The sequence below is a fragment of the Phyllobates terribilis genome, unplaced genomic scaffold, assembly GCF_046119375.1.
Source record: "Phyllobates terribilis strain yellow unplaced genomic scaffold, ASM4611937v1 Scaffold_2__4_contigs__length_985480577, whole genome shotgun sequence".
NCBI classification, from domain to species: domain Eukaryota; kingdom Metazoa; phylum Chordata; class Amphibia; order Anura; family Dendrobatidae; genus Phyllobates; species Phyllobates terribilis.
In genome coordinates, this window is record NW_027362762.1 from 1,391,072 (window position 1) to 1,535,250 (window position 144,179).

Sequence of the window (144,179 nt, forward strand, 5' to 3'; positions counted from 1 at the left end):
GCTAAGCATCTCTGGGAACTCCTTCAAGATTGTTGGAAGACCATTTCCGGTGACTACCTCTTGAAGCTCATCAAGAGAATGCCAAGAGTGTGCAAAGCAGTCATCAAAGCAAAAGGGGGCTACTGTGAAGAACCTAGAATATAAGACATATTTTCCGTTGTTTCACACTTTCTTGTTAAGTATATAATTCCACATGTGGTAATTCATAGTTTTGATGCCTTCAGTGTGAATGTACAATTTTCATAGTCATAAAAATACAGAAAAATCTTTAAATGAGAAGATGTGTCCAAACTTTTGGTCGGTACTGTACGTCCGCTGTGTTCCGTCTTTCATGATGGCAATACTTACATCCGGTCCAGGAGCAGGATAAGTGATGGCCCAGGGCTCCAGGGGGGATTTTTATAGCCCCTTACTGTTGTCATGCCATAATTCAATGACATAGCGAGTGGGTTTGGCCCCTTTGTTTAGTCAGAGGGTGTGGTCGGGTGTGGTCTAAGCGATTTGCATATTCCGCTCCGGATTTCGGAAAAGGAACATTGTGATATCAACATGGCGTCTAGAAGGAGATACAGACGCGCCCAGACGTCACCGCAGACTTATGCCATAAACAGAATGGTCTTGTTGCCCATAGCAACCAGCCACAATGCAGCATTCCGAGCCACTTTAGAAGTAAAAGCTGAGCTGTGATTGGTTGCTACGGGCAACAAGTTTATCTTAGTGAACCCACTTTGTCCTGTGTGGAGTCGCCTTTAAGAGACGGCTGAACAGAATGTGTAACATTTCAGGATATTTCTAGATTTTGAGTGGAAATGATCCAGAGGCAGAACCTGATCTCATGTTTATCTGTTCACAGACGCAGGCAGCGCCATTATTAAAGCCGACCGGTGAGAAGGGGACGTCTCCCGCTAGCGATGGCTCCGTACTAACGTCCAGACGTGCACGAGCGTCACCATAAAAAAATAAAACCGTTACAGATAACTAGAGCAGAATCCGGTGTCCTGTGATTACTTGATGACGTGGCGTTTGCTACCTTATATTCAGGCTGAATCCCCCTTATATAATCCTCAGTGACGGACGTGCACCCACCATACACAAGCAGCAATGGATGCCGGGATTAGGGCTCGTACCACGCTGGACATCGCGCCAGAGCTCATGATACCATCAGATCTAGCGCCTAATGCAAGAGTTAAATGTCGCTGTCAGAAATATTTTATGCCACTTGGGATTTCTTTTAGTTTTTCACTTCATTACGTGGTAAAATTAATGGCGTCACAGAAAAAAAATTACAATAAAAATTAAATGCTCGGTCCTTAAGGCGATGGTCACACGTTCAGTATTTTACATCACTTATTTGGAAGCCAAAACCAGGAGTGGGTGAAAAATACAGATGTAAAATACGGACCGTGTGCACATGGCCTGAGGCTTCATTCACACAATGAATTTTCGATGCTGCGTTTTTTCCCCCAAAAAATTCAGGTAACCTGTTTTACTTATTGGGTGCAGAAAATCTGCAACATCAAAAAGCCACCAAAAAACTCATCATGGGAACTTAACCTAAGACGGTTAGGGTCTGTGCACACATTGCAGATTGGTCACAAAACCTGCAGGGTTTCCTGATGCCAGCAAAGTGAATGAGGATTCTGAAGTCTCATGCACACATTGCATATTTCTGACCTCCAGATTTAAATCTGCAGCATGTCAATCGTTTCAGCACTTTTGATGCAAAAAATCTGCACCAAAAACACATAAAAAAAGTATTGTACGCTGCGTTTTTCCTGCCAAGAGATGCAGAAATGGTGCAGAAATTTCTGCACCAAACACTTAACGTGTGCACATACCCTTAAAGAAGATGACAATACACTATACAGTTGTGAATGCAGTATAAATAATGTACAAATGATCACATGCTCCAAGGGGAACAATTAAGCAGTTTAAAACTTTTTTTAATTAAAAAAAATATATAATTAATCCTCCCCCTGTATTGGACCAGACCTCCTCCTGTACTGTGCACCCCCCCTGTACTGGACCAGACCTCCTCCTGTACTGTGCACCCCCCCTGTACTGGACCAGACCTCCTCCTGTACTGTGCACTCCCCTGTACTGGACCAGACCTCCTCCTGTCCTGTACTGTGCACCCCCCTGTACTGGACCAGACCTCCCCCTGTACTGTGCATCCCCCTGTACTGGACCAGACCTCCCCCTGTACTGTGCACCCCCCTGTACTGGACCAGACCTCCTCCTGTACTATGCACCCCCCTGTACTGGACCAGACCTCCCCCTGTACTGTCCACCCCCCTGTACTGGACCAGACCTCCCCCTGTACTGTGCACCCCCCTGTACTGGACCAGACCTCCCCCTGTACTGTGCACCCCCCTGTACTGGACCAGACCTCCTCCTGTACTGTGCATCCCCCTGTACTGGACCAGACCTCCCCCTGTACTGTGCACCCCCCTGTACTGGACCAGACCTCCCCCTGTACTGTCCACCCCCCTGTACTGGACCAGACCTCCCCCTGTACTGTGCACCCCCCTGTACTGGACCAGACCTCCTCCTGTACTGTGCACCCCCCTGTACTGGACCAGACCTCCCCCTGTACTGTCCACCCCCCTGTACTGGACCAGACCTCCCCCTGTACTGTGCACCCCCCTGTACTGGACCAGACCTCCCCCTGTACTGTGCACCCCCCTGTACTGGACCAGACCTCCCCCTGTACTGTGCACCCCCCTGTACTGGACCAGACCTCCTCCTGAACTGTGCACCCCCCCCCCCCCTGTACAGGACCAGACCTCCTCCTGTACTGTGCACCTCCCTGTACTGGACCAGACCTCCTCCTGTACTGGACCAGACCTCCCCCTGTACTGTGCACCCCCCTGTACTGGACCAGACCTCCCCCTGTACTGTGCACCCCCCTGTACTGGACCAGACCTCCCCCTGTACTGTCCACCCCCCTAATCACTGGAATTCTAACACAAAGTAGAAGTCATTGTACTTTACATTGTCTCAGCTTTATTAGCTCCCTGGTTCATCCTTTTAACAGTCACTGCAGAGATTTAAAGGGGCAGCACATTGTAGATAAAGGAAAAGTTTCATCATTCACAAAAATCTGTAGACTGTGCGGTGTCACATGCACTGAGGTAATGGAAACATAGGGCACTGAAGGGAGCAGAGGAGTCTGGAGGAGGACAGAGGAGTCTGGATACGACCACGGCTGTATTCTGTGTGTAGAGGTCGTACTCGCTCATTACTGCTACACTAACAGACAATATTTAGGATGGTCTGAACTATTTTGGATAATGAGCTGCAGAAAGTAATCACAAAACAATTACTACTCGGGAAAAAGAGATTTACAGAAGAGAAATGTCATAAAAAATGTATCACAAATCTAAACAAAAGATAAGAAGAAACAGATGAAAAACACATAAAAAGCAGAATGGAGGCAGCTGCACGGCCCGGAGGGTGAGGAGGTGCAGGGCAGAGACGACTCCGGAGGGTGAGGAGGTGCAGGGCAGAGACGGCTCTGGAGGGTGAGGAGGTGCAGGGCAGAGACGGCTCTGGAGGGTGAGGAGGTGCAGGGCAGAGACGGCTCTGGAGGGTGAAGAGGTGCAGGGCAGAGACGACTCCGGAGGGTGAGGAGGTGCAGGGCAGAGACGACTCCGGAGGGTGAGGAGGTGCAGGGCAGAGACGGCTTCGGAGGTGCAGGGCAGAGACGGCTCCGGAGGGTGAGGAGGTGCAGGGCAGAGACGGCTCCGGAGGGTGAGGAGGTGCAGGGCAGAGACGGCTCTGGAGGGTGAAGAGGTGCAGGGCAGAGACGACTCCGGAGGGTGAGGAGGTGCAGGGCAGAGACGGCTCTGGAGGGTGAAGAGGTGCAGGGCAGAGACGGCTCTGGAGGGTGAAGAGGTGCAGGGCAGAGACGACTCCGGAGGGTGAGGAGGTGCAGGGCAGAGACGACTCCGGAGGGTGAGGAGGTGCAGGGCACAGACGGCTTCGGAGGTGCAGGGCAGAGACGGCTCCGGAGGGTGAGGAGGTGCAGGGCAGAGACGGCTTCGGAGGTGCAGGGCAGAGACGGCTCCGGAGGGTGAGGAGGTGCAGGGCAGAGACAGCTCTGAAGGGTGTGAAGGTTCAGGGCAGAGACAGCTCCGGAGGGTGAGGAGGTGCAGGGCAGAGACGGCTCCGGAGGGTGAGGAGGTGCAGGGCAGAGACAGCTCCAGAGGGTGAGGAGGTGCAGGGCAGAGACGGCTCCGGAGGGTGAGGAGGTGCAGGGCAGAGACGGCTCCGGAGGGTGAGGAGGTGCAGGGCAGAGACGGCTCCGGAGGGTGAGGAGGTGCAGGGCAGAGACGGCTCCGGAGGGTGAGGAGGTGCAGGGCAGAGACGGCTCCGGAGGGTGAGGAGCTGCAGGACAGAGACGGCTTCAGAGGGTGAGGAGGTGCAGGGCAGAGACGGCTCCAGAGGGTGAGGAGGTGCAGGGCAGAGACGGCTCCGGAGGGTGAGGAGGTGCAGGGCAGAGACGGCTCCGGAGGGTGAGGAGGTGAAGGGCAGAGACGGCTCCGGAGGGTGAGGAGGTGAAGGGCAGAGACGGCTCCGGAGGGTGAGGAGGTGCAGGGCAGAGACGGCTCCGGAGGGTGAGGAGGTGCAGGACAGAGACGGCTTCGGAGGGTGAGGAGGTGCAGGGCAGAGACGGCTCCGGAGGGTGAGGAGGTGCAGGGCAGAGACGGCTCCGGAGGGTGAGGAGGTGCAGGGCAGAGACGGCTCCGGAGGGTGAGGAGGTGCAGGGCAGAGACGGCTCCGTATGGTGAGGAGGTGCAGGGCAGAGACGGCTCCAGAGGGTCAGGAGGTGCAGGGCAGAGATGACTTCGGAGGGTGAGGAGGTGCAGGGCAGAGACGGCTTTGGAGGGTGAGGAGGTGCAGGGCAGAGACGGCTTCGGAGGGTGAGGAGGTGCAGGGCAGAGACGACTCCGGAGGGTGAGGAGGTGCAGGGCAGAGACGGCTTCGGAGGTGCAGGGCAGAGACGGCTCCGGAAGGTGAGGAGGTGCAGGGCAGAGACGGCTTCGGAGGGTGAGGAGGTGCAGGGCAGAGACGACTCCGGAGGGTGAGGAGGTGCAGGGCAGAGACGACTCCGGAGGGTGAGGAGGTGCAGGGCAGAGACGACTCCGGAGGGTGAGGAGGTGCAGGGCAGAGACGACTCCGGAGGGTGAGGAGGTGCAGGGCAGAGACGACTCCGGAGGGTGAGGAGGTGCAGGGCAGAGACGACTCCGGAGGGTGAGGAGGTGCTGGGCAGAGATGGCTCCAGAGGGTGAGGTGGTGCTGGGCAGAGACAACTCCGGAGGGTGAGGAGGTGCTGGGCAGAGATGACTCCGGAGGGTGAGGAGGTGCAGGACAGAGACGACTTCAGAGGGTGAGGAGGTGCTTTGCAGAGACGGTTCCGGGGGGTGAGGAGGTGCTGGGCAGAGATTGCTCCAGAGGGTGAGGTGGTGCTGGGCAGAGACAACTCCGGAGGGTGAGGAGGTGCAGGGCAGAGTCGACTCCGGAGGGTGAGGAGGTGCTGGGCAGAGATGGCTCCAGAGGGTGAGGTGGTGCTGGGCAGAGACAACTCCGGAGGGTGAGGAGGTGCAGGATAGAGACGGCTCCGGAGTGTGAGGAGGTCCTGGACAGAGACAGCTCCGGAGGGTGAGGAGGTTAAGGGCAGAGACTACTCCGGAGGGTGAGGAGCTGCAGGGCAGAGACGGCTCCGGAGGGTGAGGAGGTGCAGTGCAGAGACGACTCTGAAGGGTGAGGTGGTGCTGGGCAGAGACGGCTCCGGAAGGTGAATAGGAGCAGGGCAGAGACGGCATTGGAGGGTGAGGAGGTGCAGGGCAGAGACGGCTCCAGACGGTGAATAGGAGCAGGGCAGAGTCGGAATTGGAAGGTGACGAAGTGCAGGGCAGAGACGGCTTCGGAGGGTGAGGGGGTGCAGGGCAGAGGCGGCTTCGGAGGGTGAGGAGGTGCAGGGCAGAGACGACTCCGGAGGGTGAGGAGGTGCAGGGCAGAGACGACTCCGGAGGGTGAGGAGGTGCAGAGAAGAGACGGCTCCGGAGGGTGAGGAGGTGAAGGGCAGAGACGGCTCCGGAGGGTGAGGAGTTGCTGGGCAGACGGCTCCGGAGGGTGAGGAGGTGCAGGGCAGAGACAACTCCGGAGGGTGAGGAGGTGCAGGGCAGAGACGGCTCCGGAGGGTGAGGAAGTGCTGGGCAGAGACGGCTCCGGAGGGTGAGGAGGTGCAGGGCAGAGACGACTCCGGAGGGTGAGGAGGTGCAGGGCAGAGACGACTCCGGAGGGTGAGGAGGTGCAGGGCAGAGACGGCTCCGGAGGGTGAGGAAGTGCTGGGCAGAGACGGCTCCGGAGGGTGAGGAGTTGCTGGGCAGACGGCTCCGGAGGGTGAGGAGGTGCTGGGCAGAGACGGCATCAGACACATGGATGGGGATGATATAGTTCATGGGAAGATCCTTTTAAGGCGTCCATGACAGAGAGGAGTGGACAGAAGCTGCTAATTACAGGGGGGGATCAGACACCATCTAATGAGCAGTATGAGAGTGTGTATCGGGGGTCAGGAGAGGGGTGGATGGCGCCATCTTGTGGCCCCTCAGTGCATTCCTATACTGGGTTACTTTTGGCACCCGGAGACTTGGCGGAGGCCCCGACACTCGTGATTAGGGCTTAGAGGAATTGTTCAGCAGCTCGTCCATCGTGAACCTCCGGAAGACGATCTTTTCGCACGCCGCGTCCTTTCCGCATTAAAACAAGCAGGCGAAGGAGTGAGTGTCCTGGCACACCGCCAGGTCCGAGTAACCGCTGGGACCCTCGTTGATGACCCACGGTGGGGTCCTGGTGGACGGCACAAGGGGTGATTTATTCAAGTAGACTCCTAAGTCCACCCGGCCCCGGCTGCTGGTTGGATGGGAGTAGAGGAGCCAGGACGTGACGCTATGCTGAAGGGGCGACTCTTCCCCGCCGTCCGCCTCGTCCTGAGTTGCCTCCGGAGGCCTGTAGCTCACCACACTGCCCTGGCAGCCATGAGGCGGCTCACACAGGCTTTTATTGTAGTGGGCATCTGTGAACTCCATGGACTGGGGGCTGCTGGTCGCCTCCACCCGGTAGCGCTGACCGGTGCTGGCGCTGCAGCACAGGAGGTCGTTGCCGCTGCTGCAGGTCACCTCGGCCACCTCGCACTCCCGTCTTCTGCCGCCACAGCCCGCTGCCCTTGTGCCAGCTCTCTCCGCGGTCGTCGCTGTAGAAGATGAATGAGTGGGGCTTGGTCTTCCAGGGGACGGGCAGGCCGCAGACGCGGGAGTGGATGTAGTACAGGTACGCGGGCATGATCAGCCTGCCCGACGGAGAGCAGACGCCGTGACCGGGGCCAACCGCCAAGGTGGCGCAGCTCTTCAGGTCCTCACCCAGGACCTCCTCCGTCACGTCTTTCGGTAGGCTCCACGATTGGCCGTGGTCGCGGCTGGTGACGTAGCAGAGCCGGGCGGCATTTCGGCCGGTTATGATTTGCCAGAACTCGGAGATGTCGCTTTGTACACAGACGAAGAAGAGGGAGATGGTGTCGGTGGAGGGATGGTACAGCGGGCAGGGGTTCATGGTCCGGTGCCCCGGTAACTTGGTGTGGCTCACCGGCATCGCGTCTTCCCACTAAGGAGGCAAAACAGATGGAGACGTTGGAAAGTCACAAGATCAGACGCGGAGAGAGGTGACATGAGGAGCCGGTACCTGCACCTCCCCGCGCTGCACCCGACCGCGCCGCACCACCAGGTACAGGGCGTCCTGATCATCGGGGGACGAGCGCTTCTCCGCCAAGGCCAAGAAGATGGAGGGAAGAAGAGCAGAGCCGGGATACGATACGTCACACCGCCAGAATCCTGCTGGAACAGGGTCACCGAGTCCAGAGAGAGCGCCCCCGACATGTCTGTACCCGAACCTGCAGGACAGCGGATACACGAGACTCACAGCCGAGAGCAACCTGTATCTAATCCTGTGTGATACTGAAATGTGTATCTAATCCTATCCTGTGATACTGAGCCGTGTATCTAATCCTATCCTCTGTGATACTGAGCCGTGTATCTAATCCTATCCTGTGTGAAACTGTCTGCTGAGCCGTGTATCTAATCCTCTCCTGTGTGATCCTGTCTGCTGAGCTATGTATCTAATCCTATACTGTGTGATACTGTCTGCTGAGCCGTGTATCTAATCCTATCCTGTGTGATACTGTCTGCTGAGCCATGTATCTAATCATATCCTGTGTGATACTGTCTGCTGAGCCGTGTATCTAATCCTATCCTGCGTGATACTGTCTGCTGAGCCGTGTATCTAATCCTCTCCTGTGTGATACTGTCTTCTGAGCCATGTATCTAATCATATCCTGCGTGATACTGTCTGCTGAGCCGTGTATCTAATCCTATCCTGCGTGATACTGTCTGCTGAGCCGTGTATCTAATCCTATCCTGCGTGATACTGTCTGCTGAGCCGTGTATCTAATCCTATCCTGCGTGATACTGTCTGCTGAGCTGTGTATCTAATCCTATCCTGTGTGATACTGTCTGCTGAGCTGTGTATCTAATCCTATCCTGTGTGATACTGACTGCTGAGCTGTGTATCTAATCCTATCCTGTGTGCTACTGTCTGCTGAGTCGTGTATCTAATCCTCTCCTGTGTGATACTGTCTGCTGAGCCGTGTATCTAATCCTATCCTGTGTGATACTGTCTGCTGAGCCGTGTATCTAATCCTATGTTGTGTGATACTGTCTGCTGAGCTGTGTATCTAATCCTATTGAGTGATACTGTCTGCTGAGCCGTGTATCTAATCCTCTCCTGTGTGATACTGTCTGCTGAGCCGTGTATCTAATCCTATGTTGTGTGATACTGTCTGCTGAGCTGTGTATCTAATCCTATTGAGTGATACTGTCTGCTGAGCCGTGTATCTAATTCTTTCCTGTGTGATACTGTCTGCTGAGCCGTGTATCTAATCCTATCCTGTGTGATACTGTCTGCTGAGCCGTGTATCTAATCCTATCCGGTGTGATACTGTCTGCTGAGCTATGTATCTAATCCTCTCCTGTGTGATACTGTCTGCTGAGCCGTGTATCTAATCCTATCCTGTGTGATGCTGTCTGCTGAGGTATGTATCTAATCCTATGCTGTGTGATACTGTCTGCTGAGCCGTGTATCTAATCCTATCCTGTGTGATACTGTCTGCTGAGCCGTGTATCTAATCCTATCCTGTGTGATACTGTCTGCTGAGCCGTGTATCTAATCCTATCCTGTGTGATACTGTCTGCTGAGCCGTGTATCTAATCCTCTCCTGTGTGATACTTGCTGCTGAGCCGTGTATCTAATCCTCTCCTGTGTGATACTTGCTGCTGAGCCGTGTATCTAATCCTCTCCTATGTGATACTTGCTGCTGAGCTGTGTATCTAATCCTCTCCTGTGTGATACTGTCTGCTGAGCCGTGTATCTAATCATCTCCTGTGTGAGACTGTCTGCTGAGCCGTGTATCTAATCATCTCCTGTGTGAGACTGTCTGCTGAGCCGTGTATCTAATCCTATCCTGTGTGATACTATCTGCTGAGCCATGTATCTAATCCTATCCTGTGTGATACTGTCTGCTGAGCTGTGTATCTAATCCTCTCCTGTGTGATACTGTCAGCTGAGCCGTGTATCTAATCCTATCCTGTGTGATACTGTCTGCTGAGCCGTGTATCTAATCCTCTCCTGTGATACGTCTGCTGAGCCGTGTATCTAATCCTCTCCTGTGTGATACCGTCTGCTGAGCCGTGTATCTAATCCTATCCTGTGTGATACTGTCTGCTGAGCCGTGTATCTAATCCTATCCTGTGTGATACTGTCTGCTGAGCCATGTATCTAATCCTATCCTGTGTGATACTGTCTGCTGAGCCGTGTATCTAATCCTGTATGATGTATCTAAGCCCCTGCTGTGATACTCTGCAGCCCCCTCTATGTGGTATATACACAGCTGCTGGCTCCTCACCTGCAGACTTCCGCTCTGAACAAAGTCCACGATTCAGCAGTGTCTCATCCTCAGCAGCTGGCGGCCATGTTTCCGGAGACCATGAGACATTGGATGTTATGTACAGACTCAGCAAACATGGCGCCCGCAGTGAGCAGCAAACAGCGAGGAGCAGCGGCGCCTCTGGTGGTGAGAACAATACGATGTCACGTGCATTACAAATATCGCAGTCTAGTGTAGTGGGCGGAGTTTGGGGTTTCCAGACGATTGCACCGGATTCCCCCTGTGTGAACGCGCTCCGACTCGCCCTCCCGGTTGATTTCATATACACGAAAAAAAAAAATAGATTAATTTTCCAAAACCTGTTATTTCCTATGAAGATATTCTTAATTTTGCTCAAAAAAATTCACAAACCTCAGGGAGACAGTGAGAAAAATTTGGTTCTAAAAAACATCAAATGTAAAAAAAATATATATATATATATAAATAAATAATGACTGTGGAGTGTAAGGTGTGAGAGTCCTCCCTGCAGCAGGGTCTTCGTTCTTCGCCGTCAGCCGCTTGCTTGGATTTCTCACCCGTCAGTCATGTGACAGCCGCCGCTATCTGCAGCTCTGCCCTCACACCACCAGGGGGCATCAGCGCAGGATCTGCCACAAGAGGCCTATATTTTTCTCCTGGGAACATGATGGACCCTCTGATGTGGATGTGTTCATTCGGAGCCCCCCAAACTACTAGTTCTCCAACATAGATCTGTAACCCTCCATCCTCCAGCTGACATCACTTCATTACGACCAATCAGAACGGTTATTTTCCATGCTGGAATGTAATAACCGCTATAATACCCAACGGCCATGTTCAGTCCTGGCGGATTTTAGCAGCACTGGAATGAATTTTCCATCCACAGTGCAGACAAGTCCCAGGAGCCTGGAGAAGAGGCCGGCCGTCACAGGCGCCGCCCCCCAGAGAAGAGGCCGGCCGTCACAGGCGCCGCCCCCCAGAGAAGAGGCCGGCCGTCACAGGCGCCGCCCCCCAGAGAAGAGGCCGGCCGTCACAGGCGCCGCCCCCCAGAGAAGAGGCCGGCCGTCACAGGCGCCGCCCCCCAGAGAAGAGGCCGGCCGTCACAGGCGCCGCCCCCCAGAGAAGAGGCCGGCCGTCACAGGCGCCGCCCCCCAGAGAAGAGGCCGGCCGTCACAGGCGCCGCCCCCCAGAGAAGAGGCCGGCCGTCACAGGCGCCGCCCCCCAGAGAAGAGGCCGGCCGTCACAGGCGCCGCCCCCCAGAGAAGAGGCCGGCCGTCACAGGAGCCGCCCCCCAGAGAAGAGGCCGGCCGTCACAGGCGCCGCCCCCCCCAGAGAAGAGGCCGGCCGTCACAGGCGCCGCCCCCCCCAGAGAAGAGGCCGGCCGTCACAGGCGCCGCCCCCCAGAGAAGAGGCCGGCCGTCACAGGCGCCGCCCCCCAGAGAAGAGGCCGGCCGTCACAGGCGCCGCCCCCCAGAGAAGAGGCCGGCCGTCACAGGCGCCGCCCCCCAGAGAAGAGGCCGGCCGTCACAGGCACCGCCCCCCAGAGAAGAGGCCGGCCGTCACAGGCACCGCCCCCCAGAGAAGAGGCCGGCCGTCACAGGCACCGCCCCCCAGAGAAGAGGCCGGCCGTCACAGGCACCGCCCCCCCCAGAGAAGAGGCCGGCCGTCACAGGCACCGCCCCCCCCAGAGAAGAGGCCGGCCGTCACAGGCGCCGCCCCCCCCAGAGAAGAGGCCGGCCGTCACAGGCGCCGCCCCCCCCAGAGAAGAGGCCGGCCGTCACAGGCGCCGCCCCCCCCAGAGAAGAGGCCGGCCGTCACAGGCGCCGCCCCCCAGAGAAGAGGCCGGCCGTCACAGGCTCCGCCCCCCAGAGAAGAGGCCGGCCGTCACAGGCTCCGCCCCCCAGAGAAGAGGCCGGCCGTCACAGGCTCCGCCCCCCCAGAGAAGAGGCCGGCCGTCACAGGCTCCGCCCCCCAGAGAAGAGGCCGGCCGTCACAGGCACCGCCCCCCAGAGAAGAGGCCGGCCGTCACAGGCACCGCCCCCCCCAGAGAAGAGGCCGGCCGTCACAGGCGCCGCCCCCCCCAGAGAAGAGGCCGGCCGTCACAGGCGCCGCCCCCCCCAGAGAAGAGGCCGGCCGTCACAGGCGCCGCCCCCCCCAGAGAAGAGGCCGGCCGTCACAGGCGCCGCCCCCCCCAGAGAAGAGGCCGGCCGTCACAGGCGCCGCCCCCCCCAGAGAAGAGGCCGGCCGTCACAGGCGCCGCCCCCCAGAGAAGAGGCCGGCCGTCACAGGCTCCGCCCCCCAGAGAAGAGGCCGGCCGTCACAGGCTCCGCCCCCCAGAGAAGAGGCCGGCCGTCACAGGCTCCGCCCCCCCAGAGAAGAGGCCGGCCGTCACAGGCTCCGCCCCCCAGAGAAGAGGCCGGCCGTCACAGGCACCGCCCCCCAGAGAAGAGGCCGACCGTCGCGGGCGCCGCCCCCCCCCCCAGAGAAGAGGCCGACCGACACAGGCACCGCCCCCCAGAGAAGAGGCCGACCGTCACAGGCGCCGCCCCCCCCCCCCAGAGAATAGGCTGACCGTCACAGGCTCCGCCCCCCAGAGAAGAGGCCGGCCGTCACAGGCACCGCCCCCCAGAGAAGAGGCCGACCGTCGCGGGCGCCGCCCCCCCCCCCCCCAGAGAAGAGGCCGACCGTCACAGGCACCGCCCCCCAGAGAAGAGGCCGACCGTCACAGGCGCCGCCCCCCCCCCAGAGAATAGGCTGACCGTCACAGGCTCCGCCCCCCCAGAGAAGAGGCCGGCCGTCACAGGCACCGCCCCCCCAGAGAAGAGGCCGACCGTCGCGGGCGCCGCCCCCCCCCAGAGAAGAGGCCAACCGTCACAGGCACCGCCCCCCAGAGAAGAGGCCGGCCGTCACAGGCACCGCCCCCCAGAGAAGAGGCCGGCCGTCACAGGCTCCGCACCGCCCCCCAGAGAAGAGGCCGGCCGTCACAGGCTCCGCCCCCCCCCCCCAGAGAAGAGGCCGGCCGTCACAGGCACCGCCCCCCAGAGAAGAGGCCGACCGTCACAGGCACCGCCCCCCAGAGAAGAGGCCGACCGTCACAGGCTCCGCCCGCCCCCCCCCAGAGAAGAGGCCGGCCGTCACAGGCACCGCCCCCCAGAGAAGAGGCCGACCGTCACAGGCACCGCCCCCCAGAGAAGAGGCCGACCGTCACAGGCACCGCCCCCCAGAGAAGAGGCCGACCGTCACAGGCACCGCCCCCCAGAGAAGAGGCCGACCGTCACAGGCACCGCCCCCCAGAGAAGAGGCCGACCGTCACAGGCACCGCCCCCCAGAGAAGAGGCCGACCGTCACAGGCTCCGCCCGCCCCCCCCCCAGAGAAGAGGCCGGCCGTCACAGGCACCGCCCCCCAGAGAAGAGGCCGACCGTCACAGGCACCGCCCCCCAGAGAAGAGGCCGACCGTCACAGGCTCCGCCCCCCAGGGAAGAGGCCGGCCGTCACAGGCTCCGCCCCCCAGGGAAGAGGCCGGCCGTCACAGGCACCGCCCCCCAGAGAAGAGGCCGGCCGTCACAGGCGCCGCCCCCCCCAGAGAAAAGGCCGGCCGTCACAGGCGCCGCCCCCCCCCAGAGAAGAGGCCGGCCGTCACAGGCGCCGCCCCCCAGATCAGAGGCCGACCGTCACAGGCGCCGCCCCCCAGATCAGAGACCGACCGTCACAGGCGCCGCCCCCCAGATCAGAGGCCGACCGTCACAGGCGCCGCCCCCCAGATCAGAGGCCGACCGTCACAGGCGCCGCCCCCCAGATCAGAGGCCGACCGTCACAGGCGCCGCCCCCCAGATCAGAGGCCGGCCGTCACAGGCTCCGCCCCCCCCCCCAGAGAAGAGGCCGGCCGTCACAGGCGCCGCCCCCCAGAGAAGAGGCCGGCCGTCACAGGCGCCGCCCCCCAGAGAAGAGGCCGGCCGTCACAGGCTCCGCCCCCTCCCCAGAGAAGAGGCCGGCCGTCACAGGCGCCGCCCCCCAGAGAAGAGGCCGGCCGTCACAGACTCCACCCCCCAGAGAAGAGGCCGGCCGTCACAGACTCCGCCCCCCAGATCAGAGGCCGACCGTCACAGGCGCCGCCCCCCAGAGAAGAGGCCGGCCGTCACAGGCACCGCCCCCCAGAGAAGAGGCCGGCCGTCACAGGCACCGCCCCCCAGAGAAGAGGCCGGCCGTCACAGGCTCCGCCTTCCCCCCAGAGAAGAGGCCGGCCGTCACAGGCTCCGCCTTCCCCCCAGAGAAGAGGCCGGCCGTCACAGGCTCCGCCTTCCCCCCAGAGAAGAGGCCGGCCGTCACAGGCACCGCCTTCCCCCCAGAGAAGAGGCCGGCCGTCACAGGCACCGCCCCCCAGAGAAGAGGCCGGCCGTCACAGGCACCGCCCCCCAGAGAAGAGGCCGGCCGTCACAGGCGCCGCCCCCCAGAGAAGAGGCCGACCGTCACAGGCACCGCCCCCCAGAGAAGAGGCCGACCGTCACAGGCACCGCCCCCCAGAGAAGAGGCCGACCGTCACAGGCACCGCCCCCCAGAGAAGAGGCCGACCGATGAAGGAAGCAGTCACCAGCAAGAATGGCCAACTGCGCAACAGTGCCACAACGCCTCACGGACAATGCAACTCCCTATGCCCCATAGTAATTGTGCCAGGAAACAGAGGGAGCGTCTGGCGCCTGCTAGCACAACACTGTGGTCAGGAAACAAGGACATTCCTGTAATCCAGACCCCCCTGATATATATAACAACCAGAGGCTTCTCTACTAGGAACGCAGACTACCAATGTCCCTGCAAGAGCAGACCTGGACAAGGCAACAGCACCCACATCAAGATGCTGATGTACTGTTACATCAAGGTGAGGGAAGGGGTTAAAATATTAATATATCAGCAGCAACAACTAAGGGGAGCTCCCTGTATACAAAGATACATGATAATATCCTGTCTGCAGCCTCCACTAGGGGGAGCTCCCTGTATACAAAGATACATAATAATATCCTGTCTGCAGCCTCCACTAGGGGGAGCTCCCTGTATACAAAGATACATAATAATATCCTGTCTGCAGCCTCCATTAGGGGGAGCTCCCTGTATACAGAGATACATGATAAGATCCTGTCTGCAGTCACCACTAGGGGGAGCTCCCTGTATATTGGTATACATGATAAGATCCTGTCTGCAGTCACCACTAGGGGGAGCTCCCTGTATATTGGTATACATGATAAGATCCTGTCTGCAGTCACCACTAGGGGGAGCTCCCTGTATACAGAGGTACATGATAAGATTCTGTCTGCAGCCACCACTAGGGGGCGCTCCCTGTATACAGAGATACATAAGATCCTGTCTGTAGCCACCACTAGGGGGCAGCTCCCTGTATACAGAGATACATGATAAGATCCTGTCTGCAGCCACCACTAGGGGGAGCTCCCTGTATACAGAGATACATGATAAGATCCTGTCTGTAGCCACCACTAGGGGGCGCTCCCTGTATACAGAGATACATGATAAGATCCTGTCTGTAGCCACCACTAGGGGGCGCTCCCTGTATACAGAGATACATGATAAGATCCTGTCTGTAGCCACCACTAGGGGCAGCTCCCTGTATACAGAGATACATGATAAGATCCTGTCTGCAGCCACCACTAGGGGGCGCTCCCTGTATACAGAGATACATGATAAGATCCTGTCTGTAGCCACCACTAGGGGCAGCTCCCTGTATACAGAGATACATGATAAGATCCTGTCTGCAGCCACCACTAGGGGGAGCTCCCTGTATACAGAGATACATGATAAGATTCTGTCTGCAGTCACCACTAGGGGGAGCTCCCTGTATACAGAGATACATGATAAGATTCTGTCTGCAGCCACCACTAGGGGGCGCTCCCTGTATACAGAGATACATGATAAGATCCTGTCTGTAGCCACCACTAGGGGGAGCTCCCTGTATACAGAGATACATGATAAGATCCTGTCTGCAGCCACCACTAGGGGCAGCTCCCTGTATACAGAGATACATGATAAGATTCTGTCTGCAGCCACCACTAGGGGGAGCTCCCTGTATACAGAGATACATGATAAGATTCTGTCTGCAGTCACCACTAGGGGGAGCTCCCTGTATACAGAGATACATGATACGATTCTGTCTGCAGCCACCACTAGGGGGAGCTCCCTGTATACAGAGATACATGATAAGATTCTGTCTGCAGTCACCACTAGGGGGAGCTCCCTGTATACAGAGATACATGATACGATTCTGTCTGCAGCCACCACTAGGGGGAGCTCCCTGTATACAGAGATACATGATACGATTCTGTCTGTAGTCACCACTAGGAGGAGCTCCCTGTATACAGAGATACATGATAAGATCCTGTCTGCAGTCACCACTAGGGGGAGCTCCCTGTATATTATGTATAGACCCAGTGTTTCAGTGATTGTGGGATATTTTTCTTAGGACCACCCTGCAGTTTCAGGACGGGGGAGACCAGACGACGGTAGCGGGAGATGAGCGGAGATGGACGACAGATCGCAAAATGCTTCTTCCTTTTATTGTTTATAATGATATAGTGGTCGGCCGGCAGACAGAGCGAAGCGTCGCACACACGCGGAGCCGCTGATCTCCTCGTTATTATTTCACCCTTTTCACTTTGTACAAAAAGAAAAAAAAATTCAATCAAATAAATAAAAAGATAAAAGGAGAGAAAAAAAAAAGCTGTGGGGTTTTCTATGCACCGCGCTGCTCTGGCCGAATCCAGTACTGACGTCCTATCCACTAGCATCTCTAGGTGGCGCTGTGCCGAACGATCCACTGACGAGGCTGTATATTCTGCACTTTATCTAGCGGAGGGTTTAAAATAAAAAAAAAAAGTCTGCTATCCTCCAGACACAGCGCCGCCCCGCAGGTTGTGTTTAGTATTGCAGCGCAGTACCATTTACTTTAGTTATGCAAAGCTGCAATGCCAGACACAACCTGCGTCCTGGGGGTGGCGCTGTTTCTGGACAGCAGCCATGTTTTTGAATCCGGCACAACCCCTTTAAGGCTGGGGCAGTGAAATTACCGGAGCTCAATGCTTATCTGCAGGGGGCAGACTGCAGATTTTTTGACCCCTTTAGAAGGATAGGGGGAGGGGGGGGTCGCGCAGAAGTTGTAATTTTACCGCCATCTGTACAAGGACAAAAAAAAAAGTGGGATCCTTTCTGTTGGAATGGATAGAAGTTTGGAGGAGGATGATGGGAGTTGTCTGTGAATAGTGGGCTCAGTTGTGCAGAGGGCCGGTGGGTGACACTGACGAGCGTAGCAGTCATCTGATTGGGGACTAATTCAGGAGTCAGGGGGCGCTCTATAGATATTGGGGTTGTCCTGAGCTCACAATTTCATCTATATACTCCAGTTACACCCAAAGCTGTAGCCACAAGCAGCCGCATTCTGCTGCAAGAAATCAATCCGGATCGGATAGGCACAATTGTGAATGCAGCTCTGGAGGTGACTGGAGTAGACGACCTGTAAAGCAGCTGATGATAAAACAGAGGGGTTACCCCTATAAGGAATCGATCAGAGAAGCAGCAATATCTCACAGATCCGCGTCCCCCAGGCTCTGAGGCGAGTAGGATGCAGAGCCCTTCTATAGCGCCCCCCGGGGGTGGGGAGACGTTCCTGCAGGGTGGCGTCGGTTCTGCGTTCCTCTCTCAGCGTAGACATGTGGGGGTGCCGTCCTATTTCATCTTCTTCTCGGAGGACAGACTGTCGTGGAGTTTGGAGACTTCGGGCTCGAACAAGTCCATGACTAAGGTGCCGCTGTCATCGAAGAACTTGGCTATGGATCTGGTGAACTCGGCATCTCGCTGCTGCTTGCTCCGGCCGCTGATGAAGGTGACCTTCAGGGTGTACTTATCATCGAACCTGGCGGGAAGGGCGAGACGTGAGGGGGATGGGGTAAGGACAGAGAAAGCCAGAGAGTCCGGCCCCCCGACAAAGTCTGCCAACACCAGCCCCCCTACCCCCAGACAAAGCCTGCCAACACCAGCCCCCCTACCCCCAGACAAAGCCAGAGAGTCCGGCCCCCAGACAAAGCCTGCCAACACCAGCCCCCCTACCACCAGACAAAGCCTGCCAACACCAGCCCCCCTACCCCCAGACAAAGCCTGCCAACACCAGCCCCCCTACCCCCAGACAAAGCCTGCCAACACCAGCCCCCCTACCCCCAGACAAAGCCTGCCAACACCAGCCCCCCTACCACCAGACAAAGCCAGAGAGTCCAGCCCCCCAGACAAAGCCTGCCAACACCAGCCCCTCTACCACCAGACAAAGCCAGAGAGTCCAGCCCCCCAGACAAAGCCTGCCAACACCAGCCCCCCTACCACCAGACAAAGCCAGAGAGTCCGGCCCCCAGACAAAGCCTGCCAACACCAGCCCCCCTACCACCAGACAAAGCCAGAGAGTCCGGCCCCCCAGACAAAGCCTGCCAACACCAGCCCCCCTACCCCCAGACAAAGCCAGAGTCCGGCGCCCAGACAAAGCCTGCCAACACCAGCCCCCATACCACCAGACAAAGCCAGAGAGTCCGGCCCCCAGACAAAGCCTGCCAACACCAGCCCCCCTACCCCCAGACAAAGCCTGCCAACACCAGCCCCCCTACCCCCAGACAAAGCCTGCCAACACCAGCCCCCCTACCACCAGACAAAGCCAGAGAGTCCAGCCCCCCAGACAAAGCCTGCCAACACCAGCCCCCATACCACCAGACAAAGCCAGAGAGTCCGGCCCCCAGACAAAGCCTGCCAACACCAGCCCCCCTACCCCCAGACAAAGCCTGCCAACACCAGCCCCCCTACCCCCAGACAAAGCCTGCCAACACCAGCCCCCCTACCCCCAGACAAAGCCTGCCAACACCAGCCCCCCTACCCCCAGACAAAGCCAGAGAGTCCGGCCCCCAGACAAAGCCTGCCAACACCAGCCCCCCTACCACCAGACAAAGCCAGAGAGTCCGGCCCCCAGACAAAGCCTGCCAACACCAGCCCCCCTACCACCAGACAAAGCCAGAGAGTCCGGCCCCCAGACAAAGCCTGCCAACACCAGCCCCCCTACCACCAGACAAAGCCAGAGAGTCCGATCCCCAGACAAAGCCTGCCAACACCAGCCCCCCTACCACCAGACAAAGCCAGAGAGTCCGGCCCCAGACAAAGCCTGCCAACACCAGCCCCCCTACCACCAGACAAAGCCAGAGAGTCCAGCCCCCCAGACAAAGCCTGCCAACACCAGCCCCCATACCACCAGACAAAGCCAGAGAGTCCGGCCCCCAGACAAAGCCTGCCAAGACCAGCCCCCCTACCCCCAGACAAAGCCTGCCAACACCAGCCCCCCTACCACCAGACAAAGCCAGAGAGTCCGGCCCCCCAGACAAAGCCTGCCAACACCAGCCCCCCTACCCCCAGACAAAGCCTGCCAACACCAGCCCCCATACCACCAGACAAAGTCAGAGAGTCCGACCACCAGACAAAGCCTGCCAACACCAGCCCCCCTACCCCCAGACAAAGTCAGAGAGTCCAGCCCCCCAGACAAAGCCTGCCAACACCAGCCCCCATACCACCAGACAAAGCCAGAGAGTCCGGCCCCCAGACAAAGCCTGCCAACACCAGCCCCCCTACCCCCAGACAAAGCCTGCCAACACCAGCCCCCCTACCCCCAGACAAAGCCTGCCAACACCAGCCCCCCTACCACCAGACAAAGCCAGAGAGTCCGGCCCCCCAGACAAAGCCTGCCAACACCAGCCCCCATACCACCAGACAAAGCCAGAGAGTCCGGCCCCCAGACAAAGCCTGCCAACACCAGCCCCCCTACCCCCAGACAAAGCCTGCCAACACCAGCCCCCCTACCCCCAGACAAAGCCTGCCAACACCAGCCCCCCTACCACCAGACAAAGCCAGAGAGTCCGGCCCCCCAGACAAAGCCTGCCAACACCAGCCCCCCTACCCCCAGACAAAGCCTGCCAACACCAGCCCCCATACCACCAGACAAAGTCAGAGAGTCCGACCACCAGACAAAGCCTGCCAACACCAGCCCCCCTACCCCCAGACAAAGCCTGCCAACACCAGCCCCCATACCACCAGACAAAGCCAGAGTCCGGCCCCCCCAAGACAAAGCCTGCCAACACCAGCCCCCCTACCCCAAGACAAAACCAGAGAGTCTGGCCCCCAGAAAAAGCCCATGATTCACCCCCATAGCACCAGAAAAAGCCTGAGAGTCCGGCCCCCAGACAAAGCCTGCCAACACCAGCCCCCATACCACCAGACAAAGCCCACGAGTTGATCCCCTACCACCAGTAAAAGCCTGGGAGTCCTACTCTCAGCCCCCCTGAAAAAACCCACCGGTCCTCCCAGCCAACCCCCAGACAAAGCCTGCTAATACGGCCCCAAACCCCCAGACAAAGCCTGCTAATACGGCCCCCCAACAAGCAGTAAGTCCTGTCCCACCACAAGTCCTGTATCTCCCCACAGAATGCAAACAAGATCCCGCACCCCCCTGGCCAGTGACAGAGGAGGCCACGAGTCTTCTGACAGTGGACACTTTCATCCTTCTGCCCTGCCATGCTGTCTGCCTCAGTCTTTACTGCAGTTCAGATATACTAAAAATTCACCAGGAGGCTCAGGATGAACAGGTATCACACCTGATAACTATAATACTCAGGGTCGGTGGGAAACGCAGGTGTCAGACGTCACCTCTCACCTCTTCAGACTGGAGGACAGGTGCCAGATATCATCTGGGTCCATTCCTGCCGAGTCTTTTCTGTGGGCGACCAGAAAAATGCTCTTCTCCTTGTACGAGGTGTAAACGGTCAGGACGCCCATCATCAGGAAATAAGTGACCGGGGGTTAAGGGAAACACGGACTACAAGTCCCAGCATACCAAGATAGGGTTGTAACTTCTGGATGGAACGGATATGGTCCCGTTCACTGCCACCAAGCGGAGACCGCGAGGGACAGGACTCATGACAACAAGGACTGTAACAAGTAAAGAGGGAAGACCCCTCGTCTACAAGACCCCGGATTACAGTCAGTGAGCGGAAACAGTCATCTTACACAAGAGACGGGACGACTGCAAAAAGGATATGAGATAACGCAGAAGGCAAGAACGGGCTTAGATTCAGGGAAGGGATGGAGATAATCCCACACCAAGGCTACGATGGCGAACAGACAGGAGATGGTGCAGATGATGAGGCGGCCGTCAATCAGGCAGAAGTTCTCCACATACTTGTACTTCTCCAGGAGAACCTGGGGGAGGAAGCAAAGGAGATCCAGAAGAAGCAAATCACACCTACCGGGAACTGCGGCCCCCACCAAGAGGTATAGCCCCTCCAGACGGCCCACCCATGCACTACCGGCATGCAGATGTTTCAGACCAGCCCCACCAGAAGGAGCCAATTATGGAGAGGCAGCTGAGCGGTGGTCTTCACAGAGATCACGCTCTAACCACCATGTTCCTCCTTCTGATGGAGCAGTTACTCGGATACTGGTATGAAGATACAACAGGGGAAACATCCGAGTGTGATTCAACTACAAAATGAGGGCAAACACGAGACCCTGGCATAAGTTACACTCGGAAGCCCAAACCCGAGGACCAGAGCAGCCAAACAGCAGCGGCCATGACAGGAGGCAGCATGAAGTCTGACCATGGGACACGGCCCAAGTTTAGCCCAGAGGTCCAGGGTCCAGCTTCAGCATAAAGGCTTGTGGCAAGTGTCAGCCCAGAGGCTCAGCCCTGCAAGACAACATTCATACACTGCACCCGCCTGTGCTGCCTCCCACCATTAGACCAACAGGGGGAGCTGGTAATGACGAGAGCCCACCATGGAGGACAGCAGCGACACAGCCGGGAATAACGCAGATGGAGCACTGGCTGATGGCGGAGACCTCTACCCAGAGAGGCGTCAATCCCAACCAATGATAGGAAGGCCGAGATCACCCCAATCCCACCTGAGTCTGTACTCTGATACAGCGACTGATGGTTGAGGGACCCCTGATCAGAGAGTTGCCAGCCCTGGACGGCTAGATAGGAAAGACCCGAACCCCTGTACATAGGGGGCAGTATTATAGTAATTATATTCTTGTACATAGAGGCAGTATTATAGTAGTTATATTCTTGTACATAGGGGGCAGTATTATAGTAATTATATTCTTGTACATAGGGGGCAGTATTATAGTAGTTATATTCTTGTATATAGGGAGCAGTATTATAGTAGTTATATTCTTGTATATAGGGAGCAGTATTATAGTAGTTATATTCTTGTACATAGGGAGCAGTATTATAGTAGTTATATTCTTGTACATAGGAGCAGTATTATAGTAGTTATATTCTTGTACATAGGGGCAGTATTATAGTAGTTATATTCTTGTACATAGGGTCAGTATTATAGTAGTTATTGTGTGAGAGTTTCAGTTCCTCGTTACCTTCTTGGCCGCATCGTCCAGCGAGTTCTTCACAGCGGATCCGTCCCATTTGTCAACTTTTACTGGCTTGTCGTCAATTTTCCACTGCAACAATAAAACGAATTATCACATGATGAATAGAAGCGGTGATTGTTACATAGGACTGCAGACTCCCTTACTGAGCATTTAATTCAGGATTTGGCTAAACTAGTCTCCATCATATACCAGGGACAGCCCTAGGAAGACCCGCTTTGTTGCTCAGGTCCTTAAGCTTGTCCACAGCTGGTCACATATCACCTGCCGACAGGTGGCTTTAAGTTGATAAAGGAGTTGTGTGACGGGGCACAGGACAATTACTGGCCCCGAGGACGTCTGACATGGCAGCAATGAGCGACACATTGCCATATAAACGATACATGTACCTTCTAAAGTAAAGCTTACAGGGATCTTCCTCCATCTAACACCACAGTGTAGCAGCTAAGTTGGGAGTTGGGGGTCCTGGCCGTCAGACCACATTGATCATTATCTCCTTCCCTGGGGGCAGGAGGGGAAAACCCTCACTGAAAAATGTGAAAACTTACAGATATGCTTTGTGTAACGAACATGTTTCCAGCTGCATGTGAGAGCAGCATTATACAGCCGGCACCTGCCACTGACATTAGGGATCAGAGTCAGCTCCCATCACTGCCATTTAATCATTTAAAGGGAACCTGTCACGCCCTAGCTACTATCTACACTGCCCCCATTGCGATGTCAGTGATGCAATGAGCATCACGAACAAGCTTTTTTCACTAAAGTTGGTGGCAGTATAATGATGTTATAACCTTTTATATACTTTTATCCTACCTGCTCATTTTCAGTCATAGGGGTGTAATTCTGCTATTCAGTCAGGGGCACATCGCATCACTAACAACGCTATGGGGGCAGGGTAGATAGTAGATAGGACGTGACAGGTTCCCTTTAAACGCCGCGGTCAGTCTTATATGCTGGGCTTGTCGGTACGCGCTCATGGCCCAGCAGGAACCGGTGGGTTACTACAGCCCCCCGAAGGCTTCTGTGACCACCATGTCGGCCCCCTAGGAGAATGTCAATTACTCTTAAGTATTGCAGTATACAGATGGAACGATTGATTGAGAACAAAAATTGGACAAATAAAAAAAAACAACAACTGTATTTTCCGAACTATCAGAACATAAAATGTCTAAATGAACACCGGGAAGAGAGGAAAAAAAAAAGCTCAAACCTGCAGAATGATTGTCTCCCCCCAAAACTTAGAAACCACTTTTCCTCTAAGGACTTGTTCACTCAAAACATTTTTTTGTTGTTGTGTTTTTCAAGAGTTAAAAAACAAAACTGAATGTTACTGTGATTTCTGACATCTGCACACGTGGCTATTGTTCTTCCATATAGATTTGAAAAAAAAAAAAAGTGTTCTTTTTCTAAACTTCATTGTAAAAAAAAACAAAAAAAAAAACACGCAAATCATAATAAAGATGTAGATTTTCTGCTTTGTTCAACCTGACAAAAAAATCTTCTGCACTTACAGTGGGCACAGGGCCTTAACCCCTTACCGACATGATGTACTGGTACATCATATGCCGTGCTTCCTGACTTTGAAGTACATTCCCGGCACATGGTGACTTATTTAATCAGCCATCATCTGCATCTAGCAGCCATGAGTGGAGCAGTGCCCCGCCAGCACCTGTAAGGGGGCAGAGAGACGGCCGCATTTATCACGCGAGGATCGCACCCCAATCCTCGGATCTCCTGACCCGAGTGTGACAGCAGCATAGAAATACATCCCGCCATCAAGCTTAGGTCAGGAGTCTGTTCACTGTGATCCTTCTACGTCTGTCTGCGCCCTTAACCTGAGAAATCCTGCTGTCAGCCTCTGACAGGAGGCTTCAACAAGCGCCAACAGGGGACGAGCGTCGTTCTACGCTGCCATCGCATGATCACGGGGCACCAATGACTTGTCATGACAGCCCGGAGTCTGCCGATGACCTATGTGCCTACAATCCTCCTGCGAACGCTGGCCCGTAGCCGGCGATCATAGGAGACGGTGATTTTCTCTATAAGCAGCAGAGCTGAAACACCCCCGTTATATAGAGCACAGGTGATCGGACGATCGCAGCTTCAAGTGCTCTGAGGGGACTATTAATAACTGTAAGAAGCAAAAAAAAAAAAAGTTTAAAATATGAAAAAAACAAAACAAATCCAAACAGCTCAAATCCCCTTCTTTTGCTCCATTAAAAATAAAACAACCTCCCAAAAATACACATATTTGGTTTTGCTGTGTTCAGAAATATCTGATCTATCAAAATATAAAGTAAATCCGAGTCGTAACCGGCGTAACAGAAAAGAAAAATCTAAGCGCCGCTGCAACAAAATGCAATAACGGGCGATCAAGACATTGTATCTACTGCAATATGGTATCAATAAAAACAGCAGCTCAGGGCACAAGTAATAAACCCTCTCCTGGCCCCCGAAAAATGGTGACAAAAAAAATAAATTAATAAAATCTTTTCTTGTAACAAATTTCTGTTTTTTTTTGTCACTTCAATAAAAGTATATACATGTTTGGTATCTGCGTCCGCATCCTGACCTGGGCAGTCACACTGTCAGGTCAGTTTTACCATATGGTGAACATGTGAAATTAAAAAAAACCAACACAATAAAACTATTGTGGAATTTCACCCAATTTTACCGCACTAGGAATTTTTTTTCACATTTTGCAGTACACAATATGGTAAAAGGAATGGAGGCATTCAAAAGTGTAAGTCATGCCGCCAAAAAACAAGCCCTGATACAGCCATATCGACTGAAACATAAAAAAAGTTATGGCTCTGGGAAGAAGGGGGTTTTTCTCCAGTCAGCTGAGCGGACCCCCAACATCTGCAGACGTGTAGAGTCACACAGCCGGCTGGTGCGCGCCCTCCCGATCAGTGTCATATCGACAGCTCACATCACGGCCGCAGCCAGCCTCCCGGGGTCAGCCAGCCATCGGCCGCAGCCAGCCAGCCATCGGCCGCAGCCAGCCAGCCTCCCGGGGTCAGCCAGCCATCGGCCGCAGCCAGCCAGCCTCCCGGGGTCAGCCAGCCATCGGCCGCAGCCAGCCAGCCTCCCGGGGTCAGCCAGCCATCGGCCGCAGCCAGCCAGCCTCCCGGGGTCAGCCAGCCAGCCTCCCGGGGTCAGCCAGCCAGCCTCCCGGGGTCAGCCAGCCAGCCTCCCGGGGTCAGCCAGCCAGCCTCCCGGGGTCAGCAATCAATGGCCGCAGCCAGCCTCCCAGGTCAGTGATCAGCTGCAGCCAGCCATCATTGGCCGCAGCCAGACACTCGGGTCAGCGATCAGCTGCAGCCAGCCTCCCGGGGTCAGCCAGCCATCATTGGCCGCAGCCAGACACTCGGGTCAGCGATCAGCTGCAGCCAGCCTCCCGGGGTCAGCCAGCCATCATTGGCCGCAGCCAGACACTCGGGTCAGCGATCAGCTGCAGCCAGCCTCCCGGGGTCAGCCAGCCATCATTGGCCGCAGCCAGACACTCGGGTCAGCGATCAGCTGCAGCCAGCCTCCCGGGGTCAGCCAGCCATCATTGGCCGCAGCCAAACACTCGGGTCAGCGATCAGCTGCAGCCAGCCTCCCGGGGTCAGCCAGCCATCATTGGCCGCAGCCAGACACTCGGGTCAGCGATCAGCTGCAGCCAGCCTCCCGGGGTCAGCCAGCCATCATTGGCCGCAGCCAGACACTCGGGTCAGCCATCGGCCACAACCAGAAACTCAGGTCAGTGATCAGCTGCAGCGGTGATGGGACCTTTCTCCTTCACACCAGTCTCAGAGAAGGATTCTCACAGCTGAGGGTCCGTCACAGTTGTATCCGGGGTGGAGGCGACAGCAGCTGCATGCTGAAGGTTTCCATCATCGGTGGAGGATGACAAGAGAACTTTACCTCAGCACACACAGGACCCCCTAATGATGGAGACACTGGGGGAGCCGCCATATTACAGGGGACCCCTCACTGCATCTCATAGTCAGTGTGTAAGGGGGTTAACCCCACGTCATGTGACTGACAACCCCCCTCTGAGGAATACTGAGCCTAGTTTCGGTGGTCTCTCACTCTCAACCTCCTAAACACCTCCCGACCCTGAGCCCCCATTACTTTCTCCAGGAGCCCGTTCTTGCCGCCTCTCGCCGCCATCTTGTCTCATCCCTCTGTGTCTTGACCTGGCAGCCGCTGATTGGACGCTTTCGAGGCTTCCGGTCACGCCCACTTTTTTCTCTTCTCGGAAGGTATAGCTAGAGGAACGTGCTACGTGCGTGATGACGTCAGAGCACGTACGGCCGGAGGGTGTCGGGAGTTGCAGTTCCGGGAAGTTTTTGGTAACTTGAGAGCGTTTCTTGTTGCTAGGAGACAAGGAAATGGGGATAAAGCGGCCCCGGGAGCGTCGAGAGGTGGGAGACTGCACGAGTCCTGCTGCCCAGGTAGGAGAGGGCGCTGCCTGTACCATACACTGACGCTGCTGCTGCGCACACCTGTGTGTGTGTATATATATATATATATATATATATATATATATATATATATATATATATACATATATATACATATATATACACATTTCCGTCACATAATGACAAATATTAAAAAAAAATACATTTCTTTGTCCCCTCTCCAGGATCAGGGGCTGCACAGGATGGACGCCGCTTCTCTCTACGTCTCCAGTCACTTCCCAGCCAGGAGCCTTCGCAGGATGAGTAATGGAGGTAATAAAGTCATGAAGCCGCTTCTGTCGTCCGTACGGAGAGTTTACAAAACTTTTTTACAACTTTTTTTTTTTGTGTCCTGTTCTAGGACTTCAGCGTCCGGTTGTTTTTCATTTCCCTGTTACGATGTATAAGTTTGTGACCCCCCCCACGGATGTCACCCAGGGCGGCGGGGCTCCTGGGGACACGACCTGTCGCTGTCTGACATTGTGCTGCTCTTCCAGGGGCCGGTCAGTGGCGGGCGGCTCGGAGCCATTTTCGGACGGTGGTGACCTCAGCGACCTCCCAGCAGAGGACGGAGCCAAGAACAGAAGAAGAACCACATCGGACCCGGAGCTGCCGATCCGCCAAGATGGAGAAGAGAGCGGAGGGTGAGCTGGACGCGGCCCTGCTGGTGAGGAGATCGAGCACCACCACCATGTGTAAGGTCATCAGTGCTACCCTGCTCATCTGCTGCTGCTTATATACTGTCTGCAGATGAAGAGCCATCGTGTCCACACACCGTCCGATCTGTGCGCTGCTGACGTGAGCGACCGAGGACTCAGAGCAGTAAGAAACTTGCATAGGTTCTGTTACCCCAGAGCTGCACTCACTATTCTGCTGGTGCAGTCACTGTGTACATATATTACATTACTGATCCTGTACTGATCCTGAGCTGCATCCTGTATTATACTCCAGAGCTGCACTCACTATTCTGCTGGTGCAGTCACTGTATACATACATTACATTACATTACTGATCCTGTACTGATCATGAGTTACATCCTGTATTATACTCCACAGCTGCACTCACTATTCTGCTGGTGCAGTCACTGTGTACATGCATTACAGTACTGATCCTGAGCCGCATCCTGTATTATACTCCAGAGCTGCACTCACTGTTTTGCTGGTGTAGTCACTATGTACATACATTACATTACTGATCCTGAGTTACATCCTCTATTATACTCCAGAGCTGCACTCACTATTCTGCTGGTGCAGTCACTGTATACATACATTACATTACTGATCCTGTTATATGCTGTATTATATTTTAGCAGAATGGTGAGTTCTGCTCTGGAGCATTTTGCAGTCTGTAGTTTGGTTCTCGTTCATTGGGTACAGTGATCTTTCATGCAGTATGACAGATGATGGTTCTCGGGGCTGCGTTGTTCTGTATAATCAGGACTCTGCTGCTGAGAGCCATGGTGGCCTGTGATCTAGTACAGGTTGCTCGGTGCACACCGCTTGCCTCCCCTGTGTAATCATACATTCAGGTGATTGCTGAGCAGGGCCTGATCGGCGGTAGCGGGGCCTGATCGGCGGTGGTGTCGTCTGCGTGGAGCCTCACTCTCTGTCTTCCCTGCAGGCGCAGTGGGAGGAGTGGGGGCAGTTTTCGTGCCTCACTTACGTGAATGCATCGGAGAATATTCTGCCTCTCGGTAAGTGAATCCAGCCGCCCTCACAGCTTCCCTCCGTGTCTCCCCTAGGGGCGCCGCAGTGCTGCATGGTGGTTTGTAGTTGGTGTCGGGCGGGAGGTGAACATCAGGGCCTTGGATATAAGTTTTAGCTGAAAATTGGGCAACACTTAATTGCAAGTGAGAGAGGACGAGAGCTGGCGGTGGACGAGAGCTGACGGTGGACAGGAGCTATCAGAGCTGCCACTGGACAGGAGCTATCAGAGCTGCCACTGGACAGGAGCTATCAGAGCTGGCGGTGGACGAGAGCTGACGGTGGGCAGGAGCTATCAGCTGCCACTGGACAGGAGCTATCAGAGCTGGCGGTGGACGAGAGCTGACGGTGGGCAGGAGCTATCAGCTGCCACTGGACAGGAGCTATCAGAGCCGGCGGTGGACGAGAGCTGACGGTGGACAGGAGCTATCAGAGCTGCCACTGGACAGGAGCTATCAGAGCTGCCACTGGACAGGAGCTATCAGAGCTGGCGGTGGACGAGAGCTGACGGTGGACAGGAGCTATCAGAGCTGCCACTGGACAGGAGCTATCAGAGCTGCCACTGGACAGGAGCTATCAGAGCTGGCGGTGGACGAGAGCTGACGGTGGGCAGGAGCTATCAGCTGCCACTGGACAGGAGCTATCAGAGCTGGCGGTGGACGAGAGCTGACGGTGGGCAGGAGCTATCAGCTGCCACTGGACAGGAGCTATCAGAGCTGGCGGTGGACGAGAGCTGACGGTGGACAGGAGCTATCAGAGCTGCCACTGGACAGGAGCTATCAGAGCTGCCACTGGACAGGAGCTATCAGAGCTGGCGGTGGACGAGAGCTGACGGTGGGCAGGAGCTATCAGAGCTGTCATTGTCTCCCGTGTCTGTTTTGTCAATATTTGCACCACATTGATCACAGAAGATTTTCCACTTTTGCCTTTAGCTGTTTCTCCAGTTCTGACTCCAATCACCAATTGCAACTTTTTGATAAGTTAGAATATTTTGGTGCGATTGTTCTGCAGTCCTCCCTGCAGTGATGTACTAATGGACACTTACAAGTTTAGCTCAAAATCTGCAAAACATTTTAGCAGAGCATGAAACTTTTTGAGCTACAAAATCGCTAAAAAAGGTTAAAACCAAAAATAAATAATAAAAAACTAATAAACAAATTTTGATTCACTGCAGAATTTATGAAGAATTTGGTGCCAGTGGACGAGAGGTGCAAAAAAAAACAATAACGTAAATGAAAAAAGAAAAATTGATTAAAAAAAATCGCAAATGAAAAAAAAACGTGAGCGTAAGTCGCATAGTCCTCTAAAATCTGGGGGACAATTGCACAAAAGTTTGGAAACTTTTTAAGAAGTCACAAATATCTGGAATCCATTCCGGTCCCACAATGGCGGAGAGAGAAGAAACACGGGCGGACATAGAAAATAGACACAACTTTAAAGAAGAATGTGTCACATATGAAACGCTGGGAAAAAAACACTAAAACCTAGAAAAACATAATAAATGGCGCCGTAGACTCCCCGCTACTAGTAGTATCCTCCAGAATTTGTGCTTATTTTTGGAAACAGTCAGCAAGGATGTGGACGCACGGTGCTGTAACAGTTTGTTTTTTTCATATAGTTTCTGCAGTTGATCTTTTTTTATTTTATTTTTGTTGATATTACGTAATTATTAATAGAGGGTAGATGGAAACCATCAGCAAGCTGATGCCGAAACTTTTTATTTTAATATTCTTGATACTTCTCTGCTGTGATCGGGGCGTTTGTCTTGCGGAGATCGGGTAGTTCCTGGATCGTTACTTTAACTTTTCCCTTTTCCCAGAGGCGTTCCGGACATTTCCTGCTCTCAGAGAACTGGATCTTTCCATGAATGGAATCCACCGGATCACCGTCATCCCTGGAGAGTTCCCGCAGCTTGAAGTGAGTCCCATTCTTTTACCAATCTTTGTTTGTATGGTAAAATACTCCAGCACTGCTTTGTCTGTCCCCCATGCTTTACACTGAAGCCCTGCCATATTAGCACATAGGTGTGATCAGTGACTCCGGCTCAGCTACTTTGTCTGTTGAGCACAGAAGAGACAGCTTCAGGCTGCTATTCTATCCCTTTTCCATGCTTTACACTGCAGCTCTGCTTATTTACAGTGTATAAAATCATCCACTCTCCAGGAAATTTAAATATCGTAGGAAACATTATTTTAATCATCCAGAGGCACCTGATCATCCGGAAAATTCAGGAAGATTTAGATTAGTTGATGGGCTGCCGTATTCAAGATCATCCAGAATCACCTGATAATCCGGAATATTTACAGATCATCCAGAATCACCTAATAATCCGGAATATTTACAGGTCATCCAGAATCACCTGATAATCCGGAATATTTACAGATCATCCAGAATCCCGTGATAATCCGGAATATTTACAGATAATCCGGAATATTTACAGGTCATCCGGAATCACCTGATAATCCGGAATATTTACAGCTCATCCAGAATCACCTGATAATCCGGAATATTTACAGCTCATCCAGAATCACCTGATAATCCGGAATATTTACAGGTCATCCAGAATCACCTGATAATCCGGAATATTTACAGGTCATCCAGAATCACCTGATAATCCGGAATATTTACAGATCATCCAGAATCACCTGATAATCCGGAATATTTACAGATCATCCAGAATCACCTGATAATCCGGAATATTTACAGGTCATCCAGAATCACCTGATAATCCGGAATATTTACAGGTCATCCAGAATCACCTGATAATCCGGAATATTTACAGGTCATCCAGAATCACTTGATAATCCGGAATATTTACAGGTCATCCAGAATCCCCTGATAATCCGGAATATTTACAGATCATCCAGAATCCCCTGATAATCCGGAATATTTACAGATCATCCAGAATCACCTGATAATCCGGAATATTTACAGGTCATCCAGAATCACCTGATAATCCGGAATATTTACAGGTCATCCAGAATCACCTGATAATCCGGAATATTTACAGGTCATCCAGAATCACCTGATAATCCGCAATATTTACAGGTCATCCAGAATCACCTGATAATCCGCAATATTTACAGGTCATCCAGAATCACCTGATAATCCGCAATATTTACAGGTCATCCAGAATCACCTGATAATCCGCAATATTTACAGGTCATCCAGAATCACCTGATAATCCGCAATATTTACTGATCATCCAGAATCACCTGATAATCCGCAATATTTACTGATCATCCAGAATCACCTGATAATCCGCAATATTTACTGATCATCCAGAATCACCTGATAATCCGCAATATTTACAGGTCATCCAGAATCACCTGATAATCCGCAATATTTACTGATCATCCAGAATCACCTGATAATCCGCAATATTTACAGGTCATCCAGAATCACCTGATAATCCGCAATATTTACTGATCATCCAGAATCACCTGATAATCCGGAATATTTACTGATCATCCAGAATCACCTGATAATCCGGAATATTTACTGATCATCCAGAATCACCTGATAATCCGGAATATTTACAGGTCATCCAGAATCACCTGATAATCCGGAATATTTACAGGTCATCCAGAATCACCTGATAATCCGGAATATTTACAGGTCATCCAGAATCACCTGATAATCCGGAATATTTACAGGTCATCCAGAATCACCTGATAATCCGGAATATTTACAGGTCATCCAGAATCACCTGATAATCCGGAATATTTACAGGTCATCCAGAATCACCTGATAATCCGGAATATTTACAGGTCATCCAGAATCACCTGATAATCCGGAATATTTACAGGTCATCCAGAATCACCTGATAATCCGGAATATTTACAGGTCATCCAGAATCACCTGATAATCCGGAATATTTACAGGTCATCCAGAATCACCTGATAATCCGGAATGTTTACTGATCATCCAGAATCACCTGATAATCCGGAATGTTTACAGGTCATCCAGAATCACCTGATAATCCGGAATGTTTACAGGTCATCCAGAATCACCTGATAATCCGGAATATTTACAGGTCATCCAGAATCACCTGATAATCTGGAATATTTACAGATCATCCAGAATCACCTGATAATCCGGAATATTTACAGATCATCCAGAATCACCTGATAATCCGGAATATTTACAGATCATCCAGAATCACCTGATAATCCGGAATATTTACAGATCATCCAGAATCACCTGATAATCCGGAATATTTACAGGTCATCCAGAATCACCTGATAATCCGGAATATTTACAGGTCATCCAGAATCACCTGATAATCCGGAATATTTACAGGTCATCCAGAATCACCTGATAATCTGACGTGTAGATCTGGCCACCATTATCTGTCTGTTCCTGTGTCCCAGGTCCTGGATCTCTCCTATAACCGTCTCTCCCCCGGGGACATCCTGCAGCTGGGGGTCCTCCCGCGCCTCAGAGTGCTGTGCCTGACCGCAAACAGACTGACGCACCTGCCGCCGGACCTGAGCGCTCCCAACACGTAAGTCTGCGCTCCCCCCATGTAAGTCAGCCCCCCCCATGTAAGTCAGCGCTCCCCCCACGTAAGTCAGCGCCCCCCTCACGTAAGTCATCGCTCCTCCACGCAAGTCAGCGCCCCCCTCACGTAAGTCAGCGCTCCCCCCACGTAAGTCAGCCCCCCCATGTAAGTCAGCGCTCCCCCCACGTAAGTCAGCGCTCCCCCCACGTAAGTCAGCGCCCCCCTCACGTAAGTCAGCGCCCCCCTCACGTAAGTCAGCGCCCCCCTCACGTAAGTCAGCGCCCCCCTCACGTAAGTCAACGCCCCCCTCACGTAAGTCAATGCCCCCCCTCCCCTGTAAGTCAACGCCCCCCCCCATGTAAGTCAGCGCCCCCCTCACGTAAGTCAGCGCTCCCCCCATGTAAGTCATCGCTCCTCCACGCAAGTCAGCGCCCCCCCCACGTAAGTCAGCCCCCCCCATGTAAGTCATCGCTCCTCCACGCAAGTCAGCGCCCCCCTCACGTAAGTCAGCGCTCCCCCCACGTAAGTCAGCGCTCCCCCCACGTAAGTCAGCGCTCCCCCCACGTAAGTCAGCGCTCCCCCCATACGTAAGTCAGCGCTCCCCCCATACGTAAGTCAGCGCTCCCCCCATACGTAAGTCAGCGCCCCCCTCACGTAAGTCAACGCCCCCCTCACGTAAGTCAATGCCCCCCCTCCCCTGTAAGTCAATGCCCCCCCTCCCCTGTAAGTCAACGCCCCCCCCCCATGTAAGTCAGCGCTCCTCCACGCAAGTCAGCGCCCCCCCATGTAAGTCAGCGCCCCCCATGTAAGTCAGCGCCCCCCTCACGTAAGTCAGCGCTCCTGCCGGGATGTGTCCTGTCTTCATATAGACAGTTACTCCAAAATCACTGAACAGACCCCCAAACACTGATCAGACCCCCCCCCCCGATAACTGATCAGACCTTTGATCACTGATCAGATCCCCCCAATCACTGATCACACCCCCTTCTAGCGGTGCACCCTCAGTATGGCTGTCACGAGCAGCCCACGAGGCTGCAGAAATACCCTTCCAGCTGGCGGTGCCCAGGGGTGGTCTGCAAAGTGCTACGTGTGTGACCCCAGCTCTGCTGCTCTGTCCCCCTACCATGCTTTACACTGCAAGAATGACTACAAAATTCCCCGACTGTCACATCAAATGCTCATACTACTGCTCTGACCCTTCCCAGTGCTTTATACTGCAGCACTGCTCTTTTATAGCTGCACTGTCTGTTGGAGTCTGAGATAGTCTAAAATCCAGCTCTTCTTGTACCAGAGGCTCAGGCTGGTTGTATTGTCTCTCCTCCATGCTTTATACTGCAGCACTGCTTGCAGGATTATTGACCAAGACTAACACTAAAAGGAGCCGCCAGTGAGACAAACGGTTGTATCAGGACACTGCGCCGCAGACACAGAGGGGAGGAGCATCACTAAGGGGGAGGAGCCTGGATGGCATCATATAGTGATGTGCTGTATGAACGAGCCCCGACATCAACGCCGCTGATCCTCCTCGATCCCTGGATCTGACATTATTTATTTACAGGAAAGATCCCGAAATCCGGATGTTCCCGAGTCTGGAGGTCTTCATGTTAGATGACAACTTACTGTCCCATCCCTCAGTGTTCCTGAGCCTGGCCGGACTGCAAAGGTGAGTGTGACCCTGTGAGTGCAGCTCTGGAGGATAATACAGGGTGTAACTCAGGATCAGTACAGGATCAGTAATGTAATGGATGTACACAGTGACTGCACAAGCAGAATAGTGAGTGCAGCTCTGGAGTATAATACAGGAGATAACTCAGGATCAGTAATGTAATGTATGTACACAGTGACTGCACCAGCAGAATAGTGAGTGCTGCTCTGGAGTATAATACAGGATGTAACTCAGGATCAGTAATGTAATGTATGTACACAGTGACTGCACCAGCAGAATAGTGAGTGCAGCTCTGGAGTATAATACAGGATGTAACTCAGGATCAGTAATGTAATGTATGTACACAGTGACTGCACCAGCAGAATAGTGAGTGCAGCTCTGGAGTATAATACAGGAAGTAACTCAGGATCAGTAATGTAATGTATGTACACAGTGACTGCACCAGCAGAATAGTGAGTGCAGCTCTGGAGTATAATACAGGATGTAACTCAGGATCAGTAATGTAATGTATGTACACAGTGACTACACCAGCAGAATAGTGAGTGCAGCTCTGGAGTATAATACAGGATGTAACTCAGGATCAGTAATGTAATGTATGTACACAGTGACTGCACCAGCAGAATAGTGAGTGCAGCTCTGGAGTATAATACAGGATGTAACTCAGGATCAGTAATGTAATGTATGTACACAGTGACTGCACCAGCAGAATAGTGAGTGCAGCTCTGGAGTATAATACAGGATGTAACTCAGGATCAGTAATGTAATGGATGTACACAGTGACTGCACCAGCAGAATAGTGAGTGCAGCTCTGGAGTATAATACAGGATGTAACTCAGGATCAGTAATGTAATGGATGTACACAGTGACTGCACCAGCAGAATAGTGAGTGCAGCTCTGGAGTATAATACAGGATGTAACTCAGGATCAGTAGTGTAATGTATGTACACAGTGACTGCACCAGCAGAATAGTGAGTGCAGCTCTGGAGTATAATACAGGATGTAACTCAGGATCAGTAATGTAATGGATGTACACAGTGACTGCACCAGCAGAATAGTGAGTGCAGCTCTGGAGTATAATACAGGATGTAACTCAGGATCAGTAATGTAATGTATGTACACAGTGACTGCACCAGCAGAATAGTGAGTGCAGCTCTGGAGTATAATACAGGATGTAACTCAGGATCAGTAATGTAATGGATGTACACAGTGACTGCACCAGCAGAATAGTGAGTGCAGCTCTGGAGTATAATACAGGATGTAACTCAGGATCAGTAATGTAATGTATGTACACAGTGACTGCACCAGCAGAATAGTGAGTGCAGCTCTGGAGTATAATACAGGATGTAACTCAGGATCAGTAATGTAATGTATGTACACAGTGACTGCACCAGCAGAATAGTGAGTGCAGCTCTGGAGTATAATACAGGAAGTAACTCAGGATCAGTAATGTAATGTATGTACACAGTGACTGCACCAGCAGAATAGTGAGTGCAGCTCTGGAGTATAATACAGGATGTAACTCAGGATCAGTAATGTAATGTATGTACACAGTGACTACACCAGCAGAATAGTGAGTGCAGCTCTGGAGTATAATACAGGATGTAACTCAGGATCAGTAATGTAATGTATGTACACAGTGACTGCACCAGCAGAATAGTGAGTGCAGCTCTGGAGTATAATACAGGATGTAACTCAGGATCAGTAATGTAATGTATGTACACAGTGACTGCACCAGCAGAATAGTGAGTGCAGCTCTGGAGTATAATACAGGATGTAACTCAGGATCAGTAATGTAATGGATGTACACAGTGACTGCACCAGCAGAATAGTGAGTGCAGCTCTGGAGTATAATACAGGATGTAACTCAGGATCAGTAATGTAATGGATGTACACAGTGACTGCACCAGCAGAATAGTGAGTGCAGCTCTGGAGTATAATACAGGATGTAACTCAGGATCAGTAATGTAATGGATGTACACAGTGACTGCACCAGCAGAATAGTGAGTGCAGCTCTGGAGTATAATACAGGATGTAACTCAGGATCAGTAATGTAATGGATGTACACAGTGACTGCACCAGCAGAATAGTGAGTGCAGCTCTGGAGTATAATACAGGATGTAACTCAGGATCAGTAGTGTAATGTATGTACACAGTGACTGCACCAGCAGAATAGTGAGTGCAGCTCTGGAGTATAATACAGGATGTAACTCAGGATCAGTAATGTAATGTATGTACACAGTGACTGCACCAGCAGAATAGTGAGTGCAGCTCTGGAGTATAATACAGGATGTAACTCAGGATCAGTAATGTAATGGATGTACACAGTGACTGCACCAGCAGAATAGTGAGTGCAGCTCTGGAGTATAATACAGGATGTAACTCAGGATCAGTAATGTAATGTATGTACACAGTGACTGCACCAGCAGAATAGTGAGTGCAGCTCTGGAGTATAATACAGGATGTAACTCAGGATCAGTAATGTAATGGATGTACACAGTGACTGCACCAGCAGAATAGTGAGTGCAGCTCTGGAGTATAATACAGGATGTAACTCTGGATCAGTAATGTAATGTAAGTACACAGTGACTGCACCAGCAGAATAGTGAGTGCAGCTCTGGAGTATAATACAAGATGTAACTCAGGATCAGTAATGTAATGTATGTACACAGTGACTGCACCAGCAGAATAGTGAGCGCAGCTCTGGAGTATAATACAGGATGTAACTCAGGATCAGTAATGTAATGGATGTACACAGTGACTGCACCAGCAGAATAGTGAGTGCAGCTCTGGAGTATAATACAGGATGTAACTCAGGATCAGTAATGTAATGTATGTACACAGTGACTGCACCAGCAGAATAGTGAGTGCAGCTCTGGAGTATAATACAGGATGTAACTCAGGATCAGTAATGTAATGGATGTACACAGTGACTGCACCAGCAGAATAGTGAGTGCAGCTCTGGAGTATAATACAGGATGTAACTCTGGATCAGTAATGTAATGTAAGTACACAGTGACTGCACCAGCAGAATAGTGAGTGCAGCTCTGGAGTATAATACAAGATGTAACTCAGGATCAGTAATGTAATGTATGTACACAGTGACTGCACCAGCAGAATAGTGAGCGCAGCTCTGGAGTATAATACAGGATGTAACTCAGGATCAGTAATGTAATGTATGTACACAGTGACTGCACCAGCAGAATAGTGAGTGCAGCTCTGGAGTATAATACAGGATGTAACTCAGGATCAGTAATATAATGTATGTACACAGTGACTGCACCAGCAGAATAGTGAGTGCAGCTCTGGAGGATAATACAGGATGTAACTCAGGATCAGTAATGTAATGTATGTACACAGTGACTGCACCAGCAGAATAGTGAGTGCAGCTCTGGAGTGTAATACAGGAGGTAACTCAGGATCAGTAATATAATATATGTACACAGTGACTGCACCAGCAGAATAGTGAGTGCAGCTCTGGAGTATAATACAGGATGTAACTCAGGATCAGTAATATAATGTATGTACACAGTGACTGCACCAGCAGAATAGTGAGTGCAGCTCTGGAGTATAATACACAATGTAACTCCGGATCAGTAATGTAATGTATGTACACAGTGACTGCACCAGCTGAATAGTGAGTGCAGCTCTGGAGGATAATACAGGGTGTAACTCAGGATCAGTAATGTAATGTATGTACACAGTGACTGCACCAGCAGAATAGTGAGTGCAGCTCTGGAGTATAATACAGGATGTAACTTAGGATCAGTAATGTAATGTATGTACACAGTGACTGCACCAGCAGAATAGTGAGTGCAGCTCTGGGGTATAATACAGTATGTAACTCAGGATCAATAATGTATGTACACAGTGACTGCACCAGCAGAATAGTGAGTGCAGCTCTGGGGTATAATACAGGATGTAACTCAGGATCAGTAATGTAATGTATGTACACAGTGACTGCACCAGCAGAATAATGAGTGCAGCTCTGGGGTATAATACAGTATGTAACTCAGGATCAATAATGTATGTACACAGTGACTGCACCAACAGAATAGTGAGTGCAGCTCTGGGGTATAATACAGTATGTAACTCAGGATCAGTAATGTAATGTATGTACACAGTGACTGCACCAGCAGAATAGTGAGTGCAGCTCTGGGGTATAATACAGGAGGTAACTCAGGATCAGTAATGTAATGTATGTACACAGTGACTGCACCAGCAGAATAGTGAGTGCAGCTCTGGGGTATAATACAGGAGGTAACTCAGGATCAGTAATGTAATGTACAGTTATATGAAAAAGTTTGGGCACCCCTATTAATCTTAAGCTTAATGTTTTATAAAAATTGGTGTTTTTGCAATAGCTATTTTTATTTTAATATTCTTGATACTTCTCTGCTGTGATCGGGGCGTTTGTCTTGCGGAGATCGGGTAGTTCCTGGATCGTTACTTTAACTTTTCCCTTTTCCCAGAGGCGTTCCGGACATTTCCTGCTCTCAGAGAACTGGATCTTTCCATGAATGGAATCCACCGGATCACCGTCATCCCTGGAGAGTTCCCGCAGCTTGAAGTGAGTCCCATTCTTTTACCAATCTTTGTTTGTATGGTAAAATACTCCAGCACTGCTTTGTCTGTCCCCCATGCTTTACACTGAAGCCCTGCCATATTAGCACATAGGTGTGATCAGTGACTCCGGCTCAGCTACTTTGTCTGTTGAGCACAGAAGAGACAGCTTCAGGCTGCTATTCTATCCCTTTTCCATGCTTTACACTGCAGCTCTGCTTATTTACAGTGTATAAAATCATCCACTCTCCAGGAAATTTAAATATCGTAGGAAACATTATTTTAATCATCCAGAGGCACCTGATCATCCGGAAAATTCAGGAAGATTTAGATTAGTTGATGGGCTGCCGTATTCAAGATCATCCAGAATCACCTGATAATCCGGAATATTTACAGATCATCCAGAATCACCTAATAATCCGGAATATTTACAGGTCATCCAGAATCACCTGATAATCCGGAATATTTACAGATCATCCAGAATCCCGTGATAATCCGGAATATTTACAGATAATCCGGAATATTTACAGGTCATCCAGAATCACCTGATAATCCGGAATATTTACAGGTCATCCAGAATCACCTGATAATCCGGAATATTTACAGGTCATCCAGAATCACCTGATAATCCGGAATATTTACAGGTCATCCAGAATCACCTGATAATCCGGAATATTTACAGGTCATCCAGAATCACCTGATAATCCGGAATATTTACAGGTCATCCAGAATCACCTGATAATCCGGAATATTTACAGGTCATCCAGAATCACCTGATAATCCGGAATGTTTACTGATCATCCAGAATCACCTGATAATCCGGAATGTTTACAGGTCATCCAGAATCACCTGATAATCCGGAATGTTTACAGGTCATCCAGAATCACCTGATAATCCGGAATATTTACAGGTCATCCAGAATCACCTGATAATCTGGAATATTTACAGATCATCCAGAATCACCTGATAATCCGGAATATTTACAGATCATCCAGAATCACCTGATAATCCGGAATATTTACAGATCATCCAGAATCACCTGATAATCCGGAATATTTACAGATCATCCAGAATCACCTGATAATCCGGAATATTTACAGGTCATCCAGAATCACCTGATAATCCGGAATATTTACAGGTCATCCAGAATCACCTGATAATCCGGAATATTTACAGGTCATCCAGAATCACCTGATAATCTGACGTGTAGATCTGGCCACCATTATCTGTCTGTTCCTGTGTCCCAGGTCCTGGATCTCTCCTATAACCGTCTCTCCCCCGGGGACATCCTGCAGCTGGGGGTCCTCCCGCGCCTCAGAGTGCTGTGCCTGACCGCAAACAGACTGACGCACCTGCCGCCGGACCTGAGCGCTCCCAACACGTAAGTCTGCGCTCCCCCCATGTAAGTCAGCCCCCCCCATGTAAGTCAGCGCTCCCCCCACGTAAGTCAGCGCCCCCCTCACGTAAGTCATCGCTCCTCCACGCAAGTCAGCGCCCCCCTCACGTAAGTCAGCGCTCCCCCCACGTAAGTCAGCCCCCCCATGTAAGTCAGCGCTCCCCCCACGTAAGTCAGCGCTCCCCCCACGTAAGTCAGCGCCCCCCTCACGTAAGTCAGCGCCCCCCTCACGTAAGTCAGCGCCCCCCTCACGTAAGTCAGCGCCCCCCTCACGTAAGTCAACGCCCCCCTCACGTAAGTCAATGCCCCCCCTCCCCTGTAAGTCAACGCCCCCCCCCATGTAAGTCAGCGCCCCCCTCACGTAAGTCAGCGCTCCCCCCATGTAAGTCATCGCTCCTCCACGCAAGTCAGCGCCCCCCCCACGTAAGTCAGCCCCCCCCATGTAAGTCATCGCTCCTCCACGCAAGTCAGCGCCCCCCTCACGTAAGTCAGCGCTCCCCCCACGTAAGTCAGCGCTCCCCCCACGTAAGTCAGCGCTCCCCCCACGTAAGTCAGCGCTCCCCCCATACGTAAGTCAGCGCTCCCCCCATACGTAAGTCAGCGCTCCCCCCATACGTAAGTCAGCGCCCCCCTCACGTAAGTCAACGCCCCCCTCACGTAAGTCAATGCCCCCCCTCCCCTGTAAGTCAATGCCCCCCCTCCCCTGTAAGTCAACGCCCCCCCCCCATGTAAGTCAGCGCTCCTCCACGCAAGTCAGCGCCCCCCCATGTAAGTCAGCGCCCCCCATGTAAGTCAGCGCCCCCCTCACGTAAGTCAGCGCTCCTGCCGGGATGTGTCCTGTCTTCATATAGACAGTTACTCCAAAATCACTGAACAGACCCCCAAACACTGATCAGACCCCCCCCCCCGATAACTGATCAGACCTTTGATCACTGATCAGATCCCCCCAATCACTGATCACACCCCCTTCTAGCGGTGCACCCTCAGTATGGCTGTCACGAGCAGCCCACGAGGCTGCAGAAATACCCTTCCAGCTGGCGGTGCCCAGGGGTGGTCTGCAAAGTGCTACGTGTGTGACCCCAGCTCTGCTGCTCTGTCCCCCTACCATGCTTTACACTGCAAGAATGACTACAAAATTCCCCGACTGTCACATCAAATGCTCATACTACTGCTCTGACCCTTCCCAGTGCTTTATACTGCAGCACTGCTCTTTTATAGCTGCACTGTCTGTTGGAGTCTGAGATAGTCTAAAATCCAGCTCTTCTTGTACCAGAGGCTCAGGCTGGTTGTATTGTCTCTCCTCCATGCTTTATACTGCAGCACTGCTTGCAGGATTATTGACCAAGACTAACACTAAAAGGAGCCGCCAGTGAGACAAACGGTTGTATCAGGACACTGCGCCGCAGACACAGAGGGGAGGAGCATCACTAAGGGGGAGGAGCCTGGATGGCATCATATAGTGATGTGCTGTATGAACGAGCCCCGACATCAACGCCGCTGATCCTCCTCGATCCCTGGATCTGACATTATTTATTTACAGGAAAGATCCCGAAATCCGGATGTTCCCGAGTCTGGAGGTCTTCATGTTAGATGACAACTTACTGTCCCATCCCTCAGTGTTCCTGAGCCTGGCCGGACTGCAAAGGTGAGTGTGACCCTGTGAGTGCAGCTCTGGAGGATAATACAGGGTGTAACTCAGGATCAGTACAGGATCAGTAATGTAATGGATGTACACAGTGACTGCACAAGCAGAATAGTGAGTGCAGCTCTGGAGTATAATACAGGAGATAACTCAGGATCAGTAATGTAATGTATGTACACAGTGACTGCACCAGCAGAATAGTGAGTGCTGCTCTGGAGTATAATACAGGATGTAACTCAGGATCAGTAATGTAATGTATGTACACAGTGACTGCACCAGCAGAATAGTGAGTGCAGCTCTGGAGTATAATACAGGATGTAACTCAGGATCAGTAATGTAATGTATGTACACAGTGACTGCACCAGCAGAATAGTGAGTGCAGCTCTGGAGTATAATACAGGAAGTAACTCAGGATCAGTAATGTAATGTATGTACACAGTGACTGCACCAGCAGAATAGTGAGTGCAGCTCTGGAGTATAATACAGGATGTAACTCAGGATCAGTAATGTAATGTATGTACACAGTGACTACACCAGCAGAATAGTGAGTGCAGCTCTGGAGTATAATACAGGATGTAACTCAGGATCAGTAATGTAATGTATGTACACAGTGACTGCACCAGCAGAATAGTGAGTGCAGCTCTGGAGTATAATACAGGATGTAACTCAGGATCAGTAATGTAATGTATGTACACAGTGACTGCACCAGCAGAATAGTGAGTGCAGCTCTGGAGTATAATACAGGATGTAACTCAGGATCAGTAATGTAATGGATGTACACAGTGACTGCACCAGCAGAATAGTGAGTGCAGCTCTGGAGTATAATACAGGATGTAACTCAGGATCAGTAATGTAATGGATGTACACAGTGACTGCACCAGCAGAATAGTGAGTGCAGCTCTGGAGTATAATACAGGATGTAACTCAGGATCAGTAGTGTAATGTATGTACACAGTGACTGCACCAGCAGAATAGTGAGTGCAGCTCTGGAGTATAATACAGGATGTAACTCAGGATCAGTAATGTAATGGATGTACACAGTGACTGCACCAGCAGAATAGTGAGTGCAGCTCTGGAGTATAATACAGGATGTAACTCAGGATCAGTAATGTAATGTATGTACACAGTGACTGCACCAGCAGAATAGTGAGTGCAGCTCTGGAGTATAATACAGGATGTAACTCAGGATCAGTAATGTAATGGATGTACACAGTGACTGCACCAGCAGAATAGTGAGTGCAGCTCTGGAGTATAATACAGGATGTAACTCAGGATCAGTAATGTAATGTATGTACACAGTGACTGCACCAGCAGAATAGTGAGTGCAGCTCTGGAGTATAATACAGGATGTAACTCAGGATCAGTAATGTAATGTATGTACACAGTGACTGCACCAGCAGAATAGTGAGTGCAGCTCTGGAGTATAATACAGGAAGTAACTCAGGATCAGTAATGTAATGTATGTACACAGTGACTGCACCAGCAGAATAGTGAGTGCAGCTCTGGAGTATAATACAGGATGTAACTCAGGATCAGTAATGTAATGTATGTACACAGTGACTACACCAGCAGAATAGTGAGTGCAGCTCTGGAGTATAATACAGGATGTAACTCAGGATCAGTAATGTAATGTATGTACACAGTGACTGCACCAGCAGAATAGTGAGTGCAGCTCTGGAGTATAATACAGGATGTAACTCAGGATCAGTAATGTAATGTATGTACACAGTGACTGCACCAGCAGAATAGTGAGTGCAGCTCTGGAGTATAATACAGGATGTAACTCAGGATCAGTAATGTAATGGATGTACACAGTGACTGCACCAGCAGAATAGTGAGTGCAGCTCTGGAGTATAATACAGGATGTAACTCAGGATCAGTAATGTAATGGATGTACACAGTGACTGCACCAGCAGAATAGTGAGTGCAGCTCTGGAGTATAATACAGGATGTAACTCAGGATCAGTAATGTAATGGATGTACACAGTGACTGCACCAGCAGAATAGTGAGTGCAGCTCTGGAGTATAATACAGGATGTAACTCAGGATCAGTAATGTAATGGATGTACACAGTGACTGCACCAGCAGAATAGTGAGTGCAGCTCTGGAGTATAATACAGGATGTAACTCAGGATCAGTAGTGTAATGTATGTACACAGTGACTGCACCAGCAGAATAGTGAGTGCAGCTCTGGAGTATAATACAGGATGTAACTCAGGATCAGTAATGTAATGTATGTACACAGTGACTGCACCAGCAGAATAGTGAGTGCAGCTCTGGAGTATAATACAGGATGTAACTCAGGATCAGTAATGTAATGGATGTACACAGTGACTGCACCAGCAGAATAGTGAGTGCAGCTCTGGAGTATAATACAGGATGTAACTCAGGATCAGTAATGTAATGTATGTACACAGTGACTGCACCAGCAGAATAGTGAGTGCAGCTCTGGAGTATAATACAGGATGTAACTCAGGATCAGTAATGTAATGGATGTACACAGTGACTGCACCAGCAGAATAGTGAGTGCAGCTCTGGAGTATAATACAGGATGTAACTCTGGATCAGTAATGTAATGTAAGTACACAGTGACTGCACCAGCAGAATAGTGAGTGCAGCTCTGGAGTATAATACAAGATGTAACTCAGGATCAGTAATGTAATGTATGTACACAGTGACTGCACCAGCAGAATAGTGAGCGCAGCTCTGGAGTATAATACAGGATGTAACTCAGGATCAGTAATGTAATGGATGTACACAGTGACTGCACCAGCAGAATAGTGAGTGCAGCTCTGGAGTATAATACAGGATGTAACTCAGGATCAGTAATGTAATGTATGTACACAGTGACTGCACCAGCAGAATAGTGAGTGCAGCTCTGGAGTATAATACAGGATGTAACTCAGGATCAGTAATGTAATGGATGTACACAGTGACTGCACCAGCAGAATAGTGAGTGCAGCTCTGGAGTATAATACAGGATGTAACTCTGGATCAGTAATGTAATGTAAGTACACAGTGACTGCACCAGCAGAATAGTGAGTGCAGCTCTGGAGTATAATACAAGATGTAACTCAGGATCAGTAATGTAATGTATGTACACAGTGACTGCACCAGCAGAATAGTGAGCGCAGCTCTGGAGTATAATACAGGATGTAACTCAGGATCAGTAATGTAATGTATGTACACAGTGACTGCACCAGCAGAATAGTGAGTGCAGCTCTGGAGTATAATACAGGATGTAACTCAGGATCAGTAATATAATGTATGTACACAGTGACTGCACCAGCAGAATAGTGAGTGCAGCTCTGGAGGATAATACAGGATGTAACTCAGGATCAGTAATGTAATGTATGTACACAGTGACTGCACCAGCAGAATAGTGAGTGCAGCTCTGGAGTGTAATACAGGAGGTAACTCAGGATCAGTAATATAATATATGTACACAGTGACTGCACCAGCAGAATAGTGAGTGCAGCTCTGGAGTATAATACAGGATGTAACTCAGGATCAGTAATATAATGTATGTACACAGTGACTGCACCAGCAGAATAGTGAGTGCAGCTCTGGAGTATAATACACAATGTAACTCCGGATCAGTAATGTAATGTATGTACACAGTGACTGCACCAGCTGAATAGTGAGTGCAGCTCTGGAGGATAATACAGGGTGTAACTCAGGATCAGTAATGTAATGTATGTACACAGTGACTGCACCAGCAGAATAGTGAGTGCAGCTCTGGAGTATAATACAGGATGTAACTTAGGATCAGTAATGTAATGTATGTACACAGTGACTGCACCAGCAGAATAGTGAGTGCAGCTCTGGGGTATAATACAGTATGTAACTCAGGATCAATAATGTATGTACACAGTGACTGCACCAGCAGAATAGTGAGTGCAGCTCTGGGGTATAATACAGGATGTAACTCAGGATCAGTAATGTAATGTATGTACACAGTGACTGCACCAGCAGAATAATGAGTGCAGCTCTGGGGTATAATACAGTATGTAACTCAGGATCAATAATGTATGTACACAGTGACTGCACCAACAGAATAGTGAGTGCAGCTCTGGGGTATAATACAGTATGTAACTCAGGATCAGTAATGTAATGTATGTACACAGTGACTGCACCAGCAGAATAGTGAGTGCAGCTCTGGGGTATAATACAGGAGGTAACTCAGGATCAGTAATGTAATGTATGTACACAGTGACTGCACCAGCAGAATAGTGAGTGCAGCTCTGGGGTATAATACAGGAGGTAACTCAGGATCAGTAATGTAATGTACAGTTATATGAAAAAGTTTGGGCACCCCTATTAATCTTAAGCTTAATGTTTTATAAAAATTGGTGTTTTTGCAATAGCTATTTCTGTTTGATATATGTAATAACTGTTGGACACAGTAATGTTTCTGCCTTGAAATGAGGTTTTTTGTACTAACAGAAAATGTGCAATCTGCATTCAAACAAAATTTGACAGGTGCATAAGTATGGGCACCCTTATCATTTTCTTGTTTTAAATACTCCTACCTACTTTTTACTGACTTACTAAAGCACTTTTTTTGGTTTTGTAACCTCATTGAGCTTTGAACTTCATAGCCAGGTGTATGCAATCATGAGAAAAGCTACTTAAAGTGGCCACTTGCAAGTTGTTCTCCTGTTTGAATCTCCTCTGAAGAGTGGCATCATGGGCTCCTCAAAACAACTGTCAAATGATCTGAAAACAAAGATTATTCAACATAGTTGTTCAGGGGAAGGATACAAAAAGCTGTCTCAGAGATTTAACCTGTCAGTTTCCACTGTGAGGAACATAGTAAGGAAATGGAAGAACACAGGGACAGTTCTTGTTAAGGCCAGAAGTGGCAGGCCAAGAAAAACATCAGAAAGGCAGAGAAGAAGAATGGTGAGATCAGTCAAGGACAATCCTCAGACCACCTCCAGAGAGCTGCAGCATCAACTTGCTGCAGATGGTGTCACTGTGCATCGGTCAACTATACAACGCACTTTGCACAAGGAGAAGCTGTATGGGAGAGTGATGCGAAAGAAGCCGTTTCTGCAAGCACGCCACAAACCGAGTCGGCTGAGGTATGCAAAAGCACATTTGGAGAAGCCAATTTCTTTTTGGAAGAAGGTCCTGTGGACTGATGAAACCAAGATTGAGTTGTTTGGTCATACAAAAAGGCGTTATGCATGGCGGCAAAAAAACACAGCATTCCAAGAAAACCACTTGCTACCCACAGTAAAATTTGGTGGAGGTTCCATCATGCTTTGGGGCTGTGTGGCCAATGCCGGCACCGGGAATCTTGTTAAAGTTGAGGGACTCAGTATCAGCAGATTCTTGACAATAATGTTCAAGAATCAGTGATAAAGTTGAAGTTACGCAGGGGATGGATCTTTCAGCAAGACAATGATCCAAAACACCGCTCCAAATCTACTCAGGCATTCATGCAGAGGAACAATTACAATGTTCTGGAATGGCCATCTCAGTCCCCAGACCTGAATATCATTGAACATCTGTGGGATCATTTGAAGAGGGCTGTCCATGCTCGGCGACCATCAAACTTAACTGAACTGGAATTGTTTTGTAAAGAGGAATGGTCAAAAATACCTTCATCCAGGATCCAGGAACTCATTAAAAGCTACAGGAAGCGACTAGAGGCTGTTATTTTTGCAAAAGGAGGATCTACTAAATATTAATGTCACTCTTCTGGTGAGGTGCCCATACTTATGCACCTGTCAAATTTTGTTTGAATGCAGATTGCACATTTTCTGTTAGTACAATAAACCTCATTTCAAGGCAGAAACATTACTGTGTCCAACAGTTATTACATATATCAAACTGAAAGAGCTGCTGCAAAAACACCAATTATAAGAAAACATTAAGCTTAAGATTAATAGGGGTGCCCAAACTTTTTCATATAACTGTATGTACATAGTGACTGCACCAGCAGAATAGTGAGTGCAGCTCTGGAGTATAATACAGGAGGTAACTCAGGATCAGTACAGGATCAATAATGTAATGTATGTGCACAGTGACTGCACCAGCAGAATAGTGAGTGCAGCTCTGGAGTATAATACAAGATGTAACTCAGGATCAGTAATGTAATGTATGTACACAGTGACTGCACCAGCAGAATAGTGAGTGCAGCTCTGGAGTATAATACAGGATGTAACTCAGGATCAGTAATGTAATGTATGTACACAGTGACTGCACCAGCAGAATAGTGAGTGCAGCTCTGGGGTATAATACAGGATATAACTCAGGATCAGTAATGTAATGTATGTACACAGTGACTGCACCAGCAGAATAGTGAGCGCAGCTCTGGAGTATAATACAGGATGTAACTCAGGATCAGTAATGTAATGTATGTACACAGTGACTGCACCAGCAGAATAGTGAGTGCAGCTCTGGAGTATAATACAGGATGTAACTCAGGATCAGTAATGTGATGTATGTACACAGTGACTGCACCAGCAGAATAGTGAGTGCAGCTCTGGAGTATAATACAGGAGGTAACTCAGGATCAGTAATGTGATGTATGTACACAGTGACTGCACCAGCAGAATAGTGAGTGCAGCTCTGGAGTATAATACAGGATGTAACTCAGGATCAGTAATGTAATGTATGTACACAGTGACTGCACCAGCAGAATAGTGAGTGCAGCTCTGGAGTATAATACAGGATGTAACTCAGGATCAGTAATGTAATGTATGTACACAGTGACTGCACCAGCAGAATAGTGAGTGCAGCTCTGGAGTATAATACAGGAGGTAACTCAGGATCAGTAATGTGATGTATGTACACAGTGACTGCACCAGCAGAATAGTGAGTGCAGCTCTGGAGTATAATACAGGATGTAACTCAGGATCAGTAATGTAATGTATGTACACAGTGACTGCACCAGCAGAATAGTGAGTGCAGCTCTGGAGTATAATACAGGATGCAACTCAGGATCCGTACAGGATCAGTAATGTTTTTCGGTGGAGCACAGGCCCGGGAAGCTACATGATAACGCAGATGCCTCCGTCCACACTTCCATGTTTAGCATCGCAGGTGCCAAACCCCCGTCTTTGGGCAGAGGGGGGGATATGCGACAAAGTACCTGGCAGAATACTGGAGGAGAGATATGTTTCACTGAGGCTATTAGCTTCATTGATGTGAAACGTGGAAGTCTGCTCCTGCATGGTAGGTGCAGAGAGGGTTAATCGGCCATATTTAAAAGGACATATTTTATTGTGAATGGCCATTGTGTGGGCAGGAGGCCATTCACCATATCTCCACCGCAGGGTTTGGTCTGGGCTGTAAATATCCATCCTTGTGACTCAGGTGTTGTTCAGTATCTGGAGAGGCTTGCATGTGTTGTGCTGAACCGTGTGTGGCTAACCCTGAGTGGCCGGACCCCGGCCGATATACGGACTGTGCTGTATCTTTTTATTTTGCTTTGCCGCTATGCCGAATGGGCTGTATTTACTTTATGGACTCCGTGTTGGCGTATGACGTTTTTAATAAACCATCCCGAAACTTAAAGTAACAGTGTCCTGTGTCTACCTCCGTGTACACCCGAGCAAGGCGTTCTACCACAGGTGGTGTTAGAATTGCGGGCAGCATTCCCAGCGAACACGTGTGACTGTTACAAGAGGTGCTGCATGTCCTAGGTGAAGTCTGCCATAAGCCAGCCAGTTAACCCGGACAAAATGGAGGAACTAATTAAGCATCTGGTGCAAACACAGCACCTGCATCAGCTACAGCAGCACCGGGTGCAGCAGCAGCAATAGCAGACGAAGCAACAGGAGACCACTAAGCTGCTTATGCAGCGGCTCCAGCAGACCATCGCCGACAACAGCAGTAACACATCGATTTGCTCACTGAGGCGATTTGTGGCAAGGCGACACCTCCAACGCTAAGGTCAGTGGACGACTTTTCCATCCGGAAGGCGGTAAGGGGAGATCTGCAGAAAATGACCTCGGGTGACGACGTAGAAGCCTTTCTGACGGTATTTGAGGGGGTCGCTGAGAGAGAAGCTTCCTCCAGAGCAGTGGGCAAAGGTGCTGGCGCCATACCTGACGGGGGAGCCCCAGAAGGCTTACTATGACTTGACCTTGCAGGACGCCAAGGAATATGGAAAATTAAAAACTGAAATTCTGGCGCGCTTGGGGGTGACGATGACTGTCAGGGCACAGTGGGTCCACCGCTGGGCGTATTACTGGGACAAATCCCCTCGCTCCGAAATGTTTGACTTACTACACCTGGTCCAAAAATGGTTTCAGCTTGAGTCCTCTACCTCTGTGCAGATGGTAGAGAAAGTGGTTATGGACCTGTTCGTGCATTCCCTGCCAAGGCCAATACAGAGTTGTGTTGCCCAGGGTGATCCCCGGAACGCTGATGAACTGGTGGGTCTGGTCGAGGGGTATCAGGGGGCCGAGGGTTCCCTGGGGGACTCACCAGGGAACAGAGGCCCAAAAATGGGGTGGGGTGTCCAAGGTCCAAAGGGGTGGGGGAGATATTGTAGCATCAGAGTCTCTGCCTCCTGTTGGGCAGAGACTCCATTCCCCTCACCGCCACGGTCCCAGTCCGGCGTCTTCCTGTTGTCCTGCTGCTAAAGCGCGCATTGTGCTTAAGGCGCGCACGCTCCCTCCCTCTTAAAGGGGCCGCGCGCGTCGTCCTAAAGAGTCCCCGGACAATGGCTGGAGGACTTCCCCTATATTAAGCACCTCCTCCAAAATGGAGGTGCCTGTGCAAGGTTGTTGTTTGTGTGCTAACACTCTCCTCAGCCCTCAGGTTCCTTCCCCGCTAGTCTGTCTAACAGTCCTGTCCGCCAGTCTGTCTAACAGTCCTGCCCGCCAGTCTTTCTAACAGTCCTGCCCGCCAGTCTTTCTAACAGTCCTGCCCGCCAGTCTGTCTAACAGTCCTGCCCGCCAGTCTGTCTAACAGTCCTGCCCGCCAGTCTGCCTTTCTGCCGTGCCCGCCAGCCTGCCTACCCGGAGCACCTGCCAGTTACCTGCTGTGTCCGCCAGCCTGCCTACCCGGAGCACCTGCCAGTTACCTGCTGTGTCCGCCAGCCTGCCTACCCGGAGCACATGCCAGTTACCTGCTGTGTCCGCCAGCCTGTCAACCCGGAGCACCTGCCAGTTACCTGTTGTACCCGCCTGCTCGTTTACCCTGAGTACCTGTCTGGCTATCCGTCGTACCCGCCTGCTTGTCTACCCGGATCACCCGCCAGCCTACCGGCCGTGCTCATCCGCTGTACCGGTCAGTTCCTCTCATCTGACCCGTGGGAGTCACCTTCTCTCACACAAGGTCGGTCCCAGAGTGGCACCTGGTTCACCTGCCCGGTCCCTCCTTGGTTCACGGAGTCGTGTGACCTGGGTCGGTCCGAGTAGGCACTTAGTTACGCCCATCTGGTCCCTCCTTACATCAAAGCACAGAGGTTCCACCACCCGGATCCATAACAGTTTGCACAGGCCATGGAATCCGGTGGCTCCCAGGCTCCTTCGCTCTCTGACTTGTATCAGGAGGTCTCTCGTCAGAGATCCCAACAGGAGACTATCCTGTCCTATCTGCGGAGAGTCAACTCCCGCCTGAACACGCTGTCTACTCCGACGGTGTCCGTCTCTAATCGAGCGACACCCACTCCGGCAGCACCTCAACCCTGTGGCGCTGTGGCACCCGGCTTTTGACCCCGGCTTTCTGCGCCTCCACGTTTCGATGGTGACTCCGTCCTATGTCGGGGCTTCATAAATCAGTGCACGCTGCACTTTGAACTTCTGGCACACCAGTTCATCTCCGACCGGGTCAAGGTGGCATTCATCATGTCTCACCTCACCGTAGAGGCGTTGGTGTGGCTTAACCCCCTTGTGGGAGAGAGGGGATCCTCTGGTGTCCGATCTCCAGGCCTTCCTTTCGGCTTTCCTGAAGGTGTTCGATGAACCTGGACGAAGATCTCCCACTGCCTCCTCACTTCTCCGACTCCGTCAAGGGAGTCTTTCTGTGGGACGGTATGCCGTGCGTTTCCGCACCCTTGCATCTGAACTGGCCTGGAATAATGAGGCACTGGTGTCCACCTTTTGGGAGGACCTTTCTGGACGGATCAAGGATAAGCTAGCCAGACGAGACATACCTCCCACCCTGGACGACCTGGTGTCTTCAGCTACCTGGATCGACATCCGCTTTCTGGAACGTGCTAAGGAGACGACCCGGGAGAGAAGACCTCCGCATCTTGCTCCAAACTTCCAAAGGCCTGTTTTGCAACCAGCAATCCCCCGGGTGTCTTCTCCTGAACCAATGCAAATTGACCAAGCCAAGATGGTCAAGTCTCGCCAGGAGACACACCGCACCGAGGGGAGTTGCTTCTACTGTGGCAGTATAGAGCATCTGATCCGTTCCTGCCCAGAGAGACCGGGAAACTCCGATGTCTAGGACTGCTCGGAGAGGTCATCCTAGGCAAGAGTTCTTCCTCTCCGTCCTTGACTCTGTCCATTTCCGTTACCAGTGGTGGGACCCGCTTCTTCGAGACTGCCTTTCTGGATTCCGGAGCCGCAGGGAATCTCATTCAACAGGCCGTTGTGGAGCGTTATCAGATTCCTACCATATGTCTGGCTGAACCTTTGGCGGTTTCCTCAGTGGATGGGAAGCTTCTTCCGGAAACCATCTTGCTGGTCAGGAATGCTATGAATCCTGTCCGGTTAGTCTTGCTCGACCCCCGTCTACGCCGGCTAACCTACCTGGCCTGCCGGCACCCTACTGGTCCTATGTGTACGTCTTTGACAAAAAAGGAGGCTGAGACACTACCACCTCATAGGCCGTATGATTGCCCCATCAACATAATACCTGGTGCTTCACCTCCTCGGTGGCGAATCTAACCCTTGTCGTTGGCTGAGACCCGTGCTATGTCTGAGTACATTGAGGAGAATCTTGTTAGGGGATTTATCCGGAAATCCACCTCTCCGGCTGGAGGAGGATTCTTCTTCGTCAAGAAGAAACACGGCTCGCTTCGTCCTTGTATTGACTATAGGGGTCTAAACCAGATTACCATAAAAAATAAGTACCCCTGCCTCTCATCTCTGAGCTGTTTGACCGCCTAAAAGGCGCGAAGATCTTCACCAAGCTCGATCTTCGGGGGGGCGAACAATCTGGTCCGGATTCGCCAGGGAGATGAGTGGAAGACAGCATTATACACCCGGGACGGTCACTACGAATACCGCGTGATGCCCTTCGGTCTCTGTAATGCTCTAGCCGTCTTCCAGGAGCTAGTTAACAACATCTTCCGAGATCTCCTATATTCCTGCGTGGTGGTGTACCTGGACAACATCTTGGTGTTCTACCCGGATCTGCCTTCACACCGGAGGGACGTTCGTCAGGTTCTGCTGAGGCTCCGGAAGAATCGCCTGTATGCTAAATACGAGAAATGCATCTTTGAGCAGACCTCCTTGCCATTTCTTGGTTACATCATTTCTGAGACCGGTCTGCGGATGGATCCCGAGAAGGTGTTGTCTTCCGAGGCGGAGAAAGCCTTCGTCTCCCTAAAACAAGCCTTCTCCTCCGCTCCAGTGCTACACCGTCCAGGTTGCAACAAGCAGTTCTTCCTGGAGGTTGATGCCTCCTCCTCCGGAGCCGGAGCGGTGCTCACCCAGAAATCCTCGTCCGGGAGAATGGTAACCTGCGGCTTCTTCTCCAAGCTCTTCTCTTCGTCCGAGCGCAACTACTCCATAGGAGATCGAGAGCTGCTGGCCATCAAATTAGCGCTGAAGGAGTGCCACTACTTGCTGGAGGGGGCTCTGCACCTGGTGGTCATCTACACTGACCATAAAAACCTTGCTTATTTGCAGAATACCCAAAGACTAAACCCGTGTCAGGCCAGATGGTCACTATTCTTCGCTCGATTCTGCTTTACTCTTCACTACCGCCCGGCAGACAAGAACATTAAAGCCGACGCAATATCACGTTCATTTTTGTCTACCGACTAGGAGGAGGAGCCTCTACATATCATTGACCCCTCCAAAATAATAACTGTTTCTCCATTTGACCTCTCTCATCTACCTCCCGGTAAGACCTTTGTAGCGGTTCAGGATCGGAAGAAGGTTTTACTTTGGGGCCATTCGTCCAAACTTGCTGGTCACGCCAGCCAGAGGAAGACATTTCTGCTCATTGCCCGACATTATTGGTGGCCCACCCTGCGCAAGGATGTTGCGGAATTTGTCGCGGCTTGTTCCTCTTGTGCCCGTAACAAGATACCTAGGCACCTTCCAGCCGGCCGTCTTCTTCCTCTTTCCGTGCCTTCCGCTTCGTGGCAACATATTGCAATGGACTTCATCACGGATCTCCCTGTTTCTGCCGGTTGCACTGTCATTTGGGTGGTCGCTGACCGCTTTTCTAAGATGGCCCACTTCATTCTCCTGCCCGGCCTTCCGTCTGCACCGGTGCTGGCTAAGGACTTCATCCATCACATCTTCCTTCTTCACGGCCTACCCCTCCACATTGTCTCGGATCGCGGAGTACAATTCACTTTGCGCTTCTGCAGAGCCACGTGCAAGCTGCTGGATGTCTCCTTGGATTTCTCTTCTGCTTATCATCCTCAGTCCAATGGTCAAGTGGAACGTATCAACCAGATCCTTACCAGTTTTCTTCAACACTTTGTCAACGCTCACCATAGCGATTGGGTTGAGCTCCTGCCCTGGGCCGAGTCTTCTGCTAAAACTCAGTTTTTTGTTGTCAACGGTCGTCACCCCCGGATTCCGTTTCCCGTCTCCTCTTCAGTGGACAATCCTGCTGCGGAGTCTCTCGTCAGCGAATTTTCTGCAATTTGGGAAGACACTAGATCTGCGCTTCTTCAATCCTCGGAGCGGATGAAGAAGCATGCTGATAAGAGACGTCTGGATCCGCCTCTATTCCATACGGGAGACAAGGTCTGGCATTCTTCCAAATATGTTCATCTTAAGATACCATCTTACAAGTTGGGTCCGCGGTTCATCGGTCCATTTGAGGTTCTGGACCAAAAGAATCCGGTGGCTTACAAGCTAAAACTCTCGGCCTCCTTACGGATTCCCAACTCCTTTCACGTGTCTCTCCTCAAACCGGTTGTCCTTAATTCTTTCTCTGACGATCCAGGTACCACCCCTGCTCCAGTCTCTGCTGAGGACGTCTTTGAGGTAGAAAACATTTTGGCCACCAAGAGGGTAAGAGGAAAGACTTTCTTTCTTGTGGATTGGAAGGGGTTTGGCCCTGAGGGAGAGGTCTTGGGAGCCCAAGGAGAACATTCATGCCCCTCATCTTCTAGAAAAATTTCTCCCGGGCTTAAAGAAGGGGGGGCGTAAAGGGGGGGGGTACTGTAGCATCGACGTCTCTGCCTCCTGCCGGGCAGAGACGCCGTTCCCTTCACCGCCGCGGTCCCAGTCCGGCGTCTTCCTGTTCTCTTGCACACTGCACACAGCTTCCCGGGCACTGTGCTTAGGGCGCGCGCTCCCTCCCTCTTAAAGGGGCCGTGCGCGGCGTCCTAAAGAGTCCCCAGGTATTAGACCTGGCCCATTCTCATGTCTTGGGTGGACATCTGGGAGTAGACGAGACTCGGGAGCGGGTCCTGCAGAGGTTCTACTGGCCTGGATGTCACAGAGAGATTGTTAATTACTGCTGGTCCTGCCTCACCTGTCAGCTTTCTGCTCCAGTGTCCCACTTCCGAAGCCCTCTAGTGCCATTGCCTATTATAGAGGTCCCATTTAACCTGTTGCCATGGACCTTGTTGGCTCCTTGGTTAAGTCTGCCAGAGGGCACCAATACATCATGGTAGTGCTTGACTATGCAACTCGGCATCCAGAGGCGGTACCACTGAGAAACTCCTCCACCAGGAGTATAGCCAGAGAGCTAGTCCATATCTTCTCCTGGATGGGCCTGCCAAAGGAGATCCTGACTGACCAGGTAACTCCTTTTATGTCCAAGGTAATGAGGGAGTTGTGTAAGGCTTTCCAGATTACACAACTCCGGACATCGATATACCATCCGCAGACAGACGACTTGGTTGAGAGATTCAAAAATACCTTGAAGTTTATGCTGAAGAAGGTCGTGGAGAAGGATGGGCGAGACTGGGATTGCCTATTGCCATACCTGCTGTTCTCCATCAGGGAAGTTCCCCAGAGCTCTACGGGATTCTCACAGTTTGAGCTGCTATACGGACGGCACCCTCGTGGACTTTTGGATATAGTGAAGGAGACCTAGGAAGCAGAGGTTACACCCCACCGGAGCATCATCGACCTTGTGACCCAGATGCATTGTGAAGGAGAGCCTTCTCCAAGCACAAGAAGCCCAGGCAAGGGTCTACAATTGGGCTGCAAACCTGAGACAATTCAGCCCTGGAGACCGGATATTGGTCTTAGTACCGACGGTCAAAAGTAAATTTCTGGCCAAGTGGCAAGGTCGTATGAGGTGGTCGAGCAGTTGAGTGACGTCAACTATAAAGTCCACCAGCCAGGAAGAAGGAAGATGTACCAAATATACCACATCAACCTGCTTAAACCGTGACGAGACAGGGAACCGGTGGAAGCTACCTGTCTGGGGGCTAGTCATGAAGCCAGGGTCGAGGATGTCACAGTGGCAGAGACACTGTCACCGACCCAAAAGCAACAGTGCTGAGAACTGAATCAGCGAAACCGAGATCTGTTTTCGGAGTTGCCAGGATGTACACAGGTTGTGGAACATGAGATCTTGATGGAGTGGCATGTACGAGTGAACCAGAGGCCATATCGAATCCCCGAAGCCCGCCGTCAGGTGATCTCCAAGGAGGTGTGGAGAATGTTGAGCCTGAGCGTCATCGAGGAATCAAAGAGTGGCTGGCCAACCCCATTGTTCTTGTGCTGCAGCTGGACGGAGAATGGCGCTTCTGTAACGACTGCAGAAAACTAAACGAAGTGTCTAAGTTCGACGCATATCCGGTGCCCCGGGTAAATGAACGTATTAAAAGGCTGGGGCATGCCAGGTACATCACTACCCTGGACCTAACAAAGGGGTACTGGCAAATTCTCTTGTCACCAGGTGCCAAGGAGAAGACTGCCTTCTCTACACCTGACGGATGTTTTCAGTACACCAGAATGCCGTTCGGTCTGTAGGGAGCCCCAGCTACCTTCCAGAGGGCCATGGACTGGATCCTAGTCTCGCACAGGAAGTACGCCGCCGCTTACCTAGACGACATCGTGATCTTCAGACCAGATTGGAAAAGTCACCTACAGAAGGTCCAGGCTGTACTGGATGCGCTGAGGAAGGCCGGCTTTACCATTAACCCGAAAAAGTGCGCTATGGGAAAAGAAGAGGCAAAGTACTTGGGCTACATCATCAGAAGGGGTGAAATAAAGCTGTAATTGAAGAAGGTGGAAGCAATCCAAAATTGTCCCCAACTGGCCTCCAAAAAAACAGGTTTGAGCATTTCTAGGACTTGTGGGATACTATCGGCGATTTATCCTGAATTTCTCCATCATAGCCGAACCCCTGACCGATCTGCTTAGAGGGACGCAATAGCCAAATCGTCTTCCGAGTCGGAGATGGCGTTCCAGGAATTGAAGCTCGCTCTGTGTAAGCAGCCGGTTTTGATTGCACCTGACTTCAATAAGGAGTTCACAGTCCAGACGGATGCCTCGGAGGTCGGGGTAGGAGCCCTTTGTCTCAAGAAGTAACCGGGGAGGAACATCCCATTCTATAACTTAGAAGAAAACTCTCTGCCTTTGAAAAAAAACTATGCTGTTGTGGAAACAGAGTGCTTGGCCATCTAGTGGGCAGTTGACACCCTGAGGTATTACCTTTTTAGGCAGGAAGTTCAGGTTAGTGTCAGACGATGCACCCCTGAGATGGATGAGGGAAAGGATGGGGAAGAATGCCTGGGTGACTAGGTGGTTTCTAGCGCTCCAGGACTTTAGTTTTTTGGTGGAGCACAGGCCCGGGAAGCTACATGATAACGCAGATGCCCTTTCCAGACTTCCATGTTTAGCTAGTGAAGGTGCCAAACCCCCGTCTTTGGGCAGAGGGGGGGATATGTAACAAAGTCACTGGCAGAATACTGGAGGGGAGATATGGTTCACTGAGGCTATTAGCTTCAGTGATGTGAAACGTGGAAGTCTTCTCCTGCATGGTAGGTGCAGAAAGGGGTAATTAGCCAGATTTAAAAGGGCATGTTTTGTTGTGAATGGCTGTAGTGCGGGCGGGAGGCCATTCACTATATCTCCACCCCAGGGTGTGGTCTGGGCTGTAAATAGCCAGCTTTGTGACTCAGGTGTTGTTCAGAATCTGGAGAGACTTGCTCCAGAGAGGAGCTTGCATGTGTTATGCTGAACCGTGTATGGTTAACCCTGAGTGGCCGGACCCCGGCCTATATACGGACTGTGCTGTATCTTTTTATTTTGCTTTGCTGTTATGCTGAATGGGCTGTGTTTGCTTTATGGACTCAGTATTGGTTTATGACGTTTTTAATAAACCATCCCAAAACTTAAAGAGGCAGTGTTCTGTGTCTACCTCCATGTACAGCCGAGAGAGCTGCTCTACCACAGTACACAGTGACTGCACCAGAAGAATAGGGAGTGCAGCTCTGGGGTATAATACAGGATGTAACTCAGTATCAGTAATGTAATGTATGTACACAGTGACTGCACCAGCAGAATAGTGAGTGCAGCTCTGGAGTATAATACAGGATGTAACTCAGGATCAGTACAGGATCAGTAATATATGTACACAGTGACTGCACCAGCAAACTAGTGAGTGCAGCTCTGGAGTATAATACAGGATGTAACTCAGGATCAGTAATGTAATGTATGTACACAGTGACTGCACCAGCAGAATAGTGAGTGCAGCTCTGGAGTATAATACAGGATGTAACTCAGGGTCAGTAATGTAATGTATGTACACAGTGACTGCACCAGCAGAATAGTGAGTGCAGCTCTGGAGTATAATACAGGATGTAACTCAGGATCAGTAATGTAATGTACGTACACAGTGACTGCACCAGCAGAATAGTGAGTGCAGCTCTGGAGTATAATACAGGATGTAACTCAGGATCAGTACAGGATCAGTAATGTAATGTATGTACACAGTGACTGCACCAGCAGAATAGTGAGTGCAGCTCTGGAGTATAATACAGGAGGTAACTCAGGATCAGTAATGTAATGTATGTACACAGTGACTGCACCAGCAGAATAGTGAGTGCAGCTCTGGAGTATAATACAGGAGGTAACTCAGGATCAGTAATGTAATGTATGTACACAGTGACTGCACCAGCAGAATAGTGAGTGCAGCTCTGGAGTATAATACAGGAGGTAACTCAGGATCAGTAATGTAATGTATGTACACAGTGACTGCACCAGCAGAATAGTGAGTACAGCTCTCGAGTATAATACAGGATGTAACTCAGGATCAGTACAGGATCAGTAATGTAATGTATGTACATAGTGAGTGCAGCTCTGGAGTATAATACAGGAGGTAACTCAGGATCAGTAATATAATGTATGTACACAGTGACTGCACCAGCAGAATAGTGAGTGCAGCTCTGGAGTATAATACAGGATGTAACTCAGGATCAGTAATGTAATGTATGTACACAGTGACTCCACCAGCAGAATAGTGAGTGCAGCTCTGGAGTATAATACAGGATGTAACTCAGGATCAGTACAGGATCAGTAATGTAATGTATGTACACAGTGACTGCACCAGCAGAATAGTGAGTGCAGCTCTGGAGTATAATACAGGAGGTAACTCAGGATCAGTAATGTAATGTATGTACACAGTGACTGCACCAGCAGAATAGTGAGTGCAGCTCTGGAGTATAATACAGGATGTAACTCAGGATCAGTAATGTAATGTATGTACACAGTGACTGCACCAGCAGAATAGTGAGTGCAGCTCTGGAGTATAATACAGGATGTAACTCAGGATCAGTAATGTATGTACACAGTGACTACACCAGCAGAATAGTGAGTGCAGCTCTGGGGTATAATACAGGATGTAACTCAGGATCAGTAATGTAATGTATGTACACAGTGACTGCACCAGCAGAATAGTGAGTGCAGCTCTGGAGTATAATACAGGATGTAACTCAGGATCAGTAATGTAATGTATGTACACAGTGACTGCACCAGCAGAATAGTGAGTGCAGCTCTGGGGTATAATGCCGGATGTAACTCAGGATCAGTAATGTAATGTATGTACACAGTGACTGCACCAGCAGAATAGTGAGTGCAGCTCTGGAGTATAATACAGGATGTAACTCAGGATCAGTAATGTAATGTATGTACACAGTGACTGCACCAGCAGAATAGTGAGTGCAGCTCTGGGGTATAATACAGGATGTAACTCAGGATCAGTAATGTAATGTATGTACACAGTGACTGCACCAGCAGAATAGTGAGTGCAGCTCTGGAGTATAATACAGGATGTAACTCAGGATCAGTAATGTAATGTATGTACACAGTGACTGCACCAGCAGAATAGTGAGTGCAGCTCTGGAGTATAATACAGGATGTAACTCAGGATCAGTAATGTAATGTATGTACACAGTGACTGCACCAGCAGAATAGTGAGTGCAGCTCTGGAGTATAATGCAGGATGTAACTCAGGATCAGTAATGTATTGTATGTACACAGTGACTGCACCAGAAGAATAGTGAGTGCAGCTCTGGGGTATAATACAGGATGTAACTCAGGATCAGTAATGTAATGTATGTACACAGTGACTGCACCCGCAGAATAGTGAGTGCAGCTCTGGAGTATAATACAGGATGTAACTCAGGATCAGTACAGGATCAGTAATGTATGTACACAGTGACTGCACCAGCAGAATAGTGAGTGCAGCTCTGGAGTATAATACAGGATGTAACTCAGGATCAGTAATGTAATGTATGTACACAGTGACTGCACCAGCAGAATAGTGAGTGCAGCTCTGGAGTATAATACAGGATGTAACTCAGGATCAGTACAGGATCAGTAATGTAATGTATGTACACAGTGACTGCACCAGCAGAATAGTGAGTGCAGCTCTGGAGTATAATACAGGATGTAACTCAGGATCAGTAATGTAATGTATGTACACAGTGACTGCACCAGCAGAATAGTGAGTGCAGCTCTGGAGTATAATACAGGATGTAACTCCGGATCAGTAATGTAATGTATGTACACAGTGACTGCACCAGCAGAATAGTGAGTGCAGCTCTGGAGTATAATACAGGATGTAACTCAGGATCAGTAATGTAATGTATGTACACAGTGACTGCACCAGCAGAACAGTGAGTGCAGCTCTGGAGTAAAATACAGGATGTAACTCAGGATCAGTAATGTAATGTATGTACACAGTGACTGCACCAGCAGAATAGTGAGTGCAGCTCTGGAGTATAATACAGGATGTAACTCAGGATCAGTACAGGATCAGTAATGTAATGTATGTACATAGTGAGTGCAGCTCTGGAGTATAATACAGGAGGTAACTCAGGATCAGTAATGTAATGTATGTACACAGTGACTGCACCAGCAGAATAGTGAGTGCAGCTCTGGAGTATAATACAGGATGTAACTCAGGATCAGTAATGTAATGTATGTACACAGTGACTGCACCAGCAGAATAGTGAGTGCAGCTCTGGAGTATAATACAGGATGTAACTCAGGATCAGTAATGTAATGTATGTACACAGTGACTGCACCAGCAGAATAGTGAGTGCAGCTCTGGAGTATAATACAGGATGTAACTCAGGATCAGTAATGTAATGTATGTACACAGTGACTGCACCAGCAGAATAGTGAGTGCAGCTCTGGAGTATAATACAGGATGTAACTCAGGATCAGTACAGGATCAGTAATGTAATGTATGTACATAGTGAGTGCAGCTCTGGAGTATAATACAGGAGGTAACTCAGGATCAGTAATGTAATGTATGTACACAGTGACTGCACCAGCAGAATAGTGAGTGCAGCTCTGGAGTATAATACAGGATGTAACTCAGGATCAGTAATGTAATGTATGTACACAGTGACTCCACCAGCAGAATAGTGAGTGCAGCTCTGGAGTATAATACGGGATGTAACTCAGGATCAGTAATGTAATGTATGTACACAGTGACTGCACCAGCAGAATAGTGAGTGCAGCTCTGGAGTATAATACAGGAGGTAACTCAGGATCAGTAATGTAATGTATGTACACAGTGACTGCACCAGCAGAATAGTGAGTGCAGCTCTGGAGTATAATACAGGAGGTAACTCAGGATCAGTAATGTAATGTATGTACACAGTAACTGCACCAGCAGAACAGTGAGTGCAGCTCTGGAGTAAAATACAGGATGTAACTCAGGATCAGTAATGTAATGTATGTACACAGTGACTGCACCAGCAGAATAGTGAGTGCAGCTCTGGAGTAAAATACAGGATGTAACTCAGGATCAGTAATGTAATGTATGTACACAGTGACTGCACCAGCAGAATAGTGAGTACAGCTCTGGAGTATAATACAGGATGTAACTCAGGATCAGTACAGGATCAGTAATGTAATGTATGTACATAGTGAGTGCAGCTCTGGAGTATAATACAGGAGGTAACTCAGGAGCAGTAATATAATGTATGTACACAGTGACTGCACCAGCAGAATAGTGAGTGCAGCTCTGGAGTATAATACAGGATGTAACTCAGGATCAGTAATGTAATGTATGTACACAGTGACTCCACCAGCAGAATAGTGAGTGCAGCTCTGGAGTATAATACAGGATGTAACTCAGGATCAGTACAGGATCAGTAATGTAATGTATGTACACAGTGACTGCACCAGCAGAATAGTGAGTGCAGCTCTGGAGTATAATACAGGAGGTAACTCAGGATCAGTAATGTAATGTATGTACACAGTGACTGCACCAGCAGAATAGTGAGTGCAGCTCTGGAGTATAATACAGGATGTAACTCAGGATCAGTAATGTAATGTATGTACACAGTGACTGCACCAGCAGAATAGTGAGTGCAGCTCTGGAGTATAATACAGGATGTAACTCAGGATCAGTAATGTATGTACACAGTGACTGCACCAGCAGAATAGTGAGTGCAGCTCTGGGGTATAATACAGGATGTAACTCAGGATCAGTAATGTAATGTATGTACACAGTGACTGCACCAGCAGAATAGTGAGTGCAGCTCTGGAGTATAATACAGGATGTAACTCAGGATCAGTAATGTAATGTATGTACACAGTGACTGCACCAGCAGAATAGTGAGTGCAGCTCTGGGGTATAATACAGGATGTAACTCAGGATCAGTAATGTAATGTATGTACACAGTGACTGCACCAGCAGAATAGTGAGTGCAGCTCTGGAGTATAATACAGGATGTAACTCAGGATCAGTAATGTAATGTATGTACACAGTGACTGCACCAGCAGAATAGTGAGTGCAGCTCTGGAGTATAATACAGGATGTAACTCAGGATCAGTAATGTAATGTATGTACACAGTGACTGCACCAGCAGAATAGTGAGTGCAGCTCTGGAGTATAATGCAGGATGTAACTCAGGATCAGTAATGTATTGTATGTACACAGTGACTGCACCAGAAGAATAGTGAGTGCAGCTCTGGAGTATAATACAGGATGTAACTCAGGATCAGTAATGTAATGTATGTACACAGTGACTGCACCCGCAGAATAGTGAGTGCAGCTCTGGAGTATAATACAGGATGTAACTCAGGATCAGTACAGGATCAGTAATGTATGTACACAGTGACTGCACCAGCAGAATAGTGAGTGCAGCTCTGGAGTATAATACAGGATGTAACTCAGGATCAGTAATGTAATGTATGTACACAGTGACTGCACCAGCAGAATAGTGAGTGCAGCTCTGGAGTATAATACAGGATGTAACTCAGGATCAGTAATGTAATGTATGTACACAGTGACTGCACCAGCAGAATAGTGAGTGCAGCTCTGGAGTATAATACAGGATGTAACTCAGGATCAGTACAGGATCAGTAATGTATGTACACAGTGACTGCACCAGCAGAATAGTGAGTGCAGCTCTGGAGTATAATACAGGATGTAACTCAGGATCAGTAATGTAATGTATGTACACAGTGACTGCACCAGCAGAATAGTGAGTGCAGCTCTGGAGTATAATACAGGATGTAACTCAGGATCAGTAATGTAATGTATGTACACAGTGACTGCACCAGCAGAATAGTGAGTGCAGCTCTGGAGTATAATACAGGATGTAACTCAGGATCAGTAATGTAATGTATGTACACAGTGACTGCACCAGCAGAATAGTGAGTGCAGCTCTGGAGTATAATACGGGATGTAACTCAGGATCAGTATTGTAATGTATGTACACAGTAACTGCACCAGCAGAACAGTGAGTGCAGCTCTGGAGTAAAATACAGGATGTAACTCAGGATCAGTAATGTAATGTATGTACACAGTGACTGCACCAGCAGAATAGTGAGTGCAGCTCTGGAGTAAAATACAGGATGTAACTCAGGATCAGTAATGTAATGTATGTACACAGTGACTGCACCAGCAGAATAGTGAGTACAGCTCTGGAGTATAATACAGGATGTAACTCAGGATCAGTACAGGATCAGTAATGTAATGTATGTACATAGTGAGTGCAGCTCTGGAGTATAATACAGGAGGTAACTCAGGAGCAGTAATATAATGTATGTACACAGTGACTGCACCAGCAGAATAGTGAGTGCAGCTCTGGAGTATAATACAGGATGTAACTCAGGATCAGTAATGTAATGTATGTACACAGTGACTCCACCAGCAGAATAGTGAGTGCAGCTCTGGAGTATAATACAGGATGTAACTCAGGATCAGTACAGGATCAGTAATGTAATGTATGTACACAGTGACTGCACCAGCAGAATAGTGAGTGCAGCTCTGGAGTATAATACAGGAGGTAACTCAGGATCAGTAATGTAATGTATGTACACAGTGACTGCACCAGCAGAATAGTGAGTGCAGCTCTGGAGTATAATACAGGATGTAACTCAGGATCAGTAATGTAATGTATGTACACAGTGACTGCACCAGCAGAATAGTGAGTGCAGCTCTGGAGTATAATACAGGATGTAACTCAGGATCAGTAATGTATGTACACAGTGACTGCACCAGCAGAATAGTGAGTGCAGCTCTGGGGTATAATACAGGATGTAACTCAGGATCAGTAATGTAATGTATGTACACAGTGACTGCACCAGCAGAATAGTGAGTGCAGCTCTGGAGTATAATACAGGATGTAACTCAGGATCAGTAATGTAATGTATGTACACAGTGACTGCACCAGCAGAATAGTGAGTGCAGCTCTGGGGTATAATACAGGATGTAACTCAGGATCAGTAATGTAATGTATGTACACAGTGACTGCACCAGCAGAATAGTGAGTGCAGCTCTGGAGTATAATACAGGATGTAACTCAGGATCAGTAATGTAATGTATGTACACAGTGACTGCACCAGCAGAATAGTGAGTGCAGCTCTGGAGTATAATACAGGATGTAACTCAGGATCAGTAATGTAATGTATGTACACAGTGACTGCACCAGCAGAATAGTGAGTGCAGCTCTGGAGTATAATGCAGGATGTAACTCAGGATCAGTAATGTATTGTATGTACACAGTGACTGCACCAGAAGAATAGTGAGTGCAGCTCTGGAGTATAATACAGGATGTAACTCAGGATCAGTAATGTAATGTATGTACACAGTGACTGCACCCGCAGAATAGTGAGTGCAGCTCTGGAGTATAATACAGGATGTAACTCAGGATCAGTACAGGATCAGTAATGTATGTACACAGTGACTGCACCAGCAGAATAGTGAGTGCAGCTCTGGAGTATAATACAGGATGTAACTCAGGATCAGTAATGTAATGTATGTACACAGTGACTGCACCAGCAGAATAGTGAGTGCAGCTCTGGAGTATAATACAGGATGTAACTCAGGATCAGTAATGTAATGTATGTACACAGTGACTGCACCAGCAGAATAGTGAGTGCAGCTCTGGAGTATAATACAGGATGTAACTCAGGATCAGTAATGTAATGTATGTACACAGTGACTGCACCAGCAGAATAGTGAGTGCAGCTCTGGAGTATAATACAGGATGTAACTCAGGATCAGTAATGTAATGTATGTACACAGTGACTGCACCAGCAGAATAGTGACTGCAGCTCTGGAGTATAATACAGGATGTAACTCCGGATCAGTAATGTAATGTATGTACACAGTGACTGCACCAGCAGAATAGTGAGTGCAGCTCTGGAGTATAATACAGGATGTAACTCAGGATCAGTAATGTAATGTATGTACACAGTGACTGCACCAGCAGAACAGTGAGTGCAGCTCTGGAGTAAAATACAGGATGTAACTCAGGATCAGTAATGTAATGTATGTACACAGTGACTGCACCAGCAGAATAGTGAGTGCAGCTCTGGAGTAAAATACAGGATGTAACTCAGGATCAGTAATGTAATGTATGTACACAGTGACTGCACCAGCAGAATAGTGAGTGCAGCTCTGGAGTATAATACAGGATGTAACTCAGGATCAGTACAGGATCAGTAATGTAATGTATGTACATAGTGAGTGCAGCTCTGGAGTATAATACAGGAGGTAACTCAGGATCAGTAATGTAATGTATGTACACAGTGACTGCACCAGCAGAATAGTGAGTGCAGCTCTGGAGTATAATACAGGATGTAACTCAGGATCAGTAATGTAATGTATGTACACAGTGACTCCACCAGCAGAATAGTGAGTGCAGCTCTGTAGTATAATACGGGATGTAACTCAGGATCAGTAATGTAATGTATGTACACAGTGACTGCACCAGCAGAATAGTGAGTGCAGCTCTGGAGTATAATACAGGAGGTAACTCAGGATCAGTAATGTAATGTATGTACACAGTGACTGCACCAGCAGAATAGTGAGTGCAGCTCTGGAGTATAATACAGGAGGTAACTCAGGATCAGTAATGTAATGTATGTACACAGTAACTGCACCAGCAGAACAGTGAGTGCAGCTCTGGAGTAAAATACAGGATGTAACTCAGGATCAGTAATGTAATGTATGTACACAGTGACTGCACCAGCAGAATAGTGAGTGCAGCTCTGGAGTATAATACAGGATGTAACTCAGGATCAGTAATGTAATGTATGTACACAGTGACTCCACCAGCAGTATAGTGAGTGCAGCTCTGGAGTATAATACAGGATGTAACTCAGGATCAGTAATGTAATGTATGTACACAGTGACTGCACCAGCAGAATAGTGAGTGCAGCTCTGGAGTATAATACAGGAGGTAACTCAGGATCAGTAATGTAATGTATGTACACAGTGACTGCACCAGCAGAATAGTGAGTGCAGCTCTGGAGTATAATACAGGATGTAACTCAGGATCAGTAATGTAATGTATGTACACAGTGACTGCACCAGCAGAATAGTGAGTGCAGCTCTGGAGTATAATACAGGATGCAACTCAGGATCAGTAATGTATGTACACAGTGACTGCACCAGCAGAATAGTGAGTGCAGCTCTGGGGTATAATACAGGATGTAACTCAGGATCAGTAATGTAATGTATGTACACAGTGACTGCACCAGCAGAATAGTGAGTGCAGCTCTGGAGTATAATACAGGATGTAACTCAGGATCAGTAATGTAATGTATGTACACAGTGACTGCACCAGCAGAATAGTGAGTGCAGCTCTGGGGTATAATACAGGATGTAACTCAGGATCAGTAATGTAATGTATGTACACAGTGACTGCACCAGCAGAATAGTGAGTGCAGCTCTGGAGTATAATACAGGATGTAACTCAGGATCAGTAATGTAATGTATGTACACAGTGACTGCACCAGCAGAATAGTGAGTGCAGCTCTGGGGTATAATACAGGATGTAACTCAGGATCAGTAATGTAATGTATGTACACAGTGACTGCACCAGCAGAATAGTGAGTGCAGCTCTGGAGTATAATACAGGATGTAACTCAGGATCAGTAATGTAATGTATGTACACAGTGACTGCACCAGCAGAATAGTGAGTGCAGCTCTGGAGTATAATACAGGATGTAACTCAGGATCAGTAATGTAATGTATGTACACAGTGACTGCACCAGCAGAATAGTGAGTGCAGCTCTGGAGTATAATGCAGGATGTAACTCAGGATCAGTAATGTATTGTATGTACACAGTGACTGCACCAGAAGAATAGTGAGTGCAGCTCTGGGGTATAATACAGGATGTAACTCAGGATCAGTAATGTAATGTATGTACACAGTGACTGCACCCGCAGAATAGTGAGTGCAGCTCTGGAGTATAATACAGGATGTAACTCAGGATCAGTACAGGATCAGTAATGTATGTACACAGTGACTGCACCAGCAGAATAGTGAGTGCAGCTCTGGAGTATAATACAGGATGTAACTCAGGATCAGTAATGTAATGTATGTACACAGTGACTGCACCAGCAGAATAGTGAGTGCAGCTCTGGAGTATAATACAGGATGTAACTCAGGATCAGTACAGGATCAGTAATGTATGTACACAGTGACTGCACCAGCAGAATAGTGAGTGCAGCTCTGGAGTATAATACAGGATGTAACTCAGGATCAGTACAGGATCAGTAATGTATGTACACAGTGACTGCACCAGCAGAATAGTGAGTGCAGCTCTGGAGTATAATACAGGATGTAACTCAGGATCAGTAATGTAATGTATGTACACAGTGACTGCACCAGCAGAATAGTGAGTGCAGCTCTGAAGTATAATACAGGATGTAACTCAGGATCAGTAATGTAATGTATGTACACAGTGACTGCACCAGCAGAATAGTGAGTTCAGCTCTGGAGTATAATACAGGATGTAACTCAGGATCAGTACAGGATCAGTAATGTAATGTATGTACACAGTGACTGCACCAGCAGAATAGTGAGTGCAGCTCTGGAGTATAATACAGGAGGTAACTCAGGATCAGTAATGTAATGTATGTACACAGTGACTGCACCAGCAGAATAGTGAGTGCAGCTCTGGGGTATAATACAGGATGTAACTCAGGATCAGTACAGGATCAGTAATGTAATGTATGTACACAGTGACTGCACCAGCAGAATAGTGAGTGCAGCTCTGGAGTATAATACATGAGGTAACTCAGGATCAGTAATGTAATGTATGTACACAGTGACTGCACCAGCAGAATAGTGAGTGCAGCTCTGGAGTATAATACATGAGGTAACTCAGGATCAGTAATGTAATGTATGTACACAGTGACTGCACCAGCAGAATAGTGAGTGCAGCTCTGGAGTATAATACAGGAGGTAACTCAGGATCAGTAATGTAATGTATGTACACAGTGACTGCACCAGCAGAACAGTGAGTGCAGCTCTGGAGTAAAATACAGGATGTAACTCAGGATCAGTAATGTAATGTATGTACACAGTGACTGCACCAGCAGAATAGTGAGTGCAGCTCTGGAGTATAATACAGGAGGTAACTCAGGATCAGTAATGTAATGTATGTACACAGTGACTGCACCAGCAGAATAGTGAGTGCAGCTCTGGAGTATAATACAGGATGTAACTCAGGATCAGTAATGTAATGTATGTACACAGTGACTGCACCAGCAGAACAGTGAGTGCAGCTCTGGAGTAAAATACAGGATGTAACTCAGGATCAGTAATGTAATGTATGTACACAGTGACTGCACCAGCAGAATAGTGAGTGCAGCTCTGGAGTAAAATACAGGATGTAACTCAGGATCAGTAATGTAATGTATGTACACAGTGACTGCACCAGCAGAATAGTGAGTGCAGCTCTGGAGTATAATACAGGATGTAACTCAGGATCAGTACAGGATCAGTAATGTAATGTATGTACATAGTGAGTGCAGCTCTGGAGTATAATACAGGAGGTAACTCAGGATCAGTAATGTAATGTATGTACACAGTGACTGCACCAGCAGAATAGTGAGTGCAGCTCTGGAGTATAATACAGGATGTAACTCAGGATCAGTAATGTAATGTATGTACACAGTGACTGCACCAGCAGAATAGTGAGTGCAGCTCTGGAGTATAATACAGGAGGTAACTCAGGATCAGTGCAGCTTCCTCCTGTAATGATCATGTGTATATATATATATGTATATAATTTCTGGGTCTTTGCTTTCTCCAGGTTGCGGCTGCTGAATCTGGATAAGAACGCCCTGTCTTCGGTCCCCGCCCTGACTTCGGTCCCCGTCCTCTCAGGTGCTGTTCTGGAGGGTGAGGTGACAGTAGATGAGCTGGAGCGCAGTGCGGCGGCTGATGACAGAGTGGATTACGTGGTGTCACACAGCAGGAAGGATCCTGACCGGACAGGTGACAGCTCCGCTCCTATCAGCTGGAATTTAAAGGGCAACTCCTGAAAGTTTCTCTCTGACTTTTGCTTCTGGTTGCAGAGGTGGTCTTCCCCTCCCCCCGGTATCCACTCACATCCCACCGTGCCCTGGTGAGTACAATACTGGGGGTTTTACATCATCTCCAGTTCTGTAGCCTCATGATGTATTTTACTGGTCCAGTTCGGCACCGATTGTTCAGACCTCTGCTCGCTGCCAATGAATAGAAACCTTCACATTCACACTGGCTTGATCTGATACTAACAGCTGAGCGGTTGTTAGAGTTGCATCCACTAGTCCAGGGGTCAGCAACCTGCAGCATCTCAGCTTTGCAAAGCTAAACCCTCAGTATCCCGACAGTCAGGAAATGCTGGGAGTTGTACTATCACATCAATATATATCTTCGGTGCAGCAGGTTGCTGACCCCCCGGACTAGACAGTGCATGAGTCATCATTATCATCAATGCATCATTGGTTATCTACCATGTAATTCTATATAACAGCTCTCTTTTTTGTCTTGCAGAAACCCATGGATATCAGCTTTCCCACCGCATCCCTGTATGGCCCCCTCATGTCACCCGCAGAGTTCACATCACCTCCTCTGCCAAACCTGAAGACCCTGAGTCTGGCGGATAACAAGGTACGGACCCCCATCTCTATACATGATAAGATCCTGTCTGCAGCCACCACTAGGGGGAGATCCCTGTATACAGAGATACATGATAAGATCCTGTCTGCAGCCACCACTAGGGGGAGCTCCCTGTATACAGAGATACATGATAAGATTCTGTCTGCAGTCAGCACTAGGGGGAGCTCACTGTATACAGAGATACATGATAAGATTCTGTCTGCAGCCACCACTAGGGGGAGCTCCTGTATACAGAGATACATGATAAGATCCTGTCTGCAGCCACCACTAGGGGGAGCTCCCTGTATATAGAGATACATGATAAGATTCTGTCTGCAGTCACCACTAAGGGGAGCGCCTTGTATACAGAGAAACATAAGATTCTGTCTGCAGCCACCACTAGGGGGAGCTCCCTGTATACAGAGATACATGATAAGATTCTGTCTGCAGCCACCACTAGGGGGAGCTCCCTGTATACAGAGATACATGATAAGATTCTGTCTGCAGCCACCACTAGGGGGAGCTCCCTGCATACAGAGATGCATGATAAGATTATGTCTGCAGCCACCCCTAGGGGGAGCTCCTGTATACAGAGATACATGATAAGATCCTGTCTGCAGCCACCACTAGGGGGAGCTCCCTGTATACAGAGATACATGATAAGATTCTGTCTGCAGTCACCACTAGGGGGAGCTCCCTGTATACAGAGATACATGATAAGATCCTGTCTGCAGCCACCACTAGGGGGAGCTCCCTGTATACAGAGATACATGATAAGATTCTGTCTGCAGCCACCACTAGGGCGAGTTCCCTGTATACAGACATACATTATAAGATTCTGTCTGCAGCCACCACTAGGGGGAGCTCCCTGTATACAGAGAAACATAAGATTCTGTCTGCAGCCACCACTAGGGGGAGCTCCCTGTATACAGAGAAACATAAGATTCTGTCTGCAGCCACCACTAGGGGGAGCTCCCTGTGTACAGATTTTCTCAGCCTCTTATTAGCTGTGGATTTTCCCTCTGTAGTGGTGAATTTCTGCCTGTAGCTCTACATTCAGGCCTTATATAAAGACTATACACTGTGTTCCAAATTATTATGCAAATAATATTTTCTCTGATTTTCCCAAATTACCTATATGAATTGCAGTCATTGTAATTTTCCAGTCAAATAACTATTAGAGTACAAGTGAAAGGTTTTTGTATAAACTGCCTATGATAACAGGATATTTTTTTAAAAATAAAAACTCAAACTGCACTCAAAATGCATGTTCCAAATTATTATGCACAGCAGAGTTTTCAACCTTTTCATTTTAATAAAGAACAAAAAAATGGTCATTTGTGAAATTATAAGCATTAGCAGGTTATTAGAAACTGAAATCAAACAGTTTTCAACTCAAAACTTTATTCTAGGTGATGTTACATTTGCACATAGGACCCCTTGTTCGAAAGGAGCTTCTGAACTCTCTCGTCCATTGAATTTGTCAGGTTTTGGATGGTTTCTGCTTCAATTGTTTTGCATGAGGACAGAATACCCTCCCAGAGCTGTTGCTTAGATGTGAACTGCCTCCCGCCATCATAGACACTCCTTTTAATGATGCTCCAAAGGTTCTGAATGGGGTAGAGGTGAGGGGAGCATGGGGGTCACACCATAAGTTTGTCCCCTTTTATGCCCATATCAGCCAGAGATGCAGATGTTTTATGTGCAGCATGAGATGGTGCATTATCATGCATGAAATGATCTTGCTGCGGAATGCACGGTTCTTCTTCTTGAACCATGGAAGGAAGTGCTGTTTGAGAAAATCCACATACATTATGGAGTTCATCTTTAGCGCCTTCAGGGATCCTAAAGGGGCCGACAATCTCTCTCCCCATGATTCCAGCCCAAAACATTACTCCACCTCCTCCTTGTTAGCGCCATAGCCGTGTTTGCATGGGGTGTCCATCAACCAGTCATCCTCCACTCCATCCATCTGGACCATCGAGATCATTTCATGCATGATAATGCCCCGTCTCATGCTGCACATAACACATCTGCATCTCTGGCTGATATGGGCATAAAAGGGGACAAACTTATGGTGTGGCCCCCATGCTCCCCTGACCTCAACCCCATTGAGAACCTCTGGAGCATCATCAAAAGGAGTGTCTATGATGGCGGGAGGCAGTTCACATCTAAGCAACAGCTCTGGGAGGGTATTCTGTCCTCATGCAAAACAATTGAAGCCGAAACCATCCAAAACCTGACAAATTCAATGGACGAGAGAGTTCAGAAGCTCCTTTCAAAGAAGGGGTACTATGTGAAAATGTAACATCACCTAGAATAAAGTTTTGAGTTGAAAACTGTTTGATTTCAGTGTGTAATAACCTGCTAATGCTTATAATTTCACAAATGACCATTTTTTTGTTCTTTATTAAAATGAAAAGGTTGAAAACTCTGCTGTGCAGAATAATTTGGAACATGCATTTTGAGTGCAGTTTGAGTGTTTTATTTTTTAAAAAATATCCTGTTATCATAGGCAGTTTATACAAAAACCTTTCAATTGTACTCTAATAGTTATTTGACGGGAAAATTACAATGACTGCAATTCATATAGGGAATTTGGGAAATCTGAGAAAATGTTATTTGCATAATAATTTGGAACACAGTGTAAAGCATTGTGGTTTCTTGATATCAATTCCAGATATGTCATGACGAGGATGTCCTGCCTGTGGCGCTGTTCCCCTCGCTTGCAGAGATTATAATTAATGGGAACCCCCTGACGACTCTCAGAAAAGGTAATAATATATACTGCGATATATGGTGACCGGTATAGACCATGTGACCCTGTAGCCGCCTCCCCTTTGTCCACAGGTGATCCACCATTACTCATTAGCTTCCTTCAGCAAAGACTCGGGATCAAAGTGATTTGTAAAAAGTCTCTCGGATTTGATAAACCCCATCTTATCATACCAAGAAAAGAGAAGAGGAAGGTGAGCGGGGGCGGGGCTTATGTATTTAAGGCTCCCCGGGGGGTGTATACTTCAGAAGATTACTTTCTCGCTTTATTGTATCAGAAATAAGAAATATTAATCAAGATTGAAATTGGTGTTTTTTTTTTGAAAAATCTTTTTTTTTGTATACAGCTCTTATATAGGTTTATGTGTCTCCATGGTAACAGACTACAACGTGTCCCTGTGTAGTCTGATCCCACGGTGATGTCATTTTCCGCTTCCTCTTCTTATTTCTATGTATAATGTTTCTCCAAGATCAGAACTCACGTTCCCAAGATCCCCAAACAACCTCTTGTGGTGGAGTCTCTTTTACCATCTTTGTTCAGACTGCCCCCTCCCGAGAGTGATGTCACCCAATCTGTGATGTCATCCGCCCCTCTCCCACCAATCAGAAAATCCTCTTCTGAAAAGTTGATGGACGCTCCGCAGGGGCAGAGCCAAGAGCTTGCTGAGCCGACCCCGACCTCGGAGGAGGGGATGAGCTTCAGCAGTCACCCAGGGGTGGGGTCCGTCTTCATGACTCAGGTGGGTGACAGCCCCCCAAGGAGCCACAATGATATTTTGCTTTATTAGTTGTTCATCCTTCTGTGAATAGAAATGAATTGACAGAAGGGAATAATGATTACCTTGTGTTGGAGTCCTCAGTGTGGGTGTAAGGTGACGGATACTATTAAGTAAGTGAACCCTGAGGTCAGAATTTTGCTACTCCATGTAATACCGTTATACAATGTGTGAGGTTCTCGCTGATCATTCCTTATTGTTAGGTGGAGAATGTACCAGATTCCAGTATAGAACAGCTCCGCCCACTCAGCACAAGCCCCGCCCCCGAGGAGCAAAACACAGCAACGGATAAGGAGACAGAACTGAAGAAGATCCCAGAGAGGTTCAGAGGCTACGAGGAGCTGTACGATGTACAGGCGGATCCCGGGTTCATACAACCAGTGGGTGAGTGAGCGATGTGGGCAGAATCCTATATCTCTGCATACAGGGAGCTCCCTCTAGTGGTGGCTTCAGACAGAATCTTATCATGTATCTCTGTATACAGGGAGCTCCCTCTAGTGGTGGCTGCAGACAGACTCTTATCATGTATCTCTGTATACAGGGAGCTCCCCCTAGTGGTGGCTGCAGACAGAATCTTATCATGTATCTCTGTATACAGGGAGCTCCCCCTAGTGGTGGCTGCAGACAAAATCTTATCATGTATCTCTGTATACAAGGTGCTCCCCCTACTGGTGGCTGCAGACAGGATCTCATGTATCTCTGTATACAGGGAGCTCCCCCTAGTGGTGGCTACAGACAGGGTCTTATCATGTATCTCTGTATACAGGGAGCTCCCCCTAGTGGTGGCTGTAGACATGATCTTATCATGTATCTCTGTATACAGTTAGCTCCCCCTAGTGGTGGCTGCAGACAGAATCTTATCTTGTATCTCTGTATACAGTTAGCTCCCCCTAGTGGTGGCTGCAGACAGAATCTTATGTATCTCTGTATACAGTTAGCTCCCCCTAGTGGTGGCTGCAGACAGAATCTTATCATGTATCTCTGTATACAGTTAGCTCCCCCTAGTGGTGGCTGCAGACAGAATCTTATTATGTATCTCTGTATACAGGGAGCTCCCCCTAGTGGTGGCTGCAGACAGGGTCTTATCATGTATCTCTGTATACAGGCAGCCCCCCCTAGTGGTGGCTGCAGACAGGGTCTTATGTATCTCTGTATACAGGGAGCCCCCCCTAGTGGTGGCTGCAGACAGATAGGATTTTATTAGGTAATCTTGTGGTAATGCAGGACATTTGTAGCTCTATATCAGAAAAATGATGCATATAAAATATCGTTGCAAAAATACTTTTTTTAAAGTTTTTGGGTTAAATGTTGACATTTTTGTTTTCATAAAATAATATAAGATGTAACCACCTACCTGCTCAGTAATTATACCGTATAAAATATAAATCCTTCCACAAGGGGGCGGTGAAACGAGCGTCTGACGTGGAGCATAACCTCCGGTGCACCGCCACTTATCTGCTGCAGCTTCAGGGTAACGGGAGCGGTAACGGGAGCCATCCTATCCACCCAACCACCGGCAACCATATCCCATATAATCCTAAGGCTCCGTCCACACTGATCATTTCATATAGAAGCCGTGATCCGGTACTGATTACGGAGTCTGGGCAAAGATCAGGGCTGAATAGGGAGGGATTATAAGCCAGGCAGAATGGGACACATTACTGCGGCTGACGATAAGGGAATTAAAGGAACATGCACATTGATTGCTACTAATTGTAAAATGAGTAAGGGAAACCCATGCTGCCTCGTGGAGCAGCCCTTTAAGTGCTCCTCCTCTGCAGGGTGATGCCTGTATCATACACTTACCTGCCTTTTGTATTGCAGGTATACAGAGCAATGTACGGGCCCTGGAGTATGCCCTCCGCCGCCTGCTCGTATACAGGGAGTACAGACCCAGGCTGCACAGTGTCCAGAAGCCGTATATCCCCCGAGAGAACAAGGTAAGTCTCCCCGTATACAAGGAGGCACGTCTAGTGACTAGTACTGATCCTGATCACATCCTGTATTACAGTTGCTTGCGAAAGTATCCACCCCCCCCTGCTTGGCATATTTTTGTGTTATGCTACCTCACAACCTGGAATTTCACTTTACTTTTTGAGGCTTTCCCCATCTTGCCCCTGGGATTTTTGCCCATTCCTTAAGTCATAACTGCTCCAGCTCCTTCAGGTTCGATGGTTTCCTCTGGTGAACATCAGTGTTCACATCTGACCACAGATTCTCCATTGGATTAAGGTCTGGGCTGTGACTCGGCCGCTCCAAAACATTTACACATTTCTTCTTACACCACTCCAGTGTTGCTCTAGCCGTATGCTTTGGGCCATTGTCTTACTGGAAGATGAACCTCCACCCCAGTCTCAAATCACTGACAGACAAACAGGTTTTGCTCAAGAATATCCCTGTATTTCGCACCATCCATATTCTCCTAGACTTAGACCACATTCCCTGTCCCTGCTGCCGAAAAATATCCCCTCAGCATGATGCTGCCACCAACATGTTTCACTGTGGGGATGGTGTTCTTGGAGTAATTATCTGTGCTGGTTTGGTGCCAGACATTGCATTTACCTTGGTGGCTAAAAAGTTCAATTTTGGTCTTCTCTGACCACAGCACTTTTCTCCATGCATTTGGGGAGTCTCCCACATGACTTCTTTTGGCAAACTCAAAATGAGCCTTGTAATTTTTGTGTGTAATAAAAGGCTTTTTTCTGCCCACTCTTCCATAAAGGCCACCTCTACAGAGTGTACGGCTTGTTGTGGTCGTATGGACATATACTCCAGTCTCTGCTTGGGAACTCTGCAACTCGATCAGGGTTACCTTTGGTCTCTGTGCTGCCTCTCTGATTAATGCCCTCCTTGCCCGGGCTGAGAGTGTTGGTGGGCGCCCTCTCTTGGCAGGTTTGTTGTGGTACCTTGTTCTTTCCATTTGATGATAATTGATTTGATGGTGCTCCGGGGAATCATCAGAGATTGGGATATTTTTATTTATTTATTTTTTTATAACCCAACCCTGACTTGTACTTCTCAACAATTTTGTCCCTGACTTCATTGTAGATCTCCTTGGTCTTCATGGTGTTGTTTGGAGATTTCCTTGGTCTTCATGGTGTTGTTTGGAGATCTCCTTGGTCTTCATGGTGTTGTTTGGAGATCTCCTCCTTGGTCTTCATTGTGTTGTTTGGAGATCTCCTTGGTCTTCATGGTGTTGTTTGGAGATCTCCTCCTTGGTCTTCATGGTGTTGTTTGGAGATCTCCTCCTTGGTCTTCATGGTGTTGTTTGGAGATCTCCTCCTTGGTCTTCATGGTGTTGTTTGGAGATCTCCTCCTTGGTCTTCATGGTGTTGTTTGGAGATCTCCTCCTTGGTCTTCATGGTGTTGTTTGGAGATCTCCTCCTTGGTCTTCATGGTGTTGTTTGGAGATTTCCTCCTTGGTCTTCATGGTGTTGTTTGGAGATTTCCTCCTTGGTCTTCATTGTGTTGTTTCGAGATCTCCTCCTCCTTGGTCTTCATGGTGTTGTTTCGAGATCTCCTCCTTGGTCTTCATGGTGTTATTTCGAGATCTCCTCCTCCTTGGTCTTCATGGTGTTGTTTCGAGATCTCCTCCTTGGTCTTCATGGTGTTGTTTGGAGATCTCCTCCTTGGTCTTCATGGTGTTGTTTGGAGATCTCCTTCTTGGTCTTCATGGTGTTGTTTGTAGATCTCCTCCTTGGTCTTCATGGTGTTGTTTGGAGATCTCCTTGGTCTTCATGGTGTTGTTTGGAGATCTCCTCCTTGGTATTCATGGTGTTGTTTGGAGATCTCATTGGCCTTCATGGTGTTGTTTCAAGATCTCCTTGGTCTTCATGGTGTTGTTTGGAGATCTCCTTGGTTTTCTTGTCGTTTCGAGAGCACCTTGGTCTTCATGGTGTTGTTTGGAGATCTCCTCCTTGGTCTTCATGGTGTTGTTTGGAGATCTCCTCCTTGGTCTTCATGGTGTTGTTTGGAGATCTCCTCCTTGGTCTTCATGGTGTTGTTTGGAGATCTCCTCCTTGGTCTTCATGGTGTTGTTTGGAGATCTCTTCCTTGGTCTTCATGGTGGTATTCGGAGGTCTCCTTGGTCTTCATGGTGGTGTTTGGAGATCTCCTTGGTCTTCATGGTGGTGTTTGGTTAGTGGTGCCTCTTGTTAATGGTGTTGCAGCCTCAGTGGCCTTTCAGAAAAGGTAAAGTGTATATAGTGACAGACATGTGACACTTAGATTGCACACAGGGGGGCAGACATGTGACATTGCACACAGGGGGATGTCCTGTCACTAAGCATGGGACTTATGAAGGGAATTGCTTGCACCAGAAGTTTTTAGGGGCTTCATCGCAAAAGGGGTGAATACATATGCACATGCCAATTTTTAGTTATTTGAGCCCATTAAAGTAATTTATGTCTATATTTTATATTTTATATATATGACTCTTTAGCTCTGATGCATCGCACACAAATCGGATTACAAAAATATTTACACACAGGTTGTAATGCAAAAAAACAGGTAAAAAGCCAAGGGGGTGAATATTTTCGCAAGCCACTGTGTATGTAAACTATGATAGCTGAGGGGGATGCAGTATGGGGATAATTAGATGGGGGGAGAAGGGGATGCAGCTGCAGCTTCCTGTGTCTGTGAGGGGGAGGAGCAGCAGGGCAGACAGCTGATTGGTCAGCGCTCAGCACAGTGCAGGGCTTTAATGTAATTGTTGATCACTTTTGTTTTTTCTGCTGTCTTTCCAGTTGGGTAAAGACCCTTTTCTGCCGCCTCCTCAGAGATGTAAGCAGGATGTGGTGGTGGAGGTGCTGAGCAGCATGAGGGAGCGGCGCCACCTGCTGGAGGCCCCACTGGGTATGCTGTGATCTAGTAGATGAGGCTGAGCACAGCGCTGACCTCCAGTCCCTGACCGGCTCCTTCTTTACAGGATCTGCCCTTCTGGAAGGAAACTCCAGCGCAGAACACAAAGAAGCAAAACTGCTGCTGAGCGAAGTACGGAGGAAGTATAAATCCTTCCACGAGCAGGCGGTGAAGCGGGCGTCCGAGGTGGAGGCCGGGCTGCGGGACACCGCCAGGCAGCTGCTGCAGGCTCAGGGGAAAGTGGGCGACGTTCACAAGAGGACGACAAACGGGAGGAGCCGAGGAGCCGGAGATCTGGAGCCGCAAAAATACCCGAACTGAGCGTCCATGAGCAAACACCAATGTACAGGTCACAGCTGGAATTAATCCACAGAAAAAGCTGGAGAGCGTACATCACCGAGTGCAAACTGATCCCTCAGAGCTGCAATCAGAATTCTGTGGCTTCAGGGCTGAAATTACTAACATTTCTCGCTTGTTCATTGACTGCATAGAACTTGTTCTATAGTTTAGAATTCTATGATCTCTCCGCCTTCCTGCATTATAGGAGCTTGTGTAAGCAGAATAGTGAGTGCAGCTCTGGAGTATAATACAGGATAGAACACAAGATCAGCAATGTAATGTATGTACACAGTGACTGCACCAGCAGAATAGTGAGTGCAGCTCTGGAGTATAATACAGGATGTAACTCAGGATCAGTAATGTAATGTATGTACACAGTGACTGCACCAGCAGAATAGTGAGTGCAGCTCTGGAGTATAATACAGGAGGTAACTCAGGATCAGTAATGTAATGTATGTGCACAGTGACTGCACCAGCAGAATAGTGAGTGCAGCTCTGGAGTATAATACAGGATGTAACTCAGGATCAGTAATGTAATGTATGTACACAGTGACTGCTGAAGCAGAATAGTGAGTGCAGCTCTGGAGTATAATACAAGATATAACTCAGGATCAGTAATGTAATGTATGTACACAGTGACTGCACCAGCAGAATAGTGAGTGCAGCTCTGGAGTATAATACAGGATGAAACTCAGGATCAGTAATGTAATGTATGTACACAGTGACTGCACCAGCAGAATAGTGAGTGCAGCTCTGGAGTATAATACAAGATATAACTCAGGATCAGTAATGTAATGTATGTACACAGTGACTGCACCAGCAGAATAGTGAGTGCAGCTCTGGGGCATAATACAGGATGTAACTCAGGATCAGTACAGGATCAGTAATGTAATGTATGTACACAGTGACGGCACCAGCAGAATAGTGAGTGCAGCTCTGGAGTATAATACAGGATGTAACTCCGGATCAGTAATGTAATGTATGTACACAGTGACTGCTGAAGCAGAATAGTGAGTGCAGCTCTGGAGTATAATACAAGATATAACTCAGGATCAGTAATGTAATGTATGTACACAGTGACTGCACCAGCAGAATAGTGAGTGCAGCTCTGGAGTATAATACAGGATGTAACTCAGGATCAGTAATGTAATGTATGTGCACAGTGACTGCACCAGCAGAATAGTGAGTGCAGCTCGGAGTATAACACAGGATGTAACTCAGGATCAGTACAGGATCAGTAATGTAATGTATGTACACAGTGACTGCTGAAGCAGAATAGTGAGTGCAGCTCTGGAGTATAATACAAGATATAACTCAGGATCAGTAATGTAATGTATGTACACAGTGACTGCACCAGCAGAATAGTGAGTGCAGCTCTGGGGCATAATACAGGATGTAACTCAGGATCAGTACAGGATCAGTAATGTAATGTATGTACACAGTGACGGCACCAGCAGAATAGTGAGTGCAGCTCTGGAGTATAATACAGGATGTAACTCCGGATCAGTAATGTAATGTATGTACACAGTGACTCCACCAGCAGAATAGTGAGTGCAGCTCTGGAGTATAATACAGGATGTAACTCAGGATCAGTAATGTAATGTATGTACACAGTGACTGCACCAGCAGAATAGTGAGTGCAGCTCTGGAGTATAATACAGGATGTAACTCAGGATCAGTAATGTAATGTATGTACACAGTGAATGCACCAACAGAATAGTGAGTGCAGCTCTGGAGTATAATACAGGATGTAACTCCGGATCAGTAATGTAATGTCTGTACACAGTGACTCCACCAGCAGAATAGTGAGTGCAGCTCTGGAGTATAATACAGGATATAACACAGGATCAGTAATGTATGTACACTGTGACTGTACCAGCAGAATAGTGAGTGCAGCTCTGGAGTATATACAGGATGTAACTCAGGATCAGTAATGTAATGTATGTACACAGTGAGTGCACCAGCAGAATAGTGAGTGCAGCTCTGGGGTATAATACAGGATGTAACTCAGGATCAGTAATGTAATGTATGTACACAGTGACTGCACCAGCAGAATAGTGAGTGCAGCTCTGGAGTATAATACAGGATGTAACTCCGGATCAGTAATGTAATGTATGGACACAGTGACTGCACCAGCAGAATAGTGAGTGCAGCTCTGGAGTATAATACAGGATGTAACTCAGGATCAGTAATGTAATGTATGTACACAGTGAGTGCACCAGCAGAATAGTGAGTGCAGCTCTGGAGTATAAGACAGGATGTAGCTCAGGATCAGTAATGTAATGTATGTACACAGTGACTGCACCAGCAGAATAGTGAGTGCAGCTCTGGAGTATAATACAGGATGTAACTCAGGATCAGTAATGTAATGTATGTATACAGTGACTGCACCAGCAGAATAGTGAGTGCAGCTCTGGAGTATAATACAGGAGGTAACTCAGGATCAGTAATGTAATGTATGTACACAGTGACTCCACCAGCAGAATAGTGAGTGCAGCTCTGGAGTATAATACAGGAGGTAACTCAGGATCAGGTATGTAATGTATGTACACAGTGACTGCACCAGCAGAATAGTGAGTGCAGCTCTGATGTATAATACAGTCTCCGTTTCTTATGTAGAATAATTCTGTATATAATACATTATAATCAGCAGTGTCATTAATTTATTAAGAGAAACAATTATCGTAAAAAAAAACAAAAAAAATAAAACTGTAATGCCGTGGTAACCTCAAATTAAAATCTTTAATTTTTCTCCTTGGCTCTTTTGTATGAACGCTGAGATCTGATTGGTTCTTTTGCTCTTTTGTATATACATCTAAAAATCTAAACACATTCAAAGACTCTAATTGAAAGTCCGTCTTCTGTGTCTGAGGGGTAATGTGACAGCAGCCTGTGAGCAAGTGCAGTATGAAATGGTGCCCCTGCCCTAACATGTACAAAGATAGTCATACTGATCTAACACTGGAGATACCAGAGGTGCTGAGGTAAGAAGAGGCTGCTCACACTGCTGTCCACCCTGTCTATCTGATCTAATACTGGAGATACCAGAGGTGCTGAGGTAAGAAAGGCTGCTCACACTGCTGTCCACCCTGTCTATCTGATCTAATACTGGATGTACCAGAGGTGCTGAGGTAAGAAGAGGCTGCTCACACTGCTGTCCACCCTGTCTATCTGATCTAATACTGGAGATCTCAGGGGTGCTGAGGTAAGAAGAGGCTGCTCACACTGCTGTCCACCCTGTCTATCTGATCTAATACTGGAGATACCAGAGGTGCTGAGGTAAGAAAGGCTGCTCACACTGCTGTCCACCCTGTCTATCTGATCTAATACTGGATGTACCAGAGGTGCTGAGGTAAGAAGAGGCTGCTCACACTGCTGTCCACCCTATCTATCTGATCTAATACTGGAGATACCAGAGGTGCTGAGGTAAGAAAGGCTGCTCACACTGCTGTCCACCCTGTCTATCTGATCTAATACTGGATGTACCAGAGGTGCTGAGGTAAGAAGAGGCTGCTCACACTGCTGTCCACCCTATCTATCTGATCTAATACTGGAGATCTCAGGGGTGCTGAGGTAAGAAGAGGCTGCTCACACTGCTGTCCACCCTATCTATCTGATCTAATACTGGAGATACCAGAGGTGCTGAGGTAAGAAGAGGCTGCTCACACTGCTGTCCACCCTGTCTATCTGATCTAATACTGGAGACCACAGAGGTGCTGAGGTAAGAAGAGGCTGCTCACACTGCTGTCCACCCTATCTGATCTAATACTGGAGACCGCAGAGGTGCTGAGGTAAGAAGAGGCTGCTCACACTGCTGTCCACCCTGTCTATATGATCTAATACTGGAGACCACAGAGGTGCTGAGGTAAGAAGAGGCCGCTCACACTGCTGTCCACCCTATCTATCTGATCTAATACTGGAGATACCAGGGATGTGAGGTAAGAAGAGGCTGCTCACACTGCTGTCCACCCTGTATCTGATCTAATACTGGAGACCGCTGAGGTAAGAAGAGGCTGCTCACACTGCTGTCCACCCTGTATCTGATCTAATACTGGAGACCGCAGAGGTGCTGAGGTAAGAAGAGGCTGCTCACACTGCTGTCCACCCTGTCTATCTGATCTAATACTGGAGATACCAGGGATGTGAGGTAAGAAGAGGCTGCTCACACTGCTGTCCACCCTGTCTATCTGATCTAATACTGGAGACCCCAGTGGTTCTGAGGTAAGAAGAGGCTGCTCACACTGCTGTCCACCCTGTCTATCTCATCTAATACTGGAGACCACAGAGGTGCTGAGGTAAGAAGAGGCTGCTCACACTGCTGTCCACCCTATCTATCTGATATAATACTGGAGACTGCTGAGGTAAGAAGAGGCTGCTCACACTGCTGTCCACCCTGTCTTATCTGATCTAATACTGGAGACCGCAGAGGTGCTGAGGTAAGAAGAGGCCGCTCACACTGCTGTCCACCCTATCTGATCTAATACTGGAGACCGCAGAGGTGCTGAGGTAAGAAGAGGCTGTTCACACTGCGGTCCACCCTATCTGATCTAATACTGGAGACCGCAGAGGAGCTGAGGCTGCTCACACTGCTGTCCACCCTGTCTATCTGATCTAATACTGGAGATCTTAGGGGTGATGAGGTAAGAAGAGGCCGCTCACACTGCTGTCAATCCTATCTGATCTAATACTGGAGATACTAGAGGTGCTGAGGTAAGAAGAGGCTGCTCACACTGCTGTCTACCCTGTCTCTCTGATATAATACTGGATGTACCAGGGATGTGAGGCAAGAACAGGTTGCTCAATCTGATATAATACTGAATATACCAGGGATGTGAGGTAAGAATAGGCTGCTCACACTGCTGTCCACCCTATCTATCTGATCTAATACTGGAGATCGCAGAGGTGCTGAGGTAAGAAGAGGCTGCTCACACTGCTGTCCACCCTGTGATTATTGCTTACATCTCCTTGTGTTTAAAAAGAAAAAAAAACACAGGGGACATCAGTTACTGATCCAAGTTACAGATCGTAATGACACAAGTCTATGGGGACATGAAAATCAAAGATGGCACACGTACGCTGTATCTCAGCGCTATCAGTTTGTAACACTACTTGTTTGGAGCTTTGCAAACTGATGAGAATTTGATCCAAAACAATGAAATCACTTTTTTTTTTTTTTTTTTTTTTTTTACATATAGGATAAAAATCCCTGATGTCTCCAAACGAGCCCTAGACTTGTATTTTAAGCGGGTGGCGGAGCCAGTCTGTATGAAGTGCACAAAACAATTAAAGGGATTGTTCAGAGCGGTCATATGGATGGCCGTCCTGTCCAATAGGACTGGTGGGGGTCTAGCAGACGGCACTGCCACCAATCAGCTTAAATCTCCTGCGTTTGGTCACCAATTGTCAGTTGTGATCCATCAACTAAGGCCACGGCCCCACTATCAGTATTTGGTCAGTATTCGGTCAGTATTTTTTCTCAGGAGTGGGAGCCAAAACCAGGTGAGGAACAATCAGAGAAAAGGTAGAATAGAAACAAGTCACCAATTCTGCATTTATCACCCACTCCTGATTTTGGCTCCCACTCCTGAGAAAAAATACTGACCAAATACTGATAGTGGGGCCGTGGCCTTACAGTGATAATCACAAAAAGCTCTCATCACAAGACAAGTTGGACCGCAGGAAGCCGGAGACTATGTGAGTGACTGCAGGGGGGGGGGCTATACGAACAGGAGTCAGGGAAAGCTGGGTGACAGCCATGTTGGACGAAGTCCCATGGGAGCTATAGACGTCACCCGTCAGTGTACATCCAGGATCGCCCACTGTACTGGGGACCACTTTCCACGTTACTCTGCTTTACCAGCCTCCTGAACGGCGCGGGATTACAGACAGCAGGATCACAGGACATCTATGTGCTGTGGTCACTCGGCTTTCCAAGACCCCCATATAATTGGATAACTAAGCGATTTCCATTCGGGAGTCTGGGAAAGTCGTGATTGGATCCATCATGGTGATCGCTAGACACAACCAAGACCCGTTAGATCAGATTTGTATTTATTGGGGGCGTCCTGGATCTTCGGGGGTCCCACGTCTTCAGTATAATTGTCCCATTATAGAAAATTAAAGAAAACTCTGAGTCAATGTAGAAAAGATGACGGCTCTAGCTGGTGCCGGCGGCGCTCTTGGACCGCAGCGGGTACTCGTCCCTGCTGCCCTTACACCGGTTCACTATCCGCTGCTCCTTGTCGAACACCTGCTGCAGCTTCAACGCCAGTTTTTTGTCCTCCTCCTCCTGGCGCAGCTTCTTCTCCGTCTCCCGCCAAAGACGCTCAAAGCCACCCTGCCCCCCCGCCCGGCAGGTGACCCTCAGCCTCTTGATGGCGCCGTTCTTTTCGAGGTGTTTGGTTTTGCAGCGTCTCTTTTGGCCCCGGCGTTGGGGGTACCCCGGGCTGATGTTTTCGGCGGTGGTAAAGCTGGCACCGTTCGGTAACCCCATAGGCTGGGCGTTCTTTTTCTTGTGCGCCCGCTTTATGGGTTTGGATACCAAGCAAGTCTTTTTGTGGGAGGTCAGTCGAGCAGCCAACCGCGTCCGTGCCCCTGGGTGCGAGTTGGCGCTGCCATCTAGATAGTCTTTAACGGTGAGGAGTTCGGAGTGGGGTCCTTTACTCTGGGGACACCTGCTACCGGGAAGGGGCCTGGGCCACCCATCACTACACGTCACCAGGGTCTCCTCCCTACTGGAGGAGGGTAAAAGTTCTAGGTCCGCAGGTTTAGCCTCCTTGGCGATGGTTGTCAGCCCGCCCTGGTCGGCCGGGGTTGTCAGGGTCCCTTTGGAAAGAGTCCTCTTCATCTGTCGGTCCTGAAACACCTGTTCCCATTTCTTCAGAATGACGGGGCTGGCCTCGTAGGAGGTGGGCTTCTGCAAGTTCCTCCTTAGGTTCCTCGGCGTGGACTTGATGATGACGGGGCTCAGGACTCGCCCGTCCGGGAGCTTTTTGGGCGGAGTGCAGGGCGAGCAGACGATGGGCTTGAAGTGGTTCAGCTCCTCGGAAATGCTGTCATTGCTCTCGGGGCTGATAGATCTCTCAGGCTTGTGCAGAGGCGTGAAAGAGTTAAAGGAGTTAATGATCACACGTTTCTCAGACGTCAGGACGGGCGCCGAGAAGGAGCGGCTGTTCTCAGTGGACAGGAGGACGCCAGCGAAGACCCCAAGGCTGCCGACCGCCGGGGCCACCTGGAGGAAAGAAAGACAACTGTGAAAAAGGAGACATCCCCCATAACGGCGCGTCGTCCGCAGATTCCCCCCCCTCCCATAACGGGGCGTCCTCTGCAGGTCCCCTTATTATTAGTTACACAATGCATTAGTCACATCAAGAGCTGTGACCAAAAATCTGCTGGAACCTGACACTGCTGAACTAACAGATCCATCCCTAGTAGATCTGCAGAGATCCCATGTCCTGAGGAAAGCAGCAGAATTGAGGTTGCAGCTCTGGATGCGACTGGGGTGGCTCGGGGGCGAGGCGTTACCTTGGCTTTCTGCAGTTGGGGGGTTCTCCTGCGGCTCGGCGCGGGGAGGCTCTCTGTCACATGGTCACTGCAGCTCTGGCTGCGCTCCAATCTGGACTGAAGGCTCCTGGGAAATAGAGGTAAGGTAAGTGCAATGTGACAGGGGGGGCACAAACTTTTCACCGTGCAACACATGCAACCCCTGAGGCCCCGTTATATTGCGATGACTTTATTCAGTATTTTTGTGAGGTATACCGTATTTTGCGGATTATAAGACGCACCCCAAGTTTTGTGGAGGAAAATAGGAAAAAAAATGTTTTTAAATAAACAGGTGCGTATTATAATCAGCTTACCTGGGGGCGCAGCATTGGTAGAGCGGGGTCCCAGGGTTGCCGCTGGCTGAGGCCGGAGATGCTGTGGAGGCAGGACGGGGTGTTGGGAGGCGGCTGTGGGCCCCATGCTGTCTGCCATGTTCTGCTGGAGGTGTTCGGTGGTGTGGGGGCTCCACCGACATTTTGTGGCAGCCGGAGTGCCGCACCTTACATATTATCCTATGCGGTGGACTCAGGGAAAATGCTCAGATTGAGATTTCGGCCCCGAGATCACCACCGAACACCTCCAGCAGAACGTGGCAGACAGCATGGGGCCTGCAGCCGCCTCCCAACACTCCGTCCTGCCTCCGCAACATCTCCGGGACCCTGCTCCATCACAGCCGGTAAGGGGATTTCACTTTGTAAGACGCACCCCTATTTTCTCCTCAAATCTTGGGGAAAAAAAGTGCATATTTTAAAGAGAAAAATCCGGTAATTCCAATAATTTGACTCTAATCACTGATAATCCAGAATATCACTGGACCGGACCCAGAAAACAGATGAGAAGCGGCCGACTGATAATCAGATGTCACCAGGACGCACTTTTGATTATCAGCGATACACAGACACGACACTGCAGCTGTGCGTTACCATGACAGCGAGGTGAGAGCGCCAGGGTTGTTCTTGGAGACGAACGCCGATCTGTGCAGCGTCCTCCGGGCGAACGGCTCCTCGTTCTCAGAGTCCGAGAGCGGCTGAGGCTGCTGGGAAACAAGAAAAGATAAGTGTCCTGTGCGGGGAAACACCGCTGTAACCATGGAAATACAGAGCTGCAACGGAGCTGCGTACACAACACGGCACGTACCGCCACGTGACACGGCCTGAGCGACATCTTGTCTTCCATTTCTCGTCCTCCATCGGCCGCATCCTCCGGGGCTCCATGACCCTGAGAACACAACAAGAAGGTCACACTCCGCTCTGACCCCCGGCCCAAGAGCTCACACTCCAACCGGAGCACCGACACAAGGGAACGAGACCCGCAGCTCTGGAGGTGAGAGAACAAGTCAGGGAGGACGGGGGAGGAACGTCAGAGCATTCAGGGGGTAGATCACAGGAAGTCGTAGTCAGGGCTGTGGAGTCGGAGGTTTGGCTTATTGACTCCACAGCCCTGGTCGTAGTGATAGATCATGGAGGGTCCGGTGGCAAGTTCTGGGGAAAAGGGGAGGGATGTTGCAGGAGATAGGTGGGGGTTCCAGGGGACGGGTGTCAAAGGATCCAGGAGCAGGTCGTTGGGGGGTAGGTCACGCAGTCGGGAGGAGTCAGGGGCAGGTCATTGGGGGATGGTCACGCGGTCCAGGGGTAGGTCATTGGGGGTCTGGATGGCAAGTCATGTGGTCCGAGAGTAGGTTGTTGGGGGTTCGGGAGGCAGATCGTGGAGTGGCTGGGGAGGTAGGTCGTTGGGGGCAGGTCACATGGTCAGACGGTAGGTCATCGGGGGAGGGGGTGTGCAGGAGACATGTGAGGGTTCCAGGTCCCGGGTTATCGGTCTCTTAGGGTCTGGGCTCCGGTTATGGTGTCGGTGGTGGGCAGTCCGGTCACAGGGTACCGCTGGGTGGTGCAGGGTCTCTGCTGCCTCCAGGGGGCGCTCTCCTCACACCGCCGGAACCGGCCTGCACTCGGGGCCGCCTTGTATTTCGGCTGTTACGTCACGTCCATGATTCTCGTGCCATCACACGTGTCTCGTTACGTCATGGTGTCTTGTGGGCGGGACCGGCCGTCACATCACGTCACGTCACCGGTAGAGCGGCGGCGCCATTACCGCCCGGGAGGTCGCGGCGGTCGGCGGGTGTGACCCGGTACCTGGGCTTTGGCACTCCGGGACATGCCGAGCGGGAATCACATCTCCAGACACGGAGCCATTACCGGATATCCGCCCACACCGCGCCTGACGTCACTCACCGCCGGACATCCGCTCGGCCACATCTGACGTCATTATTACTATTTTTTTTCGAGTTTGACCGTGAGTGACGTCACCGGGCGGCCACACAGCGTCCTCATCACGTGAGCGGGCGTGGACGCAGGCTGACTACGGAACGCCACATTGGACAGATTAACTCATCACCCTACCAGCGGAAAGGCTGACAATGGTTCACGTGACCGGAGCTGAGAACGCACTGAATGCCGGGACATGTAGTTCTATCGTTCCTGGTGGCTGTGCGCGTACTGAAGGCAAACTGCGATTCTACAGGGTGAAGGTCACAAATAAATGGTCTGAACAATTAGCGATATCTCGTGGTAGCGTTAGATACAGCAGCTCAGCAAACCGCGTCACACAATCTATAGTATCGCCATATGCTGCCGCACATAACGGACTGCAGATAGATACAGCCAATCAGAGATCAGCTTTCATTTTCCAAACTGCTCTGGTAGATTTATGAAAAATTGTTTCCCAGCAACCAATCACAGTGCAGCTTTCATTGTACCAGGGCAACCAATCACAGTGCAGCTTTCATTGTACCAGGGAAACCAATCACAGTGCAGCTTTCATTGTACCAGAGCAATCGCAGTGCAGCTTTCATTGTCCCAGAGCAACCAATCACAGTGCAGCTTTCATTGTCCCAGAGCAACCAATCACAGTGCAGCTTTCATTGTACCAGAGCAACCAATCGCAGTACAGCTTTCATTGTACCAGAGCAACCAATCACAGTGCAGCTTTCATTGTCCCAGAGCAACCAATCACAGTGCAGCTTTCATTGTCCCAGAGCAACCAATCACAGTACAGCTTTCATTGTACCAGAGCAACCAATCGCAGTGCAGCTTTCATTGTACCAGACCAATCGCAGTGCAGCTTTCATTGTCCCAGGGCAACCAATCACAGTGCAGCTTTCATTGTCCCAGAGCAACCAATCACAGTGCAGCTTTCATTGTCCCAGAGCAACCAATCACAGTGCAGCTTTCATTGTACCAGGGTAACCAATCACAGTGCAGCTTTCATTGTACCAGAGCAGCCAATCACAGTGCAGCTTTCATTGTACCAGAGCAACCACACACAGTACAGCTTTCATTGTACCAGAGCAACCACACACAGTGCTGCTTTCTTTGTACCAGAGCAACCAATCACAGTGCAGCTTTCATTGTACCAGGGCAACAATCACAGTGCAGCTTTCATTGTACCAGGGCAACAATCACAGTGCAGCTTTCATTGTACCAGAGCAACCAATCACAGTGCAGCTGTCATTGTACCAGAGCATCCAATCACAGTGCAGCTTTCATTGTACCAGAGCAACCAATCACAGTGCAGCTTTCATTGTACCAGGGCAACCAATCACAGTGCAGCTTTCATTGTACCACAGCAACCACACACAGTGCTGCTTTCTTTGTACCAGAGCAACCAATCACAGTGCAGCTTTCATTGTACCAGGGCAACAATCACAGTGCAGCTTTCATTGTACCAGAGCAACCAATCACAGTGCAGCTGTCATTGTACCAGAGCATCCAATCACAGTGCAGCTTTCATTGTACCAGAGCAACCAATCACAGTGCAGCTTTCATTGTACCAGGGCAACCAATCACAGTGCAGCTTTCATTGTACCAGAGCATCCAATCACAGTGCAACTTCATTGTACCAGAGCAACCAATCACAGTACATCTTTCATTGTACCAGAGCAACCAATCACAGTGCAGCTTTCATTGTACCAGAGCAACCAATCGCAGTGCAGCTTTCATTGTACCAGAGCAACCAATCGCAGTGCAGCTTTCATTGTCCCAGAGCAACCAATCACAGTGCAGCTTTCATTGTCCCAGGGCAATCAATCACAGTACAGCTTTCATTGTACCAGAGCAACCACACACAGTACAGCTTTCATTGTACCAGAGCAACCAATCACAGTGCAGCTTTCATTGTACCACAGCAATCAATCACAGTGCAGCTTTCATTGTACCAGAGCAACCAATCACAGTGCAGCTTTCATTGTACCAGGGCAACAATCACAGTGCAGCTTTCATTGTACCAGAGCAACCAATCACAGTGCAGCTGTCATTGTACCAGAGCATCCAATCACAGTGCAGCTTTCATTGTACCAGAGCAACCAATCACAGTGCAGCTTTCATTGTACCAGAGCAACCAATCACAGTGCAGCTTTCATTGTACCAGAGCAACCAATCACAGTGCAGCTTTCATTGTACCAGAGTATCCAATCACAGTGCAGCTTTCATTGTACCAGAGCAACCAATCACAGTGCAGCTGTCATTGTACCAGAGCAATCACAGTGCAGCTGTCATTGTACCAGAGTATCCAATCACAGTGCAGCTTTCATTGTACCAGAGCAACCAATCACAGTGCAGCTTTCATTGTACCAGAGCAACCAATCACAGTGCAGCTTTCATTGTGTCAAAGCAACCAATCACAGTGCAGCTTTCATTGTACGAGGGCAACCAATCATAGTGCATACTTTCATTGTACCAGAGCAACCAATCACAGTGCAGCTTTCATTGTACCAGAGCAACCAATCACAGTGCAGCTTTCATTGTACCAGGGCAACAATCACAGTGCAGCTTTCATTGTACCAGAGCAACCAATCACAGTGCAGCTGTCATTGTACCAGAGCTACCAATCACAGTGCAGCTTTCATTGTACCAGAGCAACCAATCACAGTGCAGCTTTCATTGTACCAGGGCAATCAAAGTGCAGCTTTCATTGTGCCAGAGCAACCAATCACAGTGCAGCTTTCATTGTACCAGAGCAACCAATCACAGTGCAGCTTTCATTGTACCAGAGCAACCAATCACAGTGCAGCTTTCATTGAATGAGGGCAACCAATCACAGTGCAGCTTTCATTGTACCAGAGCAACCAATCACAGTGCAGCTTTCATTGTACCAGGGCAATCAATCAAAGTGCAGCTTTCATTGTGCCAGAGCAACCAATCACAGTGCAGCTTTCATTGTACCAGAGCAACCAATCACAGTGCAGCTTTCATTGTACCAGGGCAACCAATCACAGTGCAGCTTTCATTGTACCAGGGAAACCAATCACAGTGCAGCTTTCATTGTACCAGAGCAATCGCAGTGCAGCTTTCATTGTCCCAGAGCAACCAATCACAGTGCAGCTTTCATTGTCCCAGAGCAACCAATCACAGTGCAGCTTTCATTGTACCAGAGCAACCAATCGCAGTACAGCTTTCATTGTACCAGAGCAACCAATCACAGTGCAGCTTTCATTGTCCCAGAGCAACCAATCACAGTGCAGCTTTCATTGTCCCAGAGCAACCAATCACAGTGCAGCTTTCATTGTACCAGAGCAACCAATCGCAGTACAGCTTTCATTGTACCAGAGCAACCAATCGCAGTGCAGCTTTCATTGTACCAGACCAATCGCAGTGCAGCTTTCATTGTCCCAGGGCAACCAATCACAGTGCAGCTTTCATTGTCCCAGAGCAACCAATCACAGTGCAGCTTTCATTGTCCCAGAGCAACCACACACAGTACAGCTTTCATTGTACCAGAGCAACCACACACAGTGCAGCTTTCATTGTACCAGGGTAACCAATCACAGTGCAGCTGTCATTGTACCAGAGCATCCAATCACAGTGCAGCTTTCATTGTACCAGAGCAACCAATCACAGTGCAGCTTTCATTGTACCAGGGCAACCAATCACAGTGCAGCTTTCATTGTACCACAGCAACCACACACAGTGCTGCTTTCTTTGTACCAGAGCAACCAATCACAGTGCAGCTTTCATTGTACCAGGGCAACAATCACAGTGCAGCTTTCATTGTACCAGAGCAACCAATCACAGTGCAGCTGTCATTGTACCAGAGCATCCAATCACAGTGCAGCTTTCATTGTACCAGAGCAACCAATCACAGTGCAGCTTTCATTGTACCAGGGCAACCAATCACAGTGCAGCTTTCATTGTACCAGAGCATCCAATCACAGTGCAACTTCATTGTACCAGAGCAACCAATCACAGTACATCTTTCATTGTACCAGAGCAACCAATCACAGTGCAGCTTTCATTGTACCAGAGCAACCAATCGCAGTGCAGCTTTCATTGTACCAGAGCAACCAATCGCAGTGCAGCTTTCATTGTCCCAGAGCAACCAATCACAGTGCAGCTTTCATTGTCCCAGGGCAACCAATCACAGTACAGCTTTCATTGTACCAGAGCAACCACACACAGTACAGCTTTCATTGTACCAGAGCAACCAATCACAGTGCAGCTTTCATTGTACCACAGCAATCAATCACAGTGCAGCTTTCATTGTACCAGAGCAACCAATCACAGTGCAGCTTTCATTGTACCAGGGCAACAATCACAGTGCAGCTTTCATTGTACCAGAGCAACCAATCACAGTGCAGCTGTCATTGTACCAGAGCATCCAATCACAGTGCAGCTTTCATTGTACCAGAGCAACCAATCACAGTGCAGCTTTCATTGTACCAGAGCAACCAATCACAGTGCAGCTTTCATTGTACCAGAGCAACCAATCACAGTGCAGCTTTCATTGTACCAGAGTATCCAATCACAGTGCAGCTTTCATTGTACCAGAGCAACCAATCACAGTGCAGCTGTCATTGTACCAGAGCAACCAATCACAGTGCAGCTGTCATTGTACCAGAGTATCCAATCACAGTGCAGCTTTCATTGTACCAGAGCAACCAATCACAGTGCAGCTTTCATTGTACCAGAGCAACCAATCACAGTGCAGCTTTCATTGTGTCAAAGCAACCAATCACAGTGCAGCTTTCATTGTACGAGGGCAACCAATCATAGTGCATACTTTCATTGTACCAGAGCAACCAATCACAGTGCAGCTTTCATTGTACCAGAGCAACCAATCACAGTGCAGCTTTCATTGTACCAGGGCAACAATCACAGTGCAGCTTTCATTGTACCAGAGCAACCAATCACAGTGCAGCTGTCATTGTACCAGAGCTACCAATCACAGTGCAGCTTTCATTGTACCAGAGCAACCAATCACAGTGCAGCTTTCATTGTACCAGGGCAATCAAAGTGCAGCTTTCATTGTGCCAGAGCAACCAATCACAGTGCAGCTTTCATTGTACCAGAGCAACCAATCACAGTGCAGCTTTCATTGTACCAGAGCAACCAATCACAGTGCAGCTTTCATTGAATGAGGGCAACCAATCACAGTGCAGCTTTCATTGTACCAGAGCAACCAATCACAGTGCAGCTTTCATTGTACCAGGGCAATCAATCAAAGTGCAGCTTTCATTGTGCCAGAGCAACCAATCACAGTGCAGCTTTCATTGTACCAGAGCAACCAATCACAGTGCAGCTTTCATTGTACCAGAGCAACCAATCACAATGCAGCTTTCATTGAACGAGGGCAACCAATCACAGTGCAGCTTTCATTGTACCAGAGCAACCAATCACAGTGCAGCTTTCATTGTGTCAGAGCAACCAATCACAGTGCAGCTTTCATTGTACCTGAACAACCAATCACAGTGCAGCTTTCATTGTTCCAGAGCAACCAATCACAGTGCAGCTTTCATTGTACCAGAGCTACCAATCACAGTGCAGCTTTCATTGTACCAGAGCAACCAATCACAGTGCAGCTTTCATTGTACGAGGGCAACCAATCACAGTGCAGCTTTCATTGTTCCAGAGCAACCAATCACAGTGCAGCTTTCATTGTACCAGAGCTACCAATCACAGTGCAGCTTTCATTGTACCAGATCAACCAATCACAGTGCAGCTTTCATTGTACCAGAGCAACCAATCACAGTGCAGCTTTCATTGTACCAGAGCAACCAATCACAGTGCAGCTTTCATTATACCAGAACAACCAATCACAGTGCAGCTTTCATTGTACAAGAGCAACCAATCACAGTGCAGCTTTCATTGTACCAGAGCATCCAATCACAGTGCAGCTTTCATTGTACCAGAGCAACCAATCACAGTGCAGCTTTCATTGTACCAGGGCAACCAATCACAGTGCAGCTTTCATTGTCCCAGATCAACCAATCACAGTGCAGCTTTCATTGTCCCAGATCAACCAATCACAGTGCAGCTTTCATTGTACCAGGGCAACCAATCACAGTACAGCTTTCATTGTACCAGAGCAACCACACACAGTACAGCTTTCATTGTACCAGAGCAACCAATCACAGTGCAGCTTTCATTGTACCACAGCAATCAATCACAGTGCAGCTTTCATTGTACCAGAGCAACCAATCACAGTGCTGCTTTCTTTGTACCAGAGCAACCACAGTGCAGCTTTCATTGTACCAGAGCATCCAATCACAGTGCAGCTTTCATTGTACCAGAGCAACCAATCACAGTGCAGCTTTCATTGTACCAGAGCAACCAATCACAGTGCAGCTTTCATTGTACCAGAGCAACCAATCACAGTGCAGCTTTCATTGTACCAGAGCAACCAATCACAGTGCAGCTGTCATTGTACCAGAGCATCCAATCACAGTGCAGCTTTCATTGTACCAGAGCAACCAATCACAGTGCAGCTTTCATTGTACCAGAGCAACCAATCACAGTGCAGCTTTCATTGTACCAGAGCTACCAATCACAGTGGAGCTTTCATTGTACCAGAGCAACCAATCACAGTGCAGCTTTCATTGTGTCAGAGCAACCAATCACAGTGCAGCTTTCATTGTACCTGAACAACCAATCACAGTGCAGCTTTCATTGTTCCAGAGCAACCAATCACAGTGCAGCTTTCATTGTACCAGAGCAACCAATCACAGTGCAGCTTTCATTGTACCAGAGCAACCAATCACAGTGCAGCTTTCATTGTACCAGAGCTACCAATCACAGTGGAGCTTTCATTGTACCAGAGCAACCAATCACAGTGCAGCTTTCATTGTGTCAGAGCAACCAATCACAGTGCAGCTTTCATTGTACCTGAACAACCACAGTGCAGCTTTCATTGTTCCAGAGCAACCAATCACAGTGCAGCTTTCATTGTACCAGAGCAACCAATCACAGTGCAGCTTTCATTGTACCAGAGCAACCAATCACAGTGCAGCTTTCATTGTACGAGGGCAACCAATCACAGTGCAGCTTTCATTGTTCCAGAGCAACCAATCACAGTGCAGCTTTCATTGTACCAGAGCTACCAATCACAGTGCAGCTTTCATTGTACCAGATCAACCAATCACAGTGCAGATTTCATTGTACCAGATCAACCAATCACAGTACAGCTTTCATTGTACCAGAGCAACAAATCACAGTGCAGCTTTCATTGTACAAGAGCAACCAATGACAGTACAGCTTTCATTGTACCAGGGCAACCAATCACAGTGCAGCTTTCATTGTACCAGAGCATCCAATCACATTGCAGCTTTCATTGTACAAGGGCAACCAATCACAGTGCAGCTTTCATTGTCCCAGAGCAACCAATCACAGTGCAGCTTTCATTGTACCAGGTCAACCAATCACAGTGCAGCTTTCATTGTACCAGAGCAACCAATCACAGTGCAGCTTTCATTGTGTCAAAGCAACCAATCACAGTGCAGCTTTCATTGTACGAGGGCAACCAATCACAGTGCAGCTTTCATTATACCAGAGCAACCAATCACAGTGCAGCTTTCATTGTACAAGGGCAACCAATCACAGTGCAGCTTTCATTGTACCAGAGCAACCAATCACATTGCAGCTTTCATTGTACAAGGGCAACCAATCACAGTGCAGCTTTCATTGTCCCAGAGCAACCAATCACAGTGCAGCTTTCATTGTACCAGAGCAACCAATCACAGTGCAGCTTTCATTGTACCAGGGCAATCAATCAAAGTGCAGCTTTCATTGTGCCAGAGCAACCAATCACAGTGCAGCTTTCATTGTACCAGTGCAACCAATCACAGTGCAGCTTTCATTGTACTAGAGCAACCAATCACAGTGCAGTTTTCATTGTACCAGAGCAACCAGTCACAGTGCAGCTTTCATTGTAGCAGGGCAACCAATCACAGTGCACCTTTCATTGTACCAGAGCAACCAATCACAGTGCAGCATTCACTGTACCGGAGCAACCAATCACAGTGCAGCTTTCATTGTACCAGGGCAACCAATCACAGTGCAGCTTTCATTGTACCAGAGCAACCAATCACAGTGCAGCTTTCATTGAACCAGAGCAACCAATCACAGTGCAGCTTTCATTGTACCAGAGCAACCAATCACAGTGCAGCTTTCATTGTACCAGGGCAACCAATCACAGTGCAGCTTTCATTGTACCAGGGCAACCAATCACAGTGCGGCTTTCATTGTACCAGAGCAACCAATCACAGTGCTGATTTCATTGTACCAGAGCAACCAATCACAGTGCAGCTTTCATTGTACCAGAGCAACTAATCACAGTGCAGCTTTCATTGTACCAGAGGAACCAATCACAGTGCAGCTTTCATTGTACCAGAGGAACCAATCACAGTGCAGCTTTCTTTGTACCAGAGCAACCAATCACAGTGCAGCTTTCATTGTACCAGAGCAACCAATCACAGTGCAGCTTTCATTGTACCAGAGGAACCAATCACAGTGCAGTTTTCATTGTACCAGAGCAACCAATCACAGTGCAGCTTTCATTGTACCAGAGCAACCAATCACGGTGCAGCTTTCATTGTACCAGAGCACCCAATCACGGTGCAGCTTTCATTGTAGCAGGGCAACCAATCACAGTGCAGCTTTCATTATAGCAGGGCAACCAATCACCGTGCAGCTTTCATTGTACCAGAGCAACCAATCACAGTGCAGCTTTCATTGTACGAGGGCAACCAATCACAATACAGCTTTCATTGTACCAGAGCAACCAATCACAGTGCAGCTTTCATTGTAGCAGGGCAACCAATCACAGTGAAGCTTTCATTGTACCAGAGCAACCAATCACAGTGCAGTTTTCATTGTAGCAGGGCAACCAATCACCGTGCAGCTTTCATTGTAGCAGGGCAACCAATCACCGTGCAGCTTTCATTGTACCAGAGCAACCAATCACAGTGCAGCTTTCATTGTGCCAGAGCAACCAATCACAGTGCAGCTTTCATTGTACCAGGGCAACCAATCACAGTTTAGCTTTCATTGTACCAGAGCAACCAATCACAGTACAGCTTTCATTGTACCAGGGCAGCCAATCACAGTTCAGCTTTCGTTGTACCAGAGCAACCAATCACAGTGCAGCTTTCATTGTACCAGAGCAACCAATCACAGTGCAGTTTTCATTGTACGAGGGCAACCAATCACAGTGCAGCTTTCATTGTATCAGAGCAACCAATCACAGTGCAGTTTTCATTGTACCAGGGCAACCAATCACAGTACAGCTTTCATTGTACCAGAGCAACCAATCACAGTGCAGCTTTCATTGTACGATGGCAACCAATCACAGTGCAGCTTTCATTGTACGATGGCAACCAATCACAGTGCAGCTTTCGTTGTATCAGAGCAACCAATCACAGTGCAGCTTTCATTGTACCAGAGCAACCAATCACAGTGCAGTTTTCATTGTACCAGAGCAACCTATCACAGTGCAATTTTCATTGTACGAGGGCAACCAATCACATTGCAGCTTTCATTGTACCAGAACAACCAATCACAGTGCAGCTTTCATTGTACCAGAGCAATCAATCACAGTGCAGCTTTCATTGTACCAGAGCAACCAATCACAGTGCAGTTTTCACTTTACCAGAGCAACCAATCACAGTGCAGCTTTCATTGTACCAGAGCAACCAATCACAGTGCAGCTTTCATTGTACCACGGCAAACAATCACAGTGCAGCTTTCATTGTACCAGGGCAGCCAATCACAGTGCAGCTTTCATTGTACCAGAGCAACCAATCACAGTGCAGCTTTCATTGTACTAGAGCAACCAATCACAGTGCAGTTTTCATTGTACCAGAGTATCCAGTCACAGTACAGCTTTCATTGTACTAGAGCAACCAATCACAGTGCAGCTTTCATTGTAGCAGGGCAACCAATCACCGTGCACCTTTCATTGTACCAGAGCAACCAATCACAGTGCAGCTTTCATTGTGCCAGAGCAACCAATCACAGTGCAGCTTTCATTGTACCAGAGCTACCAATCACAGTGCAGCTTTCATTGTACCAGAGCTACCAATCACAGTGCAGCTTTCATTGTACCAGAGCTAACAACCACAGTGCAGCTTTCATTGTACCAGAGCAACTAATCACAGTGCAGCTTTCATTGTACCAGAGCAACCAATCACAGTGCAGCTTTCATTGTACCAGAGCAACCAATCACAGTGCAGCTTTCATTGTACCAGAGCAACCAATCACAGTGCAGCTTTCATTATACCAGAGCAACCAATCACAGTGCAGCTTTCATTGTGCCAGAGCAACCAATCACAGTGCAGCTTTCCCTGTAACAGAGCAACCAATCACAGCGCAGCTTTCATTGTACCAGAGCAACCAATCACAGTGCAGCTTTCATTGTACCAGAGCAACCAATCACAGTGCAGCTTAAATTGTACCAGAGCAACCAATCACAGTGCAGCTTTCATTGTACCCGACCAACCAATCACAGTGCAGCTTTCATTGTGCCAGAGCAACCAATCACAGTGCAGCTTTCACTATACCAGAGCAACCAATCACAGTGCAGCTTTCATTGTACCAGAACAACCAATCACAGTGCAGCTTTCATTGCACCAGAGCAACCAATCACAGTGCAGCTTTCATTGTGCCAGAGCAACTAATCACAGTGTAGCTTTCATTGTACGAGGGCAACCAATCACAATGCAGCTTTCATTGTACCAGAACAACCAATCACAGCGCAACTTTCATTCTACCAGAACAACCAATCACAGTGCAGCTTTCATTGTACCAGAGCAACAAATCACAGTGCAGCTTTCATTGTACCAGAGCAACAAATCACAGTGCAGCTTTCATTGTACCAGAGCAACCAATCACAGTGCAGCTGCGATTGTACCAGAGCAACCAATCACAGTGCAGCTTCCATTGTACCAGGGCAACCAATCACAGTGCAGCTTTCATTGTGCCAGAGCAACCAATCACAGTGCAGCTTTCACTGTACCAGAGCAACCAATCACAGTGCAGCTTTCACTGTACCAGGGCAACCAATCACAGTGCAGCTTTCCCTGTAACAGAGCAACCAATCACAGTGCAGCTTTCATTGTGCCAGAGCAACCAATCACAGTGCAGCTTTCATTGTACCAGGGCAACCAATCACAGTGCAGCTTTCATTGTTGCAGAGCAACCAATCACAGTGCAGCTTTCATTATACCAGAGCAACCAATCACAGTGCAGCTTTCACTTTAACAGAGCAACCAATCAGAGTGCAGATTTCATTGTAGCAGGGCAACCAATCACAGTGCAGCTTTCATTATAGCAGGGCAACCAATCACAGTGCAGCATTCATTGTACCAGTGCAACCAATCACAGTGCAGCTTTCATTGTACCAGAGCAACCAATCACAGTGCAGCTTTCATTGTGCCAGAGCAACCAATCACAGTGCAGTTTTCATTGTACCAGAGCAACCAATCACAGTGCAGCTTTCATTGTACCAGAGCAACCAATCACAGTGCAGCTTTCATTGTACCACAGCAACCAATCACAGTGCAGCTTTCATTGTACCAGGGCAACCAATCACAGTGCACCTTTCATTGTACCAGAGCAACCAATCACAGTGCAGCTTTCATTGTACCAGAGCAACCAATCACAGTGCAGCTTTCATTGTACCAGAGCAACCAATCACAGTGCAGCTTTCATTGTACCAGAGCAACCAATCACAGTGCAGCTTTCATTGTACCACGGCAAACAATCACAGTGCAGCTTTCATTGTACCAGGGCAGCCAATCACAGTGCAGCTTTCATTGTACCAGAGGAACCAATCACAGTGCAGCTTTCATTGTACCAGAGCAACCAATCACAGTGCAGCTTTCATTGTACCAGAGCAACCAATCACAGTGCAGCTTTCATTGTACTAGAGCAACCAATCACAGTGCAGTTTTTATTGTACCAGAGCAACCAGTCACAGGGCAGCTTTCATTGTACCAGAGCAACCAATCACAGTGCAGCTTTCATTGTAGCAGGGCAACCAATCACCGTGCACCTTTCATTGTACCAGAGCAACCAATCACAGTGCAGCTTTCATTGTGCCAGAGCAACCAATCACAGTGCAGCTTTCATTGTACCAGAGCTACCAATCACAGTGCAGCTTTCATTGTACCAGAGCTACCAATCACAGTGCAGCTTTCATTGTACCAGAGCAACCAATCACAGTGCAGCTTTCATTGTACCAGAGCAACCAATCCCAGTGCAGCTTTCATTGTACCAGAGCAACCAATCCCAGTGCAGCTTTCATTGTACCAAAGCAACCAATCACAGTGCAGCTTTCATTGTACAAGAGCAACCAATCACAGTGCAGCTTTCATTGTGCCAGAGGACACAATCACAGTGCAGCTTTCCCTATACCAGAGCAACCAATCACAGTGCAGCTTTCCCTGTACCGGAGCAACCAATCACAGTGCAGCTTTCATTGTACCAGAGCTACCAATCACAGTGCAGCTTTCATTGTACCAGAGCTAACAACCACAGTGCAGCTTTCATTGTACCAGAGCAACTAATCACAGTGCAGCTTTCATTGTACCAGAGCAACCAATCACAGTGCAGCTTTCATTGTACCAGAGCAACCAATCACAGTGCAGCTTTCATTATACCAGAGCAACCAATCACAGTGCAGCTTTCATTGTGCCAGAGCAACCAATCACAGTGCAGCTTTCCCTGTAACAGAGCAACCAATCACAGCGCAGCTTTCATTGTACCAGAGCAACCAATCACAGTGCAGCTTTCATTGTACCAGAGCAACCAATCACAGTGCAGCTTTCATTGTACCAGGGCAGCCAATCACAGTGCAGCTTAAATTGTACCAGAGCAACCAATCACAGTGCAGCTTTCATTGTACCCGACCAACCAATCACAGTGCAGCTTTCACTATACCAGAGCAAACAATCACAGTGCAGCTTTCATTGTACCAGAACAACCAATCACAGTGCAGCTTTCATTGCACCAGAGCAACCAATCACAGTGCAGCTTTCATTGTGCCAGAGCAACTAATCACAGTGTAGCTTTCATTGTACGAGGGCAACCAATCACAATGCAGCTTTCATTGTACCAGAACAACCAATCACAGTGCAGCTTTCATTCTACCAGAACAACCAATCACAGTGCAGCTTTCATTGTACCAGAGCAACAAATCACAGTGCAGCTTTCATTGTACCAGAGCAACCAATCACAGCGCAGCTTTCATCGTGCCAGAACAACCAATCACAGTGCAGCTTTCATTGTACCAGAGCAACCAATCACAGTGCAGCTTCGATTGTACCAGAGCAACCAATCACAGTGCAGCTTCCATTGTACCAGGGCAACCAATCACAGTGCAGCTTTCATTGTGCCAGAGCAACCAATCACAGTGCAGCTTTCACTGTACCAGAGCAACCAATCACAGTGCAGCTTTCACTGTACCAGGGCAACCAATCACAGTGCAGCTTTCCCTGTAACAGAGCAACCAATCACAGTGCAGCTTTCATTGTGCCAGAGCAACCAATCACAGTGCAGCTTTCATTGTACCAGGGCAACCAATCACAGTGCAGCTTTCATTGTTGCAGAGCAACCAATCACAGTGCAGCTTTCATTATACCAGAGCAACCAATCACAGTGCAGCTTTCACTTTAACAGAGCAACCAATCAGAGTGCAGATTTCATTGTAGCAGGGCAACCAATCACAGTGCAGCTTTCATTATAGCAGGGCAACCAATCACAGTGCAGCTTTCATTGTACCAGAGCAACCAATCACAGTGCAGCTTTCATTGTACCAGAGCAACCAATCACAGTGCAGCTTTCATTGTACCAGAGCAACCAATCACAGTGCAGTTTTCATTGTACCAGAGCAACCGATCACAGTGCAGCTTTCATTGTACCAGAGCAACCAATCACAGTGCAGTTTTCATTGTACTAGAGCAACCAATCACAGTGCAGCTTTCATTGTAACACAGCAACCAATCACAGTGCAGCTTTCATTGTACCAGGGCAACCAATCACAGTGCACCTTTCATTGTGCCAGAGCAACCAATCACAGTGCAGCTTTCATTGTACCACAGCAACCAATCACAGTGCAGCTTTCATTGTACCAGGGCAACCAATCACAGTGCACCTTTCATTGTACCAGAGCAACCAATCACAGTGCAGTTTTCATTGTACCAGAGCAACCGATCACAGTGCAGCTTTCATTGTACCAGAGCAACCAATCACAGTGCAGTTTTCATTGTACTAGAGCAACCAATCACAGTGCAGCTTTCATTGTAACACAGCAACCAATCACAGTGCAGCTTTCATTGTACCAGGGCAACCAATCACAGTGCACCTTTCATTGTACCAGAGCAACCAATCACAGTGCAGTTTTCATTGTACCAGAGCAACCAATCACAGTGCAGCTTTCATTGTACCAGAGCAACCAATCACAGTGCAGCTTTCATTGTACCAGAGCAACCAATCACAGTGCAGCTTTCATTGTACCACGGCAAACAATCACAGTGCAGCTTTCATTGTACCAGGGCAGCCAAACACAGTGCAGCTTTCATTGTACCAGAGGAACCAATCACAGTGCAGCTTTCATTGTACCAGAGCAACCAATCACAGTGCAGCTTTCATTGTACCAGAGCAACCAATCACAGTGCAGCTTTCATTGTACTAGAGCAACCAATCACAGTGCAGTTTTTATTGTACCAGAGCAACCAATCACAGTGCAGCTTTCATTGTACCAGAGCAACCTATCACAGTGCAGCTTTCATTGTGCCAGAGGACACAATCACAGTGCAGCTTTCCCTATACCAGAGCAACCAATCACAGTGCAGCTTTCCCTGTACCGGAGCAACCAATCACAGTGCAGCTTTCATTGTACCAGGGCAACCAATCACAGTGCAGCTTTCATTGTACCAGAACAACCAATCACAGCGCAACTTTCATTGTACCAGAACAACCAATCACAGTGCAGCTTTCATTGTACCAGAGCAACAAATCACAGTGCAGCTTTCATTGTACCAGAGCAACCAATCACAGCGCAGCTTTCATCGTGCCAGAACAACCAATCACAGTGCAGCTTTCATTGTACCAGAGCAACCAATCACAGTGCAGCTTCGATTGTACCAGAGCTTCCAATCACAGTGCAGCTTCCATTGTACCAGGGCAACCAATCACAGTGCAGCTTTCATTGTGCCAGAGCAACCAATCACAGTGCAGCTTTCACTGTACCAGAGCAACCAATCACAGTGCAGCTTTCACTGTACCAGGGCAACCAATCACAGTGCAGCTTTCCCTGTAACAGAGCAACCAATCACAGTGCAGCTTTCATTGTGCCAGAGCAACCAATCACAGTGCAGCTTTCATTGTACCAGGGCAACCAATCACAGTGCAGCTTTCATTGTGCCAGAGCAACCAATCACAGTGCAGCTTTCATTATACCAGAGCAACCAATCACAGTGCAGCTTTCACTTTAACAGAGCAACCAATCAGAGTGCAGATTTCATTGTAGCAGGGCAACCAATCACAGTGCAGCTTTCATTATAGCAGGGCAACCAATCACAGTGCAGTTTTCATTGTACCAGAGCAACCAATCACAGTGCAGCTTTCATTGTACCACAGCAACCAATCACAGTGCAGCTTTCGTTGTACCAGAGCAACCAATCACAGTGCAGTTTTCATTGTACTAGAGCAACCAATCACAGTGCAGCTTTCATTGTACCACAGCAACCAATCACAGTGCAGCTTTCATTGCACCAGGGCAACCAATCACAGTGCACCTTTCATTGTACCAGAGCAACCAATCACAGTGCAGTTTTCATTGTACCAGAGCAACCAATCACAGTGCAGCTTTCATTGTACCAGAGCAACCAATCACAGTGCAGTTTTCACTTTACCAGAGCAACCAATCACAGTGCAGCTTTCATTGTACCAGAGCAACCAATCACAGTGCAGCTTTCATTGTACCACGGCAAACAATCACAGTGCAGCTTTCATTGTACCAGGGCAGCCAATCACAGTGCAGCTTTCATTGTACCAGAGCAACCAATCACAGTGCAGCTTTCATTGTACCAGAGCAACCAATCACAGTGCAGCTTTCATTGTACCAGAGCAACCAATCACAGTGCAGCTTTCATTGTACTAGAGCAACCAATCACAGTGCAGTTTTTACTGTACCAGAGCAACCAGTCACAGGGCAGCTTTCACTGTACCAGAGCAACCTGTCACAGTGCAGTTTTTACTGTACCAGAGCAACCAATCACAGTGCAGCTTTCACTGTACCAGAGCAACCAATCACCGTGCACCTTTCATTGTACCAGAGCAACCAATCACAGTGCAGCTTTCACTGTACCAGAGCAACCAATCACCGTGCACCTTTCATTGTACCAGAGCAACCAATCACAGTGCAGCTTTCATTGTAGCAGGGCAACCAATCACCGTGCACCTTTCATTGTACCAGAGCAACCAATCACAGTGCAGCTTTCATTATACCAGAGCAACCAATCACAGTGCAGCTTTCATTGTACCAGAGCAACCAATCACAGTGCAGCTTTCCCTGTAACAGAGCAACCAATCACAGCGCAGCTTTCATTATACCAGAGCAACCAATCACAGTGCAGCTTTCCCTGTAACAGAGCAACCAATCACAGCGCAGCTTTCATTGTACCAGAGCAACCAATCACAGTGCAGCTTTCATTGTAGCAGAGCAACCAATCACAGTGCAGCTTTCATCGTACCAAGGCAACCAATCACAGTGCAGCTTAAATTGTACCAGAGCAACCAATCACAGTGCAGCTTTCATTGTGCCAGAGCAACCAATCACAGTGCAGCTTTCACTGTACCAGAGCAACCAATCACAGTGCAGCTTTCATTGTGCCAGAGCAACTAATCACAGTGCAGCTTTCATTGTACGAGGGCAACCAATCACAATGCAGCTTTCATTGTACCAGAACAACCAATCACAGTGCAGCTTTCATTGTACCAGAACAACCAATCACAGTGCAGCTTTCATTGTACCAGAACAACCAATCACAGTGCAGATTTCATTGTACCAGAGCAACCAATCACAGTGCAGCTTTCATTGTACCAGAGCAACCAATCACAGCGCAGCTTTCATCGTGCCAGAACAACCAATCACAGTGCAGCTTTCATTGTACCAGAGTAACCAATCACAGTGCAGCTTTCATTGTACCAGATCAACCAATCACAGTGCAGCTTTCATTGTACCAGGGCAACCAATCACAGTGCAGCTTTCATTGTGCCAGAGCAACCACTCACAGTGCAGCTTTCATTGTACCAGAGCAACCAATCACAGTGCAGCTTCGATTGTACCAGAGCAACCAATCACAGTGCAGCTTCCATTGTACCAGGGCAACCAATCACAGTGCAGCTTTCATTGTGCCAGAGCAACCAATCACAGTGCAGCTTTCACTGTACCAGAGCAACCAATCACAGTGCAGCTTTCACTGTACCAGGGCAACCAATCACAGTGCAGCTTTCATTGTGCCAGAGCAACCAATCACAGTGCAGCTTTCATTGTACGAGAGCAACCAATCACAGTGCAGCTTTCATTGTACGAGAGCAACCAATCACAGTGCAACTTTCATTGTACCAGGGCAACCAATCACAGTGCAGCTTTCATTGTATCAGAGCAACCAATTACAGTGCAGCTTTCACTGTACCAGGGCAACCAATCACAGTGCAGCTTTCCCTGTAACAGAGCAACCAATCACAGTGCAGCTTTCATTGTGCCAGAGCAACCAATGACAGTGCAGCTTTCATTGTACCAGGGCAACCAATCACAGTGCAGCTTTCATTGTGCCAGAGCAACCAATCACAGTGCAGCTTTCATTATACCAGAGCAACCAATCACAGTGCAGCTTTCACTTTAACAGAGCAACCAATCAGAGTGCAGATTTCATTGTAGCAGGGCAACCAATCACAGTGCAGCTTTCATTATAGCAGGGCAACCAATCACAGTGCAGCTTTCATTGTACCAGAGCAACCAATCACAGTGCAGCTTTCATTGTACCAGAGCAACCAATCACAGTGCAGCTTTCATTGTGCCAGAGCAACCAATCACAGTGCAGTTTTCATTGTACCAGAACAACCAATCACAGTGCAGCTTTCATTGTGCCAGAGCAACCAATCACAGTGCAGCTTTCATTGCACCAGGGCAACCAATCACAGTGCACCTTTCATTGTACCAGAGCAACCAATCACAGTGCAGTTTTCATTGTACCAGAGCAACCAATCACAGTGCAGCTTTCATTGTACCAGAGCAACCAATCACAGTGCAGTTTTCACTTTACCAGAGCAACCAATCACAGTGCAGCTTTCATTGTACCAGAGCAACCAATCACAGTGCAGCTTTCATTGTACCACGGCAAACAATCACAGTGCAGCTTTCATTGTACCAGGGCAGCCAATCACAGTGCAGCTTTCATTGTACCAGAGGAACCAATCACAGTGCAGCTTTCATTGTACCAGAGCAACCAATCACAGTGCAGCTTTCATTGTACCAGAGCAACCAATCACAGTGCAGCTTTCATTGTACTAGAGCAACCAATCACAGTGCAGTTTTTACTGTACCAGAGCAACCAATCACAGTGCAGCTTTCATTGTACCAGAGCAACCAATCACAGTGCAGCTTTCATTATACCAGAGCAACCAATCACAGTGCAGCTTTCATTGTGCCAGAGCAACCAATCACAGTGCAGCTTTCCCTGTAACAGAGCAACCAATCACAGCGCAGCTTTCATTGTACCAGAGCAACCAATCACAGTGCAGCTTTCATTGTAGCAGAGCAACCAATCACAGTGCAGCTTTCATCGTACCAGGGCAACCAATCACAGTGCAGCTTAAATTGTACCAGAGCAACCAATCACAGTGCAGCTTTCATTGTGCCAGAGCAACCAATCACAGTGCAGCTTTCACTGTACCAGAGCAACCAATCACAGTGCAGCTTTCATTGTGCCAGAGCAACTAATCACAGTGCAGCTTTCATTGTACGAGGGCAACCAATCACAATGCAGCTTTCATTGTACCAGAACAACCAATCACAGTGCAGCTTTCATTGTACCAGAACAACCAGAGTGCAGCTTTCATTGTACCAGAACAACCAATCACAGTGCAGATTTCATTGTACCAGAGCAACCAATCACAGTGCAGCTTTCATTGTACCAGAGCAACCAATCACAGCGCAGCTTTCATCGTGCCAGAACAACCAATCACAGTGCAGCTTTCATTGTACCAGAGTAACCAATCACAGTGCAGCTTTCATTGTACCAGATCAACCAATCACAGTGCAGCTTTCATTGTACCAGGGCAACCAATCACAGTGCAGCTTTCATTGTGCCAGAGCAACCACTCACAGTGCAGCTTTCATTGTACCAGAGCAACCAATCACAGTGCAGCTTCGATTGTACCAGAGCAACCAATCACAGTGCAGCTTCCATTGTACCAGGGCAACCAATCACAGTGCAGCTTTCATTGTGCCAGAGCAACCAATCACAGTGCAGCTTTCACTGTACCAGAGCAACCAATCACAGTGCAGCTTTCACTGTACCAGGGCAACCAATCACAGTGCAGCTTTCATTGTGCCAGAGCAACCAATCACAGTGCAGCTTTCATTGTACGAGAGCAACCAATCACAGTGCAGCTTTCATTGTACGAGAGCAACCAATCACAGTGCAGCTTTCATTGTATCAGGGCAACCAATCACAGTGCAGCTTTCATTGTATCAGAGCAACCAATTACAGTGCAGCTTTCACTGTACCAGGGCAACCAATCACAGTGCAGCTTTCCCTGTAACAGAGCAACCAATCACAGTGCAGCTTTCATTGTGCCAGAGCAACCAATCACAGTGCAGCTTTCATTGTACCAGGGCAACCAATCACAGTGCAGCTTTCATTGTGCCAGAGCAACCAATCACAGTGCAGCTTTCACTTTAACAGAGCAACCAATCAGAGTGCAGATTTCATTGTAGCAGGGCAACCAATCACAGTGCAGCTTTCATTATAGCAGGGCAACCAATCACAGTGCAGCTTTCATTGTACCAGAGCAACCAATCACAGTGCAGCTTTCATTGTACCAGAGTAACCAATCACAGTGCAGCTTTCATTGTGCCAGAGCAACCAATCACAGTGCAGTTTTCATTGTACCAGAGCAACCAATCACAATGCAGCTTTCATTGTACCACAGTAACCAATCACAGTGCAGCTTTCATTGTACCAGGGCAACCAATCACAGTGCAGTTTTCATTGTACCAGAGCAACCGATCACAGTGCAGCTTTCATTGTACCAGAGCAACCAATCACAGTGCAGTTTTCATTGTACTAGAGCAACCAATCACAGTGCAGCTTTCATTGTACCAGAGCAACCAATCACAGTGCAGCTTTCATTGTACCAGGGCAACCAACACAGTGCACCTTTCATTGTACCAGAGCAACCAATCACAGTGCAGTTTTCATTGTACCAGAGCAACCAATCACAGTGCAGCTTTCATTGTACCAGAGCAACCAATCACAGTGCAGTTTTCACTTTACCAGAGCAACCAATCACAGTGCAGCTTTCATTGTACCAGAGCAACCAATCACAGTGCAGCTTTCATTGTACCACGGCAAACAATCACAGTGCAGCTTTCATTGTACCAGGGCAGCCAATCACAGTGCAGCTTTCATTGTACCAGAGGAACCAATCACAGTGCAGCTTTCATTGTACCAGAGCAACCAATCACAGTGCAGCTTTCATTGTACCAGAGCAACCAATCACAGTGCAGCTTTCATTGTACTAGAGCAACCAATCACAGTGCAGTTTTTATTGTACCAGAGCAACCAGTCACAGGGCAGCTTTCATTGTACCAGAGCAACCAATCACAGTGCAGCTTTCATTGTAGCAGGGCAACCAATCACCGTGCACCTTTAATTGTACCAGAGCAACCAATCACAGTGCAGCTTTCATTGTGCCAGAGCAACCAATCACAGTGCAGCTTTCATTGTACCAGAGCTACCAATCACAGTGCAGCTTTCATTGTACCAGAACAACCAATCACAGTGCAGCTTTCATTGTACCAGAGCAACCAATCACAGTGCAGCTTTCATTGTACCAGAGCAACCAATCACAGTGCAGCTTTCATTGTACCAGAGCAACCAATCACAGTGCAGCTTTCATTGTACCAGAGCAACCAATCCCAGTGCAGCTTTCATTGTACCAAAGCAACCAATCACAGTGCAGCTTTCATTGTACAAGAGCAACCAATCACAGTGCAGCTTTCATTGTGCCAGAGGACACAATCACAGTGCAGCTTTCCCTGTACCAGAGCAACCAATCACAGTGCAGCATTCACTATACCGGAGCAACCAATCACAGTGCAGCTTTCATTGTACCAGAGCAACCAATCACAGTGCAGCTTTCATTGAACCAGAGCAACCAATCACAGTGCAGCTTTCATTGTACCAGAGCAACCAATCACAGTGCAGCTTTCATTGTACCAGAGCAACCAATCACAGTGCAGCTTTCATTGTGCCAGAGCAACCAATCACAGTGCAGCTTTCATTGTACCAGAGCAACCAATCACAGTGCAGCTTTCATTGTGCCAGAGCAACCAATCACAGTGCAGCTTTCATTGTACCAGAGCAACCAATCACAGTGCAGCTTTCATTGTACGAGGGCAACCAATCACATTGCAGCTTTCATTGTATCAGAACAACCAATCACAGTGCAGCTTTCATTGTACCAGAGCAACCAATCACAGTGCAGCTCTGATTGTACCAGAGCAACCAATCACAGTGCAGCTTTCATTGTACGAGGGCAACCAATCACATTGCAGCTTTCATTGTACCAGAACAACCAATCACAGTGCAGCTTCCATTATACCAGAGCAACCAATCACAGTGCAGCTCTGATTGTACCAGAGCAACCAATCACAGTGCAGCTTTCATTGTACCAGAGCAACCAATCACAGTGCAGCTTTCATTGTACCAGAGCAACCAATCACAGTGCAGCTTTCATTGTACCAGAGCAACCAATCACAGTGCAGCTTTCATTGTACCAGAGCAACCAATCACAATGCAGCTTTCATTGTGCCAGATCAACCAAACACAGTGCAGCTTTCATTGTACCAGGGCAACCAATCACAGTGCAGCTTTCATTGTACCAGGGAAACCAATCACAGTGCCGTTTTCATTGTACCAGAGCAACCAATCACAGTGCAGCTTTCATTGTACCAGGGCAACCAATCACAGTGCAGCTTTCATTGTACCAGAGCAACCAATCACAGTGCAGCTTTCATTGTACCAGAGCAACCAATCACAGTGCAGCTTTCATTGTACCAGGTTAACCAATCACAGTGCAGCTTTCATTGTGCCAGAGTAACCAATCACAGTGCAGCTTTCATTGTACCAGAGCAACCAATCACAGTGCAGCTTTCATTGTACCAGAGTAACTAATCACAGTGCAGCTTTCATTGTACCAGAGTAACTAATCACAGTGCAGCTTTCATTGTACCAGAGGAAACAATCACAGTGCAGCTTTCATTGCACGAGGGCAACCAATCACAGTGCAGCTTTCATTGTACCAGAACAACCAATCACAGTGCAGCTTTCATTGTACCAGAGCAACCAATCACAGTGCAGCTTTCATTATACCAGAGCAACCAATCACAGTGCAGCTTTCATTGTGCCAGAGCAACCAATCACAGTGCAGCTTTCCCTGTAACAGAGCAACCAATCACAGCGCAGCTTTCATTGTACCAGAGCAACCAATCACAGTGCAGCTTTCATTGTAGCAGAGCAACCAATCACAGTGCAGCTTTCATTGTACCAGGGCAACCAATCACAGTGCAGCTTAAATTGTACCAGAGCAACCAATCACAGTGCAGCTTTCATTGTGCCAGAGCAACCAATCACAGTGCAGCTTTCACTGTACCAGAGCAACCAATCACAGTGCAGCTTTCATTGTACCTGAACAACCAATCACAGTGCAGCTTTCATTGTACCAGAGCAACCAATCACAGTGCAGCTTTCATTGTGCCAGAGCAACTAATCACAGTGCAGCTTTCATTGTACGAGGGCAACCAATCACAATGCAGCTTTCATTGTACCAGAGCAACCAATCACAGTGCAGCTTTCATTGTGCCAGAGCAACTAATCACAGTGCAGCTTTCATTGTACGAGGGCAACCAATCACAATGCAGCTTTCATTGTACCAGAACAACCAATCACAGTGCAGATTTCATTGTACCAGAGCAACCAATCACAGTGCAGCTTTGATTGTACCAGAGCAACCAATCACAGCGCAGCTTTCATCGTGCCAGAACAACCAATCACAGTGCAGCTTTCATTGTACCAGAGTAACCAATCACAGTGCAGCTTTCATTGTACCAGATCAACCAATCACAGTGCAGCTTTCATTGTGCCAGAGCAACCAATCACAGTGCAGCTTCGATTGTACCAGAGCAACCAATCACAGTGCAGCTTCCATTGTACCAGGGCAACCAATCACAGTGCAGCTTTCATTGTGCCAGAGCAACCAATCACAGTGCAGCTTTCACTGTACCAGAGCAACCAATCACAGTGCAGCTTTCACTGTACCAGGGCAAGCAATCACAGTGCAGCTTTCATTGTGCCAGAGCAACCAATCACAGTGCAGCTTTCATTGTACGAGAGCAACCAATCACAGTGCAGCTTTCATTGTACCAGGGCAACCAATCACAGTGCAGCTTTCATTGTACCAGGGCAACCAATTACAGTGCAGCTTTCATTGTACCAGAGAAACCAATCACAGCGCAGCTTTCATTGTACAAGAGCAACCAATCACAGTGCAGCTTTCATTGTACCAAAGCAACCAATCACAGCGCAGCTTTCATTGTACCAAAGCAACCAATCACAGCACAGCTTTCATTGTACCAGAGTAACCAATCACAGTTCAGCTTTCGTTGTACCAGAGCAACCAATCACAGCGCAGCTTTCATTGTACCAAAGCAACCAATCACAGCACAGCTTTCATTGTACCAGAGTAACCAAAGTTCAGCTTTCGTTGTACCAGAGCAACCAATCACAGCGCAGCTTTCGTTGTACTAGAGCAACCAATCACAGCGCAGCTTTCATTGTACCAGAGCAACCAATCACAGCGCAGCTTTCATTGTACCAGAGCAACCAATCACAGTGCAGCTTTCATTGTACCAGAGCAACCAATCACAGTGCAGCTTTCATTGTACCAGAGCAACCGATCACAGTGCAGCTTTAATTGTACCAGAGCAACCAATCACAGTGCAGCTTTCATTGTGCCAGAGCAACCAATCACAGTGCAGCTTTCATCGTACCAGAGCAACCAATCACAGTGCAGCTTTAAATGTAGCAGAGCAGCCAATCACATTGCAGTTTTCATTGTACCAGAGCAACCAATCACAGTGCAGCTTTCACTTTACCAGAGCAACCAATCACAGTGCAGCTTTTATTGTACCACGGCAACCAATCACAGTGCAGCTTTCATTGTACCAGAGCAACCAATCACAGTGCAGCTTTCACTTTACCAGAGCAACCAATCACAGTGCAGCTTTCATTGTACCAGAGCAACCAATCACAGTGCAGCTTTCATTGTACCACGGCAACCTATCACAGTGCAGCTTTCATTGTACCAGGGCAACCAATCACAGTGCAGCTTTCATTGTACCAGAGCAACCAATCACAGTGCAGCTTTCATTGTACCAGAGCAACCAATCACAGTGCAGCTTTCATTGTACCAGAGCAACCAATCACGGTGCAGCTTTCATTGTACCAGAGCACCCAATCACGGTGCAGCTTTCATTGTAGCAGGGCAACCAATCACAGTGCAGCTTTCATTATAGCAGGGCAACCAATCACCGTGCAGCTTTCATTGTACCAGAGCAACCAATCACAGTGCAGCTTTCATTGTACGAGGGCAACCAATCACAATACAGCTTTCATTGTACCAGAGCAACCAATCACAGTGCAGCTTTCATTGTAGCAGGGCAACCAATCACCGTGCAACTTTCATTGTACCAGAGCAACCAATCACAGTGCAGTTTTCATTGTAGCAGGGCAACCAATCACCGTGCAGCTTTCATTGTAGCAGGGCAACCAATCACCGTGCAGCTTTCATTGTACCAGAGCAACCAATCACAGTGCAGCTTTCATTGTGCCAGAGCAACCAATCACAGTGCAGCTTTCATTGTACCAGGGCAACCAATCACAGTTCAGCTTTCGTTGTACCAGAGCAACCAATCACAGTGCAGCTTTCATTGTACCAGAGCAACCAATCACAGTGCAGCTTTCACTGTACTAGAGCAACCAATCACAGTGCAGCTTTCATTGTACCAGAGCAACCAATCACAGTGCAGTTTTCATTGTACGAGGGCAACCAATCACAGTGCAGCTTTCATTGTATCAGAGCAACCACAGTGCAGCTTTCATTGTACCACAGCAACCAATCACAGTACAGCTTTCATTGTACCAGAGCAACCAATCACAGTGCAGCTTTCATTGTACGATGGCAACCAATCACAGTGCAGCTTTCATTGTACGATGGCAACCAATCACAGTGCAGCTTTCGTTGTATCAGAGCAACCAATCACAGTGCAGCTTTCATTGTACCAGAGCAACCTATCACAGTGCAATTTTCATTGTACGAGGGCAACCAATCACATTGCAGCTTTCATTGTACCAGAACAACCAATCACAGCGCAGCTTTCATTGTACCAGAGCAATCAATCACAGTGCAGCTTTCTTTGTACGAGGGCAACCAATCACAGTGCAGTTTTCATTGTACCACGGCAAACAATCACAGTGCAGCTTTCATTGTACCAGGGCAGCCAATCACAGTGCAGCTTTCATTGTACCAGAGGAACCAATCACAGTGCAGCTTTCATTGTACCAGAGCAACCAATCACAGTGCAGCTTTCATTGTACCAGAGCAACCAATCACAGTGCAGCTTTCATTGTACTAGAGCAACCAATCACAGTGCAGTTTTCATTGTACCAGAGCAACCCGTCACAGTGCAGCTTTCATTGTACCAGAGCAACCTATCACAGTGCAGCTTTCATTGTAGCAGGGCAACCAATCACCGTGCACCTTTCATTGTGCCAGAGCAACCAATCACAGTGCAGCTTTCATTGTACCAGAGCTACCAATCACAGTGCAGCTTTCATTGTACCAGAGCAACTAATCACAGTGCAGCTTTCATTGCACGAGGGCAACCAATCACAGTGCAGCTTTCATTGTACCAGAGCAACCAATCACAGTGCAGCTTTCATTGTACCAGAGCAACCAATCACAGTGCAGCTTTCATTGTGCCAGAGCAACCAATCACAGTGCAGCTTTCCCTGTAACAGAGCAACCAATCACAGTGCAGCTTTCATTGTACCAGAGCAACCAATCACAGTGCAGCTTTCATTGTACCAGGGCAACCAATCACAGTGCAGCTTAAATTGTACCAGAGCAACCAATCACAGTGCAGCTTTCATTGTACCCGACCAACCAATCACAGTGCAGCTTTCATTGTGCCAGAGCAACCAATCACAGTGCAGCTTTCACTATACCAGAGCAACCAATCACAGTGCAGCTTTCATTGTACCAGAACAACCAATCACAGTGCAGCTTTCATTGCACCAGAGCAACCAATCACAGTGCAGCTTTCATTGTGCCAGAGCAAATAATCACAGTGCAGCTTTCATTGTACGAGGGCAACCAATCACAATGCAGCTTTCATTGTACCAGAACAACCAATCACAGCGCAACTTTCATTGTACCAGAACAACCAATCACAGTGCAGCTTTCATTGTACCAGAGCAACCAATCACAGTGCAGCTTTCATTGTACCAGAGCAACCAATCACAGCGCAGCTTTCATCGTGCCAGAACAACCAATCACAGTGCAGCTTTCATTGTACCAGAGCAACCAATCACAGTGCAGCTTTCATTGTACCAGAGCAACCAATCACAGTGCAGCTTCGATTGTACCAGAGCAACCAATCACAGTGCAGCTTCCATTGTACCAGGGCAACCAATCACAGTGCAGCTTTCATTGTGCCAGAGCAACCAATCACAGTGCAGCTTTCACTGTACCAGAACAACCAATCACAGTGCAGCTTTCACTGTACCAGGGCAACCACAGTGCAGCTTTCCCTGTAACAGAGCAACCAATCACAGTGCAGCTTTCATTGTGCCAGAGCAACCAATCACAGTGCAGCTTTCATTGTACCAGGGCAACCAATCACAGTGCAGCTTTCATTGTGTCAGAGCAACCAATCACAGTGCAGCTTTCATTATACCAGAGCAACCAATCACAGTGCAGCTTTCACTTTAACAGAGCAACCAATCACAGTGCAGATTTCATTGTAGCAGGGCAACCAATCACAGTGCAGCTTTCATTATAGCAGGGCAACCAATCACAGTGCAGCTTTCATTGTACCAGAGCAACCAATCACAGTGCAGCTTTCATTGTACCAGAGCAACCAATCACAGTGCAGCTTTCATTGTGCCAGAGCAACCAATCACAGTGCAGTTTTCATTGTACCAGAGCAACCAATCACAGTGCAGCTTTCATTGTACCACAGCAACCAATCACAGTGCAGCTTTCATTGTGCCAGAGCAACCAATCACAGTGCAGCTTTCATTGTACCAGAGCAACCAATCACAGTGCACCTTTCATTGTACCAGAGCAACCAATCACAGTGCAGTTTTCATTGTACCAGAGCAACCGATCACAGTGCAGCTTTCATTGTACCAGAGCAACCAATCACAGTGCAGTTTTCATTGTACCAGAGCAACCAATCACAGTGCAGTTTTCATTGTACCAGAGCAACCAATCACAGTGCAGCTTTCATTGTACCAGAGCAACCAATCACAGTGCAGTTTTCACTTTACCAGAGCAACCAATCACAGTGCAGCTTTCATTGTACCAGAGCAACCAATCACAGTGCAGCTTTCATTGTACCAGAGCAACCAATCACAGTGCAGCTTTCATTGTACCAGAGCAACCAATCACAGTGCAGCTTTCATTGTACTAGAGCAACCAATCACAGTGCAGTTTTTATTGTACCAGAGCAACCAGTCACAGGGCAGCTTTCATTGTACCAGAGCAACCTATCACAGTGCAGCTTTCATTGTAGCAGGGCAACCAATCACCGTGCACCTTTCATTGTACCAGAGCAACCAATCACAGTGCAGCTTTCATTGTGCCAGAGCAACCAATCACAGTGCAGCTTTCATTGTGCCAGAGCAACCAATCACAGTGCAGCTTTCATTGTACCAGAGCTACCAATCCCAGTGCAGCTTTCATTGTACCAGAGCTACCAATCCCAGTGCAGCTTTCATTGTACCAGAGCAACCAATCCCAGTGCAGCTTTCATTGTACCAGAGCAACCAATCCCAGTGCAGCTTTCATTGTACCAGAGCAACCAATCCCAGTGCAGCTTTCATTGTACCAGAGCAACCAATCCCAGTGCAGCTTTCATTGTACAAGAGCAACCAATCACAGTGCAGCTTTCATTGTGCCAGAGGAAACAATCACAGTGCAGCTTTCCCTATACCAGAGCAACCAATCACAGTGCAGCTTTCCCTGTACCAGAGCAACCAATCACAGTGCAGCATTCACTGTACCGGAGCAACCAATCACAGTGCAGCTTTCATTGTACCAGAGCAACCAATCACAGTGCAGCTTTCATTGAACCAGAGCAACCAATCACAGTGCAGCTTTCATTGTACCAGAGCAACCAATCACAGTGCAGCTTTCATTGTAGCAGTGCAACCAATCACAGTGCAGCTTTCATTGTACCAGGGCAACCAATCACAGTGCAGCTTAAATTGTACCAGAGCAACCAATCACAGTGCAGCTTTCATTGTGCCAGAGCAACCAATCACAGTGCAGCTTTCATTGTACCAGAACAACCAATCACAGTGCAGCTTTCATTGTACCAGAGCAACCAATCACAGTGCAGCTTTCATTGTACCAGAGCAACTAATCACAGTGCAGCTTTCATTGTACGAGGGCAACCAATCACAATGCAGCTTTCATTGTACCAGAACAACCAATCACAGTGCAGCTTTCATTGTACCAGAACAACCAATCACAGTGCAGCTTTCATTGTACCAGAACAACCAATCACAGTGCAGATTTCATTGTACCAGAGCAACCAATCACAGTGCAGCTTTCATTGTACCAGAGCAACCAATCACAGCGCAGCTTTCATCGTGCTAGAACAACCAATCACAGTGCAGCTTTCATTCTACCAGAGTAACCAATCACAGTGCAGCTTTCATTGTACCAGATCAACCAATCACAGTGCAGCTTTCATTGTACCAGGGCAACCAATCACAGTGCAGCTTTCATTGTCCAGAGCAACCACTCACAGTGCAGCTTTCATTGTACCTGAGCAACCAATCACAGTGCAGCTTCGATTGTACCAGAGCAACCAATCACAGTGCAGCTTCCATTGTACCAGTGTAGCACCCTGAGGATTCGGCTGCTACAGGGGTATTGCACCTCAACCCAGAGGTGTGATATTCCACTCCCGGGTAAGGATGGAGTGTGGAACTGAGCTCAGATAGACTGCATGCACTACATACATCCCATTCCAGAGGAGCAGGCCGACGGCACTCCCACTTAGAAATGTGCAGGTGCGACCGAGCCTGTTCCTGGCTGGAGTGGGAGGGGGGAGGAACATCCCATGTAGTGTAGGGGCAGATAGGGGGAGCAGTCTGGGTAGTGGTAGGAGCTCATTGGGTGCTGGTCACCTGAGCTCACACATAGAGGGATATATAAGGAGGGCACCAACTAGGATCAGGGTCAGACGCAGAGAGTAAGTCAGATGCAGAGGACAAGCCTGCAGAAAGAAACAACAGCCCTGGAGAGAGAGTGGAGTAAAGAAGGAGACCCAGAGGGGGACAAAGAAGGGACCCAAGAACCCAAATAAGAACACCGGGTGAGGAGTCAGCAGAAGGGTACCGGAACCCAAGCTGGTGGGGGTAAAGACATTCCCCAGCCAGAGACCGGAGACCGTGGGCAGAGTCTGTCACGGTCACCCACTACATTCACCCTGAAGGCACACCACATGGAGGGTCAGGGAACCTGAGGCCAAAGGTTGCCCAACAGAAGGCCCGAGGGAGCTGGATTTAGGTGAATCACTGGTGGGGACGGCTGAAGGAAGGACAGAGGGAGAGCTCAGGGCCACGCTCCGGACTTGTTTGGGGGTTGGCTGGATCCAGGACCTGGTGGACGCAGCACGGCTCGGGAGGTCACTTGGAGCTAGAGTGACCAGGAACATCTGCAGTAAGTAAAGACCCTTAACTGCACAACCCGAGTCTGTCATCATTACCGGCTGCACCGCACCACCACAACCCCCATCCTCTGCGCCTGTCCCCTCTGAGGCTATACCCCTCCCGTTGGGGGTTATCCCACCAAGCTGCGCACCCACCATCAGCCTCAGCGGACCCTGCAGCAGCGGCGGCCACAGTGACCGCATCACAACGGGTGGCGTAGTCGACACAACGAACTTTAATAACATCAGTAAGGACTGCCACATAACACTGAGCTTGACGCCCTGGGCACGGGACCGGGTCACAGCCGCTCGGAGACTACAACCCCCCCCATCTGATCCGGTGCCGGGTATTCCCCTCAAAAAGGAATATGTCCCAGGGGGCGCGTCAACTTTGGCGTAGTCGGCAGGATTACGTGCCCGCAACACCCGGGTACTGCGTGCCTGAAGAAAAGTGCAAGTTTACCTCAGAAAGAAGACTCCTGCCGGTTCCGGAGGGTCCACGCCATCGGACTCCATCACCAGTCGTTTCCCGCCGATTGTCCGCCATTTCCAGCTTGTTCCCGCCATCTGCAGAGTTTCCCGCCACTGGGAAGCGATTCCCGCCAAAACCGCAGATTTCCCGCCTTGGAAGAGCAGCGGACGCCATTATGGGCGTGCCAAAGGAGGGCAAGAGGCCACATCCCATCGTGGGCCGGGACAGAAAATGGCGCCAAAAGTGGAAACCGCCCCCACCAACAGAGACTGTGATGCTGGAGGTGTCTGTCAGCGTGAAAGAACTACCCCTGGAGCTGACAGTCACCGAGTTGCCCCGGGACCGCCCTCGAAGTAGGAGGAGACGAAAGAAAAGAGCAAAGATGGGTGTCGCTTGGAGCAGTCTAGAACGAGCGCACCCGGAGGCGAGGTGTCCAGAGCAAGAGCACCCGGAGTCGAGGAGAGAAAGAGTAGACCCGGGAATGGAGCGGCAGCAGAGCAGCACCGGCCCGCTGGCCAGGAGCCTGCAGAAGGAAGAAGGAGGAGAGCAGAGCAGCACCGGCCCGCTGGCCAGGAGCCTGCCGGAAGAAGAGCAGAGCAGCACCGACCCGATGGTCAGGAGCCTGCTAGAGTCAACAACCCCGCTAGGCTTAGCGGAGATCCTGGCGCAGCTTCCCCGAGATCGGGAGTGCGCGCGGAGTGCCCTGGAGGGCCTCGCGGGAAGGATGGCCCGAGTGCAGAGGGAGATCCTGGCGGAGTGGGGCCGGGAGATGGCCCAGCAAGCTGGAATCCGCCCACGGAACCCGCTCCCTTGGAAGAAGACACCGACTACCTCTGCGGATGACGCGGGAGGACCCAAGGCCGGAGACGGCGCAGAAGAGGGAGCGAGACGTATGGCAGCAGGTAAGGGGGATGCCTATACCCCATACCGGAAGACCACCCACCTGCCCCAGCTCCCCGTCGCAGAGCCCGAAAGTCCCCCTGCCGTACCCGAGACCGCCATGACACCGCCACCGACTAGGCCCCGACCGGAAGCCGCCGTCGCGACCCCAGTGACGTCACGCGTCGTGACCCGGAGCGTGGCGCAGGAAGAAGAGCCTCCGGCCTGGTCACAGGGCCTAGCGTTTCCGGGCGCCGCATCCAAAGCAGAGCCATCTACCTCCGCGGAGCCTCCGGCCTGGTCGCAAGGCCAGGTAACCCAGGGCGCCGCCGTCCTAACGGTGCCCTTCACCTTCCAGGTGCCCCAGGCCTGGCCGCAAGGCCTGGGCAACCCGGGCGCCATCACCACCGCGCCCGCGCCCGTAATACCAAGGGTGCCACACCTGGGGGAGGACCTCTTCGGCCAGCTCACATGGTCGGACGGGCGGCCCTTCATCTGGCCCGAAGGGTACCCTGAGCTAGAGCGGCAGCAAAGACTAGGGCCCTTGTGTGAGCCCCTGATCCCGGCTCCAAAGCCCGTGACTCGGGTCTCGCCTCCACTCGAGGAAGCCCAGTTCGTGTGGGACCCCACGGGAGAAGATTTGATGGGGTTCACCGGAGAGACTCGGGCAGCTGCAGCAGAGCGTACCGAGTGTTGCCGTCAACAGCTGGCAGAGTTCAAGAGAGAGCGGGAGGAGAGGCGGGCCAGAGAGCAATGGGCCCGGACCCGCAGCGCGGAGCAAAAGAGCCGGACCAGAAGGGACCCCCGTGCAGCAGATCGTCCCCGTACCATCGGGACGGTAATAAAGTTTAATGCGCAGCATGGGTGGGGCTTCATAAAGGACCAGAACACCATGGGTGACGTCTTCGTTACCCGACGGGATGTCGAGTCTCACCTGCCAGAGGGTCACAAAGGCCGTGACCTCTACGTCGGTGACGAGGTAACGTTCACCCGGCACAAGTGTGCCAAGGGACCTTACGCCCTCCACGTGCATCGCCTGACAGTGGAGGAGTTGCGGTGTAGGGAGGAAGAGCCAGAAGACCCGGACGGGTTCAAGGCTAGAAGGTACTATGACTGAAATAGTACAAAGGAGATGTAAATAGTTACCCGTCGGGGTACCCAAGTAACCGTGGCTGCTTTAAAGTTTAGTCCCCGTTGGGACCAGTGAACAGTTTAACCCGTGTGTCCCCTACCCAAACCAGGCTGAGGACTGTGAGCAGCCATCCCATTCCCTTTACCTGGCCGGGGACTGAGAACGGCCAAAATTTCCCTGTACATAGTTGCGCTTCCTAAGGCGCCCCCTACTGGTTTTATGAGAAACTGCTTTTCAAAAGACTGTCGCACTTTACCTGGTCACGAGTTGCACGGTGACCAGAGGAGGAAGAAAGAAAGAGACGACGAGAATGTTATGATGATGTTTATATGAAAAAGTTTATATATATATAATATTTTATATGTTTTATATGTTTATAAAAATTTGTATGTTTGGTGTTTTTGTCTTTGCAGCCCGAGGACGTGCTGTGATTTACCAGGGGGGAATGTAGCACCCTGAGGATTCGGCTGCTACAGGGGTATTGCACCTCAACCCAGAGGTGTGATATTCCACTCCCGGGTAAGGATGGAGTGTGGAACTGAGCTCAGATAGACTGCATGCACTACATACATCCCATTCCAGAGGAGCAGGCCGACGGCACTCCCACTTAGAAATGTGCAGGTGCGACCGAGCCTGTTCCTGGCTGGAGTGGGAGGGGGGAGGAACATCCCATGTAGTGTAGGGGCAGATAGGGGGAGCAGTCTGGGTAGTGGTAGGAGCTCATTGGGTGCTGGTCACCTGAGCTCACACATAGAGGGATATATAAGGAGGGCACCAACTAGGATCAGGGTCAGACGCAGAGAGTAAGTCAGATGCAGAGGACAAGCCTGCAGAAAGAAACAACAGCCCTGGAGAGAGAGTGGAGTAAAGAAGGAGACCCAGAGGGGGACAAAGAAGGGACCCAAGAACCCAAATAAGAACACCGGGTGAGGAGTCAGCAGAAGGGTACCGGAACCCAAGCTGGTGGGGGTAAAGACATTCCCCAGCCAGAGACCGGAGACCGTGGGCAGAGTCTGTCACGGTCACCCACTACATTCACCCTGAAGGCACACCACATGGAGGGTCAGGGAACCTGAGGCCAAAGGTTGCCCAACAGAAGGCCCGAGGGAGCTGGATTTAGGTGAATCACTGGTGGGGACGGCTGAAGGAAGGACAGAGGGAGAGCTCAGGGCCACGCTCCGGACTTGTTTGGGGGTTGGCTGGATCCAGGACCTGGTGGACGCAGCACGGCTCGGGAGGTCACTTGGAGCTAGAGTGACCAGGAACATCTGCAGTAAGTAAAGACCCTTAACTACACAACCCGAGTCTGTCATCATTACCGGCTGCACCGCACCACCACAACCCCCATCCTCTGCGCCTGTCCCCTCTGAGGCTATACCCCTCCCGTTGGGGGTTATCCCACCAAGCTGCGCACCCACCATCAGCCTCAGCGGACCCTGCAGCAGCGGCGGCCACAGTGACCGCATCACAACGGGTGGCGTAGTCGACACAACGAACTTTAATAACATCAGTAAGGACTGCCACATAACACTGAGCTTGACGCCCTGGGCACGGGACCGGGTCACAGCCGCTCGGAGACTACAACCCCCCCCATCTGATCCGGTGCCGGGTATTCCCCTCAAAAAGGAATATGTCCCAGGGGGCGCGTCACCAGGGCAACCAATCACATTGCAGCTTTCATTGTGCCAGAGCAACCAATCACAGTGCAGCTTTCATTGTACCAGAGTAACTAATCACAGTGCAGCTTTCATTGTACCAGAGGAAACAATCACAGTGCAGCTTTCATTGCACGAGGGCAACCAATCACAGTGCAGCTTTCATTGTGCCAGAGCAACCAATCACAGTGCAGCTTTCACTGTACCAGGGCAACGAATCACAGTGCAGCTTTCATTGTGCCAGAGCAACCAATCACAGTGCAGCTTTCATTGTATGAGAGCAACCAATCACAGTGCAGCTTTCATTGTACGAGAGCAACCAATCACAGTGCAGCTTTCATTGTACCAGGGCAACGAATCACAGTGCAACTTTCATTGTACCAGAGCAACCAATCACAGTGCAGCTTTCATTGTACCAGAGAAACCAATCACAGCGCAGCTTTCATTGTACAAGAGCAACCAATCACAGTGCAGCTTTCATTGTACCAAAGCAACCTATCACAGCACAGCTTTCATTGTACCAGAGTAACCAATCACAGTTCAGCTTTCGTTGTACCAGAGCAACCAATCACAGCACAGCTTTCATTGTACCAGAGCAACCAATCACAGCGCAGCTTTCATTGTACCAAAGCAACCAATCACAGCACAGCTTTCATTGTACCAGAGCTACCAATCACAGTTCAGCTTTCGTTGTACCAGAGCAACCAATCACAGCGCAGCTTTCATTGTACTAGAGCAACCAATCACAGCGCAGCTTTCATTGTTACCAGAGCAACCAATCACAGTGCAGCTTTCATTTTACCAGAGCAACGAATCACAGTGCAGCTTTCATTGTACCAGAGCAACCAATCACAGTGCAGCTTTCATTGTTCCAGAGCAACCAATCACAGTGCAGCTTTCATTGTACCAGAGCAACCAATCACAGTGCAGCTTTCATTGTACCAGAGCAACCAATCACAGTGCAGCTTTCATTGTTCCAGAGCAACCAATCACAGTGCAGCTTTCATTCTACCAGAGCAACCAATCACAGTGCAGCTTTCATTGTACCAGAGCAACCAATCACAGTGCAGCTTTCATTGTTGCAGAGCAACCAATCACAGTGCAGCTTTCATTGTACAAGAGCAACCAATCACAGTGCAGCTTTCATTGTGCCAGAGCAACCAATCACAGTGCAGCTTTCATTGTTCCAGAGCAACCAATCACAGTGCAGCTTTCATTGTACGAGAGCAACCAATCACATTGCAGCTTTCATTGTTGCAGAGCAACCAATCACAGTGCAGCTTTCATTGTACCAGAGCAACCAATCACAATGCAGCTTTCATTGTACCAGAGCAACCAATCACAGTACAGCTTTCATTGAACCAGAGCAACCAATCACAGTGCAGCTTTCATTGTTGCAGAGCAACCAATCACAGTGCAGCTTTCATTGTGCCAGAGTAACCAATCACAGTGCAGCTTTCATTGTACGAGAGCAACCAATCACAGTGCAGCTTTCATTGTGCCAGAGCAACCAATCACAGTTCAGCTTTCGTTGTACCAGAGCAACCAATCACAGTGCAGCTTTCATTGTACCAGAGCAACCATCACAGTGCAGCTTTCACTGTACTAGAGCAACCAATCACAGTGCAGCTTTCATTGTACCAGAGCAACCAATCACAGTGCAGTTTTCATTGTACGAGGGCAACCAATCACAGTGCAGCTTTCATTGTATCAGAGCAACCACAGTGCAGTTTTCATTGTACCAGGGCAACCAATCACAGTGCAGCTTTCATTGTACGAGGGCAACCAATCACAGTGCAGCTTTCATTGTATCAGAGCAACCACAGTACAGCTTTCATTGTACCAGAGCAACCAATCACAGTGCAGCTTTCATTGTACGATGGCAACCAATCACAGTGCAGCTTTCATTGTACGATGGCAACCAATCACAGTGCAGCTTTCGTTGTATCAGAGCAACCAATCACAGTGCAGCTTTCATTGTACCAGAGCAACCTATCACAGTGCAATTTTCATTGTACGAGGGCAACCAATCACATTGCAGCTTTCATTGTACCAGAACAACCAATCACAGCGCAGCTTTCATTGTACCAGAGCAATCAATCACAGTGCAGCTTTCTTTGTACCAGGGCAACCAATCACAGTGCAGTTTTCATTGTACCACGGCAAACAATCACAGTGCAGCTTTCATTGTACCAGGGCAGCCAATCACAGTGCAGCTTTCATTGTACCAGAGGAACCAATCACAGTGCAGCTTTCATTGTACCAGAGCAACCAATCACAGTGCAGCTTTCATTGTACCAGAGCAACCAATCACAGTGCAGCTTTCATTGTACTAGAGCAACCAATCACAGTGCAGCTTTCATTGTACCAGAGCAACCTATCACAGTGCAGCTTTCATTGTAGCAGGGCAACCAATCACCGTGCACCTTTCATTGTGCCAGAGCAACCAATCACAGTGCAGCTTTCATTGTACCAGAGCTACCAATCACAGTGCAGCTTTCATTGTACCAGAGCTACCAATCACAGTGCAGCTTTCATTGTACCAGAGCAACTAATCACAGTGCAGCTTTCATTGCACGAGGGCAACCAATCACAGTGCAGCTTTCATTGTACCAGAGCAACCAATCACAGTGCAGCTTTCATTGTACCAGAGCAACCAATCACAGTGCAGCTTTCATTGTACCAGAGCAACCAATCACAGTGCAGCTTTCATTGTGCCAGAGCAACCAATCACAGTGCAGCTTTCATTGTACCAGAGCAACCAATCACAGTGCTACTTTCATTGTACCAGAGCAACCAATCACAGTGCAGCTTTCATTGTACCAGGGCAACCAATCACAGTGCAGCTTAAATTGTACCAGAGCAACCAATCACAGTGCAGCTTTCATTGTACCCGACCAACCAATCACAGTGCAGCTTTCATTGTGCCAGAGCAACCAATCACAGTGCAGCTTTCACTATACCAGCGCAACCAATCACAGTGCAGCTTTCATTGTACCAGAACAACCAATCACAGTGCAGCTTTCATTGCACCAGAGCAACCAATCACAGTGCAGCTTTCATTGTACGAGGGCAACCAATCACAATGCAGCTTTCATTGTACCAGAACAACCAATCACAGCGCAACTTTCATTGTACCAGAACAACCAATCACAGTGCAGCTTTCATTGTACCAGAGCAACCAATCACAGTGCAGCTTTCATTGTACCAGAGCAACCAATCACAGTGCAGCTTTCATTGTACCAGAGCAACCAATCACAGTGCAGCTTTCATTGAACCAGAGCAACCAATCACAGTGCAGCTTTCATTGTTGCAGAGCAACCAATCACAGTGCAGCTTTCATTGTGCCAGAGTAACCAATCACAGTGCAGCTTTCATTGTACGAGAGCAACCAATCACAGTGCAGCTTTCATTGTGCCAGAGCAACCAATCACAGTTCAGCTTTCGTTGTACCAGAGCAACCAATCACAGTGCAGCTTTCATTGTACCAGAGCAACCATCACAGTGCAGCTTTCACTGTACTAGAGCAACCAATCACAGTGCAGCTTTCATTGTACCAGAGCAACCAATCACAGTGCAGTTTTCATTGTACGAGGGCAACCAATCACAGTGCAGCTTTCATTGTATCAGAGCAACCACAGTGCAGTTTTCATTGTACCAGAGCAACCAATCACAGTACAGCTTTCATTGTACCAGAGCAACCAATCACAGTGCAGCTTTCATTGTACGATGGCAACCAATCACAGTGCAGCTTTCGTTGTATCAGAGCAACCAATCACAGTGCAGCTTTCATTGTACCAGAGCAACCTATCACAGTGCAATTTTCATTGTACGAGGGCAACCAATCACATTGCAGCTTTCATTGTACCAGAACAACCAATCACAGCGCAGCTTTCATTGTACCAGAGCAATCAATCACAGTGCAGCTTTCTTTGTACCAGGGCAACCAATCACAGTGCAGTTTTCATTGTACCACGGCAAACAATCACAGTGCAGCTTTCATTGTACCAGGGCAGCCAATCACAGTGCAGCTTTCATTGTACCAGAGGAACCAATCACAGTGCAGCTTTCATTGTACCAGAGCAACCAATCACAGTGCAGCTTTCATTGTACCAGAGCAACCAATCACAGTGCAGCTTTCATTGTACTAGAGCAACCAATCACAGTGCAGCTTTCATTGTACCAGAGCAACCTATCACAGTGCAGCTTTCATTGTAGCAGGGCAACCAATCACCGTGCACCTTTCATTGTGCCAGAGCAACCAATCACAGTGCAGCTTTCATTGTACCAGAGCTACCAATCACAGTGCAGCTTTCATTGTACCAGAGCTACCAATCACAGTGCAGCTTTCATTGTACCAGAGCAACTAATCACAGTGCAGCTTTCATTGCACGAGGGCAACCAATCACAGTGCAGCTTTCATTGTACCAGAGCAACCAATCACAGTGCAGCTTTCATTGTACCAGAGCAACCAATCACAGTGCAGCTTTCATTGTACCAGAGCAACCAATCACAGTGCAGCTTTCATTGTGCCAGAGCAACCAATCACAGTGCAGCTTTCATTGTACCAGAGCAACCAATCACAGTGCAACTTTCATTGTACCAGAGCAACCAATCACAGTGCAGCTTTCATTGTACCAGGGCAACCAATCACAGTGCAGCTTAAATTGTACCAGAGCAACCAATCACAGTGCAGCTTTCATTGTACCCGACCAACCAATCACAGTGCAGCTTTCATTGTGCCAGAGCAACCAATCACAGTGCAGCTTTCACTATACCAGCGCAACCAATCACAGTGCAGCTTTCATTGTACCAGAACAACCAATCACAGTGCAGCTTTCATTGCACCAGAGCAACCAATCACAGTGCAGCTTTCATTGTACGAGGGCAACCAATCACAATGCAGCTTTCATTGTACCAGAACAACCAATCACAGCGCAACTTTCATTGTACCAGAACAACCAATCACAGTGCAGCTTTCATTGTACCAGAGCAACCAATCACAGTGCAGCTTTCATTGTACCAGAGCAACCAATCACAGCGCAGCTTTCATCGTGCCAGAACAACCAATCACAGTGCAGCTTTCATTGTACCAGAGCAACCAATCACAGTGCAGCTTTCATTGTACCAGAGCAACCAATCACAGTGCAGCTTCGATTGTACCAGAGCAACCAATCACAGTGCAGCATCCATTGTACCAGGGCAACCAATCACAGTGCAGCTTTCATTGTGCCAGAGCAACCAATCACAGTGCAGCTTTCACTGTACCAGAACAACCAATCACAGTGCAGCTTTCACTGTACCAGGGCAACCAATCACAGTGCAGCTTTCCCTGTAACAGAGCAACCAATCACAGTGCAGCTTTCATTGTGCCAGAGCAACCAATCACAGTGCAGCTTTCATTGTACCAGGGCAACCAATCACAGTGCAGCTTTCATTGTGCCAGAGCAACCAATCACAGTGCAGCTTTCATTATACCAGAGCAACCAATCACAGTGCAGCTTTCACTTTAACAGAGCAACCAATCACAGTGCAGATTTCATTGTAGCAGGGCAACCAATCACAGTGCAGCTTTCATTATAGCAGGGCAACCAATCACAGTGCAGCTTTCATTGTACCAGAGCAACCAATCACAGTGCAGCTTTCATTGTACCAGAGCAACCAATCACAGTGCAGCTTTCATTGTGCCAGAGCAACCAATCACAGTGCAGTTTTCATTGTACCAGAGCAACCAATCACAGTGCAGCTTTCATTGTACCAGAGCAACCAATCACAGTGCAGCTTTCATTGTACCACAGCAACCAATCACAGTGCAGCTTTCATTGTGCCAGAGCAACCAATCACAGTGCAGCTTTCATTTTACCAGGGCAACCAATCACAGTGCACCTTTCATTGTACCAGAGCAACCAATCACAGTGCAGTTTTCATTGTACCAGAGCAACCGATCACAGTGCAGCTTTCATTGTACCAGAGCAACCAATCACAGTGCAGCTTTCATTGTACTAGAGCAACCAATCACAGTGCAGCTTTCATTGTACCACAGCAACCAATCACAGTGCAGCTTTCATTGTACCACAGCAACCAATCACAGTGCAGCTTTCATTGTACCACAGCAACCAATCACAGTGCAGTTTTCATTGTACTAGAGCAACCAATCACAGTGCAGCTTTCATTGTACCAGGGCAACCAATCACAGTGCAGCTTTCATTGTACCACAGCAACCAATCACAGTGCAGCTTTCATTGTACCAGGGCAACCAATCACAGTGCACCTTTCATTGTACCAGAGCAACCAATCACAGTGCAGTTTTCATTGTGCCAGAGCAACCAATCACAGTGCAGCTTTCATTGTACCAGAGCTACCAATCCCAGTGCAGCTTTCATTGTACCAGAGCTACCAATCCCAGTGCAGCTTTCATTGTACCAGAGCAACCAATCCCAGTGCAGCTTTCATTGTACCAGAGCAACCAATCCCAGTGCAGCTTTCATTGTACCAGAGCAACCAATCCCAGTGCAGCTTTCATTGTACAAGAGCAACCAATCACAGTGCAGCTTTCATTGTGCCAGAGGAAACAATCACAGTGCAGCTTTCCCTATACCAGAGCAACCAATCACAGTGCAGCTTTCCCTGTACCAGAGCAACCAATCACAGTGCAGCATTCACTGTACCGGAGCAACCAATCACAGTGCAGCTTTCATTGTACCAGAGCAACCAATCACAGTGCAGCTTTCATTGAACCAGAGCAACCAATCACAGTGCAGCTTTCATTGTACCAGAGCAACCAATCACAGTGCAGCTTTCATTGTAGCAGTGCAACCAATCACAGTGCAGCTTTCATTGTACCAGGGCAACCAATCACAGTGCAGCTTAAATTGTACCAGAGCAACCAATCACAGTGCAGCTTTCATTGTGCCAGAGCAACCAATCACAGTGCAGCTTTCACTGTACCAGAGCAACCAATCACAGTGCAGCTTTCATTGTACCAGAACAACCAATCACAGTGCAGCTTTCATTGTACCAGAGCAACCAATCACAGTGCAGCTTTCATTGTGCCAGAGCAACTAATCACAGTGCAGCTTTCATTGTACGAGGGCAACCAATCACAATGCAGCTTTCATTGTACCAGAACAACCAATCACAGTGCAGCTTTCATTGTACCAGAACAACCAATCACAGTGCAGCTTTCATTGTACCAGAACAACCAATCACAGTGCAGATTTCATTGTACCAGAGCAACCAATCACAGTGCAGCTTTCATTGTACCAGAGCAACCAATCACAGCGCAGCTTTCATCGTGCTAGAACAACCAATCACAGTGCAGCTTTCATTGTACCAGAGTAACCAATCACAGTGCAGCTTTCATTGTACCAGATCAACCAATCACAGTGCAGCTTTCATTGTACCAGGGCAACCAATCACAGTGCAGCTTTCATTGTCCAGAGCAACCACTCACAGTGCAGCTTTCATTGTACCTGAGCAACCAATCACAGTGCAGCTTCGATTGTACCAGAGCAACCAATCACAGTGCAGCTTCCATTGTACCAGGGCAACCAATCACATTGCAGCTTTCATTGTGCCAGAGCAACCAATCACAGTGCAGCTTTCATTGTACCAGAGTAACTAATCACAGTGCAGCTTTCATTGTACCAGATCAACCAAACACAGTGCAGCTTTCATTGTACGAGGGCAACCAATCACAGTGCAGCTTTCATTGTGCCAGAGCAACCAATCACAGTGCAGCTTTCACTGTACCAGGGCAACGAATCACAGTGCAGCTTTCATTGTGCCAGAGCAACCAATCACAGTGCAGCTTTCATTGTATGAGAGCAACCAATCACAGTGCAGCTTTCATTGTACGAGAGCAACCAATCACAGTGCAGCTTTCATTGTACCAGGGCAACGAATCACAGTGCAACTTTCATTGTACCAGAGCAACCAATCACAGTGCAGCTTTCATTGTACAAGAGCAACCAATCACAGTGCAGCTTTCATTGTACCAAAGCAACCTATCACAGCACAGCTTTCATTGTACCAGAGTAACCAATCACAGTTCAGCTTTCGTTGTACCAGAGCAACCAATCACAGCGCAGCTTTCATTGTACCAAAGCAACCAATCACAGCACAGCTTTCATTGTACCAGAGCAACCAATCACAGCGCAGCTTTCATTGTACCAAAGCAACCAATCACAGCACAGCTTTCATTGTACCAGAGCTACCAATCACAGTTCAGCTTTCATTGTACCAGAGCAACCAATCACAGCGCAGCTTTCATTGTACCAAAGCAACCAATCACAGCACAGCTTTCATTGTACCAGAGCAACCAATCACAGCGCAGCTTTCATTGTACCAAACCAACCAATCACAGCACAGCTTTCATTGTACCAGAGCAACCAATCACAGCGCAGCTTTCATTGTACCAAAGCAACCAATCACAGCACAGCTTTCATTGTACCAGAGCTACCAATCACAGCGCAGCTTTCATTGTACTAGAGCAACCAATCACAGCGCAGCTTTCATTGTTACCAGAGCAACCAATCACAGTGCAGCTTTCATTTTACCAGAGCAACGAATCACAGTGCAGCTTTCATTGTTCCAGAGCAACCAATCACAGTGCAGCTTTCATTGTACCAGAGCAACCAATCACAGTGCAGCTTTCATTGTACCAGAGCAACCAATCACAGTGCAGCTTTCATTGTTGCAGAGCAACCAATCACAGTGCAGCTTTCATTGTGCCAGAGTAACCAATCACAGTGCAGCTTTCATTGAACCAGAGCAACCAATCACAATGCAGCTTTCATTGTACCAGAGCAACCAATCACAGTGCAGCTTTCATTGAACCAGAGCAACCAATCACAGTGCAGCTTTCATTGTTGCAGAGCAACCAATCACAGTGCAGCTTTCATTGTGCCAGAGTAACCAATCACAGTGCAGCTTTCATTGTACGAGAGCAACCAATCACAGTGCAGCTTTCATTGTGCCAGAGCAACCAATCACAGTGCAGCTTTCATTGTACGAGAGCAACCAATCACAGTGCAGCTTTCATTGTACGAGAGCAACCAATCACAGTGCAGCTTTCATTGTACCAAAGCAACCAATCACAGCACAGCTTTCATTGTACCAGAGTAACCAATCACAGTGCAGCTTTCATTTTACCAGAGCAACCAATCACAGCGCAGCTTTCATTGTACCAGAGCAACCAATCACAGCGCAGCTTTCATTGTACCAAAGCAACCAATCACAGCACAGCTTTCATTGTACCAGAGTAACCAATCACAGTGCAGCTTTCATTATACCAGAGCAACCAATCACAGCGCAGCTTTCATTGTACTAGAGCAACCAATCACAGCGCAGCTTTCATTGTACCAGAGCAACCAATCACAGCACAGCTTTCATTGTACCAGAGCAACCAATCATAGTGCAGCTTTCATTGTACCAGAGCAACCAATCACAGTGCAGCTTTCATCGTACCAGAGCAACCAATCACAGTGCAGCTTTAAATGTAGCAGGGCAACCAATCACCGTGCAGCTTTCATTGTACCAGAGCAACCAATCACAGTGCAGCTTTCATTGTACCAGAGCAACCAATCACAGTGCAGCTTTCATTGTACCAGAGCAACCAATCACAGTGCAGCTTTAAATGTAGCAGGGCAACCAATCACCGTGCAGCTTTAAATGTAGCAGGGCAACCAATCACAGTGCAGTTTTCATTGTACCAGAGCAACCAATCACAGTGCAGCTTTCATTGTGCCAGAGCAACCAATCACAGTGCAGCTTTCATTGTACCAGAGCAACCAATCACAGTGCAGCTTTCATTGTACCAGAGCAACCAATCACAGTGCAGCTTTCATTGTTCCAGAGCAACCAATCACAGTGCAGCTTTCATTGTACCAGAGTAACCAATCACAGTGCAGCTTTCATTGTACCAGAGCAACCAATCACAGTGCAGCTTTCATTGTACAAGAGCAACCAATCACAGTGCAGCTTTCATTGTACAAGAGCAACCAATCACAGTGCAGCTTTCATTGTACCAGAGCAACCAATCACAGTGCAGCTTTCATTGTACCAGAGCAACCAATCACAGTGCAGCTTTCATTGTACCAGAGCAACCAATCACAGTGCAGCTTTCATTGTACAAGAGCAACCAATCACAGTGCAGCTTTCATTGTACCAGAGCAACCAATCACAGTGCAGCTTTCATTGTACCAGAGTAACCAATCACAGTGCAGCTTTCATTGTACCAGAGCAACCAATCACAGTGCAGCTTTCATTGTACCAGAGCAACCAATCACAGTGCAGCTTTCATTGTTCCAGAGCAACCAATCACAGTGCGGCTTTCATTGTTCCAGAGCAACCAATCACAGTGCAGCTTTCATTGTACCAGGGCAACCAATCACAGTGCAGCTTTCATTGTACCAGGGCAACAATCACAGTGCAGCTTTCATTGTACCAGGGCAACCAATCACAGTGTAGCTTTCATTGTTCCAGAGCAACCAATCACAGTGCAGCTTTCATTTTACCAGAGCAACCAATCACAGCGCAGCTTTCATTGTACCAGAGCAACCAATCACAGTGCAGCTTTCATTGTACCAGAGTAACCAATCACAGTGCAGCTTTCATTGTACCAGAGTAACCAATCACAGTGCAGCTTTCATTGTACCAGAGCAACCAATCACAGTGCAGCTTTCATTGTACCAGAGCAACCAATCACAGTGCAGCTTTCATTGTACCAGAGTAACCAATCACAGTGCAGCTTTCATTGTACCAGAGTAACCAATCACAGTGCAGCTTTCATTGTACCAGAGCAACCAATCACAGTGCAGCTTTCATTGTTCCAGAGCAACCAATCACAGTGCAGCTTTCATTTTACCAGAGCAACCAATCACAGTGCAGCTTTCATTGTACCAGAGTAACCAATCACAGTGCAGCTTTCATTGTTCCAGAGCAACCAATCACAGTGCAGCTTTCATTTTACCAGAACAACCAATCACAGTGCAGCTTTCATTGTGTCAGAGCAACCAATCACAGTGCAGCTTTCATTGTACCAGAGCAACCAATCACAGTGCAGCTTTCATTGTACCAGAGCAACCAATCACAGCGCAGCTTTCATTGTACCAGAGAAACCAATCACAGCGCAGCTTTCATTGTACCAGAGAAACCAATCACAGTGCAGATTTCATTGTACCAGAGACGTTTGAAAAATGAAAGTTGAGCTCTGATTGGCTGCTCAGGTAAATGATAGCTGAGCTCTTGTTTCTAAGAGTAACTAAGACAGTTTTGACAGATGGGGTCTAATTTCTTTAAAATTCTGACAGGTCGCTGTATTTTTTTGCCGAAATTCCTGAAAAATTACAGTAAATAGTTGGATATGATTGTATTACGTGAAACACCTTAATGCTGTGATTTTTGCACCATTTTCACTTATGTTACCTTTATGCGCTATAAACCGTGAAGAAATTGGCTGGGAGGGTGGTGCTCGCACGGTTGTGCTTTTTTTTGCTTTTTCTGATGGCTTGTAATGGCGGATGGAGACTTGCTGAAGGCCCCTGTCACCGCCATCTTGGTACTCCTGTGAAGTTGAGCCACAGGCTGAGCTTTATAGGAGCCGGTAACTTCTATATATATATATATATACACTGCTCAAAAAAATAAAGGGAACACTGAAATCCCCCCTCCTAGATCTCAATGGATGAAATCTTCTCATTGAATACTTTGTTCTGTATAAAGCTGAATGTGCTGACAACAAAATCACACAAAAATCATCAATGGAAATCACATTTATTAACCAATGGAGGCCTGGATTTGGAGTCACCCCCAAAATTAAAGTGGAAAAACACACTACAGGCTGATCCAACTGTGATGTAATGTCCTTAAAACAAGTCAAAATGAGGCTGAGTATTGTGTGTGGCCTCCACGTGCCTGTATGACCTCCCTACAACGCCTGGGCATGCTCCTGATGAGGCTGAGTATTGTGTGCGGCCTCCACGTGCCTGTATGACCTCCCTACAACGCCTGGGCATACTCCTGATGAGGCTAAGTATTGTGTGTGGCCTCCACTTGCCTGTATGACCTCCCTACAATGCCTGGGCATGCTCCTGATGAGGCTGAGTATTGTGTGTGGCCTCCACGTGCCAGTATGACCTCCCTACAATGCCTGGGCATGCTCCTGATGAGGCTGAGTATTGTGTGTGGCCTCCACATGCCTGTATGACCTCCCTACAATGCCTGGGCATGCTCCTGATGAGGCTGAGTATTGTGTGCGGCCTCCACTTGCCTGTATGACCTCCCTACAATGCCTGGGCATGCTCCTGATGAGACTGAGTATTGTGTGTGGCCTCCACGTGCCAGTATGACCTCCCTACAACGCCTGGGCATACTCCTGATGAGGCTAAGTATTGTGTGTGGCCTCCACTTGCCTGTATGACCTCCCTACAACGCCTGGGCATGCTCCTGATGAGGCTGAGTATTGTGTGTGGCCTCCACGTGCCTGTATGACCTCCCTACAACGCCTGGGCGTGCTCCTGATGAGGCTCAGTATTGTGTGTGGCCTCCACGTGCCTGTATGACCTCCCTACAACGCCTGGGCATGCTCCTGATGAGGCTGAGTATTGTGTGTGGCCTCCACGTGCCTGTATGACCTCCCTACAACGCCTGTGCATGCTCCTGATGAGGCTGAGTATTGTGTGTGGCCTCCACGTGCCTGTATGACCACCCTACAACGCCTGGGCATGCTCCTGATGAGGCTGAGTATTGTGTGTGGCCTCCACGTGCCTGTATGACCTCCCTACAACGCCTGGGCATGCTCCTGATGAGGCTGAGTATTGTGTGTGGCCTCCACGTGCCTGTATGACCTCCCTACAATGCCTGGGCATGCTCCTGATGAGGCTGAGTATTGTGTGTGGCCTCCACGTGCCTGTATGACCTCCCTACAACGCCTGGGCATGCTCCTGATTAGGCTGAGTATTGTGTGTGGCCTCCACGTGCCTGTATGACCTCCCTACAACGCCTGGGCATGCTCCTGATGAGGCTGAGTATTGTGTGTGGCCTCCACGTGCCTGTATGACCTCCCTACAATGCCTGGGCATGCTCCTGATGAGGCTGAGTATTGTGTGTGGCCTCCACGTGCCTGTATGACCTCCCTACAACGCCTGGGCATGCTCCTGATGAGGCTCAGTATTTTGTGTGGCCTCCACGTGCCTGTATGACCTCCCTACAAAGCCTGGGCATGCTCCTGATGAGGCTGAGTATTGTGTGTGGCCTTCACGTGCCTGTATGACCTCCCTACAACGCCTGGGCATGCTCCTGATGAGGCTGAGTATTGTGTGTGGCCTTCACGTGCCTGTATGACCTCCCTACAACGCCTGGGCATGCTCCTGATGAGGCTCAGTATAGTGTGTGGCCTCCACGTGCCTGTATGACCTCCCTACAACGCCTGGGCATGCTCCTGATGAGGGTGCGGATGGTCTCCTGTGGGATCTCCTCCTAGACCTGGACTAAAGCATCTGTAGCGCCCCGAGGGTTCGGCTGCTACAGGGGTATTGCACCTCAAACCAGAGGTGTGATATTCCACTCCCGGGTAAGGATGGAGTGTGGACCAGGGCTCGGTAGGCTGCATGCATCACACACACCCCATTTCCGGGGGACAGCTCAACGGTGCTCCCATTAGACAGTAATGCAGGCACGACAGAATCTGTCCCTGGCTGGAGTGGGGAGGAGGGAGGAAAACCCAGTGATGCAGGAGCAGGAGGGGACGGTTTCTGGGCATAGGTAGGAGCCCATTGGTTGCAAGTCACCTGGGCTCATACACAGAGAGGGAGGTATATAAGGTGGGCACCATCTTAGATCAGTGTTCAGTCTGAGAGAGGAAGTGACAGAGCAGGGCCTCTGTGGAGCTCTGCTCCGGAGGCGGGCCTAGCCTGTGAGGCCCAGCCAGCACTGAAAGAGAAGAAGTCAGTGCAGAGAGTTGGAGAAGAGAAGGAGTTCAGCCAGAGAGGGCTGACAGGGAGCTGTGGCTCAGTCTGGGCCCAGCTCCACGAGGCAGGCCTGGAGAGGAGGCCAGATCCAGCAGAGAGGAACGGAAACAGAAAGGAACAGAAACAGAAAGGAACAGAACACCAAGAGAGGCCCAGAGACACGAAGGCAGAAGGAACCCTAAGGACCCAGGAGATTGCGGGTGACGGGTTGGCAGAAGAGGGTACCGGATCCCAAGTTGGTGGAGGTGACTAATCCTCAGCCAAGGACCAGCGGTCGTGACCATTTACTGGTGCGACCCCTCACTACACCTACTAGAAAGGCACTCCACATAGGGTCAGGAAAGTGGACACCCAGCCTCCCAAGAGAAGACCCGAGGCAGCTGGACAGAAGTAGTGTCAGTGGTGGGGCACGGCTGACGAAAGGATAGAAGGGAGTCCTGTGCCACACTCCGGAATTACCTGGGGGTTGATCGAGCCCTTTGCCTGGTGGACGCAGCACGGCTCGGGCGGTCCTATCTGTGCAAAAGTGACCTGGATGAGAACTGTGAGTAAAGAACTTGAACTGCAACACCTTGTCTCTGTGCTTTCTCACCGCATACAGCACTACTAGTGCTGGGACGCCCGCACCATCACCCCCACCATCTACTACACTGCCCTGGGGCTGCACTCTTCCCGTGGGGAGTCACACTACCTCAGCTGCATACACCATCAGCCCCAGCGGTCGACCTTGCAGCGGCAGTCCGCACTGACCGCAATCTACGGGTGGCATAGTCAGACATAAAACCACAAAAACCCTATAAAGACTGCCACTGGTTTGACCACCCTGAGCCACGGGACCGGGTCGCCGCCACAGTGACTACAATCCCCAGCGTCCCACGAAAGGCCCGGTTCCGGGTTCCCCACGTGGCCCAGGGGGCGCGTCACATCCGCCAACTCCTGGACAGTCTGTGGTGCAACGTGACGTTGGTGGATGGAGCGAGACATGATGTCCCAGATGTGCTCAATCGGATTCAGGTCTGGGGAACGGGCGGCCAGTCCATAGCTTCAATGTCTTGCAGGAACTGCTGACACACTCCAGCCACATGAGGTCTGGCATTGTCCTGCATTAGGAGGAACCCAGAGCCAACCGCACCAGCATATGGTCTCACAATGAGTCTGAGGATCTCATCCCGGTACCTAATGGCAGTCAGGCTACCTCTGGCGAGCACATGGAGGACTGTGCGGCCCTCCAAAGAAATGCCACCCCACACCATTACTGACCCACTGCCAAACCGGTTATGCTGAAGGATGTTGCAGGCAGCAGATCGCTCTCCACGGCGTCTCCAGACTCTGTCACGTCTGTCACATGTGCTCAGTGTGAACCTGCTTTCATCTGTGAAGAGCACAGGGCGCCAGTGGCGACTTTGCCAATCCTGGTGTTCTGTGGCAAATGCCAAGCGTCCTGCACGGTGTTGGGCTGTGAGCACAACCCCCATCTGTGGACGTCGGGCCCTCATACCACCCTCATGGAGTCGGTTTCTAACCGTTTGTGCAGACACATGCACATTTGTGGCCTGCTGGAGGTCATTTTGCAGGGCTCTGGCAGTGCTCCTCCTGTTCCTCTTTGTCCAAAGGCGGAGGTAGCGGTCCTGCTGCTGGGTTGTTGCCCTCCTACGGCCCCCTCCACGTCTCCTGGTGTACTGGCCTGTCTCCTGGTAGCGCCTCCAGCCTCTGGACACTACGCTGACACACAGCAAACCTTCTTGACATAGCTCGCACTGATGTGCCATCCTGAATGAGCTGCACTACCTGAGCAACTTCTGTGGGTTATAGAGTCTGTCTCATGCTACCAAGAGTGTGAAAGCACGACCAACATTCAAAAGTGACCAAAACATCAGCCAGAAAGCATTGGTACTGAGATGTGATCTGTGGTCCCCACCTGCAGAACCACTCCTTTATTGAGGGTGTCTTGATAATTGCCAATAATTTCCATCTATTGTCTATTCCATTTGCACAACAGCATGTGAAATTGATTGTCAATCAGTGTTGCTTCCTAAGTGGACAGTTTGATTTACTTGGAATTACAGGTGCATCTTGATAAATTAGAATATCATCAAAAAGTTAATTTATTTCAGTTCTTGAATACAAAAAGTGAACCTCCTATATTACATAGTCATTACACACAGAGGGATCTATTATATAGAGTCATTACACACAGAGCGATCTATTATATAGAGTCATTACACACAGAGGGATCTATTATATAGAGTCATTACACAGAGGGATCTATTATATAGAGTCATTACACACAGAGGGATCTATTATATAGTCATTACACACAGAGTGATCTATTACATAGAGTCATTACACACAGAGGGATCTATTATATAGAGTCATTACACACAGAGGGATCTATTATATAGAGTCATTACACACAGAGGTATCTATTATATAGTCATTACACACAGAGTGATCTATTATATAGAGTCATTACACACAGCGATCTATTATATAGTCATTACACACAGAGTGATCTATTATATAGAGTCATTACACACAGAGGGATCTATTATATAGAGTCATTACACACAGAGGGATCTATTATATAGAGTCATTACACACAGAGGGATCTATTATATAGAGTCATTACACACAGAGGGATCTATTATATAGAGTCATTACATACAGAGGGATCTATTATATAGAGTCATTACAGACAGAGGGATCTATTATATAGCGTCATTACACACAGAGGGATCTATTATATAGAGTCATTACACACAGAGGGGTCTATTATATAGAGTCATTACACACAGAGGGATCTATTATATAGAGTCATTACACACAGAGGGATCTTATATAGAGTCATTACACACAGAGGGATCTATTATATAGAGTCATTACAGAGTGATCTATTATACTCCAGATTCTCTCATCTCTTGGCATCACGGACTTGGCTCTATCTTGGATCTCTTCATACCTAACAGACAGGACATTCAGCGTCTCCCACTCACGCACCACCTCCTCATCTCGCCCCCTATCTGTCGGTGTCCCCCAAGGTTCAGTTCTAGGACCCCTGCTCTTCTCCATCTACACCTTCGGCCTGGGACAGCTCATAGAGTCCCACGGCTTTCAGTATCACCTCTATGCTGACGACACACAGATCTACCTCTCTGGACCCGATATCTCCTCCCTACTAACCAGAATCCCACAATGTCTGTCCGCCATCTCATCCTTCTTCTCCGACAGGTTTCTAAAACTCAACATGGATAAAACAGAGTTCATCATCTTTCCACCCTCTCATTCACATCCCCCATCCGACCTATCCATCAACGTCAATGGCTGTTCACTCTCCCCAGTCCCACAAGCTCGCTGCCTTGGGGTAACCCTGGACTCTGATCTCTTCTTCAAGCCACATATTCAAGCCCTTTCCACCTCCTGCCGACTCCAACTCAAAAACATCTCCCGGATCCGTGCATTCCTCAGCAAAGACTCTGCAAAAACACTAGTGCATGCCCTCATCATATCCCGCCTCGACTACTGCAACCTCCTGCTCCGTGGCATCCCTTCCAACACTCTTGCACCTCTCCAATCTATCCTAAACTCTGCTGCTCGACTAATCCACCTGTCCCCCCGCTATTCCCCGGCCTCTCCTCTCTGTCAATCTCTTCACTGGCTCCCTATTGCCCAGAGAATTCAGTTCAAAACTCTAACCATGGCATACAAAGCCATCCACAACCTGTCTCCCCCATACATCTGTGACCTAGTCTCCCGGTACTTACCTGCACGCAGCCTCCGATCCTCACAAGATCTCCTTCTCTACTCCCCTCTTATCTCCTCCTCCCACACTCGTATACAAGATTTCTCCCGTGCTTCCCCCCTACTCTGGAACTCTCTACCCCAACACATCAGACTCTCGCCGACCGTGGAAACCTTCAAAAGGAACCTGAAGACCCACCTCTTCCGACAAGCCAACAACCTGCAGTAACCACTGATTCACCACACCGCTGCACAACTAGCTCTACCCTCACCTACTGTATCCTCACCCATCCCTCGTAGACTGTGAGCCCTCGCGGGCAGGGTCCTCGCTCCTCCTGTACCAGTCGCTGACTCGTTTTGTTAAGATTATGTAAATGCTTTTGTTATGTATATCCCTATCACATGTAAAGCGCCATGGAATAAATGGCGCTATAATAATAAATAATAATAATAATAATAATAATATAGAGTCATTACACACAGAATGATCTATTATATAGAGTCATTACACACAGAGGGATCTATTATATAGAGTCATTACACACAGAGGGATCTATTATATAGAGTCATTATACGCAGAGGGATCTATTATATAGAGTCATTACACACAGAGGGATCTATTATATAGAGTCATTACACACAGAGGGATCTATTATATAGAGTCATTACACACAGAGGGATCTATTATATAGAGTCATTACACACAGAGGGATCTATTATATAGAGTCATTACACACAGAGGGATCTATTATATAGAGTCATTACACACAGAGGGATCTATTATATAGTCATTACACACAGAGGGATCTATTATATAGAGTCATTACACACAGAGGGATCTATTATATAGAGTCATTACACACAGGGATCTATTATATAGAGTCATTACACACAGAGGGATCTATTATATAGTCATTACACACAGAGGGATCTATTATATAGAATCATTACACACAGAGGGATCTATTATATAGGGTCATTACACAGAGGGATCTATTATATAGAGTCATTACACACAGAGGGATCTATTATATAGAGTCATTACACACAGAGCGATCTATTATATAGAGTCATTACACGCAGAGGGATCTATTATATAGAGTCATTCCACACAGAGGGATCTATTATATAGAGTCATTACACACAGAGCGATCTATTATATAGAGTCATTACACGCAGAGGGATCTATTATATAGAGTCAATACACACAGAGGGATCTATTATATAGAGTCATTACACGCAGAGGGATCTATTATATAGAGTCATTACACGCAGAGGGATCTATTTCACGTGTTTATTTCTGTTAATGTTGATGATTATGGCTTACAGCCAATGAAAACACAAAAGTCATTATCTCAGTAAATTAGAATACTGTATAACAACAGCTTGAAAAATGTTTTTAAAATCCAAAGTGTTGTCCTACTGAAATGTCTGTTCAGTAAATGCCTCAGTACTTGGTCGGCTCCTTGTGCATCAATTACTGCATCAATGCGGCAATGTGGCATGGAGGGATCAGCCTGTGGCATGGAGGGATCAGCCTGTGGCATGGAGGGATCAGCCTGTGGCATGGAGGGATCAGCCTGTGGCATGGAGGGATCAGCCTGTGGCTCTGCTGAGGTGTTATGGAAGCCCAGGTGGCTTTGATAGCAGCCTTCAGCTCGTCTGCATTGTTGGGTCTGGGGTCTCATCTTCCTCTTGACAATACCCCATAGATTCTCTATAATAGATTCTCTATGGGGTTAAGGTCAGGCGAGTTTGCTGCCAATCAAGCACAGTGATACTGTTGTGTGTAAACCAGGTATTGGTACTTTTGGCCGTGTGAACAGGGGCCAAGTCCTGCTGGAGAATGACATTTCCATCTCCATAAAGCTTGTCGGCAGAGGGAAGCATGAAGTGCTGTAAAATGTCCTGGTAGACGGCGGCGCTGACTTTGGTCTTGATAAAACACAGTGGACCTACACCAGCAGATGACATGGCCCCCCAAACCATCACTGATGGTGGAGACTTCACACTAGACCTCCAGCAGCTTGGATTGTTGCCTCTCCGCTCTTCCTCCAGACTCTGGGACCTTGTGGAGTGTGTCAATGACTGCCTTCTG

The 144,179-nt window shown here is 48.9% G+C and overlaps 3 protein-coding genes and 1 pseudogene across 8 annotated transcripts; 1 reads left to right on the forward strand and 3 right to left on the reverse strand.

Annotated features, from left to right (window-relative positions):
• Positions 1-6,125: 6,125 nt before the first annotated feature.
• On the reverse strand, positions 6,126-7,937 carry LOC141242549 (sialidase-3-like; annotated as a pseudogene).
• An 8,622-nt stretch (positions 7,938-16,559) lies between these two features.
• SPCS2 (signal peptidase complex subunit 2) lies at positions 16,560-26,740 on the reverse strand. The gene is made up of 5 exons (XM_073661066.1): positions 26,601-26,740; positions 22,470-22,553; positions 21,133-21,293; positions 20,749-20,883; positions 16,560-17,928 (listed from the first exon to the last, which is right to left on the reverse strand). The coding sequence occupies exons 1-5, from the start codon at positions 26,637-26,639 to the stop codon at positions 17,742-17,744; spliced, it is 606 nt and encodes a 201-aa protein (XP_073517167.1). The 5' UTR covers positions 26,640-26,740; the 3' UTR covers positions 16,560-17,741.
• Positions 26,741-26,743: 3 nt separating this feature from the next.
• On the forward strand, positions 26,744-82,874 carry XRRA1 (X-ray radiation resistance associated 1). The gene is made up of 18 exons (XM_073661067.1): positions 26,744-26,923; positions 27,118-27,205; positions 27,430-27,599; positions 27,683-27,754; positions 28,553-28,625; positions 30,455-30,552; positions 33,009-33,142; positions 34,698-34,802; positions 70,552-70,736; positions 70,817-70,866; positions 71,277-71,393; positions 74,062-74,155; positions 74,232-74,350; positions 74,627-74,896; positions 75,136-75,316; positions 76,757-76,872; positions 79,678-79,786; positions 79,860-82,874. The coding sequence occupies exons 1-18, from the start codon at positions 26,861-26,863 to the stop codon at positions 80,111-80,113; spliced, it is 2,298 nt and encodes a 765-aa protein (XP_073517168.1). The 5' UTR covers positions 26,744-26,860; the 3' UTR covers positions 80,114-82,874.
• Positions 82,875-86,165: 3,291 nt separating this feature from the next.
• On the reverse strand, positions 86,166-90,095 carry RNF169 (ring finger protein 169). 6 transcript variants are annotated; one of them, XM_073669387.1, is made up of 5 exons: positions 89,905-90,095; positions 88,811-88,891; positions 88,597-88,706; positions 87,656-87,761; positions 86,166-87,362 (listed from the first exon to the last, which is right to left on the reverse strand). In XM_073669387.1, exons 1-5 carry the CDS (start codon positions 89,926-89,928, stop codon positions 86,289-86,291), a joined length of 1,395 nt encoding a protein of 464 aa, XP_073525488.1. In that variant the 5' UTR covers positions 89,929-90,095; the 3' UTR covers positions 86,166-86,288. The 6 variants fall into 6 exon arrangements, with proteins under 6 accessions (XP_073525488.1, XP_073525485.1, XP_073525487.1 ...); XM_073669384.1 differs by having other exon boundaries at positions 88,597-88,709; XM_073669386.1 differs by having other exon boundaries at positions 89,806-90,093.
• Positions 90,096-144,179: the final 54,084 nt, after the last annotated feature.

Bases quoted from the DNA above. Each gene is read 5' to 3' on its own strand.
- XRRA1 (XM_073661067.1), top strand. From the start codon at position 26,861: ATGGGGATAAAGCGGCCCCGGGAGCGTCGAGAGGTGGGAGACTGCACG. The intron at 26,924-27,117 runs GTAGGAGAGGGC...TCCCCTCTCCAG, and splicing joins GCACGAGTCCTGCTGCCCAG to GATCAGGGGCTGCACAGGAT. The intron at 33,143-34,697 runs GTAAGTCTGCGC...ATTTATTTACAG, and splicing joins GACCTGAGCGCTCCCAACAC to GAAAGATCCCGAAATCCGGA.
- SPCS2 (XM_073661066.1), bottom strand. From the start codon at position 26,639: ATGGCGGCGAGAGGCGGCAAGAACGGGCTCCTGGAGAAA. The intron at 22,554-26,600 runs GTAATGGGGGCT...TTATTGTTGCAG, and splicing joins AGAACGGGCTCCTGGAGAAA to TGGAAAATTGACGACAAGCC. The intron at 17,929-20,748 runs GTGAGAGGTGAC...CCTTCCCGCCAG, and splicing joins CTGTCCTCCAGTCTGAAGAG to GTTCGATGATAAGTACACCC.
- RNF169 (XM_073669384.1), bottom strand. From the start codon at position 89,928: ATGTGGCCGAGCGGATGTCCGGCG. The intron at 87,762-88,596 runs GTAACGCACAGC...TCTATTTCCCAG, and splicing joins GCTCTCACCTCGCTGTCATG to GAGCCTTCAGTCCAGATTGG. The intron at 87,363-87,655 runs GTAACGCCTCGC...TCTTTCCTCCAG, and splicing joins CCCAACTGCAGAAAGCCAAG to GTGGCCCCGGCGGTCGGCAG.